General features: G+C 51.6%; 4 protein-coding genes and 1 long non-coding RNA gene across 16 annotated transcripts; 2 read left to right on the top strand and 3 right to left on the bottom strand.

Moving 5' to 3' along the window:
* The first annotated feature begins 11,542 nt into the window (after positions 1 to 11,542).
* On the top strand, positions 11,543 to 67,426 carry AIFM3 (AIF family member 3). 4 transcript variants are annotated; one of them, XM_077187690.1, is made up of 21 exons: positions 11,543 to 11,789; positions 22,013 to 22,151; positions 29,462 to 29,675; positions 43,370 to 43,479; positions 44,842 to 44,951; positions 45,957 to 46,001; positions 47,183 to 47,279; positions 49,493 to 49,605; positions 52,408 to 52,494; positions 53,119 to 53,210; positions 54,931 to 55,061; positions 56,122 to 56,237; positions 56,568 to 56,639; positions 56,970 to 57,033; positions 57,987 to 58,063; positions 58,901 to 59,018; positions 59,915 to 60,013; positions 60,589 to 60,664; positions 64,339 to 64,443; positions 65,627 to 65,643; positions 66,140 to 67,426. In XM_077187690.1, exons 2-21 carry the CDS (start codon positions 22,121 to 22,123, stop codon positions 66,160 to 66,162), a joined length of 1,797 nt encoding a protein of 598 aa, XP_077043805.1. In that variant the 5' UTR covers positions 11,543 to 11,789; positions 22,013 to 22,120; the 3' UTR covers positions 66,163 to 67,426. The 4 variants fall into 4 exon arrangements, with proteins under 4 accessions (XP_077043805.1, XP_054501612.1, XP_054501611.1 ...); XM_054645636.2 differs by having other exon boundaries at positions 11,545 to 11,789; positions 65,627 to 65,647; XM_077187691.1 differs by having other exon boundaries at positions 11,570 to 11,789; positions 65,627 to 65,761.
* On the bottom strand, positions 57,971 to 82,772 carry LOC129128377 (P2X purinoceptor 6). Of its 7 annotated transcripts, XM_077187693.1 has the most exons (12): positions 82,434 to 82,772; positions 82,184 to 82,328; positions 81,924 to 81,995; positions 79,809 to 79,884; positions 79,279 to 79,372; positions 78,919 to 78,999; positions 78,040 to 78,181; positions 77,755 to 77,864; positions 76,414 to 76,507; positions 74,799 to 74,864; positions 74,026 to 74,103; positions 73,111 to 73,290 (listed from the first exon to the last, which is right to left on the bottom strand). In XM_077187693.1, the coding sequence occupies exons 1-12, from the start codon at positions 82,556 to 82,558 to the stop codon at positions 73,252 to 73,254; spliced, it is 1,122 nt and encodes a 373-aa protein (XP_077043808.1). In that variant the 5' UTR covers positions 82,559 to 82,772; the 3' UTR covers positions 73,111 to 73,251. The 7 variants fall into 7 exon arrangements, 6 of the variants coding, with proteins under 6 accessions (XP_077043811.1, XP_077043808.1, XP_077043810.1 ...); XM_077187695.1 differs by lacking the exon at positions 74,026 to 74,103; XM_077187692.1 differs by having other exon boundaries at positions 73,234 to 74,103.
* A 63-nt stretch (positions 82,773 to 82,835) lies between these two features.
* On the top strand, positions 82,836 to 85,874 carry LOC143695449 (uncharacterized). Its single transcript, XR_013184640.1, has 2 exons — positions 82,836 to 83,393; positions 83,477 to 85,874. It is a non-coding gene; the product is annotated as an uncharacterized LOC143695449 (long non-coding RNA).
* Positions 85,875 to 90,228: 4,354 nt separating this feature from the next.
* On the bottom strand, positions 90,229 to 96,529 carry SLC7A4 (solute carrier family 7 member 4). 3 transcript variants are annotated; one of them, XM_077187771.1, is made up of 5 exons: positions 96,214 to 96,529; positions 94,033 to 95,085; positions 93,240 to 93,916; positions 92,348 to 92,456; positions 90,229 to 91,837 (listed from the first exon to the last, which is right to left on the bottom strand). In XM_077187771.1, the coding sequence occupies exons 2-5, from the start codon at positions 95,012 to 95,014 to the stop codon at positions 91,644 to 91,646; spliced, it is 1,962 nt and encodes a 653-aa protein (XP_077043886.1). In that variant the 5' UTR covers positions 95,015 to 95,085; positions 96,214 to 96,529; the 3' UTR covers positions 90,229 to 91,643. The 3 variants fall into 3 exon arrangements, with proteins under 3 accessions (XP_077043886.1, XP_077043887.1, XP_054501671.1); XM_077187772.1 differs by having other exon boundaries at positions 93,440 to 93,916; XM_054645696.2 differs by having other exon boundaries at positions 94,033 to 95,082.
* Positions 96,530 to 99,999: 3,470 nt separating this feature from the next.
* Positions 100,000 to 107,996, bottom strand: LOC129128308 (protein DGCR6). Its single transcript, XM_054645535.2, has 5 exons — positions 107,790 to 107,996; positions 107,561 to 107,721; positions 106,891 to 106,991; positions 102,835 to 102,975; positions 100,000 to 100,758 (listed from the first exon to the last, which is right to left on the bottom strand). Exons 1-5 carry the CDS (start codon positions 107,912 to 107,914, stop codon positions 100,675 to 100,677), a joined length of 612 nt encoding a protein of 203 aa, XP_054501510.1. The 5' UTR covers positions 107,915 to 107,996; the 3' UTR covers positions 100,000 to 100,674.
* Positions 107,997 to 111,554: the final 3,558 nt, after the last annotated feature.

Genomic DNA, 111,554 nt, shown 5'->3' with positions numbered 1-111,554 from the left:
AAGTAAGATAACAAACGCCATCAAGAGCAAGATAGCAAGTTCTAACGGAACTTGCAAACTGCAAAATTAGCTAACACCAAGTTAGACTGTAGAACAAGAAGCACCAAGGCATGTGCTGAAGATAGAGGTAGAAAGTTCAAATGTGAAGACTACAGAAGTCTTCATCAAAAGACCACCAGAAGACTGATGACCACCACAGAAGAACTGACAAAGTTCTTTGTTGGTGAAAGCAACAAACTCTTGTAAAACCACGACACAGCTTTATGCAAATGTAAGTATGCTAATGATATGTTGTAATTGTGACATTGCAGGGAAGGACTTTTAAAATGTAACTGAAGGCTATAGAAGATCGAGTGAGTTTTCGGCACAGAGATCCCCCTCACTCCCAGTGCTGAATAAACAAATACCTGCTCTGTAGCCATCTGACTATAGAGCTTTATTTTCTTGCCCAGTTTTGGACTTCAAGAGACACACAGATCCCAGAGACACACACATGGATGCAAACACAGGACACCCAGGACTCACAGGCACCGGCCGTACAGATCAAGGTGCACACACCTACAAGGTGCTGCTGTCATCAGCACCTTGCACAGGACCCACATCACACCCCAGCCCCCATTCCCACACTCTTCCCCGTGCCTGGTGTCCTCCCAGTTCACACGTTCAGCAGTGGCAAAGCCCAGGCTGATCCTTCAGGAAGGGCTAAGCCTAATTGGTTTCTGGATAGGCCATGGATTAGTGTGTCCCCTTCGAATAGAAAATCATGCTATGAAAAGCCAGTGTACATAAAGGAGACAGAGTGTTGGAAATTATATAAGGTTTAACATTTTTTTATGTAACTTTAGTCAGGTTAGTTCACCTTTGTCTAGAGGAAAAAGGAATTGAAGTTTATTTTCAAATGACTCTGTTTCACCGGGTGAAAACTGATGAATTTAACACCCACATAGATTGGGAATAGCCAGGAGACACAGATACTGGCAGATAGGCAACCTTCAACCCCAGACACTGGCCCCTGGCATGGTTGGAGACACCGGGTCTGGAAAAGACTGATAAGAGAACCAAGAAATGAGGACCAAATTAGACTTGGAGGTGAAGAAATCCGTAAATAGGAAAACCAGATACTAAGAACTGCCTAACTTGGGACCAATGCACATTGAACCAATGAATTTCTATGAGGTTTGACAGTATAAAATATGGGGAAAATCTCGTAAAATTTATGTGTCATAGAATGATTTTCTCTGCATATCTTGGCAATGTGTGGGTGAAATTCCTATTGCATATTCTGACCAGAATAAAGCAATGCCTTGATTCTTTAACACTAAAAATGGTTGTTGGAAAGTTTTTGTTCTCACCACAGTTTTGGTGACACGTTCATTCTTTCTATTTGACCTGAATTCTGAGGGTGCCAAGGGGTATGGAGGTCCCACTGAATTCTCAAAGCAGCCATAATCCTTTGAAGGTTCCCTCAGTAAAGTGAGTTGCCCTGTCCGAGTCCACTGCCTTCACAATCCCATATTCAGAAATCATCTGTTAACTGATCAAATAAATGATCAGTTAGATCAGTCAGATCCAATAGCTGAAGTGGCTAGAAACACCTCCGGCCAGCTGGCATACCACTACCCATTGGCTGAGGTACTTGAGAGGTACAGACTTCCCAAAACACCTAAGACCCCCTTCTAATGTACGTCTTTTTCTTGTGTCATTCATTGGAGTTCCTTATGGAATTTATGGTTCTTCTCATTGTTTCTTTCTTCTCTCAGTATCCAATTTTATTTATCAGCAGACCTACAGTTTATTGGTAAAGACAAACCTCTCTCATTCCATTCATCAATCGGTGGAATCCTTCCCATTGTTTCTTTTATCTTTCAGTGCTAGTTTTATCTACCAGCAAACTCACAGTTTGTTTATAAAGACAAGTCCCTCATTCCTTTCAGGAGGATAGGAGTGTTATAGGGAGACATACATGTCTCCAAAAGACCCAACTTTAACAGGGACTCAATAACAGGCTGTAACCTTGAAAGAGGGTATTCAACACTGCTTATCCTGGTTGCTACAGAGTAATTTGGAGAGGCAGTTTTCCATATTGCCCGGGGACTGCCAGCACTTCTGGGTTCACTTTAGCATAAGCTTTATCAGCACAACGGCACTAGTTTCCCCATCATCCCTCACAACACTAATCACACTTCCAACTCAGTCATTAAATCCCCTCCTAGCAAACCACAATCACAACTAGAAACAAACAGAAATTCACACTTTTCAAACCCATCTCACATATTCACCAATAGCAGTTGAATAAAGTGCACTGGCTCTATTTCCCCTTACTCCCTGAATTATTAAAAGAACCCCCTTTGACATAAAATTCAAAGTAAACAGAGAGACTCCCAAGTCTACTATGAAACGCACTTTTCGGTTCAGACCCACCTTGCATGTTATCAAGGGCTCCAGTGTGGTGAGCCCCCAGTACAATAGAAAACCTGACACCCTTAACAATCAATTTCTAAAGTTCTATTTTCTTTTTTTTACAAATGGCACATTGATTAGAAACTGTGCCTTTATTCTTGCCTGTACCTTTACCTTTTCCTCACCCCTTCTTACATATACCTGATGTGCCTTCCTAACCAATTCTTGCAAGGGCCTGCTCTGTCATCTCTCCAGCCAGTGCTATCACTGTTTGTGGGCTCTCATGTTCCCAAAGCCACTGAACTCTCTGCAAAATCTCTCACCTCCCTGTGACCCAAGCAAAATCCCTTCTTATATCAGGCCAGGATTTAGTGATAGATTTTATCTTACACCCTATACCAAAACCAGTCCCAGTCCTGCCACAGTGTCCAGACGCATCCCCCAGCACACTCATCCAGGTCTCTGGGCAGCTCTCTCAGCACTACAAGCTCTGTAAAGCACAAGGTCCTGGTGGATGGGCACAGCCGATGGAGCCACAGGGACGGGCAGGTGAAACATCCCGCAGCCTCATGGGGCCGGGGGGCACTGCAGCCCCTGCCCGTGGGCGTGGTGGTGTCAGACACTGCCCAGCACTGAGCCCCACAACCTCGGCTTGTCCCATACCTTGTGAACAGGTGCCCAGCCCACGTCCCCAGTCCTGCAGTCTGACACCTGGTCTCGGTACTCCTCGCCATAGAGAAACCCCCTTAAGTCCTGAGTTGTAAGTCGAAAAACACACATCCTCCACTCTGGCTCCATAAGGACCTGGGGAGGGGTGGAGGCATAGGAACAATATCTCCCTGTTTTCCCTATCCTGGAAGCTGGGAATACGAAAGGCTTGGGCCCTGTATTAGACTGCATGTTTTGAAGATATGGTGGAGAACATCCCAATCCTCACTGTTTCTCTTTCCTTATCACATAGTATCCCTCTGCTGTTTGCCTTAACCACATTCCTCCACACTCCCCTTCGAACAATCCTTTCTCAAACCAACACCATCAGTCTCCTGTTGCAGAGAGTCCTTCTCAACTTCCCTTATTGCCCCTTCTGGGTGTGGCAATTACCGAGACCCTCTCTCAATTTTCCCTTACTGCTCTCTCTCGGCATCCATTCCCTGTTGCTGAGATCCCTTTCCAACTCCCCTTATTTCCCCCCCTGGTCATCCATGTCCTTAACTACCTCTGGGAGAATGTGCAAACCATCTCAACATTCTCCCAAAGGACCCTTTGGAAGTATTTTGGGATCATCATCCCTTTTCTTGATTTTCCTTTACTGCTCTCTCTGGACATCCTGCCATGTTTTACACCCTGAGGGTCCCACTGTACTCACTGGTGAGATCTCCAGTGGTCTTTTCCTGTGGACTCTTCTTGGTCCCCCTGGTCCGCCTCTTGTCTGTCACCTGAACAGTCTCAGGTACCCCATCAATTGCCTGCTGCTGGCCAGTGCTGGAGGGATTTGGTCGCCTAAAAACTGAGCGAGGCACACCTCCAACTCCTCTTCCTGTGTGCCAGGCCCAGACAGTGAAAGGACCCCGGATGAGTCCCCCATCTTGTATGGAAAATCATGCTATGAGAAGCCAGTGTTCATAAAGGAGACAGAGAAGTTCTGCAACTTTATTTGAATAAAGGGAGAGAGGCAACTGGGGTACATGCCCACAGGGTTTTATCTCTCCACGTTTTGGAGGATGCAGCCACATGTTGCCCTCTTTCCTTCCCCATTGGCTAAGGTACTAGGAAGGTACAGCCTTCCTGAACTGCCTACCACATATCCCCCCTTGAACCTGTTATTTTCCCCTAAAGTTCAGCAGCTCCAGCTTGTGCAGACCCATTTGTCTATTTCAGGAGTCAAACCTAACCCTAACCCAGCTCTGGATTCTGTAACAAACCTGCAACTTGAAGTCAAAGACATTAACACCAATACTTTCACCCATCAAATTGTTTGTAAAGACATTAGTACACATCTTTCTTACCACCTTCACTGCCTCCCTTGTCACCTCGCAGTCAGCTCTGTGTCCTCTCTGTTCCCATCTTTCTCCTTTTAATAACACATCCTGGTTGCACTGAGGATCTTCAACCCTTCCAGGAGCAGAGACACACTCATAGTCTGTTTCCACAGTGTTGCGGTTTAAGAAAGGTATTCCCCAATTCAGTGTTCGCTGTGAAACATTCCAAATTATGCACCACCCTGCGGGTGGCTGGAGAGGAGAATTGGAGGCACAAAAGGTAAAAATCACAGGCTGAGATAAGAATAATTTACTGGAAACAGCAATGAAATAAGAAACAGAACAGTAACAGAAACAGAATTAATAACTGAGTGTACAAGATGGGAACAATTCACATGTGAGTGCTCACCATGTGGAATCTGATGTTACCCTGATCACAGGCTTCACACTAGCCACCAGAAGAGACCCCTTCCCTCACCCTGTGCATAATATGAGGTGGTACAGAATAACTCCCATCCTGGCCTTGCCCCTTGTGGCTACTGCAAAAATTAACCTGTCGTGGCTGGAACCAGAACATGCAGCAATGTGCTCTCTATGTGTTTCAGAGAAGGAAAAGATAAAATATTATTAGTGAGGCAGAGGCCTCATTTCATCCCACAAATCCACAGAGAGGTGAGGAGCATGTCACCACTTCCCTGAAGCACCTTTGAGCTTCCCAAACTTGCCATCTCCTCTTAGGAAAGTTGAAATTATACCTGAGCTTGACCCAAAAAATCTCTTTGTAGATCCCTGCTGCCAGAACAGACTGTCCTGCCCTGACTGGCATGTCCAGCAGCATCAGTGATGGCATTCAAATGGTCCAAAAAGGAACTGACTTCATGGATGTGAAAAATGGAATTTAAATGGGATCCTGCTGGTTTTCTTCTGAATGTGCAGCAGATGCTATTGAGTCAGACTTTCCCTGAAGATGCAGGGACCTGTGTGTCTGCTATTTTTGTGGGCCTGTTACCTGGGTCCTGTGGAGTCAGGTTGCTTGCTTGAACTTTCAGTGGATTTTGTTCATTTTGGGTAAATAGGCTGGAGAGAAACGACAGAAAGTTTTGATGTTGGGTTCATGTCAACATCTGCAGTTTGCTGTGGCTTGTGCATGGGGACAGGCTTTTTCAGGCAGCCTCTGGAGCAGCAGAGGCTCTGTCATGGGGAGAGACAGGTCTGAGGCATCAGCACTGGACTGTGAACCAGGGTCTTCCAGTAACTTCTCACCAGGTGTGACACTGGTTGTCTTCTTCTGGCATATGAGTCAGCCATGCAGGGCAGGGCTGAGACTGGATGGTTCAGAGGACTTATTGTTGCTCTGCACTGTGGATTCTGCATTAAAAGGTCAGGATTTGGGTGCTGGTAAACCTGACTGCCCTTCAGCAGCAAAGGAAATCACAGAATCACATGTGAGTGATTTGTTTCATTTGTTTGAATGGTTTGTGTTGGAAAGGACTTTTAAAGGTCACCTAGTCCACACCCCTGCCATCAGCAGTGACATGTTCCAGTAGACCAGGTTGCTCCAAGCCCCAGCTGACCTGGCCTTGGGACACTCCCAGGGATGGGTCAGACGCAACTTCTCTTGGCACCCTGTGCCAGGGCTTCTGTCTAACTTATTTCCACTGAGTTGTCATCTGAGATCAGGTAGAGTTGAAGAGCTGGCATTGCACCACCACCATTCACTCATGGGGAGTGAATTTAAGGTTGAACATAACCTTCTCCAAAGCACTCTGGGCAGTGAGAAGGTGGATTCTCCAGGACCACAAAGCAAGCTGTCAGTCAGGACAGTCTCTCCAGGGTCATCTTCCCAGATTTAAAGTGGTCCGTGGAATATGGGCTGGTGTTTATCTTCTGCAAGATAAAGAGGCAACAAGGTTTTTATAAGTTTCTATCGGTCTGCCCCTTCTCTTTGAGGCTTTAGCAGCAGAAAGGGAACATGTCCACACACAATGAAATGTTCTGCTTTAGGTGCCCTGGGCTTTGGGGTCTGGAGGGCATTGCAGGCCTTTGGCAGCCTTCCTGAGGGCTCAGAAACTGGAAGATCTGAAGGTGGCAACATGGGACCACGAAAATTACCAGACTTCACCACGCAGTGTCCTGCTTGCAAAGCTCACATACCACATACTGAGATGCAGGTGGGCACTGTGGGAGTCACCCGGTGTTTGATCACATCCAGAGATTACATCCTTAGGGATGAGTGGGCCAGAGGCTCTGCTGATGACCAGTCTCCTGGGTTATCTCTGGAGCACACTTTGCTATTAACCTGGCAGGCTAATATAATCAGATATAATAGGCTAGCTCTGACCACTTGCATCCTACCCCAGAGTGGTTCAGGCGGTGGACGGGCACAGCTGGCCAGCTGCTGTCCTGGTGGAGCAGAGGGGGGACAGCCATTGCCACCTGCAGCTGTCAGAGGTCAAAAGGGCTGGAAACTCTCCCAGCGAGGCAGGTCTGACTTGCTGGGCTGTGAGTGTCCAGAGGTCACTGTAGTAGCTGGGACAAGTGTTGGGGCAAGGAAAGGCTGGTGGTGTGGAGCTGGAGCTTAGGAAGTGAGAGAAGGATGAAGGACGCTAAAGAAAAGCAGAGGAACACAGGGAAGAGCGGGGGACTTTGGAGGAAAGGGAGAATTTGGACCTGTCTGGAGAGAGGTGTCCAAGAAGCTGGAGAGGTCCTGGGAGGTTGACAGGCTGAAAGATGGTGGACTGGGATTCCCAGGTCCCCGTGGCTGCTGTACCTATGAGGTGGATGAAGTGGAGGAGATGCACCATCTGCACAACCCCAAGCTGCACTTCCAAGTGGAAGAGGGATCTGGTCAGCACCTGGTCAGCCTTGCTCAGGTGCCTGTTTAAGGTGTATCTGTAGATGATGGTCCCTGCTCACCTCTGCCCAAAACTGAGGCCTGCGATGGAGCACTGGAGGTCACTTGCACCAGGGAGATGGCTCTGCAGGTGGGAAGGGTGACTAGCTTCTGGAAGGGGCTCCTGCTTGGACTGATAGCTCTTATCAGGTGAGGTACCTCAGAAGGTGTTAGGTTATCTCTGAAAGATATGCCTCTGGAAGACCCTGCAACACACATGTAGCCAGTTTGGGTCTGAGTGCAGTGTTTTGCACTGGGTGCTGCTTGCAGGGGTGTGCTGGGATTTATAGGGGAGCACTACACAGCTTGTCATCAAAGATCAGAGCCTTGTGAACATCACTGACATCAGTGAAAAAATCATTGACTGGCACTTCGTGTACCCTGAGACCTGAAACAAGTACTAGCCATGCCTGAGGCTCACCATCTCTTTAATACAGATCTCTGTGTTCAGGCATATGATGCACTTGGGCCAGTGCTACTAGAGGAAAGGCATTGGTTCATCCCTGCATCCCCTAGGCAGGAGAGCTACTGGGATGGCCATGCAGAACAGTTCCTGGAGCTCCAAATTGTATTTCACCCACTGATTTTTAGGTTATATTTTGCTATTGGAAGTTCCACATGGGGGAGTTTCTGTTTCCCAAGAGAGCTGTTTCCCAAAATGTTGTTGGTTGCTCACTTCCTATGTTGATTCCACTCTGCCTGGGTGTAGCAGAGCAGGGAGGAAAGTGGCCACAGGCAGTTGAAATGTTTAGCAAGAACAAATTAGGGATGTGAGCAAGTGGTATTTGCCTTTCCAGGAACTTAAAAAATGGTGCGATGTGTGCTGAGTTAGTGCAGTGAAAGTGATGAGACTCATCTGGAGAGAGAAGAATTGCTGTGAGTAACAGGTTCTTAAGGCACATTGGACCCTGCAGATGACAGCCAGAATCAGTCCCAGGTTGTCTGCTCTGTGTGTGGGTGTGTCAGTGCCTTACCAGGACCAACAAAAGCCTGTTCTGCTGGGGGCAGGAGGAGAAGCCTGAGAACATGAGCAGCATCCCCAGCACTAAGTGTGGTTCTGGCCCTGCTCCTTGCTCCTGCAGGATGGAACCAGGCTGGCATGGGCACTGAGCCTGCCTGGCCCACCATCAGGGTCTATCCCTCTCCTGGGATTGAGGGCAGCTCCTGCCAGCTGATATGGTGCTGCTGTGGCAGTGTGTAGTGCTGGACCCCCATTCACAGTGACCCATGTGCTGCAGTCCTGCCTTCCCCCAGCCCTGCAGTGCTCCTTCCTCAGGCACCTACCTTAGCTTCAGGTGAGACCTTCATTCTCTGCTCCTCGAGAAGCATCTGTCAGAGGTGTGTGAAGGCTGCTCACTGTCTCCTCAGTCTGTGTCCTGAACAACAGGGAGACATTGTCCTTTATGCCTCATAGAAGCTGTCCTCCAGTAATCTTCACCCAGCCTTCCTGATCCCATTAGCTGCACAAGTCCCCTTGTATACTCTCATGAGTGCTGTGACTTCCACATCCTCCCCATGACCCTGCAGCTCCAGCAGCCCTGCTCACCAGGCTGTCAGTGAGGACCACGGCATGACCTGACGTGATGATTCCTTATCTTCTCACACCTCCCTGGGGCACACACAGCCACAGCCACCTGGCTCCTTCCCTCCTACCCATTCTCCTGGCCAGGGTGCCTCTCCAGGAACCACCCTGATCTGCACCCACTCCATCTCGCCCCTTTGGACAAATCTTTACTCACCTCCCCCAGCCCACCCTGTGCTTACATGTTGGTATACTGCACAAAAAGCAGCTGGAGGTGATTTCACAGTGCTGCAGGGTCAGGTCGTTGTCCATCTGCCTGCTGTTGTAGTGCAGCGTTCCTGTTTAGGGAGCCTGGGAGGAGCCCAGTGCCTGGCGCTCCTGCACGGAGACACCAGCACTGCGGACGTTCCATTCTGCAAAGTCCTGATGAAAACGCAGAACTGGCTGGGGCTGTCAGCCAGTGTCTGCTAATGTGCCATGGCATATGTCCCAGCTATCCCAGAAGATCCAAGGCTCTGGCTCTGTCGCTTCCTAAGAAACTGAAAGTGCCAGTTGATGCCAGGGCTGATCCTCACTCAAAGTGCCTTCATGTCGCAGCTGAGCACTCCTTCTCCTACCCACGGCCCTGCCTGCACCTGCTCCCTCCCCTGGGCTGCTCCATTTGCACAGCCTCTCTCCCTTGTTCCCTTTCCGCTTCTGCCCTACCCAACTCCTCTTCCAGGACTTCCTTCCCAGGGGAATGCACGGCAGGGATGTGCAGTCAAGCGCAGAAGTTTTCTTGTAAGGAAACATTGAAGCAGAGGCTTCAATCCAGCCTGGAAAGCAGATCTGGGGATGCTGGAGGCTCCACCACTGGGTTATGGGGTCACCTCAGCACCTGCCCATCACCCTGTTCCCTGCATCTCTCTGGCCTCCCAGGGCTCTGCCTGCCCCCAGGCTGCATGGGACACCCCCTGCCCTTGTCCCTGCTGCAGTGGCATGATGGGCTGTTAATTCTGGGGTGGTGGGAAGTGAAGGGCTGCAGGTTGTCATCTCCTTGAGAACTGCGGAGAAGGCAGAGAGCTGAGGGTTTGCAGCACAGTGGGCAGCTGCCTGGCACTGCTGGCACAGCCCTGTCAGCCCTGTAGCAAGGCACCACTGTCCCACTTGGGACAGACCTGCAAACTGGGCCCCAGAGCACCCATTGCCACCACCAGCAGCATGGCTGAACACCACCCCAAGCACCACAGGGTGACTGGGTCAGCTCAGGAGCTGGGCAGAGACTAGTGGGGCAGGACCTACTTGTGACATTTCAGTGACCAACACTGCAGTGCAGGCAGTGCTCAGTGAGGGAGTGGTGTCAGGGTGATGGAGCCAGTGCCAGGAGGCCAAGAAACAACAGTTATGGAGGCATGCACTACCCAGTAGCTCTGAGGTTTCTGGGGAAGGAAGGACCTCTAGACATACATCCCTCTGGGCTCCTGCCCGGTCACCCCGCAGCAGGCAGAACTGCATCTCTTGCTGCTCCTGGGGCAGTGCAGCCCCACAGTACTGCTCATGTCTCACAGTCCCATCCCTAGCGTGATTTCCTCAGATATGTAAGGTGCAGCGAAACAACCCCAAATGTTGTCCACTTGTGGCTCCAGCTAAACATAGAATCACAGTCTGGTTTGGATTGGAAGGGATTTTTAAAGGTCATCTAGTCCATATCCCTGCCATTGGCAGGGACACCTTCCACTATCCCATGTTACTCCAAGCCCTATCCTACCCGGCCTTGGACACTTCCAGAGTTGGGGCAACCATGGCTTCTCTGGGCAACCTGAGCCAGTGCCCCACCACCCTCACAGGGAAGAATTTCTTTCCAACATCCAATTTAAATCAACTCTCCTTCATCTTAAAGCATGGCCACCCACAGCGTGTGATAGAGCTTGCTTTCAGGATAATTCCCTGCAAACCCATTTACTCCTTCCAAGGCTCAGTCCTTGCTGTTTGCTTGCATAGGAACAGTTTTTCACACCACAGGTCAAAAATCCTGCGCGCCTGGAAAGGTAACAGGGGTCTGCTACAGGTCCCCGCTGCCAGCAATACCACATCCCATGGAGCTCTGCACCATGCCCCAGGGAGGCACAGCACCACCTGCAGGGATGCTCCTCAGCTGCCTGCAGAACACTGGACATGGGATCATTTCTCCTGTCTTGGAATTGAGGCTGTTCCACGAGGACCCATTGTCGATCTCCCAAGGCTCTGGAAGCACATGGGTCCCTGGAACTTCTACACTGGAATGCTTCATCCTTGGGTAGTTTTTTTTTTTTTTTTTTTTTTTTTTTTTTTTTACCAGCAGTGAGAACTGCAGATGAATAGCCCAGTTAAGCCACTCATCCCACTCAGAGCAGGGAACTGAAGCTGGATATTGAAGTACAGTGATATGGCTTGAAAGCCTTGGGAGTTGTATATTTGCGGTGTAGGAGAGCACCGACCCGAGACAAAACTGTCTGGAGGTGGGGGAGAAAACTTTCCTTTGTACCCAGGGTGATCTCAAAAGTCATTCACTGAAAATAAAGAACAGATTTGGGGTATGTGATAGAAAAAGGCACAGAAAGATGCTGACACTGCTAGATGACATGATAGGGAGGGAAAGAGTTTTCTGGGGAGAAGAAAGGTTCCAGGCAGGAGGAAGAGGAGGGTGGTGCAGATCGTTGTCTTCGGGGGGGCGGGGCGGGGGGCAGAGAATCCAGAACGAAAATGTAAAAGCAAGTGATCTGGGAAGGGCCGGGCCGGGGTATTTCAGGTGGGCAGGAATAGCCCCGGCAGTGGCAGCCCCGTGGGACCAAGCAGAACCAACTGCCTTGTGTGCCCGGGGCCAGCGGGGACCTCCCGCCACGCGTGTACCGAGAGCGGGCAGGGCCGGCGGGGACCTCCCGCTCCGCACCCGCGGCCGGGGCGGGTCCCGCGTCCTGCCCCGCCCCGGGACCGGCCGCGCTCCTCCCGCCGCGCTGGCACCGCCGCTGCTGCCCAGGTAAGCGCGGGGGGCGGCGGGGATACGTCCCGGGAAGATGTGAAGCGAGGGGAGCTCCCAGTGCAGGGCCGCTGTCCAGGACCGCACCGCACCTTCGGCCGGGGGGAGCGGTCGGTGGGGCCGCCGGTACCCCCAGGAGCAGGGGCATCGCGGGGATCGGGATCACGGGGGCGCGGCGCCGGCCCGGGGGCTCCTCTACAGCCGGAGCTGCCGGCAGGGCCGGGGTCGGAGCCGGGGGCAGGCGGTGCGAGAGCGCCGCATGTCTCCGCATCTCTTCTGAGATGCAGCGAATGCCCAGGAAATCAAAGCGGCATAAAAATGGGTCGCGGAGAAAAGCTGTGTTTGTCCTGAACGGGGTTTAGGTCCCTGTGTCATGTCCTCCTGCCAGCTTGTTCTCCGAGTTTGTTTCCTCATGACCAGGGGGGACTATGATCTTGCCTGGACAGGGGTGAATGTCTTTAAGCTGAAGAAAGGTAGGTAAGATTAAATATTAGGAAGAAATTCTCCACTGTGAGGGTGGTGAGGGAATGGCAGAGGTTGCCCAGAGAAGCTGTGGCTGCTCCATCCCTGGCAGTGTCCAAGGCCAGGCTGGACAGGGCTTGGAGCAAACTGGGATAGTGGAAGGTGTCCCTCCCTGTGCAAAGGGGTGTGGAAGGAGATGAGCTTTAAGGTCCCTTTTAACCCACGCTATTCCATGATCCTTGTGTGTTTCTTCCAACTCATGACATTCTATGGTTCCATGAACTGCATGGTCTCCTTTGAGAGGGAACATCTGAGTGGGATGAAGGGAGCTGGATTGTGGTGTTATACTGTAGCTGTTAGTTGTGGAAAACATTGCCGGGATAAACTCCTTCTGCCCTGTTCCAGCTCCTGTGAGGTTTGCAGATTGCTTTTGTGCAATGGGGACCTGGCAGTGGCAGCACAGCAGGGGCTTGGCTGCCTGTGGTGGAGCAAATGAAAAGGTCTCTCGTGTTGTGAAATGATTTGATTTTTGCATCAATCACTCTTCACCCAGGGAGAATTTCCAACATTTATGACTTTTATTGGCAGATCTTTATGATCTGAACCAAATCCCATGATTAATGATTTCCAGTCTAGCTCACAGAGGTGTGCGGAAGGGTGGCAGTGATAGTGCTGCCGAATGGGCCTTTAACCTGGAGCTGGTAAATTGCTGAAGCAGCAGCCAGGAACACAATCCTGCCTTGATTGTGCTCTGACACGGCGTTCCCGCTGCACTTCTTCGGGAGCCACGGGGTACATGAAACGGTAGCTTTGTAGCTCTCTGTGCTGCCGCTGACACAAACTCCTGGTGACAAGGTGAAGAGCACCGGGGCAGTCAATCCCTGCCCACATCCCTCCCTGCCCGCGCTGAGACGGGGCCGCGCTGCCCATCGCTGGGGCCCTGAGCTGCTCTCGCCCTTTTGCAGCATGACTTTTGCTTCTGTTTCTTGAGACCCTTTGAAAGGAAATCACCTGGCAAGCTGCTTTCTCCAGGTGGGTGTAAAGCAAATCTTGGACCCCACCAGGAAGTGGCTGGAGAGGCAAGGCTTTGGCAGGAGGGCGATACTGAGGGGGCTGGGCAAACAGGGGGGAGGACAGACCAGGAAGTGAAGGAGGGGTCCAGTGCTGCTCTGGGGATGTTGGATTTATTGTGAATCAGCAGCTGGGGGACCCTGAAGCAGAAGCCAAGCAGCAGGACTGGGATGGGCATGGAAATGGCAGGAAAGTGAAAATGGGAGAGTTGGCCAGAGGGAAGGGGAAGCTAGCTGGAGAGCTATCAAGAGGGAAGAATGGGGTGAAAAGCTAGAGAGGGGAGGTTGGGGTACCAGGGAGACAAGAAAATGGGGTTCCTATGTGCCAGCCCCCTTGATTTTGGCTCATCTGCTCCATGGGCAGAGGGTGGGCAGTAGTGCATTGCATATCTGCACAGTGTTACCATGTCCTGTGTGCAGCATCTTCGAGGTGGAGGGACAAGAAGCAGTGACATGAACACAGGAGTGGTCCCCCAGTTGGGCACCCCATTCTGGAAGGCTGATCTGCTGGTCTGGGAACCGCAGCTAGGGGTTGTGGGACTCTCTTTTCATCCTTTGTAGCGTGATTCCTGACAAAAATGGTAACTTCGGGATGGAGACCATCTGTTTTCATCCTCATATTATTTTAAAAATACAAGCTCTCCCTGCCCTAAAAACATCATCCCCTGTTATGCTGTCTTCTGTGTGACTTGATTATCTTCACACTGTCTGCCTTTCTCTTGGCAGGCAAGCCCTGTGCCCCTCCCTGGGGTCAGAGCAGGGCTTCTGCGGGTAGTGTTGATAACACAGAGTGCACAGCATGGTCCACGGGGTGGGGGTAGAGCCTTGGGCTCCCCAGTGCTCCAACCATGCCTGAGCTGTGTTCAGAGTCCTGTGTCCTGTGGAGAGAGCTGCTTTTTTTGGCAGCAGAGTCTGGCTTGCCCTGGAGACAGGGCAGTTTGATTTTGCTGAGCCAGACCTTGCTGGGAAACATGGGGGTTGCTCACTAAGATCATGGGCTGTGGCACCCAGGGTGTTGCAGCAGGTGGAGGATGGACCCCAGGGTGAGCAGAGAGGGGAGCTGCAGGCAGCTCAGGGTGTCAGTAGGACTTTGTGCCAGTGGCTTCTGTGGTTTTTGGGGGATTGATCTCTGCAGGGTGGTGAGAATGGCAGGAAGGTGCCTGTGGGCTGTGGAACACTGGTAGTGTGGCTGTGCTCGGACAAGAGCTGGAGCCCAAATACTGTTTCACCACCACTCTGCACCATGAGGAGTGTGGTGTGTTCACTGTGGGGTATGTGCTGGCTCCTGCTCTGACAGACTTTGTGGAGATGGACTGGAACTCTGCCACACCAGTGGAGACTGGCTGATTTTGGGAAGGGAAGGAGGTGAGCTGTGGGAGAGTGCTGGTGCACCTTTGGGCTGAAGCCTGGTCCCTGGCAGGATCACTAGGGCCAGACACTGGATCACTGGAGCAGAGACAGGTGTACTGCTTGGTGAACTGCAGGAATCTTGGATCCACGTTATATATTTTTATTAATGTCCTCTGCCCACAAAGCAGCTGAAACTGGCTGAGGAGTTGGAGGTGGAAAGCATCACTGGTGGCTGGAGTTGCACCACTGAACACAGATGGAGGAGGAGTGAGCATGAGACTGTGCATGGTGGCACTAATGTGAAACAAGAGTGGGCCTTTGGGATATGATGGGGAAGGACAGTCTGGGTGTACTCATCAAGGACAGGGGGATGTGGTGTCACCACTCTAAAGTCTTTCTAATACTGGCACAGGTATGGAGGAACCTGGTGGGGGTGGTGGCTTAGTTCTAGTTCTAGTTCTGACTAAACACTGTGAGAGTCAAACTAGAGCAAATCCCCAGAAAAGTGAGAGAAATGGGCAGTCCTTGTAAGAGCACACCATGACTTGAATCTGGTGGGGGGGGGGGGGGGGGCTGGTGATGTGCCGGGGGTGTGTGGTGGGTCGGGGTTGGTGTGTGTGTGGCTGGGATGGAGCCACAGAGGGTGAAGGTGGGGCTGAGGCATGGGGTCCTTGTTAGGTGCCATTTTGTGTGGTGAGGAGGTAGATGGGAAAGAATGCTCTGCGTCCTGCTGATGTTCAGGACGAGGTGGACCAGAGTCCTTGTGTCCAGGGACCAGAGGACATGGGACAGACTATGCTTTGTGGGATAGGCTGGAGAGGCTGTGGTGGGATCTGTGCTGCACTTTGCTTGTAGGGTGTGACCAAAACAGGTCTGCTGCTGGGACTGCTCCATGGCTCCTGCTGGCCTTGTGTTAAAGACAATATTTTGCATGTATGGAGAATTGGCAGCATTGTAGTGGATAGAGTATGGTTTAGGATCAGGGCTTGTTTTTTCCCACAGCAGGGACCAGAGTCAGAGCCAGCTTTTCCCTGCAAGCATGGATGGTAACACCAGATGCTCTGAGACTCCAGCTGCCCCCTCCTCCTTTGTTCCTGCTTGGGGGATGTGGAACCAGCTTGCAGAGCTGGATGTGAATGGCTGGAATGGGCACACGGTACCCTTTACTCTGTAGAGCAGACAAGCAAGTTTTCCAGATGTTGAGCCCAGTCCTTAAACAGAGCAGAAAAGAAATTATTTGACCTGGACCCTTTAGAGACATCCATGAAGGATGTCTCAATAAGAAAGTGCTGAGCTCTTCAATTAGCTGTAACATCATCCTGAGTCCAAAAATTTTCTGTGGGAACTGATAAAGCTCCTGAAGGATAAATTTCTCAGGGCAGAAATAAGCAAATGTTTGCAGACAACAGAACCCAGATTCAATAAAAAGAAAATTTTATTGTATGCAGGAGCAGTTAAAAACCAGCAGCTCCTGTTCAGTGCAGAGCTGTTGGACATTGCCTTAGAAGACCTATGCTAAAAGTGACTGAAAGCTAGGAAAACAAAGCTGCCATGGGGAAGAGAGGTGGAGAGATAACACACACAGCTGGACTCCTGGCCTTGCCACAGCAGGGAATCCCTGGCCAGAAACAGCCCTGAGGAGCCTGGCAAAGGGTAATGTTCTCAGCTGTAGAGGAAGGCAAAAGCTCCCTGGCACTTGTGCCAATCTCCAAGGGAGATCCTTCCTGATCCCAAACTGGCAATGAGCTGTTACCTGAGCATGTGAGCAGACCCTGTGCCTGACCTGTGCAGCTGTCATCGCTTCAGGGCACAGCACAGCTGCCTAACCCCTTTCCTTCCTCTACTGAGGCACCTCAGGGGGGCTCAGCACCACAAAATACTCCAGAAGTGGGGTATCTTGGGAGTAAAAATTGATTTCCAGTCCCATCAGGAGACCATTAGTGCTCCAAAGTGTTGAGGGAGTGAAATCTTTCAACATCTTCTTTTGTTCCCATTTTTAATGAGTGCTGCATCTGGCAAATGTGTGGATGGGTAGGTCTGTGGTGGTCTCCAGATGCCAGGAATGGATTTTCTTGTTCTTTGTATACCATTGAATCTTTCCCACTGATACCAATCTAAAAAGGTCTTATACCCTTGAGGACCTCCAGATGTTAGTGGGTCCTGTCATGACTAGTGTTGGGTCCATTCTCCAAAGCTTAAGGCAGAATTAGGGTTTGATCCAGGCTGGTATGTCACCCTGCTCACAGCTGGAATTGGGTCAGATGACCACTAGAGACCTCTTCCAGCCTAAATTCTTCCATGGTCACGGGCAGAAGGTGCAGAGCAAGAGGTGCCACGCTGATGGGAGATTAATACCAGCATGGTCATGACCACAACTGCCTTGGGGCTGCCATGTTAATGCTCCCTGCATTAAAAGCTGCTGAAAGTTGTGATGTCTCTTTGTCTGGCCCTTTGAGCCCACTCCCTTTGAGAAACAGCCACCCCAGGGCTCACAGTGCCTACCTCTCCTTTGTGGTTTTCTTTAGTTCTCCAGTACTGAGGAGTTCTCCCTTGACCTTGGGGAAGTTCTCCTCCTCATCCTGACAGAATGTCTTTGGGAGATATCTCTTGCTGACCTCTGCTTTGAGATCCTGGTGTGTGTCTGATAAGAGACCTTCCTCATCCTCACTTGTGTGGACCTTGGCTTTCCATGGACCTGTAGCCCTTCTCCTGCAGACTGGTGATGTCAGTGAAGAAGTCATCTCCTTGGGAACAGAGCAGGTCCCACATGTCCCACTTGTTCACTGAATTCCAATGGTTCTTCAGAAACCTCCTCAAAAGTCTTCTAGGTGCTCTGCCAGGTTGCCCCCAGCTTTTCTTCAGATCCTGCTGCAGAGCACTGCAAAGGAAGCAGAGAGCTCACCTGTGTGAAGATAAAAGTCCTTGGAGTCTGCTTGCTGGACTCATGGCAGAGATCATTCAGGCATTTCCAGCTGTGGAGGAAACCAGTCCAAGCAGTAGTGCCTTGACATCAAGAGAGGAGAAAGGCTGGCTGAGCACCTGATCCTGAGCTCCCTGGGAGAATGGAGGTTGGATGCTGGTGATGGCAGGATGGGAGCACCCATTGTTGTCTAGTTTCCTTGGAATGATAGGCATGTTCCTGAGCTTTGGGAACCTGAACTGTGTCCCAGCAGACCTAGGGCTAGCTTGGGTCCGTCCCAAGAGGATGACAGGGCAGCGGAGGAGATGCAGCTGTGGGAGGACCAGGGCTGTGCAAAGCCTGGAGGATCTGGGATTGTAAGACCCAGGGACAGAGATGTTTCTTATTCTGGCAGCCATATCCAGGATCCTCAGGAGCTGGCAGCTGCTCTAGCATCTTTGTCTCCTCCGTGCTTCAGCCCCAGGGCAGGGTCCCTTCTCTGAGAGCATGTGGTGAGTTGTCACCAAGCCCCTGCCTTCTCTGGCAGCCCCTGCTAGCCCCTGGTGCCAGGAGATCACATCAGTCGTCTTCTTGATGACACTGGGAGGTCCCACATTACTGAGGAGAGGAAATTTGGGTCCAGGGCTTGAGATGAGGGGACAGAGGGATGGGGAGGGGACAGAGCTGCTTTAAGAGGTAGAGAAACCCCCTCTATGTGTATAGGGGACCAGGTGAGGTGACTTGTGCTGGGCAAGTGGGAAAGGAATGAGAAGCAGCCCTCTCACCTCTTCTTCCTCTAGTGGCACCCAGGGCTGATGTGGCCACGGAAATGGGGGTCAGGGTGATGTCCACAAAAAGGTGAGTGTGCAGCCAGAAGCTCAGTGAGAGGGTCTGGAGGAGCCTGGAGAGGGCACAGGTGCAGCTGGTGTCCATGTGCACCAGGCCCCCCTCACACAGCAGATGAATCACAGCTGAGGGACTCGGTCAACAGTGGCACAAGTGTGTCTCTGCTCAGTGCTCCACAGAGGTCTCCAGCTGGAGCAAGCTGGGATGGCAAACTGACATCTCTGGGAAATGTCCATGTCACAGGGCATGGCCTGGTGCTCATATCTCTGCCAGATTTCTAGGCAGGCAATGCAGGATTACTTACAGCAGCAGGACAGATGCTGAAAGATGCTGCAGCTGGATGGGAGGGACCTGGGTGCCAGGTAAAGAAATTATATGGGGGAATAAACACAAACTCATGCTCAGGGAAAAAACATTTTTTATACCTATGGTGTACTAATACACCTATATAGTTATATAGTTGCCACATTAGCTCTTGGAAAGGATTTTGGAGTCACAGCAGAGCACTGGATTAAAACAGGAGCCTGGGGCACTGCAGAGAGCAGAAGCACAGTGCTAATAATAGCTCTGCCAGCACTGCACTGCTCAGAAGTGGTGCAGGCTCTGAATTCTACTCTGAGCCCAGCGGGAAGTGTGGGCTGGAGTGTCCCTGCCTTCCTGCCCTGCTCCTGCCTGCTTGTGGCAGATGGGTGCTGTTGGCCATGTTTGGGCAGTGGACACTGGGCTGAGCCAGGTGGGCTGTCTGGTCTGATATCCCTGACTTGCACTGAAGCTTGATGTTGCATATTTTGCTTATTTTGCTGCCTTGCAGGGGAAGTGCTCATGGTCAGTAGCAGTAGACTGTTTCCAATGTTTCTCCTGTTAGATAACTTTCCCAGTTTTTCCTGTTGGGGACCAGGCTGGTGTTCCTGGTTGTGTGCTCGGGTAGTGCTCTCTGTGGATGATGGAGTTCTGATGCAGACAGCCTGGTGTAGGGGCCGGTTCCTCATTCACACTAGAGTTTTTAGGGATGGGACTAGTATGTTCCTCAGCACCACAACAGTTACCTCATATTTTGGTAGCCCACTCCTTCTTGCCCTCTCTGAGCAGATGCTGAAGGTGTTCCTGTTCAGCTGTGTGCCACAGAGTGTTGTTTTGTTCAGGGAACAGATGATGAACTCGTTTACTGAGCATGGACACCTTGTTCAGGTCAGGCTGTCACCCTTCAGGACCTAGCAAGGTTTTACAGGTGATCCTGTGTTCAGCTACCTTGTGTTGTATATGGGCTTATTTCCTTCTCCTAACAGAGCTTATGGCTTTGGCCACGAATCCTGCAGGATGCAGCTCTGGATCGATGCCTCTGGATGCCACTAACAGTGACATGGCCCTATTGTGTCCCCTGAGTTGGTCTGACAGGGGACGCTGGTGCCTTTCTGCAACCATCCGAGTCTCAGGTGATTCTGAAGCATCTCCATGTGCTTGCTGGGACTGAGACTGGGAGCAGCCAGGTGGCTTCTCCTCTGATGTCATCAGCTGAAATCCTACCGAGAACCATTTTGGTTTTGCCTGGGGAACTCTAGGAGTGGAGAAGGGACACCTCTGGTAGCAAACACTTCCCTCTGACCTGCTTTGGGAGGTGCAGATGTCTCAGTGCTTTGGAAAGACTGGAGGGACCATCAGTGGAGAAATTAGGAGATGTGAAGTGGGCTTGAGGGGAAGGCTGCAGATTGCCATCTTTAAGGTCCAAACAAAGCAAAGGCATCTTGGATGAATGGGTGACATTCTGACATTCAGAAACTGACATCCCCCCAAGTCCTTGTTAAAACCAGTCAGACCAGCTAGAAACGAGTCCCACATCAGCATCTCTGAGAGGGTTGGAGAAGTGGGAGTGATTCTCTGGTGAAGCATATTTGGGAGCTACCCTTCAACTCACCTGCTGTCCAGGGGTCCCTGCTGTGGTCCCCTATATGTGCAGCCAGGGCACTGCTTGCCTGGGCCATGATCCTGTCTTGGATCACGCCACAGTGTCAACTTGTGCTGCAGGAAGTCCACTGCAAAGAGCTGTTCTGGGTTAGTGGGGACTTGGTTTGCTCCTGAGGCACCAGTGGCAGGATTTTATATATGCACTAAATTGTTGCCCTGTATCACTGATACATCAGTGACCCAAGACTCGGTTTGCCTGGTACAAAGCCATTTTCCCTTTCTTTCTGCTGGTTCTGGCAAAGGGCTCTACAGCAGCTACTGCATGTGACATCCCCACTCTGTTTTCCCCCACTGCTCCCAAATCTTCCTCTGCATTTATGCACCTTCTGACATGGTAACTTTTTTTTGCATTTGCTCTTGTATAAACATTGTCATGCTACTTTCTGGGGATGCTCTTGAAAGAAGAGCTCTTCCCTCTATATTTAATAATCCCTCTTTGCCGAGTATCAAATAGCACATGCCTGCTTTGCACCATGGGCAAGGCACCAGGCTTGTGTTCCTCTATAGCTTGGATGGCTTATTCATCATAATCCAGGCTCTGAAGCTGCTTCTGCAACACAGCTGGGGCTTAGCAGAGGTGATGCTATGCATGGAAGGAGAGTTGGAAGTTGTGTTTTGGAGGGATATAGCTGAAAACAGAGGGATACATCCTGATATTTTGAGTTGATGTTTAAGTTAAGGAGAGAAGGTACTTGGTATCTCTCTCCTGGCACTTTTCTAATTTCTTCTTATTGTAAAGATCTCGAGGCATTTTATAAGATACAGAAAAACCTACTTTGCCTGTCTCAAAATATAATTCAGAAATTGTTTTTATCTTCTTGCCCAGATCAGAGGGCTTTTTGAAAAATATACGGCAAACTCATAGTAAATCAGTTAAATTCAGGACTGAGTAAAACAAATTAAATATATTATTTTATTGCCAGTGTGTTGGATGACTCTTTGCTGCTTTCAGTCATGGAATGGAATTGGAAAGGTTTATCTAAATTCTTAGTCTGTACCAAATCTGAGAGCACCTCAAGTCAAAGCTAGTAAGAGAAACACAACTTGACTTTAAGAATTAAAAAAAAAAAAAAAAATCAATAGTGGAAAAAAAAGGAGGTTGATGCTAATGGTCTGATAGCAAAACCCCTTTCTCTAAATAATTGTTCCTAAGCCAATGGCATTTCTACAGGAATGAGCATAACTGGCATAGGGGAACTTGAGGACTGTGCAATAGAATAGACTTCTTTTTTTTTTCCAGTCTCCTAATAATAACACAAAAACCCCAACTGAAATGTATTTATGGTTCAGTCATTGTATTTGTGCTGCGACCTGTGTGCTTAGAGCTTTAATTACCAAAGGCAGGGCTTTGGGAAGTTACTAAAGTCTGGCCATAAATGGTATGGGGGTTTTTGTAATTAACTTTGATGACTGAATTTATAAACTTTATAACTGAATTTCGCGCTGCCCCACCACTGTGGGCACTCCGGTGACCCCAGCAGGTCGCTGTCCCCGTGTCCCTCGGGTCACCGGAGTGCCCACAGCGTGTGTCCGCAGTGCTGCCGGCAGCTGTGGGCACAGGCGGCAGCGCTATCACGGGTTCGCTTCCCCTTCCGGCCGTGCCAGCTCTCACGGAGCTTTTCTGCCCAACGCAGGTGGGGATCGCCGCGGGAGCTGGGACACCTCCTGTACCATGCGAGGATGTGCCCGCGCTCTCGCTGACTTGCCCGCCCCCGCCCTCGCTGCCCGTCCGGCCCGGCACCATGGGAGGATGCTTCTCCAAGCCCAAACCAGGTGACTGCTCTCTGCGCCGGGCCCCCATCGCACTGTGCCCGTGGGAGAAGTAGGTCAACGGTGGACGCTGGCCGGGGGAATGTTAATGCTCGGCTCCTGCAGGGAGGATTACTGGACTCTTAATCCCCCCAAATTCCTCAGTGCTCTCACTCCCAGGCAGGGAGCTGTGGGGGGTTGCAACAGTGCCAGGGGGGTGGTAGGTGGGTGGGACGGGAGCTCACCCCGTACCGCGAGGGAGGCATCTCTGCCTGGTCACACTGCCATGCTCTTGACCACCCACCTGCTTCTACCTTTCTGCCAGATCTGGAGCAGAGTTGCCCCCCTCATGCCCCAGTGTAGGTTTGGGTGACAGCTATCCCAGCATAGACACATGGGGCTCCAGCACCTTCCTTCTACCACAGTTTTGTCACTCAGGCACACTGGCCAGCCCTTATTTCTTTCCCTGCGGGAAGGGAATGGCCCGGGAAGGAGCAGACCAGGTCCTGGAGCTGCTCTGCTTTTGGGATTTTATTTTCTTGGTGAAGCTTGTTCATCTGTACCATCTGTACTGCTTTCGGTGGGGAAAGCAGCTGTAGACACCTGGACATCAAGGATTCTCCCCTTGCCTGGCACATTCGTTCCATGGCTGGGCTGGCTGGGCTCCCTGCTCTCTATGGTTTGGGGAAGGTTGGGTGTATGTGTGAGGGCCAGGGGTGGTGCCATCTGCCCAGGCAAACTGGCTGGTTGAGGGGGGCCTGGTGTGGAAGCGTCAATGCTCAGCCTTGTCCTGAGCAGGCTGGGCATGAGCAGGCACTGTGTGATCACCCATACTCACACCCCTGCAGCACCTGCATGGCCCTGGCACAGGACCCCAGGGAGCTATGGTTGGTCCTGTCAGTGTTCCTGAAGCTGTCATGGAGGAGCGCTCCCAGCTCCCATCCTGGAGCTTGTTTTGGCCACCTCAGAGAGAGCTTAGGGTGACCTTGTCCTTGTTACTTGCTTGTGTCCCAGGGCAAGGGGAATCAGAGAATGGTGATGATCTATCAGACCAGTCAGCATCCCTGTGTAGCCTTTGTGGGTGGAAAGATGTCTTTTGGAGACCTTTCCTTGGCAATCTGTCTTTACTGTCTGAGGCAGGAGGGATTTCAGGTTGAAGGACTAAATGGGTCAGAAGGGCAATAGAAGTTTTGTCTCACCAAACATTCATGGAATGACGTCCCTGCCTGTATGCAAGGCACAATGAGAAAATAAAGGTGCCTTTCTGCCCTTGACCTGTACTGTGATTATGGGTCACTACCAAGGTAATATGGCACTGGACACTCTGACCTGTAAGTCTTCTCTGTGAAAGCCCTGTTTATATGTTTCTTTAAAATGCTTGAGGGGTAAAAACACATCCAGGAATAAATGCTTTTGTTGACTTAATTTATGACAAACTCTGCTATGAGCTCCACTTATTTTTGTATCATATCAGCAAAACTGTATAATCTTGGACCAGTGTTGGAACACCAATGCTCAGTTTTCCTTAGCTGCAGATTTTTGCAGCTAAGAGAGAGAGCTGTATTTTCATAGCAGGGCCAGATGCCTGAAAATGGCACCCTGCAATGGACCTCCATCCCTCAGCTCTGGTTTGGATTAGCATCTTCAAAGGCTTTGCACAAGCCTTCCACAGCCCCCAGGTAGCTCACCACTGGCTGCTGGGCTTTATCTCAGGCTTATAAAACCTGCAAATGCAAGGAGCTAAACAGAGGCATTTGAAGATAATGATTGTTCTAGCAAAGGGTTTCACAGATGTTTCATATGGGAGTTGTACAGTATTAGAACTGAGTACTGGACTTTACTATTCCTTTTCTGAATAAGAAGCAGGGACAGAATAGAGCTATTTGCTCCATCAGTGCTGTTTCCACATGAAGGGAATATTTCGGATGCAGCCTGAAGTGAACAGAATTGATTCAGGCCCTTTTTCAAGGTGTACATGAGATCTTTATCTGCTCCACCTCCTTCATTACAAGAGAGACCCTGAGTCGTTCTGAGAACCCTCGAGATAGCCTTGGCACTGTGCACATATCACCTTTTGATGGGCAGATGAGTGATACAAGAGCTCTGGGGAGTGGAGTCTCTAAATAGCTGTGCTGACTGTATTGCCAGCCAGCCATGAGGTCTGGCTGCTGCTGCAGCACCCATCCCTGTCCGGATATTTCAGTGTTTAATTAAGAGCTCATGTTCAAACAGTGAAGTAATCTGCTGTTATCTCCAGTGCTGTCCCGTGATGCCAGATCCTCTTCTGAAGGCCCAGTTCTCAATCTCTGCATAACTCTCTCCTTGGATTTGTCTCGGATGTGTGATGCATTGGGGATGAGCTGCCCAGCTGGCAGCCTGCATGGTATCCCAGCACCCGCTCCCACAGCACAGCCAGATCAGGATAATGGGTGTCAGGAACCATCATGTGCCAGCTCTGTGTGAGCTGCAGCAGCTCTGTCTCTGCCCTGGCTATTAGGAGAGTGGCTTCAAAATCTATAAATTTTGATTCTTCTTCTTCTCCTGGGCTCAGTGTTTGATAGCAGGGCAGTCGCTTCCCAGCACATGGGGTATCTTGGAGTGGGCTTCACCCTTGCATGGAGGATGCATTTAGCAGGGAGTGTGCTCCCTGCACACTGCTTCACACTGCTGGAGGGTGCTGGAGGGGATGCTATTGGCTGTGTGATCTGAGCTTGGCTCTGAGCTTGTCCCCAGCCTTGCTTGATAAGTCCTACCTCCTGGTTTTGGACTGTAGCATTTGCTGACAGAGCACCTGGGAGAGCAGAGCCAAGCACATTTTACATGGTGGTTTTGCCATTGGCTCTGTCATTTTTAACAGAATGATAGAATCATGGAAGGGTTTGGGCTGGATAGGTCTATAGAGACGAAGTAGTTTCAACCCCTTGCTGTGGGCAGGGACGCCTTCCACAAGACCATGTTGTTCCAAGCTCTGTCCAGCCTGGCCTTGGAAGGAGGGGAGAAGTGGTCCATAGAAACGGTTTGGAATCTCTTTGAGACCACCTGAAGTCACAGTCATTGGGGCTTGCAGTTGAGGTGGGGTGGGCAAGCCCAGGGGATGCCTGGAGAGTGCGGCTGTGGCAGGGCACAGTGAGCCCTAAGCATGTCCCATGGTGGTGGATTTACTCTGTGCTGGTTTTGGGAAAATAAACCCTGCTGGGGTAATCTGAGATTTTTGGCTGTGCCTGCTGGTCCCTCCAGCATCATGCCTTGATGCATTTCTGGTTTCCACTGCTCCCAAAGCTGTTGGCACCATACAGCCAGCAGCAGAGTGTTCCCTGCCCTCAGTGCTCCTCTGCCCTGTGCCTGCAGCCCTGAAGTGGCACACCCTGGGGCATTGCAGGGTTTTAGGGCTGGGGAAGGCAGACACACTGCTCTCCCCTTGCCAGCTCAGCTCCTCCATCCTTTATATCTAGGCATCTTCATCTTATTCAGACTCTCCTTGGCTCAAGTCAGCTCTTGGCTCGTGTCAAATCCCTCTTCCCATATTAGCTCAGTATTTTCCTGGTTTCTAGTATTTTAAGTATCGGGTACCTGGAAGTACAACCTTTCAATGGCCCAATATCCATAATTTAAATTTAGCCTCCAGAAGGGCTCTGAGCCGTACTGGGAACCCAGTCCTGTGATAAAGGAGTATTGGGGCATCCAATTGCCCTAATTTTTAAAAAATAATGCCTGTGACCCTGCACTGAAGCTCAGCCACCTGCCAGCACCCTGCTTTGGGATCAATGTCAACAGTTCCAGTCTCACATCTAAAGTACCTCTCCAAGAGCAAGCAGAGATTTCAACTAGTCCCACCAGGCTGTGAATAGTGATGGAGAAGGAATAAATTTACAGGAGATGTAATGGGATATTAAGCTTTGACTGCTTGCGTGAATGACACCAAGGCAAAGCACAAGAACATGGTGGCCACAAGAGAAAAACAACACCTGAGCCAGCAGTGATAAATGGTGTTGGGACATGGTTCCTGATTGTATGTGAAGAATGCCAGCAGTGCTCGACCTAAAGGCTGAAAACCTGGGAGAAAAAAAAATCTATCAACACTTATAGTCTTGTCAAGAACCTGTGTTTTAAATGATTCTATGACTCTGAGAAGCTGACTCAGGATTTTCGAGTAGTGAGAGCTTGCAGTGCTGAGGTATATGTAGATATGTGATATGAGCACTTGCTAATGCTCAGCTAGTTTCTCTGCTTTTTTTTCTATATTCTTATAAACTATTTCCAGCCCTGGCCTTCTGGTTCTTCATCTATGTAAGTGTGTATCTATAGAGATATCTTAAAAATGTGCATGAACTTATACAAACACCTACACACACATATGTATGTGTATAAGTGATGTTGGTGGCACAGGGCAAGCAGGCACACTTCTGTCTCTTTCTGTCATCTATATCTATGCCTATACATCTCTACATCTCTATTTATATTTTTATCTATATCATCTATATCTATACCTTTATGTCCATACCTATGTATCAATATCCATATTTATATCCCTATTTCTACCTATATTCCTGAGGAGTTGCCTACTGTCTAGATTTGTAATAACATGCCTAAAACGTTCCAAACAGTTTGCTGTCCCGGCCCTCTTCTAGCAGCTATAGGATATGACTGTCAAAGAGCTGGAACACACTGGCCCCAGCCCCTTACCAATTGGATTTGGTATTAAATTAAACTTGGGTTTATAAATATTTCATTTAAATGTCATTTTCCCTGATGGCAACTGAACCAGTTTGCTGGATCAGCTCAGGTGCTGCTTAGCCCTGGATTCCTGGAGGGATCGTCCCTTGGGAATGCAGGTTTCAGGCCAGAGGGACACTCCATGAGGGGCTGAGAGGCATGAGAAGGAGGAGGAGATGGGGGTAAAGAGGGTTCCTGAGACGCAAGTGGGATATGCCCCTCATAGAGGCAAGCAGTGAAGTGTGGGGCCCAAAATAGGGGAGGGAAGATTTTACAACTCTTTTTCTTTTCCTCTGGACATTTGTCCAGCAGTGTTGGTGGGTGCCAAGTGGGGATGGCTGAGTGCCAGAGACTTACTGCTTCCTGCATATGTTTTTCTAGCTGAGGAAGAAGGGGAAAGCTCAGAGCTACATTTCCATCTTCATCCCTGCAGGTTCATTTGCCTGTGAATCAGTGGGCACGCCATGTGCTCACCTGACCCAAATGTGCTCTGGAAAACAAAGTCCTGGGGCATCAGCCAAGTGAGAGATGGAAGTTGTTCCCTGCAGGTGAATTCACTGATATCCATGTCCCCCTCACCATTAGAGCTCAGAGCCACCAGCTTTGCCCAACCTTTGTCTCATCCTGCGACATGGTCTGGCTCTGCAGTCTGGCTGCAAGGATACACTGACACATTTTGTGCAGATTGACTGTGAAATTAAATGACATCAGCTTCCTGTTTCTTGGGCCAAAAGTATTTCACTGGGACTGGCATAAATGGGTATTCATTATATTTTCAAACTCTGTCCTGGAAAATCCATGTCTGCTTCTTCCAATGCCCTAGGAAAGAGGTGCTCATGGGGAGCAGCCTCTTCACTGGGTGCCTGCAGCAGCCTGGCTGCTTCTCTAGAGCTCCAGGAACAGATTTGCTCATAGCAATGTGGGGTTTTTAATTTATGGTGCAGGGCCTATTCATTTGCATTAACTCCTGCAGCTGCAAGAGCACAGCAGAAGGTGATGTTTTCTGTTGGTTCAGCATTCATACACAGAAAATCACTTTCCTGGATCTATCTGTCACTACCCTTGGTGAATCCTGTCCCGGTGAGCACAGGGATTTGGCACTTCGGCAAAAAGCCATGCATCCCTTGCCTTGCTGAGCAGGCACAAACAGCAGAAATGTGCAGGACTCCTGAGACAGCTGCCTGCCTCCAGGGCCTGAATGGCCATGGTCACCTGCTTTTCTCCCTTCCAAAATGAACAACCTTCTCCCTGACTTGTTCTTCCATTGTTCTCTCAATATTCTTGCAATAAAAGTTTTGGGACAACAGATCAGGCTGGGAAGACCCAGCATCCCTGTCATTCACAAGCCTTGCTGAAGGGCTTGTTTTTACCCTTCCTCTGCCTTTCCTTACCTGTTTAGTTTGGGAACTTCAACTTTTATCTTCTACAACAGATTTTCCTGTTCATGACATTTATAAGATGGGGGAAGCTCAATGATTTCCCATGTACTTGAGTCACTTCACCAGTCTCTGGCACTTTCCCCTGGTTTGCTATACAACTCCCAGGCATTTATTATTATATAAATGGCTTTAGCTTGATGAAGTCACTTGGAGATAAAGTGTTGTTTTCCACTTTGTTATGTGAGAGCTTATCAGTGGCTTCTGATGCTGCTGTGACCAGATTGCCCAGCCCAGGCATGGAGTGGAACATAGGGGTGTAGCTGGGTGGGCCTGTGGCAGGGGATGGGTAAGCACTGCCTTCAGGGAGCTCATATTAACACAGAATGACAGAATGACAGAATGATTTGGGCTGGAAGAGGTTTTAAAGCTCATCCAGTTCCACCCCCTGCCATAACCAGGGACACCTTCCACTGTCCCAGGTTGTTCCAAGCCCCGTCTAACCTGGCCTTGGACACTGCCAGGGATCCAGGGGCGGACACGACTTCTCTGCATGTCCTCACCTGGGTGGCCGAGGAGAGTGCCTTTGCTCCCTACAGTCCCTGCTCCCATGTGTACCTGGGTCTTCTGGTTTCCAGGATAGGGATGATTTATTGTCAGACCTGTTCACTGGTGCACACATGAGAAAAATGGACCATCCTTGCTTCTCTCACCTACAGTTGAAGAGTCACTCCACACTCAAAACCTCATGTAGAAATAATTTTTGATATTTCTAGTTCCTTAGTAATTGGTCTTCATCTAATGAAGCAGCTTTATGCACCATGCAGTGTTGGCTTTCTCTTTCAGTTAACGTTACCTACAAACAACTAAAGGGGTTTTTGAAGTCTGTCTGAGCCCCAGAGACCTTGGCATGCTTCATATGGAGCTGCCTGAAGCTGTTTTCCACTAAACAGGACAAGAACTGTAACTGAGAGGTTGTTTTGCTTTCAATAATAAGCATGTCTGCTTTCAAGAATATGTACTTTATGAATGCAAAGTGCCCGATGCAGAAAGAATGGAGGAATAATGGGCTCAGGTAATCAAGCCAAGGTTGATGTTAGATGTTTTATCTTCCAAGTCAAGCCAACAAAAAATATCTGTTTTGATGTCTGTTTCCAAGTTCAGGGAAAGAAGGAATGATAGAGCAGCAAAAAGCAGCAAAACCTCTGGCTTCATTTTAACAAAGGTTTTGGGTTATTCCTGCAGTTGAAGTGAAAATTGAAGTTGTGATACCTGAGAAGGAGAGAAGCAAGGAAGAGATGTCACCCAATGGGAAAGCCAGCCCTCTGATCTACAAAGTCAATGGGACTGCCCGGCACTACCACCTTGAGGAGCATCCAATTGCCAGCAACCCCTACCACAACCCAAAGGATATGGTAGAAGCATCTGTGTGCCATGTAAAGGACCTGGAGAATGGACAGTAAGTGCCCAAAGTTTTTGCAGATAAAACTTGAGAAACCTTCTAACCTAATCTGAATGCCCTGTCTTGTTCTTTAGGGTTGTTGGAGATGATAATTTAACTTGGTAAGTTTTTTTTAATCTTAAAAAAATACATCATGGACAAGTGACAACTGTTCTTACCAGAAGGTCTTCTGTTCCCTGCATGATCTGCACTGGGACTTGTCTCAGAAAGAGGTGATGTTCTGTAGCAGAATTTCTCAGAAGGCTCTTCTCAACTTGTATAAACCAACCTAGACATTTTAAAATAAATTTATAGCCTCAGTAACTTTACAAAACAGTAGGAGAAGCACATGGGTGGAGCTGATGGGGCAGGTCATGTGCTCCATCCTGTCTGCAGTGCCTGGCTCTTTCAGCTGAGCTCATCAATTTGCTCTTTCACTAAGGATGCAGATTTTCAGATTTTTTGTAAATGACAACACACTTCACCTGGGCACCCTGATTTAATATTCTGAAATCTAAAGAGTGCCTGTCCCAGTCACTGTGCTTTACAGGTGCCTTTTTTCTGGGGTAGAAGTGTAGGTTCCATTGACATCTCGGAAGGCTCTATCTGTATGTAAAAGAAAAATAGTTTGGAATAGCTTTTGTTGCAGTGAGGGAGCAATGTAAGGTGTGTGGGACACAGCAGGAGTCTGGCAGCTGTTTGCTTTAAATTGAAGTATTGCCTGTGATCCATGTACTTTGTGCTAAACTTAAGAAGTTTCATGGGCCATAAATTCATTTTCTTAGGTAAGTTCATCCAGAAATAAATTGGGTTTTCTTCATTGCAATGGGAATTAATGTATTATACCATTCTGCAGAAGGATGCACTGGACTCTGTTGGAGTCTTTTCTGGATTAAGTGGATTAAATCTTCACAAGATGTGGAGCAGTTGAGGTTGCTTGGCTTGTATCCTGGTTCCAACCAGGACAAGGTTAATTTTTGCAGTAGCCAGGAGGTGCATGGGCAGGACCCAGAGGTTATTCTATACAACCTCATCTCAGTGCCGGGGCAGGGGAAGAGAGTCTCTTGTGGGAAGAAGTGGTTCCTTCTGGTTGAGTAACTGTGGGGGACAGAGTGTGGTGCCCAGGATGCTGGGGTAATGCTGGTTCCAAGGCATTGGAAGGGATGGGAAGTGGGATGGTGAGCTCTGAGCTCTGGGTGAGCAATTTGGCATGTGACTAGCTCTCTCTTTTGTACACTTGTGTTATTAATATTCTGGCTGTTACTGTTGGTTTTCTTCTCTCATTGCTGATCCCAGTAAATTGTTATCTCAGCCTTGTTATCTTTGCCTTTTGTGACTCCCATTCTCCTCCAGCCACCCACAGGTAGGGCAGGGGGGAGGGAGGGTGAGCAGCAGCATGGTTTTGGTGGGAGCACTAAATTGGGGAATTCCATTCCTAAACAACAGCAGCCTTATTTAATACCCAGCATAGGATGGGAAGGCTTGAGGTATCAACAGATCTGCCCAGAGAGGGTAGGAAACAAAATTTGATCTAAGCATTTGTTGTATTAGGTGCAGAGCAACTGGCTGCAACATTGCTTGGTCTGTTCACGTGGGCGCGGTACCTCACTCTGTCTGTATTTTCATATATACTCTCTGTGCCCAGCACAGTGCTCCTTTTGAGAGCAGGGCGAGGGATCAGGATCATTCTGTTGGTGCACTGTGGGATATTGGTTTATGACATGATAACACAAAGGACAATGAGGGCTGTTTGGGATGTGTATTCAGGGTTGACCTCCTGCCTTGTCCTCGGGTGCTGCCTCTGAGACTCCATTAATAATCATACCCAGTCTCTGGGGACCACTGGGGACAAAGATCTTCCCCAGGTTTCACCACCTTTTCTTCCTTCAAGCCTGTGACAACAGCTTTTGAGGGTTTTGAATTTCCCTTGTATGTTAAGGAAAGCCTGTTCTTGTTGCTAAGTCTTCCAGGTCTCCTCAGTGCAGTCCACACCATGTTTAGAGTTACAAAAGAGATTTTTAGGAAGGTCATTTCGAGATCTCCCCCAGGGGTGGATAGTCAAGAGTGGCATGTAATGTGGCAGAAACAGGACTGTTTTGCTCCAGTGGTTTGGAAGTTCAGCCCTGAACAATTACAAAATCCCAATAAAGTGGGAGAATATTTGAAAGAAAAATGCTGTGGCAATTCCAGAGAGGTGCGAAGTTATGCAATGTGTTGGGCCCTGGCCACTGTTTATCAGACAGTGCTCCATACTAGACAGCACTCTCAGGGAGAAAAGGAGCAAGGAAGAGCAAGAGGCACCATGGGTACTCCAACTGCAGCTGAAGCGCAGGAACAGCCCATGCTGGGAGCACTCAGCCCTATATGGAAGAAGACATCCAAGGCAAAATCTGTCCACTTAGTGAGCGATGAAGAGGAAGCAGGGCCCTCACAACAGGGGAAGAGGCAGGGCCAGAGACAATCACCCAATCCCTGTCCCTGTGTGAGTTGTAGGATATCCAAAAAGACAGGATATCAGGAGTCAGGAGAGCCCCTGGCGACATGACTGCTCCGGTGCTGGGATATCACGGTCCATGATATGGAACTAGGTGGTAGTGAAACCAAGGAACTGGGATCCCTGTCCTGGGATGTAGGCACTGACAAGGTGTTGGGGGTTAGGATGTTGGGATGTTTTTTGAGTTTTTTTTCTCCTCACAGAATTTAGTCCCATAAATTGATAGGAAACAAGAACGACTGGGTAAAAGAAGTGACCAAGCTTGGGGAGGAGGGCATCTGGCTTCACGCCTCTTATCTGAGGTATCTCTTACAGGGGCAGAGATACCGAGAAAATTGGGCTGGTAAAAGATGGAGCTTTAAAAGCTCTAAGAGATGGGGCAGCTGCTAGTTCTCTCTCCGTCTCTCTCTCTCTGCTTGGAGAGGTTGGAGCTGCTGCTTCTGGGAAGGAATTCACTGCCACTGCTGGAGCCCAAGCCAGTCCTTCTTCTTCTACTGTGGGGTTAGCCTTTTGCTTGGGATAGCAGGCACTGAACCGGGACTTTATTAACACCTACCTCACTAAAAAAGGGTTTTCACCATCTGCTCGAGAGCCAGGCTGCCACGGCCTCACTCTCACCATTCTTTTGCCACTGCTCCGAGTTTTCACTGCACTGTAGCCCTGCACCCCCTCCCTGCTGGGACGCCCCACCGTTCCAGCTACAGCTGCAGAGTTCAGTACATGTTGTGTGCTCCCTGGGGATGTTTTTGCTCACTCCTGCCGTTCCCTTTGCTCGTCCCAGAGTCCTGCCGGGGCCCCGGCAGCGGCCGCCCCATCCCCTGTCCCTTCCCGTCCCAGCCACAGCGCCCCCTGCAGGCGCGGGGGAATCATCGCCCCTGCCCTGCCCGGAGCCAGCAGCGCCCCTGCCGGCTGTGCCCGGAACTGCACCAGAGGGGAAACGGCTGGGACTGAGTCTCTGGCTCTGGGTGTTGGTAATGTCGCAGTTGTTGTCTGTTTGCCTTGGTATGCATTCTAGGAAAGAGCTGCTATTCCTTTTCCCAAATCTTTGCCCGAAAGCCCCTTAATAATTTGGAGGGAAGGGGGTAATATATTGTATTTCAATGGAGGCTCCTGCCTTCCTTAGCAGACCTGTCTTTCAAACCAAAACACAAGGGAATTGGGAAGAAGACGGAAACTATCACCTCTGGAGGTGGCTCGTGTCAAGTGTGAGGGAAAGGTATTCTCTCAAAGGTGTCAGATTCCAATGAATGTAGCCTAAAAAACACCAGCTTTGTTCCCACCAGCCAACAAGAAGACACAGGCTTTCCCAGGAGCTATGGGTTTTTGGAGGGTGCATATTCCAGAGTACAGTCAGATTGTCAGCCCTCTCTATCATGTGACACAGGAGAAGAATTATTTACAGGGAGGTCTTGAAGAACAAGGAGCCTTGAAACAAATTAAACAGGAGATTGTTGATTCAGTAGTCCTTAAGCCAGTCAGGACAGGACAGGGTGACAAAAATGTGCTCTACACCACAGCCAGGAAGAATGGTCCTTCTGGAGCCCCTGGCAGAAGGTACCTGGGAGACTTGAGGACAATCCCTGTGGTTCTGAAGCCAGGTACGCAGAGGATCTGAGGCCTGTTACACCCCAAATGAAAAAGAGATACTTGCAGTTTGTTAAGAGGTTTGATCTGCTTCAGAAGTGATTAGCACAGAAGCACAGCTTCTTCTGGCACCCCAACTATCAGTGCTGGGCTGGGTGTTCAAAGAGAAAGTCTCTGCCATACATCATGCCATTGATGTTACCTGGAGTAAGTAGATTGGTCTGATCAACAGTGGTCTTGGATGGGAAACCCCAGTAGTCCTGGGATCTTAGAAATCATAACAAACTGACCCTAAGGTGAAAATTTCAGACTGTCATCAGAAGAGGGGGAGGAGAAGGTGACATGTGCTGAGGAGGCCCTGCCCGTATAATCAGCTACCTGAAAATGAAAAGCAGTGTGCTCTCTTCACTGACAGTTCCTGCCTTGTTGCAGGGATGCATTGAACATGGGAAGGTGCTGTTTGGGGCCCTACACAGCGAGTGGCACAAGGTATTGAGGGACAAGGTGGATCAAGTCAGGTTGCAAAGTTGAAAGCTTTTCAGCTTGCTTTAGATATTGCTCAGTGAGAGAAATGGCCAACACTACCTCTACAATGACTTCGGGATAGTAGCAAATGTTCTGTGGGGCTGGCTGGAACGATGGAAAAAGACAAACTAGCAGCACAGAGAGAAACCCTTCTGGGATGCTGAATTGTGGTGAGACATCGGTGCCTGGGCAAAGGAGTTGGCTGTCAAAGTCCGTCATGTGCATGCACATGTCCATGAGAGTCTGGCACTGAGGAGTGTCACAACAATGGACAGGTGGATTGAGCTGCCAAGATTAAAGCGTCTCAGGTAGGTCTGGGCTAGCATCATAAGGGTGAATTATTTCTGGCTCAGTAGGCCCATAATACCTCAGGCCATCAAGGAAGAGATGCAACATGGCCTCATGATTAAGGGGTGGACTTAAATAAGGACACTATATCCTGGGTAATCCATGATTGTGAAAAGTGTGCTGTGATCAAGAAGGCCAAGTGGGTAAAGCTCCTGTGGTTGTTGATGTAAGTATGGGGAGGCCTGGCAGATTGATTGTATCAACCTGCTGCGAGCTCACTGCCAAGGCAAGCATTATGTGCTGACAATGGTAGGAGGCATGACTGGGTGGCTGGAGACATACCCCATGCTTTACACCACTGCCTGGAACACCATTTGGACCCTTGGAAAACAAATCCTGTGGCAACACAGCAGCACTGAAAGAATTGAGTCAGACAATGGGACTAATTTCAAAAATATCCCTATAAACACCTGGGCTCTGTAAAAAGTTTGGAGGAACTGGGCTTATTAACACTGACCAAGGTGTTATACCTTACAAACACAAGGTATTGAGCAGGTATACCATATTCCCTGTCATGCACCAGCCCCTGGGAAACTGGAATGGTGCAATGCACTGTTAGAAACTACACTGAAATCAGTGGGTAGTGGGACCTTCAAACACTGGAATCCATGTTTAGTGATGGCCACATTGTCAGTTAATGCCAGAGGGTCCACCAATCAAGCTGGCCCTGCCTAGTGAAAACCTCTATGTACTGTAGAAGGGCATAAAGTCCCCGTGGTGCATGTGAAGAAAGAATATGTTAAGGAAGTAAGTTTGGATCCATTCAACCTCAAGCAAAGACAAACCCATCTGTGGGATGTTTTTTGCTCAAGAATGTGGGTGCTTTTGGTGGGTGATGCAGAGGGTCAGAGAAATAAAATGTATCCTGCAAGAAGATTTGACATGCAGAGGTGCGGGTGACCTACTGCCACCTGTGCAGGTGAGCAGTGGCAGCAGGGTTGGAGGGGAGCAGGGCCGAGCACAGGCAGAAACTGGAATTACCTTGATGGTGGAGTGAAGAAAAAGGGGGAAACTGTCTTGGGAAATACTGGTTGCACAGGTAGGGTTCTGTTCCAGGGTCAAGATGCAGCCTTACCTGGTCTATGGAAGGTGTCCCTGCCCATGGCAGGGGGTAGAATGAGAGGGTCTTTAAGGTCCTTTCCCACACAAACCACCCTATGATTCTGTGAATATCTAGATTGACTGGGGAGCAGGGAGTATGATAGATGAAACGATTAGGAGAGCTCTTCTGGCTGCAGGGAAGGTGAGGAAGAGCTCGCTGCAGCCTGTGAGAACATACTTGGCTGCAGGTGGCCATAGCAGGGAGCTTTAGCTCCTCAGCTAAAGCCAGGGCTAGGAGCTGTCACTGGTCTAGGAGCCGGTCCCATATTCATCAGCTGCTGCAGCATGCTATGAGCGTGACAGCAGATGTGCCAACACCAGATATTTTGGGTTGAGAATAAGGTGTTCTCTAGCAGGCTGGGTCCAAGTCAAGATAGGAGTGCTGTGAGACAGTCCCACAGCTCATGTAAGCAATAAGCCAAGCTGAAGGAGTCCCCTTGTGCTGGTACCCAGAGTGATTTTCTGGGATGATTCTCCCAAGGAGTGTGCTGGGCAGGGGTGTGCATGGGCATTGCATCAGCGCAGGGTGCTGGCATGAGGCTTCGGGCACCACTGCCTTGCATTAGTGGAGTCTACAAGCACAGAGTATGCTTTCTGCCCAACCTTTATGTCTTTCTGCTACCAGGACAGTCTCATCAGAACTGAGATGCGGAAAGATACTGGAGGATAAACTAGTGTTACTGTACCCATCCAGCCTCCCAGCAGGTTAACTGGACAGAAAACAGCCCCTCGGTGCTCTCACAGCTCTCAAGCAAAGGACCTTTCCAGGCCAGAACTGAGATTTAGCTGTGCTTCCAGAGTGGGGAGTGGGGTGGGACAACAGGACAAATTCCCAACTGAGTAAACAGCTCAGCGGGGTGCAGGGCAGTGTAAATCACTCTCTGGATTACTCTGGAGTGAGTGCAGGATGGGAGCCTTGCAGGTGGCTGTGTGCTGGCTTGAAGACACCCGGTCTTGTTTTTGACTCTCTCAGTTCACACAGCTCCTTGGGTAAGCTGTAAATTCTTTAGCTTATCGTATCTTCCCAGGGAGTTATGGTTGCCATTGAACAGGTTTTATCAGCTGAGGAATGCAGCAGGACTTGTACTGCTCCCTTCCCCTTGTACAGAGGGAAGAGCTCCGAGTGCCGAGTCTCCTACTCGGGGAGGGAGCAGAGCTGCGTCTCTGAGGAGCCAGGTGGCCAAATTAATGGGACAAAGGGCAGGAGTGGTGGACTCTGCTGGTTTTCACCCAAGGTGACAAGGAAATTAGGGAATTGAGCATTTGTCATTGGACAGTTGATGCAGGTGAAGCACTTGCCCAGAGTCTGGCTTGTCTGGGTTTAAGGGTGGAACAGAAGTGTTGGTGAGCTGAGCCCTGTTCTGACCTCCATGGCTTCAAAGCAGAGTGGGGCAAGTGTCTATGTAGCTTGAGGGCAAATAACGGGATTGAGTTGGGATGTTGTCTGAGAAGGAGTGAGCACACAAAGTCTGTCCTATTCTTCTGAGACCCTGGAACCTGGTGTGCATGAATAGCATTCTGGAATCACACATGGCCAGTGACTTCCTTGAGCAAGTGGGGTTTGCTATGGTCATGGTGATGTGTTTGGCACCCCAAAGGCAATGTGTTGGGATAGCTGTAGAGATGGTCCTCTTCATGCAGTGGTAGCAACCAGATTTCCAGATTAACATCAAGCTGTGTAGGGATAGGCTTTCTGGCTGGAAGAGGGGAAGTCTCCAGGGACCAGCAGCTCTGTGCTCCCTGTCCAGCTCTGTACAAAATGAGGGCTGTCTCCTCAGCTCTTACTTTCCTCCATGGCTAGCTGGAAGACTCTGCTCTGGGAAGCAGCTGCTGATAGTTGCATTGGAAAGAGGTTCAGTGCCTCAGGCAGACCATGGATTGCACAGAGTGTGTTGGGACTATTGGTTGGAAAGGGAGCATCTGAGAGCTGAGAAGAGACAGGATGTGCTGAGAGCAAGGTCTGGCAGAGCTGGTGGAGGCACACTGAGAGGGCAGAGAGTAAAGATCTGCTCAGTGCAGAGCAACATCAGCGTCACTCAGCAACACTTGGACACTGTTCTGCAAAGCTGTGGAAATGTCTCTGGCCAAGGTCTGGGCAGGTGGAGGAGTGGAGACCTCGGTGCTGGAGCCTTCTGCACCCCAGTCTCCAGCCTGCAGAGAGGATCAATGAGCAGCTTCCTGGGAATGATAGATGGTTGAAAGACTTGTGCTCCTGTAGGTAGTGCCACTGACCAGTGACACATGGCCACCAACACAGTCTGCAGGCCATGGGAACTCTGGCAAATGTAAGCACGAGTTGAAGCTGCAGTGCAGAGCCTGTGCCCTGCCAGTCTGCAGCAGGCAGAGGCAGAATTTCTGGGCACCATGGAGGAGGCACAACATCCCTACATCCCTGAGAGATGCTGTGGACAAATTCACCTGCATGTGGATGCTGTAGAGGTGTGTATTGCTCAGTTTATTCCTGCTGGAACAGAAGGCTATGGAGCCTTGGACAACCCAGAGGTGGTAGAAAGGATTTTGTAAAATGCTGCTTTTCAGTGCTAGTGGCATCATCAATCACTCATTCAGGAGAGGGGTGTGTTCAGTAGCTCTTTCTGGCTTGCATCAAGGTGCATGATCAACAAAGAGATGGTTTGGCCAGGATGGGGCTGAATCTCAAGGAGAGATGTGTGGCCCAGTGAGGTGAAAAACTGCCAAGCTCCATGTTGTAAACAATTCCTGCTGTGCTAATCACGCTTTAATCCAGGGTACCGCACCATGGAATCATTGAATCAGAATGGTTGGGGTTGGAAGGGACTGTTAAAGGCCATCTGGTCTAACCCTCTGCTGTGGGCAGGGGCACCTTCCACTAGATAAGATTGCTCAGAGCCCCATCCATAGAATCACAGAATATCCTGAGTTGAAAGGGTATCAGAAGGATCATCCAGTCCAACTCACAGCCGTGCACAGGACACCCCAACAATCCCACCCTAGGCATCCCTGGCAGTGCTGTCCAAGGGCTCCTGGAGTTCTGGCAGCCTTGAGGCTGTGCCTGTTCCCTGGGGAGCCTGGGCAGTGCCAGCACCCTCTGGGGGAAGAACCTTTCCCTAATGTCCAGCCTGACCCTCTCCTAGCACAGGTTCATGATGTTCCTTCATAACTGCTCTCTACTTCCATTTACCATCAAAGTGTTTGTCTGAGGCATTGGTGAACCAGACGTCTTTAACTTCAGAGTATGATGTAACTGCAGGATCACCAAGTATAGCACTAAGCTTTAGTAGCTGTTGCAAAGCCAGCATATCTAGGATCATGGCTGTCTGTAATTGTGCAGGTTTTGTTGGCCCTTCAGTTATATCCATTAGACCTGTGACTCCTGAGACATGTACACAGCATTCATGCACTCTTGGTCTTTGTGCAATCCCACCTCGTGGAGCATAGCCCTTCTTAATCCTGGCTAACAGATTAAAGGGTCTTTGGATTTGCATAGATTGGTGCTGTTGAATTTTTTCTACTTGTTTAAGAGCTCAGAAATAATAATCTCTTTTCCCAGTCAGAGTATATCTCTTCTCAGGATCTTTTAATGCTGCAGAACTGGGCCCTAATGGTTGTTTAGGTCTGTGTGGGCCTTGGTAGAACATGTTACAGTAAGTCCCATGTTCAGCAAAATCCCGTTCAGCTCTTATAGGATCATTGGAATGAACTGCTCCAAGTGATGACTATATTTTTAACTCTTCTATTAGCATTTGTAACTAACTTTTCTGACTATCAAGCCACCCCTAAGTCTGGCTTTTGCTCATTAATGCATACAATAGTCTTTTCTATAGAAAATCCAGGAATATGATTTCTCCAGTATCCTGAAATGGAACCATGAAGAACATGTCTTTTACATCTAGAACTGCTGTCCATTTGTGTGGAGCTGCTTGCAGGGTGGCACTGAGACTGGCAGTGTTTGGGATGAGTCTTCCCGTGTTGGCATTCAGCCACCGATAATCAATCGTTAAGCACCAGTTCATGTCTGGTTTCCTCACTGGCCAAACAGGAGAATTATAGGGGATATGTGTCCTAAATATAATACCCTTTGTTCTAAATTTTTAATAGATTCATTTTCTATTTTTTTCAGAAAAATTATTATATGCAGTTTTTGTGGGTCCGGATGACCGAACATTCCTGTTGTGCAATTGCCAAATTTCTTTTGAGAGCACCATATCCTAAAATGTTTTCTTCATGATTTGTAATTGCAAATGTGTGTGAGGTCATTTGTTTTTCCCCAGCTAGCCATAAACAGACTTTGACAGTGGAATATATAATACTTTGTCCTTTGAATACTGTTAGATGGACTCTCCTTATTTAAAACTTAAATTTATTTTTTCAGCATCTGTGGGGGTGCTTGGAGATATTTGGGCTCCTGTAGTAAGTTAAAAATTCAAATGTTGTTTTCTAGGTCCTACTGGTAAGTAGATATGGGGCCCATCCTTATCAGATCATTGATAGGTCGTAATGAGCTGGGTGAGAAGGCCCAAAGTTCACCCAGAGCTTAGTATTTTTTTCCTTTTGTGTTTCTGTTAACTTAAAAGAACTGAGGGGGGTTTCCTGTGGAGGCTTTCCATTACTTGTGTCCTCCCCATCCTTCACCACTTTGACTAAGTCTGCTATCCTGCATTGGACTGTCCCCTGAGGGCATCACAGGGGACTCCTAAGATCACTGCCATCCTCATCCACACCTCCTTTTGCTCTTCCCAGAAGTAAGCAGAGTTTTGATCTTTTGTTTCTCTCAAGTAGGGTATGTTTAAAAGTCCTCACCCAGCATTCTGGAGGTATCTGCATTTAAGTTTTTAGACTCCTCTCAATAGCCTGAGTTTGCTCTCCAGAATGGCTTTCTTAGCCCGTTTTCCTTGTCTGGTTCCCAAGCCATGCAAGAATTTTGCCGGCTTGTATTATGTGGGGATAATCACCTTCATTATGCATTACATCTCTTCTAATTTCATCTCATCGCCCCACTAAATAAATTTTTATCATTGCAGGGGCATCTCTCAATGGAAGTCTTAATTAGGAGCCACCTCTGTGGAGATTGGGGTGTTTCTGTTTTCACATAAAAGCTGCCTTTGTAACAGCAGCAGAGATTTCATTAGATGACTGTGTGGGTAGGGAAGCTGTGTCTCCTCTTCTCATAACATTTATTGCTCCTGCCCAATATGCAGCCTCACTGGTTATTGAATAGGGTTGATTGGCAAGCTCAGGTCCAAGATTTAATAAGACTTCTGGCCCCCAGTATCCCTTAGCTTGAGTTCCATTCAGCAATATTCTAGCTTTTCCAGAGACTCACTCTCCACAAATACTTGGTTTCTGACTCCCCTGATTTTCTTCCATATTTTTCCTGTAGATTTGCAGGGGGTCCCAGGCCATAAGTTCTGTCCATGTTCCTCCTCTGACCTTCTTGGGGTTGTTTGGACACTTTGGTCTTAATTATGTGTTCCATTTTAAAATCTGGAACCTCTTCCTCTCTCGGAGGTGAACATTGAATTATTTCACCAGAGTTCCATTCTCTTTCATCAGCATTTTCATCAGGGCTTTCCCAAAAATCACCATCCCAATCCTCAGGTAATACTATTAATTTTCACATTTTTTCAGCACTGGGGACTTTTATAATATCAGTTCTAATTTTTCTTCCAAGGCTTTTGTCTTTTCCTGGAATTCTTTTAGCTGTTTCTTTAATTGGTCATTTTGATAACTGTAAAGACAGTTGTACATATTTTCTTTTATTTCCTCTTTCAGATTATTAGTTTCTTTTATTTCTTTTATTAGCTCCATTGCCATGCAGCCTTTAAGCATAATCTCACTACATGACACATGACACCTCTTCCTTTTTAATCTTCCACTGATCCCTTTTTTATTTGATTCTCTTGTATCCTTTCCCACTCATACCAATTGTTCACTGACCAAGGATTATCAGTGTCAATGTGTGTCCTCTGCTGCCATAAATATTCTGTTAAGCCTTTTGTCTCTTTCCCAAAATTATTTGCCATCCTGCTGGCTATGTCAATTTGTCACGGGTGGAGTGGGAATTTCAGACAAAGTTTGTGAGAGAAGCTATTGTTGAGTCAGGAGGTACAGAAAGGACTCCCTACCTTTGTAAACTCCTTCTCTAAGAGAAGCCTTGGTGTGGCTGGATCCAATCCTAACCCTCATTGCCAACAGTTTAAGTCTAAGGAATTACGAAGGTGCGACTGAACCTTTGTACAACTTTTTCCTGCAGGGATAGGGATGGCAAACCAGATATATTTGTATAAAAAGAAATTATTTATTATGATAAATGATTAGACAAAAAGATCTTAATCTTATGTACTATACAGGATAAAAGCTAAAACTAATAGTAGAGTAGAACAGAGTATATGAAAGTAATTTTATTAAAGCTGGAAAACCCCATGATTATGAAATAGAGATTGATGTCACTCACCCAGACCAACGAGCGTGGGCAAATCTCCTTTGCTCACTCTTGAGGAGTGACCTTGAAGGGTGTCCCCACCCCAGGGAGGAATCTCCACACACACTCCAAGAAGGGATATGTTAGAAGAACCTGCTATTTGTAAGGGGCAGGACTTTTAGAGTAAAAAGTGATTGTCAGTCAGATATCTGCAGGCCAGCTGTTCCAGCTTAGCATTTTTAGGTAAGGATAATTTACCGTATCTGCCCCATCTTCCTCTTGCTATCAGAATGTTTAACTTTGGGGTTGATGAGTCAGACTGGATTTAGCATAATTCAAGACCAAAAGCAGTGTGACACCCCCTCTCAGTTCACCACTGACAGCTTTGCAAAACTGGGTGTTGTTTGATTTGTCTTACCCTATTCCAGGCAGAGCATCCTGCTACTCACATTATAAAAGCTTCTTTCTTATATGTAGTCTAAACTGATCCCTTTTTATTTAAGAATGTTCCTCCTTGTTCTGTGAGCAACTGTGAGATTTCAAAGAGAACCTGAACCCCTCCATAGGAATGGCTTGAAGGTTTGCTGGCTCCTCTGCAGAGCAGAGCTGAACCCAGCAGAGCTGGGGCCAGGAACGTGGTGCTGGTAGGAGGTCACTGTGTGAGCTCCACTCTGCAAAAGCAGCTGAGGAGAACATCAAGAAGGTCACATACAGATGTCTGCTGTCCTGAGGGATTTATCAGGAAAAGTGACCCTGGGACTGGCCAGGACCAGAGCAAAAACCCTGAGGTGTGGGAGGTAGACCCCAAAGTTCAGAGTCACCTCTCCTTGTTTTCAGCTCTGGGAGATACTGTGTTTGGTTTGAAAAACAAACACAAGCCTGGCAGGGGCCTGCTGAGCTGCTGGGCCAGGAGGGGAGCTGATGTCACAGTAAAACCAGTTTGGTTTCTTGCTGACACTACCAGCTCCCCCAGCAGGTGGGGAGGTGTTTTGAGCTGCCTCTTGGCACAATGATGGACAAATTAGATGCTGCCACTGAATGGCCCAGCTTGGATGTGCCCCAGTCTGTTCAGCAGAGCCACCTCCAAAGCTGGCTTGGTGACAAGGAATGACCTATATCTGTAATCACCTGAAGCCAGTAATGAGCAGGTTGAAGGAAGAGGGGAGCCTGGTGGGACTAGGGCTGGATTGTAGGGTGGAGTGGTGGCATCAGCTGTGAGGGGGATGCTCTGCCATCTGTTTCCATATTCCTCCTGTCCAGGATGCGGGAAGTGGACCTGGGCTGCGGGAAGGCTCTGCTCATCAAGGAGAGCGGGGAGTTCCACGCCGTGGGACACAAGTGTCCCCACTATGGGGCTCCTCTGGTCAAAGGTCAGTCTGCATCATGTCCTGGAGAGCAACCAAGGGCATCACAGGACAAAGGACAGCCCCCTGGCTGTGCTGCCCAGCATGCAGCAGCGCTGCACTGCACACTCAGCATCACCAGGGCATCTTCTGGCTGGGGAAGGCATGGGAACAAGCTGGAGTTACACAAAACTCCCCAGAGCACTTTGCCAGCTCTGGTTTGCATCTGCCACTGCTGATCACAGGGCTGGGGCTTCTTCTCGTTGAGGGGAAAGAGGACACTCTTTGGGCTGATGGGATCCTTTCAGTAGCAAAAAGAGCATTGCTCATGTTATTGACTGAAGTGGGATGAAGTGGAATGGTTTCCCATCTTGGCATCTAAAAATATGCATTCTGGCACTTTCTCAGCACAGGCTTCAGGCAGGTCTCTGCCCCGAGCCTAAGCAATGGCAGCAGTCTGTGTACTGACATACATCACCAAAACTGGGGGTGGGAGGGCACTTTGCTAGAGGTGTGATCCTGGGGAAGACACTGAGTGTCTTCTGGGCATTGCTGGCCCAGCAGCTGTGCTGGGTGTAGCAGCCATGCTCTCAGCCCCCTCACCCTGGGATGAGCCTCTTGCTAAGCAGGGCAGAGGAGCCCCACGCTGCCCTGGAGGTGAGAGCTCACCACCCTTTCAGAGACTTGTGGTGCATTCCTCAGACTGGCTGTCACACAGGGATCTCTCTGGGGATTTGCTGCAGCTGTAGGTGCAAGGGGGCTGCCCCTGTGCCCCACCCATGGTGGTGATGTGTCACTGCTGTGCCTCAGCAAGCAGAGACACAAGCTCAGGACCAGTCCATGGCCACATGGTGGCCTATTCCCTGCCCTGGCACTGTAGCAGGGAAAGCTGAAATCCAAGGTAGCAGCCTCTGAACCAACACCTAGAGAAATGTACACATGGCTTTGGGCATGCCTATGCTTCCCAGTGAGTGCAGGTGCCTTGCTGTGCCAGGGTCTGCTCTGAAACATGTGTACTCTAAATCAGTGATGCTCTGCTTGCGGCACCACTTGTTCTGGGTAATAGTGGGACTTTTAAAAATGACCATGAGACTCTGGGGATGGCAGCCCCATCCTGGCTGGAGAGTGAAGTTATATCCCAGAGTAAACAGCTTTGGAACTGTGCCCAGAGGTACTGGAGGACCCTGCCATCCAAGGCATTTTAGAAGGAATTGCTCATAGGGGATCCCAGCTGGTCCCAAACATGCCCAGTGTGCATGTTGAGAAAACTCCACTGTTGCCCATCCAGTTTCGCATCAGCTATCATGTGTCCTGTAGGAGAGGTGCATCTCACAGGATGGGAGGCAGCTGCAGGGCAGCACCAACCCTGCTCTGTCATGTTCCCTGCAGGGGTTTTGTCCAAAGGAAGAGTCCGCTGTCCCTGGCATGGAGCTTGCTTCAACATTGGCACAGGTGACATTGAGGACTTTCCCGGCTTGGATAGTTTACCCAGGTTCCAGGTGAGATCCTTGTCCGTGCAGCAGAGGAAACCATAGGATCATGGAATGGTCTGGGTTGGAAGGGACCTTAAGGCTTACCTCATTCCACCCCTTGGACACTTTCCACTATCCCAGGTTGCTCCAAGCCCACTACAACCTGGTCTGCAACACTTCCAGGAGTGGGGCAACCACAGCTTCTCTGGGCACCCTGTGCCAGGGCTTCCCCACCCTCCCAGGGAACAATTCCTTCCCAATATCCCATCCATCCCTGCCCTCTGGCAGTGGGAGACATTCCCCCTTGTGCTGTCACTGCAGCCCCTTGTCCAAAGTCCTTCTCCTGCTCTCTTGGAGCCCCTTTAGGCCTCTGTTCTCCATGTGAACAATCCCAGTCTGCCTCAGGGCTGCTCTCAATTCCTGCATCCCTCAGTCTGGACAGGTAAGGCAAATTGCTCACATCCAGCTGCAGCAGCTTGCATTTGCCCTTATTGAAACCTTATAAGATTCCCACGTGGGAATCACTTCTCCAGCCTGGCCACATTCCTCTGCATGGATCCCTTCCCTCTAGAGCATCAACCACACCACTCAGTTCCGTGTCACCCACAAAATGACTCTTTTAATTGGGATAAGCAATGTTCTGTATAGCATGGAGCAAATATTTTCCAAGGATGTGCTGGTGTCACCAGTGGAGGGCAGCTCCTTCCCCCCTGAAGCTCCCTTGCACCCACCCACAGGCATCAGGTACCTCCTGGGAACCTGGGAGTGCCCGGTCTGGGAGATCTCTGGAGTAGGAGGGAGGTGGGAATGAGAAACCATGTGTAAGATTTGGGTAGGGATCAGATTGCACACTGAGTGTCGGTGTGGGGTTGATCCGAGGCAGGAGATCCCACAGCCTCGAGCTGGGATGAGCCCTGCCATGGTCTGAGCTGCTCCTACAGGTGACCTCGTGCCATCACCCCTTGCTCCTTAGCTGTTGCCCAGAGAGAACCCTTGCTGCTCTGCAAACCAGCACTGTTCTGTCACCCTCAGGTGAAGATTGAGAAGGAGAAGGTATACATCCGAGCAAGCAAGCAGGTGAGGGGCCACTGACATCCAAAAATCAAGACAAATGTTTTCATTTTTTGCTGTATGTGCATGGCGGTGGGGGGAAATGCTTCTCTTTGATCCTCTGGCCTGGGCAGAGTGATGTGTGAGTATCCAGTTTATATGGAGGTACAAGTGGAGCAGGGCAGAGATGTTGGGTCCCCCTTGCACCCAGCCTCCCTGCAGCTGCTGGACACCTGGCCTGGGCTGTCCACATTCTCAGGCCTTACAGGTGTTTATCCTGCACTTGTCCTATGTTTCCTTAAGCTCAGAGCAATTTTTAATTTAGCAGGCCCATCGGAAGAGGCCTCTTCCACCTTCCAGCCTTTTGGCATGGTGATGGCAGAGGCCACTTGTGCTTCCTCCTGAGCCCACACCTCAGCTCCTGCTGGAGAGGAACCTGATGCAGGGGTAGAAAGGGCTCTCCCGCCCTGATGGAATGCAGAATGAAGCCCATTCAGGCCACTGCCATCTTTCTTTCCATGAAAAGCCTTCTTTTGATGCATGGTTGTATGTCCACATGTGCAAATCCAGTGGCTCAGAGCCCCAGTGGGCCCCTAGAGCACTTGGGTTAGATCCAGAGATGTCACCTGAACAGCAGCACTTCAACTCCAGCTGATTTGGGGATGTGATGAGGGGAAACTGAGTCTATTTGCTCTATCAGGAACAGATTTTGGCCTCTAATGCCTGGGAACAGGGGGTCTGTGCAGCAGGGCTGCACTGGCACAGGTCCATGCCTGTGCTCTGGTGGATTGGACAAGTCCCTCAGCTTTGGATATCAGGTGCACAAGCTCTGCTCAGGTTCAGGATAAAATTCCTGAAAGAGTTTTTTTTTTCATTTTTGTCTCACCTTTGGTGCAGAATTGCACAAGGACACCTGCTTTTTCTATTGCCCCACCACCACCCCAGCTCTGAGTAGTCGCATGCCTTTGCAGAAGATTATGGATTTGTTTTACTCTTGTACCTTGTAAGGGGCAGTGCACTGGACATTGGAATGGTATTTGGATGAGCAGGAGTTTGTAGTCCTTGTTCAGTACAAGGGTGTTGTTGTTCCCTTCCTATCCAAGCTGGTTTATGACACTGCTACAGTTGTCCCCATCCCTGCCTGCCTGCCCAGGGTAACACTGAGTAAAGATAGTTGCTTTTCTTCTTTTTTTTTGGTGGTGACACAGGCTCTTCAGACACAGAGGAGGACAAAGATGATGGCAAAGTGCATCTCCTTGAGCAACTACAACCTGAGCAGCACCAATGTGCTGATCATTGGTGCAGGTAAGGGTGGCACATGCTGGGGTCACTGTGTGTCCCCTCCCAGGCAGGGATGCACGGAGGGGGTGTCTGTGTGCCCTGCACCCTCTACCCGTCACCCCTCTTGCATTCCTCCCTCTGCAAAGGGTCACACCAGAAAGTCATCCTGAACTTTTTTGTACTACATGCTAATGATCCAAAGATGCTCTGTGGTCCAGTCTGTGGAGCTTTACAGTTCCCTGTTGCCATGCTTTGGAGTGAATCCTGAATCCCCTTCCTGTTACTCCCTTCCCAGTTACATTAGCAACCCCTGATTTCCACAGATGATGAGATGAAGTCTTTTCAGGTCCCTGTGGTGTCGATACACCTTTCTCTCTTGGACCTTGCACATCACCATCTCATCCCATTGCACCTCCAAAGTTCTCACCTCAAGATGCTTCTCTGAAGATAAAAGTTCTTCAACCTTGCCAGCAAATGTCAGATCCCAAAAATAGATTGCCAAAACCAGCAAAGCTGCCAAGTTGTCCCCTTCCCTTCCCTTCCCTTCCCTTCCCTTCCCTTCCCTTCCCTTCCCTTCCCTTCCCTTCCCTTCCCTTCCCTTCCCTTCCCTTCCCTTCCCTTCCCTTCCCTTCCCTTCCCTTCCCTTCCCTTCCCTTCCCTTCCCTTCCCTTCCCTTCCCTTCCCTTCCCTTCCCTTCCCTTCCCTTCCCTTCCCTTCCCTTCCCTTCCCTTCCCTTCCCTTCCCTTCCCTTCCCTTCCCTTCCCTTCCCCTCCCCTTGTCCCAGCTCCATTTGTGTGTTGCCATTTTTGTGGAAAGCCTAATGGATGAGGTGAAGCATCTCTACCAAGTTTCTGAAATGGGTTGGATGCCAAGGCTGGGCCGTGTTGGGGTGAAATGGAGGGTGGGAGGAGGACGGGAGCTTCTGTTCCTGGGTCTGTGAGGAAACATCTGCTCCTCGCACATGGGTTGTTCTTACTTGAATCTTGGGGTCACCAGATCCAAGCTGGATATTGGACCATCAAATTGGGATCATCTAAGGTGCATCTCACAGTCTGAGCGGAGGGGAAAACCAGCTTGACTGGCTTTTCCCATGTTGCTGGGTGACATTTTTCCTTTCTTTGTGCCCTTGCTGATTGTTGATTGAATGCCAGGGTGGGACATACTGCTCCCTGAGGTCAGCTGGAATGTCCTGGTGTGCGGCAGGTCTGGACAGTTATCACAATCCTCAACAAGGTCGCTCCACAGACAACATCAGCCATTGCTGAGGAAACTTTCTCAGGCTTTACCAGATAAATTTACAGGTCTCTTAAAGACCAGAGTCTATTCTGGTGGACACCAAAGGAGATTTCAAAGCTGGCTTTGTGGGGAAGTATTGGGGAAAGACTGCCAGTCCAGCCATGCCCAGCAGAGCTGAGAGCAATTGACTGCAGTTCCTTGCTCATGTGAGGGTCATCCTGACATCAGCACAGTGCCAGCTCTGGCTCAGGATGCTCCTGGCAGCATCCACAGGATGTCCACCTGCCTGTCCCTTCTTCCACTGTCCCCCAGCTCCATCAGTGGGAGTGTCTTGTTGATGGACCAAACCATATGGTCCAGGTCCATCTTCTCTCAGTGGTGTTACAGAATTTGTGGCCCTAAAAACACTTATCATGGAGTGAGGCTTCCTTGGCTGAGAAGAGACTCCGGACTTCTCACCTGAGCTCCCAAGGCAGCTTTTTGTTTGATTTAATGAGTTTTTTTCTGTGATTGAAACAAGTGAACAAAAAAACCCTTAAAGAAATAGATGGAAAATGGTCTGCAGTGAGTCACACAACCAACACCTTGGCCATGGAGGAGGGAGGACTTCCTACTCTCCATGCTTGGACATAAATTCACCAGGAGCAGGCCCTTCTCTGACTAGAGAAGTCTAAGGTTCTAAGTGGCTGCTTATGGCCTGGAGTTTGTCAGAGTTTGTAGGCTTTAGCAACACTCCTCAGGTGTGCTCTTTGTGTGTTTGTGACAGTTTAGGGATAGACAAGAGGATTAATGTCATGGTCCATAGACAGAGCATCCCTTCTGCTGCCTCATGCATCTGCTCCAACTGGCTTCCTGTGTGAGCTGTTTGAGTTAGGAGAGGTTGTGAGGTGAGGCCAGGGCTGCTGGAGGTTGTGGTTTTGGAGTCAGCCCCAGTGGGTTTAGCAGTGCAGACCTCCCAGGGCCACATACACATGGCTGTCACTGGTCTCCTTCTCCCTTAGGGGCAGCTGGGCTGGTCTGTGCAGAGACCTTGCGCCAGGAGGGTTTCTCTGACCGGATTGTGATGTGCACCATGGACAGACACTTGCCCTATGACAGACCAAAGCTCAGTAAGGTTTGTATCACTCTGGGTATGCCACAGTTCCCCAGTTTTAAAATTTGCTCCCCAATTTTAAAATTTGCTCTAGGGCCTTTCCCCGCTATTATTCATTGCAGCTGCAAGGTTCTGTTTCATTAATCTTCTTGTCTCTGTTTCCCTTGAATGAAACATGAAACACAAAAAGGAGTTGTTCAAACTGAATTAAGATTACTCCAGCAGAAAAACAAAGGTATTCTTCCTTGTGTGGGTGGTGAGGCCCTGGCACAGGTTGCCCAGAGCAGCTGTGGCTGCCTCCGGATCCCTGGAAGTGTCCAAGGCCAGGTTGGACATTGGGGCTTGGAGCAATCTGGTCTAGTGGAAGGTATCCCTGCAAATTGAAATGAGATGAGCCTTTAGTCCCTTGCGACCCAAACCATTCCATGATTCTATGGATGAAATGGTAGCTCTCTTATTCAGCTTGTACCTGGATGGGTCTTCTTAAAGTGTTTCTGGATCAAAAATATTTAAGGCAATGAAATGGAGCATGTGGAAAAATGGTGTTGTCTACCAGAGTTTTTATTAGTGTCTGTTTCTTGCTGCCCAGGGATGCTCTGTGCTGTAATTACGATGATTCTCAGCTGTCATCACAGCTTGATAACTTGATGGAAGTGCAAAGGTTGCTTTTTCTGATAAACATCCCATTTTGCATTCCAGTTTATAGACGCAGGATGGTCTTTAATCAGATTTTTTTGCTGCTGATTCCTGAACCTTCTTTGATGTCAGACAGCAGCTCAAGTTGGACAGCAGCATTTGACCTTGGAGCCTGAAGATAACATAAGGTGAACTATGTGTTCATCCTCATGGCAGGAATGCTTACCTTACCCACGGGGACTACTACAATCATACCATCTTCCAGCACCCAAAAAAAGTGATTTTCAAAGACAGGCAAACATGCACATGACTTTTTGGGAGCATTCAGGCCATTTCTGTGCTTCTGCAAGTCCTGCCTGGAGTGAAGAGCAGCTGCCTGCTACCTGCATCCAAGCATCACAGGGGTTGTGCTGAGCAGCTTGGAGAATCTGAGAGTCCCTGTCCCAGCCAGACAGCTCTTCCAAACACTCATCCCCATGTATGAGCCTTAGACTGGCTCTTCTTCTCGCTGTTAAATAGTAAGAACATTACACATGGCAGAGATGTTGTACATGGTTTGTTAAATCCTCCACTGAACACCTTTGGCTGTAGTTGCTTTTGAAAGGTACACAAAGCCCATGGAAGAGAAGGCAGAATTTTTGGGAAGAGGGTAGGAAAAATGGAATTTTTCTTAATCCTATTGTGTGTGGGACTACACCTGTACAAGCTAGTGGAGGAGTACCACTGCTAGCTCTGTAAGCAGCAGAGCTCTTTCTCCCTGAAACTGCAGCAGTGTCCTTCCTCTGCCCTGCTGAATGCCTGTTATCAGTCTGTCCCCAGGTCCTGCTGAGCTGTTTCCCTTTGTCTTCTTTGGACCATGACCTGTGTGTTGCCACATCTCTGTTACTGTCCCCAGAGCACCAAGCAGCAGCAAAAGGCATGGTGGTTGTGTACTGTTGTGCTTTGCCCTTCCTGCACACTGTCACAGAGGGGTCAGGTGTTTCTCTCTGTAAATGTGGAGTATTCAAAGAATTTGCAGTAAAACCTGTATGACCCTGCCCCTGCCTCAAGTCGTGTGACACCAGTCTCTCCTGAGCAGAGCGTTGTCTGAAGTCAGAGTGAGGGCTTGTTCCAGCCCCTGACCAGGCCACCTCCAGGGAGAAGGATCTTGCACATCCATCTCCATGGGCGAATAGGAAAGCTCTTGATTCCTGCATGCCCTGTTGCTCCTGGGTCAAACCCAAACACCATCCCTGTGTGGCATGAGTAGATGCTGCTGCTGGCACTGTGTGATCTGTAGCAGGGCTTGACCATGGCATCCCTGCCTCTTCCTGCTACGCTGCAGGCAGTGAGGGACACACGAGCAGGGAGCACCCTGCATACCCAACTTGGTCACTTGATGCTCAGCTTGTTCTCAGCCTGAGTCTGAGCTTGTGTCCACAGAGTCAGGAGGACAGATGAGCTCGGGCTCAGCACTGTGTGTAAAGATGTACATCTCACTGCAGTGACCAGGGAAGGCTGGTAAAAGCATGAACCTTTATCTTGCAGCTGAAGATGTGCAGATATGGGCCCCACCCGCTTGCTTCAGCGTTGGATGGAACTTGTGCAGCATAACTTGGGTGCTTTTGAAAGTGAATCCTTGTGTGTTAATGCTGTTTGTTCTTATTGCTCTTCTAGCTTCCATTTGCCCTGGTAACTGGCTGTTTTCCAAATACTCATAGAATGGTCTGAGTTGGAAGGGACTTCTAAAGGTCATCCTGTGCCACTCCCCCTGCTGTGGTTTTTACTCCTTTTACTAGACCAGGTTTTGCTCTAGTCCAGCACTTTCAGGGATGTGGCAGCCACAGCTTCTCTGGGCAACCTGTTCCAGGGCCTCACCACCTGTGTTGTAAAATGAGTCTTTTCTCTTGCTCCTATGAACCTGTGTGTACTGGGAGGGGTTGCAGTTATGTCTGCTGACACTCTGAAGCACTTGCTGTGATCTTGCCTTAGCTGCTCAGCACCAGCCCCATGCCAAACCAGCAGAGAAGGCACCAGAGCCGAGGCCAGCCTCTTGTGACAACTCCTACTTGAACAGGCTTTCATTCCAGCCCTGTAGAACCATTCCCTTAACCCATGCAGCAAGTGCTGACTTGTGCTGGTAGCAGCCAGTTCTCCACTCACCTGTTCAATCCACAGCAGCTGACAGAAAAATGGCTTTTTTTGCAGTCAATGGATTCCCACCCTGAGCAGATTGCCCTGCGCCCCAAGGAGTTCTTCTGCACCTATGACATTGAAGTCCTGACTGAAATGCAGGTAAGGAGAGTCCTGTGTGTGCCTGAAGGAAAGTGCTAGTATGCAAAGGCTGTATTTAGGGAATGTGGCCACTGTCTCTGTTCTTGGCTCACTGGATGCAACTGTATGAATGTTGGGTCTCCCCCAGCCCCCCTCTTTTTCCCAGGAGTGCAGGTTGCCTGTGCTTGTTCAAAACACAGCTCCTGTGTTCAAAACACAATGCTCCTGTGGGAGGAAGGGCACTCTGGTGTGACCATGATGTGGCTATCTGTGGTGACCATCATGTGTTACCTGCCATTCCTCATGTGGATCTGGGGAGCCAGGTGCTATCTGATAAGGATAATCAGCCTTCAAACAGTGAAGACAATGATGGCTTAAATATTTCTCCCCATTATTTTATTTATATTGGGATTAATTTATTTATATTGGGAGACATTTGTGAGAATGCAACTAGGAATATTTAAGGTGTGGGTTGGCCAAACTGTGGACATGGTGGGGCTGAAACTAACAGACTAACTAAAAGCAGCCAGCTAACTAACTAAAACTGACATGGAGGACTAAAACCTGACAGACAAGTTGATGGGGCTGGGACCTCGGTGAAAATCTGGGATTTCTTCCCTTAACGTTATTTAGGAATGATTTTAGGTGGCGGCTGTGGATGTCAAGAACAAGATAGCTGTGTTCAAGGATGGGTTTAAGATGGAGTACAACAAGCTGCTGATAGCAACGGGAAACACGTAAGCTTCAGACAAACATCTCAAAGATCAAGAGAAACTGTTTTATCTGAGAATGTGAGGAGCCTGGGGATAAGGGATGAAATGTGGCAGGTGAATTTAAACACTGGATTTGTTTGAGTATGGAAAAGTTAAGGAACACAAAATATATTGGAAATGACTGTATGTATCTACATCTATATATCATCATCTATTTATTTCATATATATCTACATCATGTATTATAGAATCACAGAATCACAGGATGGTTTGTATTGGAAGAGATCTTAAAATTCATCCAGATCCACCCCTGCTGTGGACAGAGAACACTTTCCACTAGACCAAGTTGCCCCAAGCCCCATCTAACCTGGCCTTGGATACTTCCAGGGGTGGTACCAGGACCTTGAACATATTTTCTTTAACAAAAGCTCCAAAGTGGAAGTATCCTAATTCTTTTAGAGAGCATTTTTGCCACATTGCTCTTCTTTTCACTCCTTGATAACACTCAACCCTGACAACCAGATAATTCATCCCTCTCAATTTCCATCTTTCATTTTCTGCCAACCTTTAAGATCTTTTTCAGCAATTAAGGTTTAACACTTTGCTATTGCAGCCTTAATTAGGTGTTGCTGTTGCCCCATTCTAACTGACCCTTTGGGAGCCTTGGGCCCAGAATAGGAATTTTCAGGACTGAACCTGGTCCAGCCATAGGGAAAGGTGGTATTGATGTGCTGGCATGCTGAGCATCACTCCAGATTGCTGTTATCACTTGTGCCCTGGAAGTAGTGGACCAGTTTGTTTTCGATTGGAGGTTTGTCAAAATCGGCAGTTTAAGCTGAAAATGAGGCATCCTGGCTCTCCTTCCTTGGTTCCTTACATCAAGCCATAAAATGAAGTAGGAGAAATACGGCCCCTGCATAATTTATCATCTGGGGAAGGAATGCTGTAGATCAGCCAAAGCAGGGACTCACGTTGGAAACCAAAGTGCCACCAGTCATAGCCAGTGCCACAAGGTGTGAATAGCTGGTGCTAGGGTGTACAGGATCACAGCCAAAATGCCATGTGCACCAACCACCCAATTAGGTTCAAAAGAAGATTAAACCTTTGGCAATAATTTCAAAGTCCTCATGCACAAGCTCCAGGTACACTGGGTTTTTTAGGGTACCTAAATTATTTAGGCACTTCTGTCCTGTTTCCAGATGTGAGTCAGTTATGCAGGGGCCAGATGTTTAAAAATATATTGGCTACAGTAAGTGCCTGGGGAGGGCACAGTTAAGCTGCTACAGCATCAGCAGTGTGTCCTTGGGAATGGAGAGTGTAGCCTACATCTGCAGAGCCTTATCAAACTTTCAATATCTGGCTCCAAAGTACTGCTGGAGGTTAGAGTGAGTTTTCTGTGTCCCATTAAGCTTCTAAAAAATTTGTGACATGCCAATAATTGAGCATAGGCTTGTAAAGCAATGCCTATCCTGCGCTGGCTGCACTGCCCCAGCAAGGAGCTCCCCTGGACCTGTGGGTACACCAGTCCATGATGGGGTCTGGGGTGGCTGCTCAGCATCCCCTGCTCCACCACTTGCCACCAGCATCTGGGTTTTTCCATGTAATGTCTCCAGCCTAGAGAAAGGTGAAAAAAGGAAAGTTGGGAATGTTCTTGGAGCCCTGGGAGGAGTGTCTGCAGTCCTGACTGGGCACTGAACCACACAGAGTTGAGAAAAGCAGCTGTATCACCCTCAGTGTTTTTCAGGCCCAAAACCCTCAGCTGCAAAGGTAAGGAGATGGAAAACGTTTTCAACATCCGGACGCCTGAAGATGCCAATCGTGTGGTGAAGCTGGCCACGAGCAAGAATGTTGTGATCGTGGGAGCATCCTTCCTGGGTGAGTGCTTGCCTGGCCCGTGGCCCTGTCCCAGCTCTCCACCTCTGTCTGCAGATGGGTAAAGTCCTTTGCCCAGTTAGAGGTAACACTCCCATGAAATTGGACCTGGGCTAGTCCAACCTCCAGCCCCAGGTGTGTGTAAGGACATTTCCATGCCAGAGAAATTGATTTTTCAAAGAGACTGAGCTGGCATGGGCATAGATATTGCTGTTCCAATCTGAAAAGTACATGGCGAGACAAGTACTGGTGCTCATGTGAGTCCAAATCTGGTGTGTCTAGAGTTGGCTTCAGTCAGAAGGGGCTTGTTGGTGGATGGGAGCCTGTGGGATTTTTCTCTTTTACATTTTAGTAGTGTGGTGAATTTTTAAAATGTGGAGGAAAAATCTTGTTTCTTTGATGACTCTTTTTGCTTGATATGGTTCCAACAAAATTATTGTGGGTCCTAACAGAATAAGAGTGGATCCTGCAAGACTTAAACATAAATGGGAATTTATTATAGGATATTAATGATTTGTTTTTCTTCTTTTATAAAAGATAAACTTGTTTTCATGGTTGAATCAATATGATCTACGGAAAAGCATGTGGTAAAGGGGGCCAATTGCAAACTGCAGGTCATCAAAAAGATTCATTTCCAAAAAACCCCCACAGACAGAAGATGTCTTGGTGGAGGTTCCCATGCAATTCCCAGCACCAATATTCTACCATTCTGATGGGAGAAAACAGCTACTCCCAAGAGCAGTTTTCAGACTACAGCTGACGTTGTCCCAGCTGTAGGAGGAAGGTTTCCCTTGGCTGAGGTCCCTTGTTCCATGTTTTTCCCAGGGCACTTTGGAATTTCCTGGCTAGTTTCTCCCTTTGGTCTTTAAAACCTACATCTAAGAACACCTGAATTGGTGTGACCCCTGGTGTGATCAGGTCTGGTGGCTCCCCAGTTCTCCCAGGAGTGCAGCTCCAGCCTCCCCATTTGGAGCGGGTGAGGCTGCTCCTCATCTGCAGCCAGGGACACAGGGCAGTGCTGGCTGGGCTAACGTGGCTCTTTGGACCTGCTTCTCTTCCCCAGGGATGGAGGTGGCCGCCTACCTCGCAGAGAGGGCCCACTCGGTGTCCCTGGTGGAGCTGGAGCATGTCCCCTTCAAGAAGTTCTTTGGGGAGAGGGTTGGCCGTGCTGTCATGAAGGTGACCTTGCTTTCCCATCTAGTGGGGGTTGATAACAGAGCAGATTTTGCTTGTTTCACTTATTGCACTAATTAATTTATTTCACATTTATTGACAAAGCTGTGATGACAGCAGTCAGTGAGAATGGGCTGTATTTTCCCTGTCATGGTCCATGTGCTATGGAATACCTCTAGAGCCATGTTGGGAATGTGGGGATGCTGACCTCCTTAGCAGTGCAGGTTGAGACAAGCCTGCAGGGTGGGCAAGGCAGTGTAGGGGGCAGCAGGACATCAGGACCAGGGTGGTTCAGGGCCCTGATGTCCCCTGCTCTGTCCCTTGTCCCCTGTCCAGATGTTTGAGAACAACAGGGTGAAGTTCTACATGCAGACAGAGGTGTCGGAGCTGCGGGAGCAGGAGGGGAAGGTAAGTGGTGGGCAGGGGCTCCCTGGGGGGAACTGCTGTGGCATCCCCCAGAGCTGCCATTCCCGTTCCTAGTGGGGTTTTGCTCTCCCCTCTTTCCTATCTGCTGAAATTCATGTTCCTGGATTTGGCCTCCAGGAGCAAATGTGTGCCAGTGTGGTGTGTGGGGTGACTGCATTGATCCCACTCACCTCCTGCTGCTTTTCTAAGGAATTATGGTCAATTTGCATTTCACAAATGAGGTGAGCTGCCAGCTTGGCTTCCTGCTGCTACAGAGGAATTTTGTCCCTAAAATAACTCTGATGTGCCCCCTGCCCCTTGTGTCTCCTGCAGCTGAAGGAGGTTGTGCTGAAGAGTGGGAAGGTCCTGCGTGCTGACGTCTGTGTCGTGGGTGTTGGTAAGGGCTGTGTGGGGGCTGAGCCACGGAGGGAGGGCAGAGTAGAAGTTGGAGGGGATGTGGCAGCGGAAAGTCACTGGGGCTGAGTGGCCAGGGGTACTGGAAGCGGTCTGCTAGCCCTGCTGGACTACCACACATGAGTCTGCATATCTAAAAAAGGCATTTCTAGAGCCCCCACAACGAAATGCAACTGAAAATATATTTCAGAAGTAATATATTTTTTTTCTAGAAAAAAAAACCATTTAAAGCAGTTTCATCCTCTCAAACTGTTTTTAATTAAATCTTCCCCAAACTGAATTTTTAATGTGTGTTTTTTTAATTGCTGCTGACAGCAATCAAAAATGTATCTTATACTATAAAATAAAAGAAAATATCCCAAAGAATATGATATATTTCTCCTTTACACTTCATAGTGGTGGTGGGGAAATTCCCTTTCCTTCCCTCTTCAAAATGCTGTGGACTGGAAGAACCACAGAATTAATTTAAGTCTGGTTTTATTGTTTTTATTGATTACTCTGATTTGTGAAGAGGTTGGAGGTAAAAAAAAAATTAAGAAAGGAGAAGGAAGGTGAAGGAAATGCACAGACTAGGGGGAGGCTGAAGAGCTCTGGCTGGAAGCTCAAAGGTTCCCTTTTAAATACAATTTCTTTCAAACTATCTATAAAAGAGAATGAAATTGAAAATTATCTCTTAGCACTAGAAAAGGGCAGTGGGCAGGTTACAGTGCTGGCTTGGACAGGACAGGGATCCTGAGGGGCCAGAGGCTGATTGTGAGGGGCCAGAGGCAGTGGGGGCTCTGTAGGGTACCTGGCCCTGCTCCACACTCCCAGAGCAGCTGCTGCCTGTCCCTGAGGGCAGCCCCCCAGTCCTGGCGGGAGGAAAGGCCTCAGGATCAGCCCCTAGGGCTGTGGAACACTGGACACTGCAGCAGCAGCCTTTGGCTTCCCCCCCAGGTGCAGTCCCAGCGACAGGCTTCCTCAAGCAGAGTGGCATCAACATCGACTCCAAGGGCTTCATCGTGGTCAACAAGGTGAGCCCAGGGGCAGCCTCTGTGGGAGGGAGAGCAGGAGGAGCTGGGTCAGCTCTTTTGATCTTGAGCTTCCTTGGGGCTCCAAACTGCTGCCTCAGGGGCTTTTCATGGCTTTTTATCTGCCAAGATGGCAGAATTGGAATTTTTTAATTCTTTGGGTTGGCCTGTGCAGGGCCAGGAATTGAACTCAATGACCCTTGTGGTTGCCTTCATCTCAGGATATTCTATGAGATGATGAAATTCTGGAAGCATCACCAGGAGTGCCCGGGAACCCCCTCTGCAAGGGGGGCTGTGCAAACCCCAGACCTCGATGCTCTGGCTTGGGTCTGGCTCTGAGCTTTCCTGGTATGGATATTTAGAGGGGAAAAAATTGAGATAGATCCATCTTTTCAAGGATCCTAAAGGATCTCATCCTTTCTCCCCACCACCAGGGACTGTGATGGGAGGAGCAATGTTGGAGCTGGTGGGTGTTGGTGCCTTGGGCAAAGGAGCATGTCGGGACCCTGGGGCTCAGTGCCATGCAGTGCTCATCCCTGCAATTAGCTGTGCTCTATCAGCCAACACCAACAAGCCTCATACTTCTGAGAGAGGCTCCAGGACACCAGTCCATGTGTCTTTTTATTGGATAACCCACTGGCTGAGGGATACTGTAGGTCCCTGCATGTGTGTTCTCATTTGAAAGTGAAGAAGGCTGAGTGAAATCTCCCATGTGGGTCCCACAGCCAAGCAGAGGTTTTCCCTGTGTTCTGAGGGACTGTGGCAGCTCTGGACCACTCCAGCTGTGGAGTTTCTGTAGGGTGCAAACCCCACTAATGCCACCTCTGTTCCCCCCTGCAGATGATGCAGACCAACATCCCAGGGGTCTTTGCTGCTGGAGATGCTGTCACATTTCCATTGGCCTTGAGGAATAACAAGAAGGTTAATGTCCCCCACTGGCAGATGGCCCACATGCATGGTAGGTACTTTGCAGAAAAGAGCCTTTTCCAGATTCTCAGGAAATTTCCAAACCCTCCAGGGCAAGAATGAGACAAGGGCCAACAGAGAGACTGGGTGGTTGTATTGAACATTTTGAAGCATGTGTATCTTATGCCTTCATGTGTCAGCATTCTTGCCAAGCTTTGCCTAACAATGCCTCATCACCAGCACAGAGGAGCCCAGGGACAGGCTTTCCCATATTCCCTTTGCTCCCTGGCACTGCTGCAGGAGCCCGCGCTATTCTCTGCCCCAGGACACTTAGGAGCTTGCATCCTAATGCCAGCCTGGGCTCAGGCTCCCAGCTGGGCTTCCCACACTGCCAGGCTGGCCTGGGAGCGTTCAGCAGAGCTCCAACCCTTCTCGCCTCTCGTCAGCCTGGAACCCCTGGTGTGATGGGCTGCCCTCATGGCCACAGTCACACAGAGAGGTTTCCTGTGCGTTGGGTGAGAGGTTTTGGAACCACAGTTCCAAATTCAGCCTTTGGACACCTCTCCCATGTCCAGATATGTTTCTGCAGCAAGGACCGTACCCCAATGGTCTCCCTGCCCTCCAAGGGTTTGTCCGTCCCATCCCCATCTGGGTAGGAGCTCAGCACACTCTCAACCCTGTCACTATTGCACAAGCTGGGGGGAAAGAGTCTCATGGGTACATGGCTCATGCCAGTGGAGGTGATAAGTAGGAGATGCACCATGGGAAGGAGTCTGAGCCCATCTTTGTGTGCTTCCTGCTTTGTCTTGGTTGCTGTGTGGGTTTTCTCAGCCATAGTTTTTTGTTTCCCTGTACTCTGTGACTGCTGGTGTTGATGATGTGGCCTGAGTGCAGAGCATGGAGCTTGCCCTGGGGTGGCAGTTCCCCCATCCCTGTGCTCTCTTGCAGGCCGCATCGCCGCGCTGAACATGCTGGCCCACGGCACGGAGATCAGCACTGTCCCGTACCTGTGGACAGCCATGTTCGGGAAGAGCATCCGATACGCGGGTAAGGGGCTCCCTGGGGCTGCTGAGAGTTTGTGCTGCTGGAGGTGTCCTGGGGTAGAGAAGCCAGGGTCACCTCCTTCACTGTGAACCCTCCCCACTGACCTCTGCCACAGGGCTGCTTCCCTGCCTGGCTTCCGAAGAGGTTCAGTGTTTCCTCTGAAACCCATCTGCCATGAAGTGCACTTCTGTAAACAGCATGGAGGATTCACTTAAATTAAATATTGGGAAGTAATTCTTCCTTGTGAGGGTGATGAAGCCCTGGCACACGTTGCCCAGAGAAGCTGTGGCTGCCCCATCTGTGGAAGTATTTAAGGACAGGTTGGACAGAGCTTGGAGCAACCTGGGATAGTGGAAGGTGTCCCTGCCCATGGTAGCGGGTGGGAACAAGGTGTTTTTCAAGGCCTCTTCCAACCCAAAACTCTCCTGTGATTCTGTGGTTTTTGGTACCTGCATCTCCTGGTGCTGGTCTTTTGGTCACTGCAGGACATTCTCCATTTAGTGCTGGAATGAAACACCCTGTCTTAGAGCTGGATCTGGAGGAATTGCTGCTGATTTCACTTCTTCTTTGCCTTCCAGGTCATGGGGAAGGATTCGATGATGTTGTCATTCAGGGAGATCTAGATGAACTGAAGTTTGTGGCATTTTATACCAAGTAAGTGTTTTTCTTGTCCATATTCCTACACAGGCATTCATCTGAGATTGCTAGGCTGGAAAATAGTTCTGCCAGAGCTTCTGTCAGTCAGTTTTGTTCACCTCTGCACAAGGAGTTTGTGGAACACTTGTACAAGGCCCTGGAGAAATGATGTTCTGATTGTACAACAAGTTAAACTGGTCTTTGGGCCTGGTGTCTCTGCCCTTTGCCCTCATAATCTCTGTGAGCAGATGACAGCTTCTACTGGCAATTCCTATCAAATATTTCCTTCCCAGATGGAATCATGTTAATGATTTGTGACCAGTGCTGGACAGAGTGCTCAAGCATCACTGTTTCTGCTTCTGGTTTGACAAATTGAGCTCAAAAAACTCTTCTATCACAAGCTGTGAAGGTTTGAAGGAACTTGGGAGCTTTGTTATATCTGTAGTGAAACCCAGCTCCCCCCCCAGGTTGGGACCCTCCCTGGGAGCGCATTCTTGAGATGTGTTGGCAGCTGGGATGTGTTGCCTCAGCTGTTCTGGAGCCATGCTGGCTGTTTAGACTGCAAAGTCAGTGCACCATGAATTTATCCCAAAAATATTTGCTGCTGTTTATTCTTCTGTTTCCTCTGTCCATTCCAGTCTGAAACCAGTGGCCACAGAACATCCTCATGCTGGAACTAGAGGGGTTTCTCTAAGTGCTTTCTGATATTAAGGATAGGGAGAGGGAAACCAGGGAAGCAAAGAGCTGCCCAGCTCAGCTGTCAAACCACTTGGCAGTAGGATCCAGGCAGGGATGAGGAGGGAGCTCAGGACAGGAGCCAGCTCTGGCTCTGCAGACATCATCTCACTGTCCCTCTGTCCCATTTCCAATGTACCCCATGCCTTCTCCCTCCCTGAGGGTGGCCCACTTGCCCATGTCGCTCAGAATGGAGCCTGGTGGATGGATGCGTACATTGGGCTTGAAGAGGTATGGGGCTCACTGCATCACCCTGAGGATCCCCAATGCTCACCCTCCTCTCCCTGGTACCTGCACACCTTGGGTAAACACCTGCTGCAGGGATGGGGCTCCAACTGGCACCCAGGGACCTTTACACACTGGATACCGCTCAGAGTGTGCTGGAACCTTGGTCAAAATTGCCTAAAGGGGTGGGTTCATGCCAAGGCACCACCTGTGCTGAGGAGAGCTGCTGTGGGGATGTTCCCCTCCTGCAGCCTTTCCACATGAGAGCCTTTTATCTCTTTATCCCAACCCTAATTTGAAAGGAAGCATCAGGTTGCTTTAATTAAGCATCTGAGTGTGTTCAAAGGTAACGCCCTGAACAAGGTGCATAATCCCTGCTCCATGCCAGGGCCCCACGCTCCGTGGGGTGGCTGCAAGGGACAGGGGCTGCCAGGGGACCTGGGCTTGGTGGGCAGACCTGGAGGTCCCTGCTGAGGCTGTGTTGTTCTGCCACCCAGGAGGGTCTGCCGGAGCTGGCGTGTGGGTACCAGGATGGCATTCCATGCTGAGAGCTGGAGGTACTGGGAAGCACTGGCTGGTGGGGGTCAGCCAGTGTGCCCCCCACTGCTTGGCTCTCTGTCTGTGAGAGGCCGCTGGAGCATTTCTTTGTCTTTTCTTTTTTGGTGGTGGTTCTTCTAGTTGGTGCTAATGCTTTTGGACTGAGGACAGTCCCAAGCTGACCATTTCCTCCTGCTTCTTTCTGCTGTGCCCACCCTATGTTTGAACTCTTCTCCTCCTGGTCCTCCTTAATTGTTGCAGGAATCACTGGTGGTTCCCGCTCCTACAGCCTGTACTCAGCATTGGCTTTCACAATAAGGCTTCTTCTGCCCCAGAGTTTGAAGAGGAAAGCATTTTTCTCAGAGCTGTGTAGAGGCCAATAAAAGGAAGGCCCTGTGCTGGGAGGTGTAGGGGACAGCACTCTGCAGATGTCCCCATGGCACACTGCCTGGACAACTGACTGATGTCCTCCTGCCCCTAAGATCTTGGAGACCAGGGAATTGCTGGAATTGCTGTGATTGTTCATTCAGTTTTCTCTGTGATTCTTCACAGTTCCCCACCTTTGTTACGCTGGACGCTGCAGAAGAAGGGAAGACCATGTAGACACATTCACTGTGCTTCCCTCTTCCATATGTTTTCACAAAGATTTCTGATTGCTCCAAATCCCAAGTTCAGGATGGGAATTCTTGTTACCTTTGAAAACCTTTTGAAAAAGAGGGATTCTTCCTGGCTTCCCCCATCTGTCTGACAAAGAGTTCAAAAGCTGCTGCTGATGCAGGGTGCTCCAGCTCACCAGCACGCCATGAACTATTTTGCAAAAGGAGCAGCTACCCTATGTCCTGCGGACAGAAATGTTTGGGCTGCATCCACCTTCCTGGCTGGCCCCTTTGGGGTTTGAGGGTGAGCCAGTGGGCAGCTGGTGGTTCCCTTCTGGTTCCCTTGCACACCTTGGTTATTCATTGCTTAGAACAGCACATCTCCCCCTGGTTTTGATGGGTAGGTCTCTCCAACCACTTTGTGTTTCCCAGCTTGGAGTTGGCTCTGCTCAGGAAACTGCTCTCCTTTATTTGCCATGAGCTTATTTAGGAATGGGAGTTTTTTGAAACAGTCTGTGATGGAGATGCCCCATGGCTTTGTAGACAGATGTGAGAGATAGCTTTAACTTCCGTGGCTGCACAGGGCTGAAGTGTCCTCTGAAACATGGCTTTTGCTCTCCTTGTCCTGGGAATTAGGCATATATCCCTCCCCACCCCAGCTGCTCTTTGCTCTGTTGATCCCAGAGCTCTTTGGCAGTTGATTTAAGAGCAGATCTTGATTTAGTGGGTGCTTCTACTTTTCAGTTTATTCAACAATATCACCAGAGTTTAAAATCTTACCCTGATCTCACATTGTGCATTCAGTTTTCTCTTCATGGTCAGGCTTTGAAGGTTTACACTTGGATTGACCTCAGCAAACTCCAAACGAGAACCTCCCTTCTCGTTTGCCTGTGACCTTTAGCCAAAGCTCCTCCAGCAGTTTTACATCCTCTTCCTTCTCCTTCATTTGTTTCCTCTCAACCTTTGAGGCTGCATTGGGATCCTGCTAGGGGAACAGTCAGCCAACCTGGACATCTCATATACACGGGGACTTCCTTGCTGGGGCTGTGGGACCCAGGGTTTGGACACTCCAGCTGTCCCAGTGCCCATGGAGCAGCTCAGAGCGGGGCACTCTGCCTGTTTGGAGGTAGGGACCAGGAAGGGGATGTGGAGCATCCCAACTGACTGTTCCACAGGAAAATTCTGACCACCTGCCTCTCCACTCCCTCTGCACAGGGCAGCAGCGCAGGGATCACAGCTGGGCATCCTTCATGTTGTCCAGGTTTTTATCCACCATCAGATCCAACTTTGGTGGTGTTTTCCCACAGATGCCAGGGTGGCAGAGCTGTCTCCATCACCCAGGCACCCTAGTGATGCTCATGACATCATCGTCAACACTGGTAGAACCAATGGGGCCTGCTGTGCCACTCTATACCCTCTCCTGATCCTTGTTCCAGCCACCTTTATCCAGTCCCTGTGGTGCTCATACCTTGGGATCAGGCCTGGCTCTGGAGTGGGTGCTCCTCTTTGTCTCCCTCTTCTCTCCATCATGGTGGGTTTTGGGTGGTGGAACTGTGCCCGTCCAGGCTGCCCTAACTGCTCTGCTCTGCTTGGCCCTAGGAGTGACGAGGTGGTGGCTGTGGCCAGCATGAACTACGACCCAATTGTGTCCAAGGTGGCTGAGGTCCTGGCTGCTGGCAGGACCATCCGGAAGCGTGATGTAGAGTAAGTAGACAGGCAGTGGGAAGTGGCAGTGCCAGGGCAGAGGCTAAGCACGGCCATGGGGTGCTGGGCAGAGCTGAGCCTTTCACACTGATCCGTCTCCATACCCCTCTTGCATCTCCCTTCCTGTTCTGCTTCCTCCATCCCCCCTGTGCTACCTGTCAGCTGCCTCCAAGTCTGGCATCCCCCACACATGGGGTTTGTCTTAAACACAAGGACCCAAATCCTTGCACAGACAGGATGGGATGGGAATACTCTCTGCCTTTGGGCACTAGCATATCATCAAGGAAGCAGTGCTGGATGTTGGGGTGCACCTGGGCACCCAGTCAGTCAAGGAGACCTGCAGAGAGGGACTGGGTGTGTAGCCTGTGCATAACCCCCTATGCACAACCCAGCCCAAAGAGCTGGTCGTGCGAGTATGCTGGCCTGTGGTGTCTCAGCCTCCAATTCCTTGGAGCAGACCTGATAGGCAAAGGAAATTTTTCTCCCTTCACTGTGCTTTTTAGACCATGCAGAGGAAAGAGCATAGTTTTGTGCTGAGGGTGGGTGCTGGAAGGCAAATTCCAGGGAGGTGATAACAGCTGGGAAGAGGCCTTTAGAGTGGGAATCAGAGCTGCTGAGGAAATGTGGGTCCCTGTTCCAGGGGTGTTTCCACATCTGAAATAAAACCAGATTTTTTCAAAAGCTCAGGGAGAGGAGCACTCCCAGCCCCTTGGAAGCTTTGTGTCTCAGACTCCCTGGGCATCCCTGGGATGGGGAGCATGTCGTGGGCCCCCTCAGCTGAGACAGGGTCCATAAAATGACAGAATAGTTTGGGTTGGAAGGGACCTTAAAGCCCATCCAATTCCACCCCCTGCCCCCTTCTCTCCCACTATCCCAGATTGCTCCAAGCCCCATCCAACCTGGCCTTGGACACTTCCAAGGATGGGGCAGCCAGAGATTCTCTGGGCAGTCTGTGTCATGGTCTCACCACCCTCAAAGGGAAGAATTTCTTGTGCCATCACCCTGGTACATCGGGAAATGATTGCTGTTGTCCCACTTTGTGGCTGGGAGGGAGGTATCTTGTGGGTATCCTGGGGGTGGGGAGGAGCTGCTGGGACTGTGGTAGGGCTCAGGGGCTGGAGGAAGCCAGATTAAACCTGAATGTCTTTTCTCTCTTTGTCTCCTGCTGCTTTCACAACTTTAGGCTGTTTGTTCGTCACGGCAAGTACGTTTGGTTTGGGGTCCTGAGTGTGCTGGATATGAGGGGCTGGCAGGAGGGACAGCTGCCCCCCTGACTGGGCCATATCCCTAATTCCCATGTGGAGACACTGGTTATGGGGTGGGTGTCCTTATTTTGCATCCCCCTCACATGTGGGGCAGTGCTGGGTGATAGGGCTGGGGCTGCCAGGAGCCACATCCGGCACAGATCCTGTTGGCTGGGACCTTGCTTGGCGGGGGTTTGGCAGCTTTCCATGGATTTTCAGCTGAAGGGCAGCTTTTAAATATAAATAAATAAAATGTTTGAACTCAGTTTTACACAGAATTGAGGACCTGCAGGTGACTTTTTGGACAGTTTAGTGACAGGTGTGAGTGCAGAGGAGGCAGCTGATTGCTGGGATGGACACCAAGTACTGGACTAGCACCACGGCACACCAAGAGCATTTGCCTGCGCACGTTGAGAAACCCCTCACAGCGCTGTTGTTTTTCTCTCTTTTAGAACTGGAGACATGTCATGGCTAACAGGGAAGGGCACCTAAAGCCACGGATGGCTGAGCTCTCCTGATGCTGCACTCGCCATGGGGAGATGGGACAGCAGCTCCATGGCCTGGTGGGAACCCCATGGCTCAGCCATTTCCCTTTGATGAACCTGCCTTCAGATCTTCCAGGAGGATCTCACACAGCTCCTCTGCCCCTGTACCTGCTGGGCTGGGGATGGGGCTCTGCTGTTGCAATTGCTGTGGAATGCTGGAAAAGCAGCCCACAGAGAGCGTGAGGCTTGGCACTGGCAGTGGGCATGGGCGTCATATGGCTCTGGATGCTGCCGTAGGGCTGAGGGTCCCCAGGCGGGTGTGCCCCACGCATGTCCCTCACTCCCATAAGCAGCACGAGTGCCTTTGGTTGCTCCTGTGCTTTCATGCATGATGCTCCTTTCCAAATTCCCTTTGCTCCCAGCAGAGCTCCAACACGCATCCCTGCGGAGCCTGACATCTGCTCCTTTCCTGCATGGCTGCCGCTTTTGCCACAGCTCTCCCTGTGCCCACCCACCCCCCGGGGCATCTGGGCGGGCCAGGAGATTACACTGGGTGATCTCTGTGCAGCTGGTGCTTGTGTTGTCCAGGCTGGTCCTGTGCAGCCCCACCAGTAGAGGTGAGTCTCTGTCCATGCTGAGGGCTCTAGAGCTCATCAGTCCCCATCCCAGAATCTCCTGTCCTGGAGCAGCCAAGGGGCTGGGATTCATTCCCTGTCTCCTGGGGCTTGGTTTGGGCTGGGGCACTGGCAGCTCTTGGGCCCATTGCCGGAGTGCATTGCAGGGGTACCTGAGAGCTGTGATGGCTCAGCTGCAGCCCTGGGCTGGGTGGCCACCCTTCCAGCCAGCCTTGAGATATCTCTCCTTAATGCTATCACGGGATCAGTGCTGTTGCTGAGGTGTTATTAGAGGAAAAATAACTGGGGGAGCATTTCTGGCTGTCCGTTCTCTGGCACTTGTCCAGTGTAGTGACAAAGCTGCATAGCCCATCGTGCTTGTACTCTGCTGTCCTGTTTCTGGTCCCATGCTGAAGAAGAGCCATGTCTCCAGCTCAGGAGTGGACCTGGCCAGCCACAGTCCAGAGTCCATCAGCCCAGCAGAGTGGGGGTTGAGAGTCCCCCTTGGAGAGACTCCAGTTCTTTGTTCTGGGGGAAACTCCTTCCCCAGCAGTCAGTGTTTTACCCTGTGTCCCAAACAAGAGGATTTATATTTTTAATTTGATTCACCCCTTGTGAATTAAAGCAATACTATTCTTGGGGTCTGGGTCATTTCTGATTCCTTCCAAGACCTTGGGTCACCTCTGCATGTTGGCCAGATTGTTCAAGAACCGCTTCTCTGGAGACTTACCACCTGTGTCCAGCTCACCTGTATTTCCAGTATTTCAGATCTTGGCTGGGTAGAAATGTCCCAGTGTCTATCACATCTCTGGCTGGTCTCTCCTGGTTTCACTGCAGAGCTTTTCCCAGATGGAATGACCAGGAGGGGTGGTAGCAGGATGTGCACACTCCAGCACACATCCTGTGATGAACAGGGACCATTGTGTGTCTGCTGGATCCACAAAGCAATGGGAACTTGCAAGTCTCATCTCAGGCTCCAAAAGACAAATGTCAGTATTCCTGTCCACAGGTCCTCCTCCGAGGGCAGGGGTGGCTGGAGCTGCTCAGATCCTGGTGCCCCAGGCAGGGCTCTTCCCGAGTGGCCTAGGGCTGGGGGCACTGCCCAGGTGGAGGCAGCTGCCCAGGTACTGCCTCAGCTCTGCTCACTACTCACAAAGATCTGGCTTTGTATCCTGTGTCCTGCTGGTGGGATAGTTGGACTCAGCTTTGGTAGCTCCCCAGGGGACCCAGCTGGAGTGCCAGGGGACTCTAGGGCACCACAGGGTGGCATTCCCTTCAGCTGTGTGTTTTTCCCAAGTTCTCTGTCATATTCTCCAGGCTGGGTGAGACTGGCAGCTCCCTCAGCACAACTTTGCTACACTGGGGACACAGTGGCAGAGTACTTTGTTTTTCAGGAAGATGCTTTTTGACCTCCTTTGCCTCTGATGGGGCTTCATCCAGTATTGGGCATGAGCTGCATAAAATGGGCATCACCACCACGTTCACAGGGCTGAAGACCATTCAGGGGCTGAGGAAGGACCTTCTGTCCCAGCCTACAGATGCAGTGGGGGTAACAAGTCCCATTCCCTGCTTTTTATGGAGGAGTTGTTTCAACCAGGGCTGGTAATATCACCCATGACTCAAGAAATCCCAGTCACCACTGTAGCTTTCCTTGGGACATGTGTCAGGTCATGGGCAGGGTTGGCTCAGATGGGTATTGCTCCTCTGCACAGGTGTGGGGTGGTGTTGAACCTGGGACTCCTTATCCAGTGCCTTGGCAAATGCTTCCCGGTGGTGAGTCTGTCCTGGAGCTGGGCAAGCCTGGGTTGTGTTCTCTGCCACCTTTCCAGGCCTGTCTTGCAATCTCTAATGCCAGGACAGAAAGTTTCCATCTCTTCTTAATAAATTGCCTGTTTCCATGAGGAATGAGAGCCCAGCTGGGACACATGCAGTGACCCCCAGCTGCACTGCCCCGTGTCAGTTACCTCCACCAGACTGCCCAGGTACCATCTTGGTTGCTTACCTTGCCTGCCACTGCAGACCCGATGCCCCCAGATCCTGAGCTCTCCACCAGCTTCTGCTCCTCAGATTCTGGGGGCGTGCCTGTCACCCTGCCCATGTCTCACCTGTGTGCTGGCAGGACTTAGGGGACAGCTAGGGCTTTGCCTCTGCCCCATGCAGGTGAGACCCCATCTGGAGAACTGCATCTAGCTCTAGGGTCCCAGCACAGGAAGGACCTGGAGCTGCTGGAACAAGTTCAGAGGAGGCCACAGAGATCCTCTGAAGGCTGGAGCCCAGCCAGGAGAGCTGGGGGTGCTCACCCGGAGAAAACTCCAGGGAGAGCTCAGAGCCCCTTGCAGGGCCTAAAGGGGCTCCAGGAGAGCTGGAGAGGGACTGGGGACAAGGGATGGAGGGACAGGACAAGAGCAGGTTGGAATATTGGGAAGAAGATGGGATATAGTGAAGAAATTCTTCCTTGTGAGGGTGGGCAGGCCCTGGCACAGGATGCCCAGAGCAGCTGTGGCTGCCCCTGGATCCCTGGACCTGTCCAAGGCCAGGCTGGATGGGGCTTGGAGCAGTCTGGGACAGTGGAAGGTGTCCCTGCCCATGGCAGGGGTGGGATGAGATGAGCTTTGAGGTCTCTTCCAAGCCAAACCATTCTGTGATCCTACAACTTCAGCTAATCAGATGCTGGTTTAACCATACTTTCAGTCCCAGATGGTTTGGTTTTGGCAGCATATGGCAGTGAGCTCTGCAATTTCATTTTAGCTTTATCCAGGAAAAGAATCATCTCTTTCTTTGGTTTCTTGTGTTCCTTGACAGTTTCTGGCCCTTTAAGGACTCATTTATAGCACTTGCTCCCACTATTTGAGGCAGCTTCTCTGATGCACCTTATGGGGTGAGTTGGAGGCTGAAGATCATGAGGTGAGACCAGATCTGTTGGGTAGAACTGACTGACACTTATAGAGTGTCCAGAGAAGGCAACAGTGCTGGAGAAGGGGCTGGAGCCCCAGGAGAGGTTGAGGGAGCTGGGAAGGGGCTCAGCCTGGAGCAAAGGAGCCTCAGGGGGGCCCTTGTGGCTCTGCACAGCTCCTGCCAGGAGGGGACAGCCGGGGGGGTCGGGCTGTGCTCCCAGGGAACAGGGACAGGAGTAGAGGGAACGGCCTCAGGCTGGGCCAGGAGAGGCTCAGCTTGGATATTGGGGAATATTTCTTCATGGAAAGGTTTGTCCAGCTCTTATGCAGGCTTCCCAGGGCAGCAGTGGAGTCTTCATCCCTGGAAGTGTTCAAAAAATGTGTAGATGTAGCACCTGGGGACATGGTTTAGTGGTGACCCTGGCAGTGCTGGGATAATAATTTGACCTGATGATCTTAGAGGAGTTTTCCCACCTTAATAATTTTGTGATTTTAAACTTGAAGTTCCTGAAGAACCTTTTCCTCTCATTCACCTCTGGCTCAGCCACATCCCCCACTGCTGTCCAGCACCCCTGAGCCTGGATGGGGCTTGAGGAACTCACAGTGATGGGTAAATGCTCCATGAACCTGGAGGCCTTGAAGAAGCATTTCAGGTGAAGAGTACCATCCTCTCATGAGGCATCCTCATCTGTCAGGGGTCTTTGAGCAATATTTGTGTTGATAGAGCCTGGCTGGGAGAGGGTGCAGTTGCTGCAAGTCACAGTGACAGGTACAAGCCCCTGGAGACGCTGTTGAGGGGGGATGCTCTGTGACTTGTGATTTTCTTGCAACTCCACCTTGTGATTCGTGCATGGGCTTGGTGTTCCAAGGTGGGAATTCTCCCTTCCCAGATCCCCCTTCCAGATCAGCAGCCCTGTCTCCAGGGAGCCAATGGCCGCGTGGCCCTGCGCATTAGCCTGGCCCGTCACCTCACTGATTCCCTCCTGGCTAATCCAGGCTGAGCCGGGCTGGGCTGAGCAGGGCTCAGCTGCTGTCCATGGCTGTGCCCACCCCGCTGCCCCCCAGCCTGCGCCGGGGCTTGGTGGCCTTCAGTGGCTCCCTCTTCATCAACAACAAGACGTGGGACAGCGGCGCTGCCCCCACCTCCCAGCCAGGTATGGGCACGGGGGCTCTGCAGACGGGGCTTGGGAACAGGGGCTGTCTGTCCATCCCCATGGCCCTGCTCAGCACATCACCAAAACCCCTGGGTGCCTCTGAGGCACCAGCACCCAAAGGGTCCCTGAACCCACCCACCAGGGAGGGGAGCAAAAATAAGAACATTTGCTGCAATCAGCTGCTTGTGGGACCCGGGGTCTGTTGCTCCCCTCAAGCTGTGAGGGGGGGGTCCCTCTGGGCAGGGGGAGCCCAGGGCTGGTGAGCAGCCTGCCCATCCCTGCCTGTCCTGCCTAGCTCACAAGGTGCTGTCCAGCCTGCCCCTCCAGGTGATGCTGTACTTCAATGTCTACTACTTCCCAGTCTGGTGCCTGGCTGAGGGGATTATGCTGCACCTGAAGGTACCATCCCATGGGGCACGTAGGGATGGGGGGAGCTGCTCCTGCCATGTCTCCCTGGGCATGGGTGGGGGAAAAAGGGGGCAGGGGACAGAGGAGCCTCTTCAGAATTAATGGATCCTCAAAATGCCCTGACCCCCATGAGAAAAGATTGCTCATCTCTGCTAGAGATAGAAATCATGAACTTTCAGGCAGGAATGGTCAAAATGGGGGGGAAGAGTAGGCAGAGCTGGGAACCAGCATGGTGAGAGCTGGCAGAGCATGAAGAGCTAGGTATGGGGAGGAGGGCACAGGGAGCTGGGCATGGAGAGCAGGGAGTGGTGCACAGGGAAAGGGAAACTGGGCATGGACAGCTGGACTTGGACAAGGCTGTGCCCCCATAACAGTACCACCTGCTGCCGTGGCACTATCAGTTCCTGCTGGTCACAGCCTTCCTCATCCTCTCGCTGGCTGAGGGCTCCCGCCTCTACCTGGGCTACCTGGGGAACCTCCAGGAGAAGGTAAGCACTGCCTGCCCTGGCCCAGCCCAGCTGGGGGAGCTGGATATCCCCTCACTTAGGAGCCATGTGCCCATCACTGTCCTTTCTCTGGCGGTCTGCCTGGAGCTGTCCTAGAAGAGAATCGTGGGTAAAGGCATGACCTGGAGAGAGGAAATGAAGGGGACCCATTTGCCCTCCTGCTGTGTCCCTCCACGCAGGGGTTTGACAGCATCTGACCACAGCTCAATGGAGCAGGGACATCCCTGGTCCCCGGGTTCCAAGGCCAGCAGAGGCTAACGCAGGAGCCTCCAGGGGCAGAGAGGGTCCCCCCAGCCCACCACTGCCTCCTTGCCCTACCTCAGCAGGTTCTGATCCTGCAGGTGCCTGAGCTGGCTGGGTTCCTGCTCCTCTCCTTCCTGATCCAGCTGCCCCTCCTGCTCTTCCTGCTGTCAGACAGGCAGGTCATCCACCTGCCGCTGGAGGTGCCCATGCACAGCTTGTTCCTGGCCTTCCTCCTCCTGGAGATCGTGGCTGCCTTCTTGGTGCTGAGGACTATGACCAAGCAGCTGGCAGCACAGTTCTACCTGCGACAGTTCCAGGAGGGTGGGAGGGGCCGGCTGGAGCCTGGGGGCACAGGGGGACAGGCAGCCGAGATGGGCTGATGCTGCATGACCCCTCCACCCCACACAGCTGGTCCTGGCAAGGAGCATTAAACAGTGCTCAAACCCACAGACACTGTTTCTGAGCTTTGTGGAGGCCCCAGAACAGCAGCCAGGCACAGCCCTGCTGATCCCTGCCTTGCACCAGTTAACACAGCCTGGGAAAAGTGGGAGGGAGGGGTCAGCACCTCTGAAATGTTCTGGCTCACCCCAGGGCTATGCCTGTTCTTGCTCAGCATCAGCCCTGACAGGAGGCAGGAATCAGGGTGCAGGAGCCACTGCACACCCCTAGGAAGTACCAGCCCAGGGCTGGAACTTAAAACGTGGCTCCTAAACCCTCCCTGAGCTTCCCAGGGAGCTTCTGAGGATCCAGGTGGCCTACATGAAGCCATCCCAGCTGGAAGGGTGCCATGAGGTGCAAGAGCAGCACTCCACAACCTTACAGTCCCTCCAGGGCTAGAGACAGAGCAAAACCTCTTCCCACTTCCAGAACAGCTTTATTCCATTGCATCCTTGTTTTTCAAGGGAAATCAAGGCCCAAGATCACTGGAACATGGAGAAATGCAAAATGCTTTAAGCCTCTTGTGCCAAGCAGGAGCAGCTACTCCCCAGCACCCTCTGGGGGAGCTCCGTGGGCAGCTCTGCTCCAGCACCAGCTGTCAGTGCTGGGAGCTGCCCCTGGCATAGCTTTGTGCTCCAGGAGCCAAGAACTGCTGCTGCTGCTGCCAGTGCTTCTGCAGGAAAGGCAGACCCTAACCCCAGCAGTGCCCACCTGGGCCAGCACTGGCTCTCCTCCACCAGGGCTGCAGCCGTGTCCCCATCGTATCTACCTGCAGGTGGCTCTGCAGGGAAAGGTGTTTGTGGTGGAGCATTCCCGATGTCCCTAAGCTGTGGCCTTAGGCTTACCTTTAGGGGGTCTTGCCTGCAAAATGAACAGGGACATCAGTATACAACAGGCATGGAGGCAGCCCAGGTGGCCCTTGGCTACTCTGCTTGGTTCCATGCAACCAGATTCACTGCCCAGGACCCCCACCCCACTCTGGATTCGAGATCAGGCATTAGGAAAGTTTCCCCCCTCATTGGATGGAGCAGCTTTAGGACAGTTCACCAGGAGATGGGGGATCTCAGCCCTCAGAGGCTCCAAAGACTTGGCCAGACAAAGCTGGAAATGACCTGAGGCAGGGCTGCCAGCTCTTCTGGTCTGTAGGGGCCTCCCTGTGACTCCCTGATTCACCAGGGCAGTGAATTCTCACAATGCGGTCATGCTTAGCACATGAACCTCTCAATGAACCACAGATCAGGATGTGCCCTGAAGAGCTGGCGCCTCTCTGCACGGAGTCCCATAAGATTCCCTTTGGAAGAGGGTGAAAAGCATAGAGCTGGGTCAGTTTTCCAGGTAAGGTCTCCATGGTGACCCACTGATGCACGTTTTGACAGTAGCTGAGGTCATGGTGCAACTTTCCCTGACTCCCGGCACCAGCTGGATCCTTCTCCCAGTTCAGACTAGCAACCAAGCCCAAAAGTTGAAAACTAAGAGCTGCTCCACCAGGTTTTCCCCTGATCTTGGGAACTGAGTTTTAACCAAAGGGAAGAAAATCATTAAATCCAAAATGATTCACTTCAAACCCTCCTCTCTCCCATGTGGTCCTCTCCTTACCTCCTCAAACTTCTCCTTCCAATAAAGGTCAGCCTTTGCATCAAGGTAGAGCAGAACCAGGTCACAGACCATTGTAGCCTGGAGACAGGCAAACATTGAAGATGGGAACCTTCCCACAGGAATGCCTGGCCTTCCATCCTGGCTCCCCCTGTGCCCTGCAGCCATCTGTGGGCATTTGCTGGGGCAGCGAGCCAGTCCTGCCTCCAGCCAACTCCACTGGCTCCTCTCTGACCCAGCCTGGTCCCAGGAGCTGCACAGGAGGTCAGACAGGATCCCCAGGCTGCAATGGATGGACAGGGAGGGCTGTTCCAGCACCTTCACGGTCACATATGGACTCGGATGAGCATGTCAGGGGGGAAAGGGGCGCAGGTGGGGGACTTCCCTGTTACTCTGCTGGAAGGGAAGAGCCACAGAAGGGCTCTACAAGGGACTGCTCCACCATAGTGACAGGACACTGCATCCCTTCAGTCAGAGGAGAAGCAGAGAGGAGCTGCTCTCTCCTGACAGCAGCATTCCAGTGATGCTCTGTCCCAGGATCCACACATAAACCTGGCCACCATGAGATGTGACTCTGCCAGCACTTAGGATCCCAATCCAGTGGTGTCATTACTAATGGTCACAGGGCGACCTGAGCTGACACCCTGCCAGACCATCTCCCCTCTGTGCTGGCTGCCACTAAGGAAGCCTTGTGCTCAGGCAGGCAGGGAAACAACTGAGAAGTGGCACTTCCCAAGGCATGGACCAAAGGAGAAGAGTGTATCTGGAGTACTCACAGCACCAAAGAAGGCGATGCTGGTGCCAAAGCTCACGGCGGTAGGAACAATGCTGAACTTCCCAGCCTGGTGAGAAACAGTGGAGGGGCAAGAGAGAGGGTGAAGAGTGGTCAGAGGGGTGAGAAGCTTGTGGGCTGAGCCTTGCGGGGCAGCATGCTCAACGTCAGGAGGTGCTGGAAGGATCCAGGGATATTTCCCCATGCTGATTTGTAGGAAATCCCCCTTTGGTTGTCAAAGAAGGGACTGAGGTGCCTGATGACCTGGAAGCAGCAGAGGTTACTGTGACCTACCTGCTCCTGCAGGCACAGCAGGAACTTCCCTCTTGCTGCAGCTGCCGCCTATGGAACCACATCCCAGCAAACACAACCCTGATGTGATGTATCCCTCCCTTCACAAATGAGTCTGGTGGTTTCTCTTCTGGCTGTTCTCTCCTGCTCCACAGCTCCTGGACCTGCTCTCTCAGCCTAGAAGTGGTACACCCTGTCCTGCACGGTGTTCTTCACCTTCTTCAGGTGAAAGGGCACTATGAACATAAAAGACCAGCTGTGGACATCTCTCAGTGTGGGAAGTGCTCTCAGCACAGGCTCCCTCTTTGGAAAGCTAAGTACTGAGTTTGTGAGTCATGCTGCACAGAGTAGCATCAACAATCTTGGAAACATGGAATAGTTTGGGTTGGAAGAGACCTTAAAGCTCATCTCATTCCACCCCCTGCCATGCGCAGGGACACCTTCCACTACCCCAGGGTACTCCAAGCCCCATCCTACCTGGCCTTGGACATTTCCAGGGATCCAGGGGCAGCCACAACTTCTGTGGGCAACCTGTGCCTGGGCACCATCACCCTCACAGGGAAGGATTTCTTCCCAATATCCCGTCTAACCCTGAGAAGCCATCCCCCTTTGTCCTGTCCCTCCATCCCTTGTCCCCAGTCCCTCTCCAGCTCTCCTGGAGCCTTCTCCTCTCCAGGTGAGTACCCCCAGCTCTCCCAGCCTGGCTCCAGAGCAGAGGGGCTCCAGCCCCTGGAGCATCTCCATGGCCTCCTTTGGGCTCACTCCAGCAGCTCCAAATCTTTCTGTTGTTGGGGACACCAGAGCAGGTGCAGCACTGCACTTGAGCAGGGCAGAGAAGCAGAATCCCCCTTTACCTCCTGCCCACAGTGCCAAGAAGGAGTCCAGGGCACAGGGCGTTTCTGGGCTCTCAGTGCACATGGCTGGGGCATATCCAGCCTTAATCACGCCACACCTTTTCCCCCTGAGGGTACTTTTAATCAAGAAGGGATTAATTGTCCAGGTTCAGTAGAGTTCACGTTGATCTTTGTCAGGGTACTCCCACCATAACTCTGTCAGAGGGATGCCCCGAAGCCCAGTTCACCTTGCCTACTGAACACTTCATGGCCCCCATGTCAGACCCTCAGAGAGGGAAATCTCCCCCCTCAGGGCATTACCAAAAGGTTTTTCTTCAATTAGGAGAGACTGTTTTCTCCTGCTCTGCTTAGAGAACTCTGGGAAGATGTGAAGAGCTCACCCAGGTGGGGGGAAGTGAGGGTAGCAGAAACCACAGGGGCAGGGTGGGAGCAGTGGTGTGAGGAGTCAGCCCTGGGCTGAGGAGCTCCCGGTACCTGGCCGTGCACGGAGAGGTCAAAGCGGATCCCGTAGAGCTTCAGCAGGTTCCGGTAGAGCTGCTGCTGCGAGCCCCAGTAGTAGGAGGCAGTTCTGTGGGAGACATTGGGATGGCTCAGAAAGGCAGGGAGGGAAGGGGGTGCCAGTGCCAAAGGATTGCTGGGCCTCTGGGTTCCTGCGTGTACTCCAGGCTGGAGACTGGGCATACACATGCAGTGATGACTCACTGGCACCAACAGTGGGGCATCAGCATCCCCTCAGCATCCAGTTTGGGTCACTGGGAGCACGCAGCTCTCAGTGTGCCCAGCCCAGGTGGGGACAGTCACAGGTCCCTGCCCTCAGGCGGATAATGCCCTGCTCTGCTCCAAACACAAAAGAGCTACAAAGCATGGGAATTGCCACAGCAAGCCTGTACTGACAGGCCCTGCCCTGAGCTATCATCTCCCAATGCCTTAAAGGTCTCCAAGATCTTTAAGTCCAAACAATTAACCCAGCACTAACCCACGTCCCCAGGTGCCACATCTACAGAGCTTTTAAATCCCTCCAGGGACAGGGACTCCACCACTGCCCTGGGCAGCTGCACCAGGGCTAGATAAACCTTTCAGTGCAAAGATTTTTTTCTAACATGCAATCTAAACACTCCCTTAGTGCAACTTCAGGCTGTTCTCTCCAATAAGGCTCCTTGTTTGGCCTGGGAGCACAGCCCGACCCCCCCGGCTGTCCCCTCCTGGCAGGAGCTGTGCAGAGCCACAAGGGCCCCCCTGAGGCTCCTTTGCTCCAGGCTGAGCCCCTTCCCAGCTCCCTCAGCCTCTGCTGGGGCTCCAGCCCCTTCCCAGCTCTGTTCCCTGGCCTGGCCACGCTCCAGCCCCTCCAGGTCTCTCCTGTCAGGAGGGGTCCAGAGCTGCCCCAGCACTGGAGGTGCCCCAGCAGTGCCAGCACAGATCATGTGCCCTTGGCCTTCCTGCCCACCTGGGCACACCTGGGTTCATGTTCACCTTCACGTCCTTTTCTGCCTGCACCTTTCCAGCCACTCTGCCCCAGCCCCAGAGAGCATTCCATGGTGTTGTTCTGACCCCAAGACAGAATCTGGCACTTGACCTTGTTGAACCTCACACCACTGGCCTCAGCCCATGGATCCAGCCTGTCCAGTTCCCTCTGCAGGGCTTCCTGCCTTCCAGTAGATCCACACTCCCACCCAGTTCAGTGTCATCTGTGAACTGACCGAGGCACACTGCCTGTCCCTGCTGCTCCTTTCAGAGCATCCATCAGAACTGAAATCTCAAACAACTGCCATGCGCTGATCCCACAGGCCTGTGTGGCCACTGTCCCAGCATACTCACCTGAAATTGTACCTCATGTCCTGCAGGCTGAAGGAATACTGTGGTTGGCACTGGGTAGCGGGGTGGTCCAGGTCGCAGTTCCACTCGATAAGAACTCTGATGCTTCCCCCCTGTGAAATACATTTTATTCCAGGAGAAGCATGGAATCAGATTAGATGAGTCATTAACTGTTCAGACATTCTCAGATCACACATTCCCTTAGCATTTCAGGTCAGTCCTCTGCTTCTTGCTCACATCCTTGGGGAATTTTGAATTGCCTTCCACAGTTGTATAAAAAACAAGTACCAGCAGCGCGAGGTCTCCAAAGTTCTCTCCAGCTGCCTCCACTATGTCACGGACACGGAACACAGGGCAGGAGGGGTTGAAGATTGGATCATATGTGCAGCTCTTGAAATAGCTGGGGTCACTGGTTTGTAAAGTGTTGCACCTGAGACAGGAGAGAGGGGGGGGCAGGGGTGTGGGAGGTCATGGAGCCCAGCTGTGGGACTGCAAAGGGGACCCTCCCATTGGATTGGGCCTGCCAGTGCTCCTGCTTTGAGGGGGGACAGTCAATGCCTTCCCTAAAGCCTCAGATGGAAGAGGGTGGAGAAAAACCAGCCCAGAGGAATCTCACATGGAGTTATCCTCTACAGCATGCACCATGGCCTTCCCTTCCACCTCTTTGTGCTCCTTTGTTTCTTCCCAGCACCCAGCTCTGGTCTCTGCTACAGGTAACAGCAGGGACAGTTCATGCCATATCTCCTGCCATGGTAAGGCAGCACAGTCAGCATGCCCGGAACTGTGGGGCCAGTGCAGCCCTTTACTTGCCTTCTGTGAAACCACTTTGCAAGGACTAAAAGACAAAACCATTAGTTTCACTTCCAAATGAGAGCTTGGGAATGCCTGGCCTTGTCTGGCTCTCTGCCAGTGCTCTACATGGGCAGATGGACACCAGTCCCTCTCTCTGAGGTGTCCCCATCCCACTGCTATTAGAGCTGCACACCCAGGACAGCTGAAGTGACCTGTATTCACCTCAACACCTGTCCTGCCCTAACTGCCCCAGCACCACCTGCCCTGGGTGCCACTGGTTCCACGAGTGCTTCAGCTCCTCAGCCCCATCAGAGCCTCAGTGCCAAGGCTGGACCAGGCTGCATGCTCAGCCCAGCTGGGAAGTACTGTACTTACTTGGAGAAGTTAAATTTGGTGAAGTGGACAGTATTTTTTATAAAAAGAGTGAAATTCTCTGCCTCAGCCAGAAGAGGTTTCCTAGAAAACAACCACCAACAAAGTCAAGTCTTGCACAGTGGCCAAGGCCCTATTTCCCAAGCTCTGCAGTCTCTCCTGCAACCCCAAGATTTTGGCTACAATGGACAGGTGCAAGAAATGCTCTTGGGTAACGCCCTCTGAGTTTAATTGACCAGAAGGTCCATGTCAGAGGTCCCCCAGAGCCTGGTTGTCCCTTGGGCATATGTGGTCTGACTCCTGGTAACACAGAGGGAGAGAGCCAAAGTTCCCAATATCTGCTGTCTCCTCATGTGTGATTACCTGGGCAGGGTGCTATTCTCCACAGGACACCAGCCATAGATCTCACAGGTGGAATGGGTGGCATTGAACATCAAACATTTCCCAGTTTTTATCCCTAGAAACAAGACAATATAAGACAGGTTGAGAGAGTTGGGGTTGATCACCTGGAGAAGACTTTGGAGAGATATTAGAGCCCCCTCCAGGGCCTAAAGGGCCTCCAAGAGAGCTGGAGGGGGACTTGGGACAAGAGCCTGGAGAGACAGGACACAGGGAAGGGTATCCCAGTGGCAGAGGCAGGTTCAGATGGGATATTGGGCAGGAATTGTTCCCTGGCAGGGTGGGCAGGCCCTGGCACAGGTGCCCAGAGCAGCTGGGGCTGCCCCTGGATCCCTGGCAGTGTCCAAGGCCAGGTTGGACACTGGGGCTTGGAGCACCCTGGGATAGTGGAAGGTGTCCCTGCTCATGGCAGGGGGTGGAACAGGATTGGCTTTAAGTTCCTTTTTAACCCAAACCATTCTAGGATTTTGTTTCTTTAGCAAAACACCCAGTACCATTGCCATGAACCACAGGGTTTCCCATGGGACAATCTGCATCTTCTGTGCACATCCCGTCGAGGACAGAGGGACTCTGGGAGGGACAGAGAGAAGTGCTGTCACTGTGCTGTGCAGCTACCTGAGGCCATGCTGTCACTCCCCTGCATTGTTGCACTGCTGCTCCTGCTTCTCCAAGTCCTTCCCAGACAGAGATGAACATTCACCAGCCTCTAGCCAGTCAGAAGAGAGGCATGTCCAAAGGGCAATTCTTCCTCTCCAGAGTACTTGTGTCCTGCTGCTCAGTGGCAGAGGAAGCCTCATGAACTACCTCAGACCTTCCAGATGGAACTGGGAACCAGCCAAAAGGGATTCAGGAGGGCCCTAATGACTGAGCCTGTTAAGCACCTTGTAAAGTACCATGATGAATTCCCCGGGGAAGAGCTTAGTAGACCCTAAATATAGCATGACATGAGTTTTTCAAGAGACCTTCACCCTTACTCTGGACCTACCTGATTGTCAGGAGCAGTAAAAACCTCTTACTCAAACACAAAAAGATGATCGTAGCTGGGGAAACACCATTAACACCTCCCCCATCTACCCGAGGCCATAACAGGAGTCACCAGCTCATCAAAAACCCACTCCTCAAGCTCTGACGGCACAGAGGCCCAAATGCAGGAGGGGAATCCTCAGTTGTGTGCTCAGAAGTGGGGGTCTGTTCAGGCCTTCCCTGGGCTGCCCCAGGACAGCCTCAGCCATTCATTCAGGTGTAAAATCCACCAACATGATCTTAGAGGAGCAGTATCTTTGGGCTGGGTAGGGTCTGCTAGGGATCTGGAGTCATTATGGGATGCAGGAGAACATCTGGGGATTGCACCAGGTGTTCAGGGAATGGGAGGAAGAGAAGGCATGGGAAGGAGGGAACTTGGTAGTCTGAAAAGGAACATAAAGGGATAAAAGGATGCAAAGACTTAAGTGCATGTAAAGCTGCTGAAACAGCTCGGCTCATGTTTGATGCTGCCTCTGGCCATAGACAAATTCATCTGCCAGCACCAAATACTCTGGTCATCAAGAATATTAAGGCAACTCAAACACCCTGCAAAGCCAAAAGCTGCCACCGCTAAATATTCAAAGCTTTCCAAATATGAATGTCATCTACAGTCCCAGTGCCAGGAACTGAGGAGCTCTTGGAGACTAGCATGGGGTGTAGGCTGGGACAGGCACCCACACACACCCCAGCTCTGGAATGGAATGAAATCCTCAGCTCTGTGTGTCCTTGGCTTGCACACTGCAAACCCAGCACCTAGAGGTGCCTGTGGCTGCCTGGGAGAACCCCAAAATGCCCTACATCACTTGTCTTCCTCCCTGTTGGGACCTTAGGAGTTCTCAGCATTTTAAAGAAGAATCATTGGTGCCATTTTCCCCAACCCAAACCCAGTGTTTCTCCTCCTCTGCAGCATTTGGCCACAGCAGGAGCTGAAGGGACCATTAGGACAATTGGTGCTTGACTTGGGTACAAAGTGCCAGCAGTGGTTCAGCTTAAAGGACATTTGCCCCCATCTGCTGAGCTGGGTTCAGCCTGGGAGAGCTCAGCAGAGGAGCTGGCCTGACTCCAGCCTTAAAGGGAAGAATTCTCCCAGAGAACATATACAATTAATTGTGGGATAGCTGGAAAACCATCTAGACCTTGTGCTTTGTTCCTCCTAAAAATAGGACACTAAGAGGGACACTAGTACTGCAGCAGGGAGTTATCAAGGAAACATGACACAGGTATCCATGGATTGTGTGTCAAGGCATCCTCTTGTTCAAGGGCAGCAGAAAGCCTGGAATGGTCATACAGTGCCACCACACAAAGAGTTCAGAGCTGGAGAGGCCCCATGTCCCCTGTCCTGGCCAACAGAAACAGTTCTGGTAGAGCATATGCATACACATCTTGGCTAATGAAGGTATGACAGAGCAAGTGCAGATGTGCTGGGGAGCACTATGACCCACTGAGTACGAGGGGAATTGGGTTTTGTGGGAATATAAATCCATTTTCCCTTTTATCTGGTCTTCCACTGGGTTCTGCTGAGCAGCAGAACCACTGGCTCCATCTCACCCCTGTGAGGCCGGGCTGGGGCAGGTCCGTTCACTCACCTCGGGGCAGGTGCCTTGGGCTTGCTGGATTGTGGCGATGAAATGGGTCACCAGGAAAAGTACATTTTCTCCCTGGGAAGCAAGAAGGTGCTGTCAAAGGGAGGCTGACACTAGGGTAGGTCCAAGGGGACGCCCTGCGACACCATGGGCAGAACAGGCACTAATGGACTTGCCTGGACTTTGGGAGACCTGTGGTACCCGCGGCAAGATGACTGACCGTATATGTGACGTCCCTGCCTCCGCCCGGGGTCCAGCCGTACCTGCGGGGGCCAGGTGAGATCCGCAGCGTCCCAGAGCCGCCGGCCCGCGGCCTCGGCGACCGCCGCCCCCTTCACCTTCGTGACCACGGCGACACGCGGGGCGGTGTCGCGCTCCTGGTACCCCTTCCGCAGCAGCAGCACCCACCTGCGGATGTGCGGAGGGCTCTGAGGGACCCCCGGCCGCGCCCGAGGGCTGGGAGGATGTCCCTGCCCCAGCGGGGAGCGGCCAGCCCGAGGGCAGGGTCCCTACCCCAGCAGGTAGCCAAGCGCGCTCAGCTGCAGCAGCCGGTGCAAGAGGCCCACCCGCCGGTTCCGCGTCAGCGAGAACTTGGCAGTCTTGTAGTCGAGCAGGGACCCGCAGGGTGGGCCCGGCATGGTGGCACCGGGGGAAAAGGCGGGCACGGTGAGGATAGCGGCACCAGGAGGGAAAGGGGGACGCGGTGAAGATAGCGGGACTAAGGGCAAAGGCGGGCACGGTGAGGATAGCGGCACCAGGAGGGAAAGGGGGACACGGTGAAGATAGCGGGACTAAGGGCAAAGGCGGGCACGGTGAGGAGAGCGGCCGCAGTCACTGCAGCCCCGCCCCTCCCGCAGCCCCGCCCCGCCCCTCCCGCAGCCCCGCCCCGCCCCTCCCGCAGCCCCGCCCCGCCCCTCCCGCAGCCCCGCCCCGCCCCTCCCGCAGCCCCGCCCCTCCTCGTTGCCATGGCGGCGGGGGCAGGGGGAGCCCTCGGTCCGGGCCTGCAGCCCCCACACTGGGGCGGGGCCGGGGCACAGCGGCCGCGGGGCCTGCCAGAGAGCCGGGCGAGCCTCCACCCCCTCCAGCCGCGGACTCTCCCCGCAACGAGCATACCAGAATGGTTTGGGTTGGAAGAGGCCCTAAAGTCCTTCCATTCCACCCCTGCCATGGCCCGGACACCTCCCACTGTCCCAGGCTGCTCCCAGCCCCAATGTCCAGCCTGGCCTTGGGCACTGCCAGGGATCCAGGGGCAGCCCCAGCTGCTCTGGGCACCCTGTGCCAGGGCCTGCCCACCCTGCCAGGGAACAATTCCTGATTCCCAATATCCCATCCATCCCTGCCCTCTGGCAGTGGGAGCCATTCCCTGTGTCCTGTCCCTCCATCCCTTGTCCCCAGTCCCTCTCCAGCTCTCCTGGAGCCCCTTTAGGCCCTGCAAGGGGCTCTGAGGTCTCCCTGGAGCCTTCTCCTCTCCAGGTGAGCACCCCCAGCTCTTCCAGCCTGTGCTAAACCAGTACAGACCAGTTCCTGACCAAGGGACGGACAATTTTTCTTTCCAGCTAATGAAAATTATGTCATTCCTCTGGATGGTGGAGCAGCCCAAGCTTTACATCAAGGACACATCAAGGACCCATTCCAGTCTGCCCTGCTGGAGGTTCGGGGACCTACCAGAGCCCAGGGCTCACCACATGAGATGGATGTTGGCCAGCAGAGGGGATTTGCCATCAGACTGCTTTGAAGTGCTCAGGAACCAGAATCGTCTCCTTCCCTGGATGCAGGTGGGAGGATGGGATGTGTAAATGGATCAGTACATCTCAGAAAGAATTTTTCTTTATGTCATCTCCCCTGGAGTACTCCACATTTTTAAATTAATATTTTTAGGAAGAAATTATAAACCTTCTGTACATTCATGTCAGGTAGTCCCACCTGAAGTTGCTTTCAGCAGGCACAGCATCTTAGAAATGTGTAGTTTGGACCATAAAAGAGTACAGTCTTTCCTACTCATTTTTGAAGATAAACTTTTCTGTTAAGTTTATTTTGTCTGGAATAGTTCTCTGAGGTCCCTTACAGTTAATTTTCCTGTCTCTAATATCTGTGGATGGAGAAAATTGATTTTGTAGTATCTTTTGTATAATCACAAGGTCATGGCCATGCTTCCGTTTAACTGTAAATATTTCTGAAATGCTGTGTGCCAGATCCATGTTTTCCCTGGGTGGTGTCTTTCATGCAAAATTCAGCATGCACTCCATCCACTGCTTTACAATCCTCAGTCCTCACACATCTCACCCACTACAGCCTCCTCCTTGAACATCCTTCGTGTCTTCAGTGGCCTTCTTTGGCTCACAGGAGAGAAAATAACCTTAATCCTCACCACTTCTGGCCACCAGGAACAGCCCAGCCATCCACCTCCTTCGTTCCAAGTTCCTGCTTGCTTTCCTTGGCTTTACCTTTGAAGGCTGCAGTGGCTGCTCGTGACCACCCCTGTCCTCCTCACCTCCTGTTCATTTTACAGTCCAACAGTTCTCCTCAGCTGTCTCGGCTTCAGGCATGGGCATGTTTTCATTTGTTCTTGCCCACACCCTCATTTTTTTCCTGCCCCGTTGGAAACTCACAGAACACTTCCTGAGCAAACCTATTTGGATTTCCAGCATCTCTGGGAGGGGTTCCAGGACCAAGAGGCTGTGGGAGCTCCCTGGCAGGCTCCACCAGCTGGAGAAGGAGCAGGGCAGTCACAGCTGCCCTGTGAGCACCAGCCCCTGGCTTTGTCACAGTGATTGGACTTTCAGTCCCTCTTTGCTGTCTTGGCAACATGAGGTCAAAGAACGTAGATGCTTCATGTCTGGCAGCTTCTGCTTTGGGCTTGTGGTAAATGAAGTAGAAAAAGATGTTTTAATCACCTAGAGGTAATACAGAGAGTTGCAGAGAAGTACATGAACCAACCCAAGCTTCCTTTTAACTCTTAAGCTGTTTGGTTTCATGTATTCTTTCTTAGGGGAGATTTTTGGAAAGGCTATAGCAGAAAACTTTGGATTAAACTTAGAATCAGCTGGAACCATTTCCATAGCCAAAGGCAGCTGCCTTGGTCAAAGGCTTGGAGCAGGGAATTGTTTTCACTCCTGTTCTTAAACTGTGAAAGTTCATCTGAAGCTGATGTGCTGTTGGCCTTGTGCCTGTGCCTGTCCAAGATCTCATGTATGACCTGGGATCACATGGACCTTGGAATTAAGAGGGAAAAATCATCCAGTATCTATGGACATGTCACAGATGTTTTCATTTCTCTGTTTCTAGATTTTTCCTTTTTAGAGTCAAAATTACTATAATGAATGTTTTGAATGGTTTAATTTCTGAGTCATAAATCAATACAGATATTGTTTTGTAGTCTATATATTGTTTTTATTCTACAAAAATTTTACTCACCAAAATAAGAATTAGTTCTTCCAGCCTCTGAGGCTGAAAGAGACCACATGTTGGTGGTTAGTGGTGAGTTGGCAGTGCTGGGTTAATGGCCTTAGAGGTTTTTTTCAACTTAAAACATTCTGTGATTCTATAAAGTTTATCTTCTTTATTTGAAAATAATTATATTATTTACCTAGCGGGGTCTGTCCTATAAATGTACAAATCATTTTATAGTTATGTATCTAATAAATTAAGCCTGTGCTTTTGTCTCAGAACTGTCTGTCCAAACCATTTGCAAATATAATTTATAAATACGGGCTGCAGTCTTTAAATTTGGGCTGTCTCTAAAAACATCAGAACCATCCTGACACTGCCTTAGTCTCCAGATGAAAACTTTCTGTATTGAACACAGAAGCTTTATAGGGCTTGGTTTAAATCAGTGTAAGTACTTATATTTAAAAATATTTTTTTACCATTTATTGCTTCTGTTATGTCCTTTGCCCCTAGCCCTCCCTGCGTTCTCCAAACAAGAGATGCAAATTAAAATCCTATGAAACAGTACACTCCAAGTCTGGTCCTTATTCACCAGCTGCAGAAGATCCACTTGCCCATGTTTTGACACATTAATTTGTCACTAGAGTCAGAACTGTGTCGTTTTAGGCTCAACAAACCTATCAACAAACCATTTGGGAACCTAAACACGCCAGGTGAGCCAGCAGTGTTATACTGGGCAGTGGCACTGGGATGGGGACCTCAAGCATCCCGTTGTCCTGAGGTTTGATGAGGTGGCTGAGGGACACCGAGCACAGGCCTGCCTTGTTCCCAGGTGGGATTTGCCTTCCCAGAGGGCTGCCGGGGGAAGAGGGAGCAGGCAGCTGGAGCTGGAGCTGGCCGGGAGGATTGTGTGGGAAGTTGGAGGGATTTGCTGTGCTTTGGCAGCTGCTGCCAAAAGTGGTAAGGAATTAACATGTAGGGACTTACTCTGAGAACTGTAGTTCTGTTAGACTAAAGTACCAGTTACTCCAAATTTATCTGCTAATATCCCCTGCTGGAATCACTGTTCCTCTTTCCTCAAATTCAGTTGTGCTCTCTCTATGTTGGAAACCAATCTTGGAATAATTCACCAGAAGACTTGTTGAATCCCTGTTCACAGGGGATTCAATGATTCTAGTACTGAGACCTTTTTTTTTTTTTTTTGTCCAAGTGTCAATTCCATATTGTTCCTTTTTGTTTTCTTTGCAAAAGTGCCAGATAGCAGTTGGATGCCTCGTGAAGGTGTTACAGCACACCAGCACTGCTGCCTCTTTCCAGGTCCTCTCTGAGTCAGAGCACAGAGGTTACACAAATCCACACTGATTGCCACTAATGGTATTTTTCCAGAATTCTTGAGTAGCTCTCACTTTGCTCAGTGGCCTTTTGAAGCCTTGACTGTCTCTGCCACCTTTCAGAAGGATCTGCCAGTTTGTTTTGCTGCAGTGCTCTGGGACTGCTCCAGCTGCCTGTTTCTGGAAAATGAGCATTACTACTCCAGGGAAGCTCACTGCCTGATTCCATATGGAACTTCTCTGGTGTAAGTTACAGAGGTGATCCCAAAGTTCTTGCTGTAGCAGTTACTAACTTTGGAGGCAGGGCTGGGCAGTGGAGCTTCCAGCATGGCTCCAGCTGCTCCTGCCACACAGAAAAGGGTTTTTTTGTGTTTTCCAAGTATTTTTCTTGAGCACTTTCATCTCCTTTAGGATATTGAGTGTGCTGCCATGCCCAGAGGTGCATTGGCTCTTGTTCCAGCAAGGATTGGCTGCCCTAGAATGCTTCCAGCCTAGCAAGAGAGGTGCGGGGTAATGAGAAATCAGTCATCCTGGCTCCAGAGGAGCCACTCGCTGCAGCTCCTTCCTGCCAGCATCTGACAGATGTTTCACAACCTCAAGCCAAGCTGTCATTGCCTCAGGAAATGTTTCTGGTCTCCTGCCTAAATCTTCCTCATGGCAGTTTCAGTCCACTGCTTCATTCCATGCCTCCTGTGAATGTGGGGAAGATTTATTCTCCTTTTATAGAATCTGTAAGGTTGGAAAAAACCGCTAAGATGATCCAGGCCAGTAGCTGCAGTTTTGTGTTTGTGTGGTGTGTTACATGTGGGGAAATGGCCGTTTCCTCCCTTGTCCCCAGAGCAGATGCAGCAGATGCATCTGGTGTTGGATGGAGCCTCTGCCACAGGGATGGGCCCACGGCGTTTGTGCCCTCGCTTGCACAGCTCCTTGGAAAGTGCTGAGACAGGGAAGAGCTGTGGCTGCAGGGCTGCTGAGACACAGCACAAACACTCCTGGAATGACCTGGGGACCTGTCTGCCTGATCACCAGCACATCGTGCAGGGACAAGGGGACAACAAGACCACCTTGCCACCTGCCATTCCCCTGATGGTGGTAGGAGCAGATACACTGCTGCTGGCATCCTGGAATGCTGCGTGGTGCTTACCTCATCCTCGGGCTGTGTCTGCAGGAGGAGGAGGGGAGCAGGGCAAGATAATGAGAGGATTACTTACAGCCAGCCTCCCTGAGCCCTGCAGCTCATCTGTGCTGCTTTCAGAGCTGGGGGAGGGGGGGGAGGTGAGGGATAATTTAGAAACATAAGGCTGGGAAGTCATTTAATTAGGATGTGGAGATGCTCTCTCCTGGGTGCAACCCACCACCCCCTTCCATTGCTTGGGGCTCTCCTTTTCTTCCCTCCAGCATGGACAAGGCTCAACTTTGGAAGCAGCTGCTTATTCCAGTTATTAAACTGTGCACCTGCAACTCCTGCTCCCCTGTGCTTTCCCAAGCAAGAGCCCAGCAATCTATATGGGTTCCACAACCCAGTGATCTCTGTAAGAGCTCCCACAGCCCAGAGATCTCTGCAGCTTCTACTCGTCCCATCCCTGGGGCTGCATGGGCTGCAGCAGTGATTCTGTGCCTAGAAGCCTCCAAAATCATCACTGGCTCAGTCCTTGTGTCCATCCCTGGAGCACCCCTGAGTTGCAGCTGGGGCTAAAGTCCACAGGCTCGGTTACTCACTGCCATTTAAAGGGGGTAGGTGGCAGCCCCAGCACTGATTTTCTCTCTAGTACAAATCCCATTTTATTCCCCTCTGGATTGGCATTTCTCCTTGTCCTGCTTCAGCTGCCTTATGGGAACTGTCCTCCCAGCGCACAACAAACCAGCACTGCCCTGCCAGCTACTCTCCCCGTCCAGTAGCATCACTGGAGAGGCTCAGCCAGCCCTGGCTGCTGCCTGTCCACTCCCATGCTCTCTGTGGGGATTATCATCCAGGACTCACATTAACCCTCTTAATCCAGCTCAGAGCATGTGTGCCAGAGCTGCTCCTGCCCCATGGCCCATAAAGCCCTTCCCAGTTCCCAGACCCCAGCACCAGCCACTCCAGCACCGACCCACATACCTCCCCTGCAGCTCTGGAAAGTGATTGATTTCCTGCAGCCTGACTACATCATTGCCATGGCTTCCAGAAAACAGAGGACTTTATTTATACTTTTAAGCTAATTTGGAGAAGGATACTGCTCTGGAAAACAGGTGTATGGTCAGCCACAGGGAAGCAGCAAGTAGCTCCATGAAACAGGGTTCTGGGAGCTGCACATGGGAATGGTTTCATTTTACATCTGTTTGGAATCGAGAGTGTGGATTGGGCAGCCAGTGTTTTCTCTTGCAACAGGCTGCCATTTTAAAGCCTGTTGCCGAAAGCCTTCTTTGCTGATTAGTTTGGATTTTTTTCTAATACAATTTTCAGGAACAAATTCCTGTAGAATGGCTGCTGCCATCCCCCTTTTCTTCTGTGTACATTAATGAGTAGTCAATTAAAAATTAATTAATACATGTTCTGTGCAGAGCATGTTACCACTGTAGGATAGTGTATGACACATGAAACAACCAATTTTGTAACCCTATTACAAAAAAAACCCACAAGTGTGCTTGGGAGGCCCCACGGGCTTTCCAAGTGCCAGAGAATTACACTCCAATCCTTTAATACCCTGCTGGCTGCATCCCTGGCACCTTCTGCTCTGCTGGGGAGGACCCTGTGCTTTGTGTGCCACAGCCTAACAGGGATTTCTGTGCATTTTTAGAAATTAATGTTTTTAAATAGAATAAATATCAATGGTTACAAGGCTCATTCAATAACTCTTTGGTCTTTTGCAGCTTAAAAGGCTGATTGAGACCCCTGTTAGGAGAGCTGAGAGATGTGACTGCCATTGACTTTCCTCCACAGGGGAACATAAAAGTCACCCTCAGCCCATCCCTCTCTGTGAGGACTTTCCTGCCCTTCCCCAGCTCTGCATTGGGCTCCCTTTTCCTTCTGTGTCCCTGTGGATCTTTTTACTCGCCTTTGTCCTGCTGACAATGGCTTTATTACTGAGATTAAAGCTGAGTCACTAAGGAGGGTTCAGTCTGTGCCTCCCTGGGTGCCTGTTGAACACCTGCTTTTTAATGAAGAAGGACTCTGTTATCTCAGGAAGGACATTTCCCTAGAGAACAACAGAGTGGGATGGGGGTGACTGTGGGTTATAAATAATTCCTATTAATTGCACCAGTTCTCACATCCTTTGGCTCATAACCTTGGGAAGCTTTAGTAACCCTGCCCTGGTGCTGACTCAGCACTGTCCTCACTGCTCACAGTGGGGTTCAGTCCTATCTGGCTCAGTATCAGGGTATTTGTGTACTGTAAGGATCAAGTCCCAGCCTACCCCAGCCCCATGGGGTCCTGGTTTCTGTGGGTCTGGCTGGAGCTTGTCCTCATGACTGGAACCCCAGTGGCAGCAGGGGGGCAGTGGGCACCCTCCCTTTCCCTGCTTTCTGGGGGGGCTTTCCTGAGCATCAGCTGGGGAGTGCTTCCCACCTTGAGTCCTGGGGACACAGAGATCACAACCAGTCAGAGCCATGGCAAGAAACAGTGTTTATGAAGATGACCAAATCAGTCTGTTGCTCACAAGCCACGACACAGAGGTGCCAAGCGGGGCCACAGCACCGGTGGCGGCAGCGCAGGGACGAGGTGGGACACGGAGCAGTGCTGGCAGACAGAGGGGTTCACCAGAGCCAGCGTATCCTACTGAGGGTCCCCACAGCCTCTCTAGGGTCCCCCAGGGACTGGCCAGCAAGAAGTAATGGAACAGCTTGCCCACAGTCCCCAGCTCCTCGCAGCATGCAGAGGATGAGGATGGGGCAGGGTGTCCATGCTGCAAGGCCTGTCAAGTTGGCAGCCTCACACTTGATTGACCATGGGCTCGTGGGCAAAACAGCCAGGGGTGGCTGCAGCAGGGCTGCTGGGGACCCCCCCGTGGCATCCCTGCAGCTGGGTTGACCCCAAAGCATGGGGATGATTGCTGGGGAGGGGCAATACCGAAAGAGCACCTGCTGAGCCTGTCCCAAGCCCTAGAGAGCCTGAAAGGGGCATCATGGGGGGTTGAGTCCCCATGGTGGGGCAGGTGGTGCTGCTGAGGTGCAGGAGAAGTAGGGAGCTGGCTCCACACAGACCAGCCCAGGGATGCCACTGGGGACCTCCAGGGGCGAGGCTATGTACCTGGGGTCCTGAGCACCCATACCCTGCTCAGGACTGGGGCAAGAGCCTGGCCATGGCATTATCTTCCTGTGGGCATGGCCCCCAGTCCACCCCTTAGACAGCCAATTCCAGCAGCTGGGAAGATGCACCTGGGCTTTTGCTGTGCCAACCTCCACTGGCTTTCCTGGGGTGCCTTCCCAGCCACCCACTCTGGTCATATCCCTTTTCCATGTCATGTCTTCAGCTGCCCCTCAGCTCCCTCAGCCCCAGCCTTTGAGGAGAGCAGCCCTGGGCATAGGGATGGCAGGGGTGCCTGTGGGGATGCATGATTGGCCCCTGCCTCCTTCCCAAGGGGACTGTGCAGGAAGCAGGGGGGCTGCACTCAGGATGAGGGTCAGCATGGGCAGCACTGGGCTGCCTGTCCTGGTCCCTGGGGAACCTCTGCATGCCCAGCTGCATAGATGTGCTGGCAGACAGGTGCTGGCACAGTGCCAGGGGGTGCTCAGGGAGAGGTGAACAAAGACACAGCTCCTCATGAGCAGGGCAGGCACTGGGCCGAGACCCAGCTCTCAAGTGCAGGGGATGGGGAGGGAGGCAGCCAGCCCCTCCACAATCTGTCAGAAGTGTGTGGGGAAGGGTGAGCATCCTCATCCTCTCCAGGTGGAGCCCCACACCCAGGGCAGCCCCAGAGGCTCTGCTGTCAGAGGGACCAGGAGGAGGGGGGTGGGGCTCTCGCCTGACTGCGGGAGGAGATTCCGACGCTCCCATCTCCAGGTGCCCCCGTTGCCAGGGGTGTCATCTCTTGCAGTCATCGGTGTCGGTGTCTGGCAGCCCGGTGGCAGGCTGGCAGCTGGGCTGGACTGCTTGCACCCTCTCCTCCAGGCTGCCGCCCGGGAACACCACGTAGCGGGCGCTGACACGCTGGGCCCGCGGCTCCCGCAGGTTCTCCTTGCTGTGCCAGATGCCGTAGCCAAAGTAGACGAGCAAGCCTGCAGTGGGGACAGGGACAGCAGGGGCTCCAGCACAGCCTGGCTGCTGGCACCATCATGGCTGGCACCACAGTGGGATGTGGCCAGTAACCCAGCAGAGCAAGAAGCTAAAGCACCACGGGGGCTTAACTGAGCTGCATGCAGGAGGAAGAGTGTCCTGCCCAAGGTTATAAGCATGTTAAGAGCAAGGGGAGCACCCTCAGCCCCTGGGAAAGGGAAGGACTTCCTGAGTCCCAGGGAGCTGCCTCAGGAGCAGGGGGTGGTTCTGGCCCAGGGCTTTAAGGAGGATCTGAACTTTTAACAGGAACAAGCTGTAACAATCTGGGAAACAGTGAGGCTGAGGAGATGATGGGAGATCTTGCCTTGTGTCTCCAAAGGGGAACTGGAGGCAGAAAGGGGCGGGATACGCTTTACAGACCCATAAATGGGGGAGAGGAACTGCCAAAGGAGCTGGAGAGTGCCAAGACAAACCCTGTTCCCCCTCCCTGGAGCAGCCATGGGAGCACTCACCCAAGAGCAGCCAGACGGCGAAGCGGAGCCACGTCATGTAACTGAGCTTCAGCATCAGGTAGATGTTGAGGATGATGCTCAGCGCTGGGGAGAGGGGTACCAGGGGGATCTGCAGGAGAAAAGGAGTTGGCAGGGGTGACACCTGCAGGACCACATTCTCAATCTTTAAAATTACAGGGACAAAACACAGCACTAGCAAATGTGTGGGACAAAGGGACTGTCACCTTGGGATTTCTAGAAGTGGCGCTTTTTTTAAGGAAAAGAACAATGGAGCCAGGAGCTGGAAGCCAGGCTGGCAGGGTAGGCACAGGCATCATCATGAGGACCAAACAAGCTCCTGGAGTGATCCTGAGCCAACGTGGTCCTTGCTAGAGGAGCCAGGGCAGGGGCATGGCAGGGAAGTGGTATCACCACTGGTGTTATGAAACTGCACTGACTACATCAGGGCTCCGGTGGGCTGAAAACAGGAGAGGGGGAGCACAAGAGGCATAGAAGTGGTTTGGAGGCTGAAAATGGGCTCCATCACATAGCTGAAGGGCAGCCAAAGTAAGGAGATGAGGTAGGAGAGGAACAGAGGAATTATGAGGATGAAGAGAAGGGAGCCCAAGGTGGACAGGAGCAATCCCTGGGATCCATCCCAAGGGATGGACACAGAACTGCTGGGGATGTCCTCTCCTGGGGACCAGTGGCCACACAGAGTAACAGCAGAGGCACCAACACTGCCCACACACAGTGTCCACAAACACCCTCTTCCTCTCCTCTCCCCTCCTCCTTCAGCAGTTGTAATGCTTTCAAAAAAGTGCTGTGCCTGGGAGCCCTGCGGGTCCATCAAAGCTGCTCCCACCTCCCCTCACCCCTGCAGAGGGATTTCCTGCCTGGGCCCTGGGCATACCTGGAAAGTCTGGGTGCTGTGCTGCTGCTCGTGTGCCCAGATGAGGAGGAGGCTGAGCAGGAAGCCCAGACTGAAGAGGACCAGCAGCAGGGAGTAGCTCCAGGTGGGCAGGTGGAGGTGGGTGTTGCCAAACACTAAGATGGAGCAGAGGCAGATGGCAGACACCATCAAGGTCACCACAGCCACCGTGACCACCTCACCTGGGTAGAAGTCGCTGAGGAACTCCAGGTAGGGCTCAAAAGCTGCCTTCAGCTGCCCTGGCTCCCGCTGCTCTTTGCTCTTGTCCCTGTCCACCAGGTGCAGCTTGTCGGAGAAGGACTCGTACTCCTTCAGCTCGCCCCCGGACGGGCCCTCGTGGGGCTCAGCGTTGGGCCTGCTGCTGGCCCCCGGTGCGGGGACATCCCCCTTGTGCTGCTGGAAGCGCAGGACGATGATGCTGGCGGCCACGAAGGTGTAGGCCAGCAGAGTGCCAATGGACAGGAACTGCACCAGGGCCTCTAGGTCAAAGACAAGGGCCAGCAGGGCCATAAGCAGCCCAAAGACCACAATGCCGACCACAGGCACCTGTGTGCGGGGGTGCACTCGGGAGAAGACCTGAAAGAAGAGCCCATCTTCGGCCATGGCATAGACGATGCGTGGCAGGGAGAAGAGGTTGCTCAACAGAACTGTGTTCATTGCTGAAGGATGAGTAGAAGAAGGAAGACCCCATCAGACCCAAACCCAAACTGGAGGTCGTTCCCAGCCCCCAAGGCAGGAGGGTGGGCAGCTCCCTCCCACCACTGCCTGTACTCACCACAGATGGAGCCAGTAGCCACCAGAAACCCTGCCCAGGCATAGCCCCTCCTATAGAACGCATCAGCCAGGGCAGAGTCAGGGTCCAGCGTGTGCCAGGGCACCATCAGCGTCAGCACAACTGACACCAGGATATAGGCACCGGTGGCCAGCCCCAAGGAGAAAGCAATGGCCCTGGGGACAGCCCTCTGCGGGTTCCTGGCCTCTTCGCTGGAGGCTGCGATGACGTCAAAGCCCACAAAGGCATAGAAGCAGGTGGCTGTGCCAGCCATGATGCCTGACAGTCCATATGGAGCAAAGCCACCCTCCTGAGCGCTCCAGTTCTTGGGCTGTGCAAGGACAAAGCCCATAATGAGGATAAAGAGGATGACGCCCATGCTGATGGCTGAGAAGACGTGGTTGAGCCAGGAGGACACTTTGGCCCCAAAGGAGATGAAGGCGGTAGCTACCAGCAGGATGGCAGCTGCCAGGAAGTCTGGATAGCGGGCCAGGAATGGCACCTGCCAGGCACCCACGTGGGTCTCAGTGAAGTTCTTGATCTTGTGGTTAAAGATGGAGTCCAGATAGCCACTCCAGGCCCTGGCCACTGCGGCCCCCCCGATCATGTACTCCAGCAGCACATTCCAGCCGATAAGGAAAGCCCAGATTTCACCCACAGACACATAGGTGAACATGTAGGCAGAGCCTGTCTTGGGCACGCGGGCTCCAAACTCAGCGTAGCAGAGAGCAGCAAGGAGTGAGGCAAAGCCGGCGATGATGAAGGAGACGATGACGGCGGGGCCGGCAATCTCCTTGGCCACGGTGCCTGTGAGGACGTACAGCCCAGAGCCCACCATGCCTCCAATGCCCAGCAGCGTCAAGTCGATGGTGGAAAGGCATCTGTTAAAGGATGTCTCCATCATGTCATCCTCCAGGGTCTTCACCCGGTTGAGCTTCTGGCAGAAGCGGGTCAGGTCGGTGGAGCGAGGCAACCATCTTGCCATCGTGGAGGCAGCGGGCCCTGCCCTCAGCAGAGTGAGGGGTCCTCAGCAGTGAGATCCTGCCTGGTGACCTGCTAGAGGGGAAGGGAAAGGTGAACATTCCATTGGTAGTGAGGTATCGAGTGCCGGGGACTCAGGTGGAAAAGCCACCAGGGCACAGTCCAGGTGTCCCTGGCTCCTTAGCCAGCATAGAGCTCAGCAGAGAGAGTGTGTCCTCCTCCAGGGGTGGCACAGGACAGGGACATGTGCCAGTGTGCCGGGTGGCAGGCAAACCACAGCACTTGCAGGGCAGCATCTTCCCATTAAAGCCCAAACCAGTCTGCTCTGGCCCTGATGAAGGCTTCCTTGCTGCCTCCTCTCCACCTTATCCAACATCTACTTGAACTTCGCCCTGCTGTGCCAGGACCCCACCACAGGGGCATGCAGCATCTCCCTGCTCCCAGGATCCTGCTGCTTCCCGAGAGGCTGCAGCAGAAGTCCAGAGCAGCTCCCATCGGAGTCTCCAGGGAGACCAAGAAACAGCCAGTGCCAGGGACGAGGCACACTGGCAGCTGCCATCATGACAGTGGGAGGACACAGCACTAGGGACATTCAGGTGCTGCTTCCCAGCTGCTCCATGGGGTGATTAGTGACTCTGGGGACACTCTCCCCTCCCAGCTGCCCTCCTTCCTGTGCCAGAAGCCCCACACCTACGTAAAAAAACATGTCCTGCTCGGAGGGCTAGTGCAGCCCCACACCAGGGTCCACATCTCAGAGGCCAAAAGGTTGTGGAACGCCCACGAGGAGATGGAATGACAGGACCGATGATGGCCCGTGAGGACAACGTGCACAATCCGTGCTGGCTGAGACTCCCAGCCCTGCACATCCAGGTCCTCGCGACCGGAGGCGTTGGCAGTACCGGGGTCCCCAGTCGCAACAAACGCAACAGGCGCAGCTGGGAGGATGCGGAGCTCGGTGTCCACTGGACATCCACGGAGTTCGGGGTGGCCAAGGGTGGGGACCCCCAGACCGAGGAGGGTGTGTAGGGGTGCCGGATTAATCCTGGGCGGCGAGAGGCGATAGTTTCACCCCTGTTCAGCCCCGCCACGACGCCGGTTCCGGGCGGCGCCGAGCCCCGACCCCGATCCCAGCCACGCTCCCCTAGAACGCTCCCCACAGTGCCCATCCCAGCCCGCCTCCCGGTCCCAGGGGGTGTCGCTCACCTGCGAGGGTGGCCGGGGGCCCCGCACCGGCCCCGGCCTCACCTGCTCCGCGCCGCCGCCGCCGCCGGCTCCGCCTCCCGGGGCCCGGCGGAAGGGCGGCGGCCGGGCGGGCCCCCGGGCTGCCTCCCGGAGCGGGGAGCGGAGCCTGCGGATACCGGGGCTGCACCTCCAGCCCCTGGAAGGGGCAGACACAGGGGGGGGGTCTCCACGACCCCAGGGTGGGCAGCCTCCCGGGAGTGTGTGCCCGGCTGGAGCCGCACAGAAACGGGATGCAGGGTGGTCATGGAGACATTCCAAAGGCTGCAGCCTGGGCTGCTCCGGAGGCAGGCTGGGAGAGCTGGGGGTGTTCAGCCTGGAGACGGCTCCAGGAAGACGTTAGAGCTCTTTCCCGTGCCTAAAGGGATTCTAAGAGAGCTGGAGAGGGACTTGGGACAAGGACCTGGAGTGACAAGGGGGAATGGCTTCCTATTGACAAAGGGCAGGATTACATGGGTTATTAGGAAGGAATTCTTGGCTATGAGGGTGGGGAGGCCCTGGCACAGGGTGCCCAGGGAAGCTGTGGTTGTCCCTGGATTCCTGGAAGTGCCCAAGGCCAGGCTGGACAGGGCTTGAAGCAACCTGGGATAGTGGAAGGTGTTCCTGCTTGTGAGCTTCTAATCCAAGGTCTCTTCTAACCCAAACTACTCTGTGATTCTGTAATGGAGCAGTTATCCCAAATCCCATCCCCTGGATGCAGTTCTGGATGGAGCGAGAGGCTGAGATCCTGCTCCTCTGCCTCTACTCACTCTGCTCTGGAGCAGCTATCATGAAGAAACTGAGGTGTAGAGAAAGCTGTGGGAGGAGGAGCTCCTGAGCAGGCCCCTCCAGCTCACAGTCCTCCTGCCTGGCCAGGAGCACAAATCCTGAGCAAAAGCCTGTGGTGTTTCCACCTGGCTCTGCAGGGCAGTGAAGGGGAATCACCTCTATCTAATAAAGCCTCTTATTTGGCCTTATCATAAAGCAGAGCACTAGGGCTCAGGAGCTCAGTCCCTGGGTAGGGACCGGGTGCCCGAAGCTAGCTCGCTCATGCCAAGGCCGCAGGGCTACCATCTAGCAAGCATGGTGATTATCAGCTCTATAGTGATTGCAAGCTCTCAGGATTTCAGCTCTGCTTGCTAGGTAGTGGTGCCCTGGGCTGGAGGCTGCAGCAGACGGAGAGAGAGAAGGAGAAGGCGCAGGCTGTTCCACGAAGATGGCTTTATTTGGGGAGGTCCGTGAAGGGTCTCTGCTCTTCTTCTTTCTCCCCTAATGGGGTACAGTGTGCTTCTTTTATAGGGTTGGAAAGGATCCAAGCTTGACCAATGGGTAAGGGGTTAACATGACATTGCCTTATAGGGTTACAGAGATAGGTTAAGGGGTGGAGGACAGGAAAACAGGAATTTTCTTTTGCTGTTTCAGCATTCCTATTGTTCATATCCTCCATGGTGCTTTTCCTAAATCTATGGGGTTTACTACATCTATCCATCTCTAAGTCAAAAGGTGTTTCTTCTCCAGAAGTGCTTCACCTCCTCTTGAACCTCCATAAACCTTCTGCCTCTGCAGCCCCCTGGGGCAGGAGTTTCCCAAGCAGTCACTCATCCCACCCAAACCTGCCTGTTACAGGTGCCCTGCAATGCTACTGCTCTTGTATTTCTAGAAAGTGAAGTCCCTCTCCATATCACCCATAGTTTTATCTCCACCCTGCCTCCTCTTGTGTCCTTTGTCAAAGATAAGGGAGTCCAGCTCAGCTGGAAGGTGTTCCAGATCCCTGGTGTCCCCAGGGCCTTTGCAGAGCTTGTTCCATCCCTACCGTGCCTTTGTCAGGGTGCAGGAATTTACATTTAGGTGCTTCACAGCAGCAACATGTTTTTAATTTTCTTCTCTGATCCCCTTCTCATGTTTCATCTAGTTTTCTGATGGCTCCCGGGCACTTAAACTGACATTTTCATGGACCCACCAGTCACCACCCCAAATGTCACCCTCGAGTTGCGCCCACAACTCAGAGCCCACAGTGCAACTCTTGAGGGCTCCCACCTGAACACACTCACCTTTATCCACACTGGATTGACCTCCTTATGTGGAGGGGACCTTGCTCTTCTCCTCAACAGCCCAAAATGTAGGAAAATGAAGGAATAAACAGGATTTGTCCCTTCCTGCCACCCATTACTCACCTTCCACCAGCTCCTGGGTGAACATGGGGCTGGCATGGAGCCATAGGTCTCATGTTAGTCACCTTGCACCTGAACAGGGAACTTGATCCTTGGTTGCATCCTCTCTCCATGTAATTTCTGGCATACATGGAGCTCTGGGCAGGCATCTTTGGTCCAGGTCTGTGGATGCCTGAAGCCAAACATATGTTCCTGGAACACCAGTTGAGAGTTTGGGAGCTGCACAGGTCAGTGAACCAAGGAGCTGAGCCAGCCAAAGCCCAACAGAACTTCCAGCCCCCTCGGGTTGCTCTCACCAGGTCTGCCCTGTGTTACTGGCAGTACCACAACTACAGTGGCTGGGGCACAGCAATGCTGTGGGATGGTGTCCCCCTCTGGTGACACAATGACACTTGCTTGGAAAAATATCAGTATCCTCCATGTTGTACTGTTCAGCTTCAGGGGCTGAGCAAGTGTTCCTCTCCTGAAATCCTGCTGATCTGATCAACATCCCAGGGGCTTTGCTCCCTTAGGATAACCTTTCTCACCAGCTACCCATGTGTAACCCCCTGCAGCTCTCCACCCTGACCTTTCTGAAACCCAGCCTGAGCACAGGCATGGAAAATTTCAGCTTGGATGCAATCAGCTGCCTGGCAGAGCCATCTGCAAACAGATGGCAGAAGCAGGAAGCCCGAGAGCTGCTGTTGCAATGGCAGTGCCAGAACAGCCCCTGGCGCCGGCTCTCCTTGTAGACAGCAACAGTCCTGGGTCCCAGCGGCTCTGCACCAAGGTGGACTCCATCCCTCACCCCACAGGGCAGGGCAGTGGGGCTGAACCTCAACCCCAGCTCCTCCAAGCACACCCTCACTCTGCTGCTGCTCCAGCCATTCCAGAGAGCTTGTGTAGAGGAAAGAGAAGCTTCTGGGAGGCAATATGACACCCCCAGCACCTGGGCATCTTCTCCTGCAATAGAACCCACTGTTCACCCCTGCCTTCCCTAGCCTCACCTGAGGAAGCAATTTCCTTGCCAATTGCTCTGGTCACAAACCTGACCACAGATGTTGACTTCACCCAGCCTGCGCCAGTGGCTACTCTGTGTCTTCCCAGGAGGATGAAGGTGTCTCCAGAGGGGAATGTTGCCCACCTTGCCCCTCACCACTGCTCAGCAGTGTGGCACAGAGCTCCCACCTAAGGGTCCAGTGGCAACACAGTTCCAGGAGCTCTGTGGGGACTTTGCAGTGGTGCAGGTCCCATACCAGCCTGCTTTCCAGATGGGGACTTTCATCCAGGAGGTGAAGACGCCACACAACCAGTAGGTCTTGTCTCCAGCTCTTGAATCACAGCATCATCTCCATGGGGAGGGAACACCCACACATGATGGAAATGGGAGAGGGCCTCAGCCTTGAATTTTCAAAAGCCTCCTTGGTCCTTGTAGCTCTGATCTTGTGTTTGTCTCCTCCAGCACCAGCCTTCCCCACCATAAGGCCACCCACAAGCTCTTCCAACACCCTGAAAGATCTCAGAAACACTCCAGGTTCCTCCCCAGCTTCCATCTAACCCACCACAAGCCCCACTCACCAACTGAGGACAGGACAAACACAACCACTGGCATTCAGAAAGCTGCAGCCCCAAAAGGAAAGTGTTTTATTTTTGTTAATTTGGAAACTGGTTTAAAAGAAGAAAGCAAAAGCTCCGCTTTCTGAGTCAATGGGAACACTGCAAACACCACTCCAGTAACTCTGGGCTGAGGCCTGAAATCCTCCTTTAATACAGATGATGCTGGCCAGCATACAGATAAACGAATACAGATAATGCTGGTACCAGCCTGGAGAAGATTCTGGGAAGGGTCTGCCTGTCTAAGAAGTTGTTTCTGCCTTAACAACACACAGAAGCATCCTTGGAATTGCTCCCCCCTCCCCAGTTGTATCATCTAAACACAGGGTAACCCTCACACAGTGGGGCTCTGTGTGCTCAGTGCTCAGCCCAGCCTTGGCTCAGTGATGGCCTCAGCATCACTGAGGACATTCCTGGCAGGTGACCATGCTCCATCATCTCCCACCTGAGCCAGATGCAGCTGACACTGCTCTGAGGACCTGGAGGACCTGAGAGCCATCCCCAGGCTCCAAACCATCCCCTGTGCTGGGCTCTGCCTACCCCAGCTCTAATCTAAGTGTCTCAGCAATTTCTTCTACTCCTGTAGCCTCTTCCCGACACAATACAAAGCAAATGCATGGACAGTCTCTTTAGAGGGAAGTCAGAGGAAAAACTCTGGGAGGTGAACAGTAGATTTGCTCTTTCAGGAAAAAGTCTTCTCAGCCTCAGCTTCCTTCTGCTGCAGCTTCCGAATCAGCTCTAGCAAATTCATCTGTAGAGTCAGCTCCTGCAAAGGGAGAAAAACGTTTGTGCAAAGAGATGATTCCTTTCCCTGCTGCAGGAAGCAGGAAGGACTGGCCTGTACCACCTCCCCAAGAGCTTCTTGTTCTTAGGGAATTACAAAAAAATCAACCAGGCAGCTAAAAACCAAATGCTTCATCTTGTTCAGGTGTTTCTCTAAAACATGGAGCAGTGACATCTTACCAGACCTGCTGCAAACTGTGGCTGTCTTAAGAATCCCAGCACTTGAGGATTCCTTAAGGATCCAGAGAGGCTCTTTCTTCTTGACCATGATAAATGAGCTAGGGGCTATGAGGGCTGGCAGGCTGAGGAGGGCCAGCAGCCCCAGAAAAGGTTCTCCAGGCCCCTCCTCACACCCCCTGCAGCATCTCCAACTTCCTGACCCCTTCCCAGCATAGAAGGGCAGGAAGAGGAGGGATCGCTTTGGGAACCCTCTGAGTGGGATCCAAGGCGAGTGCAACACATGGCTGTGCTGGTGCATCAAATTCCCTGCAAGCATTTCATTCCCTATTTCTGGAAAACTCCCTTTTTCAGGACCACAATCTATTGGAGACATCAACATCAGCTCACAGTTCCTTTGCCACCTGCTCGTTCTTTAGTTACATCTAGCTCAGAGACAACATGGTGGAGCCAATAATTTGTGAGTGTAGGTCTGTGACTCAGCCCTGCAGACACAGAGCTATGGAAATAAAAACCTATTTTTGTAAGAATATATCCCCTGCACAAGGAAGCATTTTATACAGACTGGGGGGGAAACACATCAGCTGATGGGAACCGCGTGAACAGATTCCAGCAGGGATTTCTTGGTGGCACTCACAGGCACAAGCCAAGATCCGGGTTGGTCTTGGCACCTATCCTAAAGGCAAACATACACAAATGCAGCAAAAAGGAACCCTAATAAGGCTTATTGCTTACAAAAACAACATGAAGGGCAGGGCAGGAGGGAGAGAGAACAGGCTCTCTGCATTATACAACCGGGGAATAGCAACACTGAAAAAATGAGAGGCTTGTTCAAGGCTCCACAACTGGGAATCATGCGGGTGGGTGTTAGAAAATGCCTGTTTGGCTTCATTTAAGCTGTCTTTTCCCAGCAGTAGGTTTTTATCAAAGTGACATTTAATCAGCTGAAAAAACAGAGTTAAGAACAGCCTGTCTCTGTGCTCCCTGCAAACTTGCATGGCTTTGCAACAAGACTTGGGAATTTTGAGGTTTTTTGTTCCTGTGGCGGCAGGAACAAAGGACATAAAGGAATAAATAAATAAGGACAATGTGGACAAACCCAGGTGACTCCTCAGATAGTTTGAGAGCAAATGCCCTGGGGAAACTGGGAACAATTCTTTAATCACAGCCTGAGATCATCAGCTCCAGCAAGTCACATGCAAGAATGAACAAGGTGCCTAATAAACAGTCTTGAAGTCAGTTTCCATAGCTAAGCTGAATATAAATGCAGTAAATGAATTCTTTTAGTGCTTTTCAGACCCATTTGAGATTCACAGGACTGCAGGCTGTTGGCACAGTGTTTTGGTCCCCCACAATGGAAAAAAGTACTGCAGGAAGTTGGGAATGCTGCCAAATGGTACCTGGGTTTCTGCTCTTTAGTTATGAGCTGAGTACAAGTTCTGTCCAGCGCACACCATCCACGAGTAGGCAGGCAAAGGACGGATTGTTCTGTCTGACACACCCATCCCCAATTTATCTACAGCAAGATTTTTTAAAAAAAATTAAAGATACCAACCCAAGAGCACTGTTAACAATCATGGAATGGTTGGGGTTGGAAGGGATTTTTAAAGGTCATCCATTTCCACCCCCTACCATGGGCAGGCACACCTTCCACTATCCCAGGTTGCTCCAAGCCCCATCCAGCCTGGCTTTGGACACTCCCAGGGATCCAGGAGCAGCCACAGCTGCTCTGGGTAACCTGTGCCTTACCAGCCTTCCAGAAAAAAATTTCTCCCTAATATCCCACCTAAGCCTGCCCTCTGGCTGTGGGAAGCCATTCCCCCTTGTCCTGTCACTCCAAGCTCTTGTCAGAACACCTCGCCTGCCGTGCTCAAACACCAACCTGGGGGTTGGTGGTGATGTAGAAGCCAGACACCCCAGCCTTCTCCAGGGTGCTCTGCTGGTCGATTACTTTTTGGTCCAATTCCAAGACTATCTTCTCATCCATCATTCGCTGTTCCTCTCGGATCTGTTGCTCCATAGCCTGAAAAACATTAAAGTCAATGGGAAAGTGGAATATCTGCATTCTTCCCATCTTCTTCTCATCTCTAAAATTTTTACTAGGAACCCAAGAGCAACCAGGCCCTGAATCTCTCCTGATGAGTCCAAGGACAGCAATGGGAAACCAGCAGAGCCCCAGGTCTTAACACCTCCACCTGCAAAGCTGCCACTCGAGAAAATGCAGGGAAGTCATGGGAACAGCCTGCTCTCTGAGTGTTTGGAGGCCAGGAAAGACCATGAGGAAAGACCACAGTATCTGAATCACTTTCTCTGGTAAGTCACCACCTGACCTATGGCTGAGCTCAGCCCAAGAACTATGTGCCTCGCTCAGGTAAGGCTGAAGGAATCCTTGGAGGAATAACCTAGGCCTGAAGCTCATCAAGATGGCTCCCTGGACACTAATATGGTACTGGAGCTGTAAACCCCATACAGATCCTATTTATTTCTGAAAGGATCTGAATGCTGGGCTCTATTTTTGACAGACTGAAAAAATTATGAAAGAAGAACTTTGCCAGAATAGCTCCAACCAGGAGGACATGGCCACTCCTGTCTCACCAACATCTGCCCAAACTTCAGCAGAGTCATTCTGTAATGCCTCCAGAGAAGAATGGAGCCCAGCAAACAAAGGCATGCTGGAAATCAGGAGTGGAAGCAGAGAGCAGGACTGCAGGGGACAAGCAGAGAATAGATCAAGTAAAAAGAGTCCCATGTGTGCAGAGGTGATACAACCTCACCAGGCTGCACTGAACAGCAGACTTCCTTTGCAAGCCATGGGGAACACCAGGAATCATCAAACCCCATCAAAAAACAGTGACAGGCTCATTTTTGTAGGGTGGGCAGCAGAGTGAAGGGGCAGATTCTGCTGCTCTGCTCAGGTGAGACCCCACCTACAGAGCTGCCTCCAGCTCTGGGGGCCTAGCACAGGAAAGACATGGAGCTGCTAGAGCAAGTCCAGAGGAGGGCAAGGAGATGCTCCAAGGGCTGAAGCCTCTGTGTGACCTTGAGCCCCTTCCAGTGCCTAAAGGTGCTCCAAGAGAGATGGAGAGGGACTTGGGACAAAGGGTGGAGAGACACAACAAGGAGGAATGGCTTCAAATGGAGAGGGCAGAATAAGACTAGATGTAAAGAGGGAATTCTTCCCTGTGAGGATGGTGACACAAAGACAAAAGTTGTCCAGAGAAGCTATGGCTGCCCCATCCCTGGCAGTGTCCAAGGCTAGGTTGGATGGGGCTTGGGGCAACCTGGCATAGTGGCAGGTGTCCCCACCCATGGCAGGATGTGGGACTGGATGAACTTGAAGGCCCCTTCCAAACCAAACCGTTCCATCATTCTGTGCTTCTCCTGCAAGAAGTAGGAAATAAATAACTCATTAGAGAGCATCCAAAGGAAGGCAACAAACATGGTGAAGAGCTTTGAGGGAAACCATATGAGGAGTGGATGGTCTGTTCAGCTGGAGGAGACTGAGGGGAGACTCACTGAAAATTAAGAACTTGAAAGGCAAAGAGGAGGGGCTGCTAATCTGTTCTCTGTGGTAATCAGTGATAGGACCTGTGGGAATGACTTGAAGTTGTGTCAGGGAGGGTTAGGCTGGATATCAGGGCAAGGTTCTGCCCCCAGAGGGTGCTGGCACTGCCCAGGCTGCCCAGGGAATGGGCACAGCCCCGAGGCTGCCAGAGCTCCAGGAGCCTTTGGGCAGCACTGCCAGGGATGGACAGGGTGGGATTGTTGGGGGGTCTGGGCAGGGACAGGAGCTGCGCTGGATGGTCCTTGTAGGTTTCTTCTGACTCAGCTTATTGTGTGATTCTGCGAAAAGCCACAAGTTTCATCATTTCATTCATGCAACGCTGCCCCTTTGTAACAGAGAACACAGCCACATGTTCAACTGGAAACATCCATGTGCTTAAACTATTCCCACTGCACAGAAAGGCAGAAGTCACAAGCCCCAGGGGCTGGTGGTTAAAATGGCCTTGGAGGGGAGATGAACACCTCCACCCTCCCACAATTCCTGGTGAAAATTCAGAATTTGTGTGACAGAACTCTTGGCCATGAACAGTCTGGGGAAGGGCTGGGATGTGTCTGCACCAAGGGTATCCATGGGTCTCTGGAAAAGGTGTGACCTAACAAAGAGCAGCTATCACTCACATGGGGCAGGAGCTACCTCTTGGAACATCTCCTGGATGCAGAGCCCACAATTAGCCCATCACAGTGAGAAACCTTCACAGAACCACCTGCAATGAAGGAGGATGCAAAACTTGGATCTACTAGAAGGTGACTACACAAAAGCTGCTCCAGAGAAAACATTCAGGGCAGGGTCTCATGGCAATAAATGGGAAGACAACTCCAGCTCCAACAGAAGCCAAGGCAGAGCGATGACTGCTCCTTCACTAAAGGATGCTGAGGAACAAATCTAAGCAAGCTCTGTCCTCACACTTTCTTCAGTCCAGGGGTTCAATCCCTTTGTGGGAGACACAACAGATTAAAATGTCTCATTCCCCAGATTTTCCTTCCTCCCACCCACCTCAGTGTGCCATTGTCTCCTTCACTTACTATGCTGGAGAACTGACTTTCTTTGGACTTGAACAAAACACCCAAATTTAAGTGCCTCACATTGCTTAGTGTTGGCATCTAATTCTGGGTTAGAGCAAAGTGCCATATCTTGGACGAATCTGAGGCACACAAGTTTTGCCTCAGCCCTGCTGGCCACAGACCCTGCATGATGGGCTAAGCTTTTCTAAATGCCATGGGTTCCACTGAGGAGCCAAACACCTAAAACATACACCTTGTATTACCTGTCCTGTGAGACCAATCCCAAGTTATCTCATGGGGGCTGGTCATGGAAACCTTTAACCACAGAGGGCACCTCCAATTACATGCATATCAGATATAACAGAGATGATCAATCTGTTCCCAAAATGCTCTACAGCAGAATTGTCAGAGGATAAAGACAGGAAGAAGTGACTCTATTAACACCTGGGAGAGGAAAACAGAAGAAAGGTAGAGGGCAGGTAGGAGGAAGTTGCACAGCATGTAAGACAAGGAGAAGTGAGACACATCTGGGCAATTTAATGAAATACTGGAAGTGTTGAAAACAGGCAGTAGAGATTACTGCTGGAAGTCTAAGTTACTCAGAGACAGAAGTAACAAGGACAGGTACCAGAGGTCCAGCCTGGCTTTAGTTACCTTGACAGGAAATGAGGAATGTGGAAATACCAAAGAATCCAACAACAGCAAGCACTGACACGGTGCTGCCATGGGCCAAGGCAGGAAACTGTTCTCATTCACCTAATGTGGACCAAAGTAGCTTATCCCCACATTTCAACTCCACTGATTAACATAACCAGCTACTTGCCAATTTCTTACATTACAAAACTGCCTCTATCTATCACCAAGAGGTGACAGAAAAGTCCTCTGGGACTGAATCTTTTTGAAATGCCTTGGGATGCTCTCAGAAACTCTTACTGTAATTATGAAACTGGAGGTGTTTCCTCCTTATCAGTGGTACTCCTGTAGGATAGGTACACCGATCCTATACAGGCTTCAGGCCACCAGATAATGATGGATCATTAAAGTACTGTGGAGAGCATTGCCTTTGGAGCAGGCTCCTGAGCTTCCACGATTCTCAGATCACACCAGGGATGGCAAGAGCCTGCACCCCTACCTTGAGGGGACAAAAGGTAGATCAAGAGGAAGAGGTCTCTAGACCGAGGTGGGGAAACTGTGTCTGTGCTAGTTTCCAGGCCAGCCAGGACAGCTGGTGTCTCCTGAGGCTGCAGGATAGGAATAGCCAAACCCTCTGGAGATGATGCAGAGCTCCTGCAGCAACAGGGCTGTGAGAGTCCTGGGAAGGGACGCAGCTCTGCACTCTTGCCACTCCCACCTCCAGCCCAGCCCCTCTCACCTCCATCTCACGCTGCTGGGCTGCACGGAGCAGTGGCAAGTTGTGGGGCCTGCAGCACTGCTGGGCCTCCTTGTGCCGATGGAACAGCTCCTGCTTCAGCCCTGCCAATGGCACGGGAGGCTCAGGAGGACACACTGCTGCCAGGTGCCCCCAGTGCCCTCCCCACAACGTGCAATGTCATTCCCTGTAGCTCCCTTAACCCACCCCCACGGCGCCACAAACCTGCCTTTCCAGTGCCATCCCAAAACCCCCCCAACCTGTCCCTCTCAGTATCACCCCCAGCCCTCAGTGACCCCATCACAGTCCCCCAGTGCCCTCTAGTGTCACCCGGAGTGTCCTCCACTGTCTCATAACCTGCCCCCTCAATATCACTTCCCTCCCCTCCAGTGCCATCCTCAAGCCCCCACTGCCCCCTCAACCAGTCTCCCTGCTGTCACTCCACCGCCAGTACCCCCCGAACCCCCTCCCCACCCCAGAGATGCCCCAGGCCCGTCTCCTCCCGCAGGGTCCCCATCACTTCCCTGGAGTGCCACCTCCATTTCTCCTGAGCTGTCCACTCCCTCTGTCCCCTCTAGTGCTCCAGGACGGCCGCCCTTGTGACCCTCGCCCCAGCGCTCCCCTCTCCAGTCCCCCCAGTGGCCCGGAACTCCCCCCACGGTGGCCCCGGTACCGCGGTGCTCGCTGTGCAGCTGCCGCCGCTGGCTGTACAGGTTCTTCTCGGTGAGGTGCTGGATCTCCAGCAGCCCCTGCACGATCTCGAACACGGTCCCGTCCAGCAGCGCCAGCGCCAGCTCGGACAACGTCGTGTACGAGAGGCGCTGCTGGCAGGCACTGCGGGCACAAACCGGGTCAGCGCCGGCACCCGCAGCGGCCCCTGGCCCCCCTCGGGTTCCGCTCACCTGGGCAGCGCCTTGACAAGCGCCTGCAGCTCGGCCAGCAGCCGGTAGTGCCGCTCCTGCTGCCGGGACAGCACCTCCTGCTGCTGCTCGGCCGCCTCGAACCCGCCGGGCCGCGCCATCGCCATCGCCTCCGCCCGGTCCCTCACCCACTCCCTCACGGCCCTCCTGCGATCTGCGCTTGCGCAGCCCCGTACGACCTCTCCCTCCTGCCGCAATTTGAGCATGCGCGGAGCCGCCCCACGTCTCCATCGTCCCGCCCCGCCCCCGAGACGCTCAAGCCTCGCCCCTCCGTCCTTCACAAGCCCCGCCCCCAGAAGCAGCCAATCCCGACCCAGTCCCTCCCCGCCCATTGCCCCGCCCCCCGCTGCTCCCTGTCGCGATTCTTGCTCATCCCCGTCCTTGCCGCTCCCTGTCGCGATTCTCGCTCATCCCCGTCCTTGCCGCTCCTGGCAGCCTCAGGACCCACCCCGGGCCCCGGCCGGAGATTTCCAGGCGGTTCCACCCCAGCCCATCCCATGGGATGCACGGGCAGTAATCTCGGACTATCCCCCTGCTCCCGCTTAGAAGCAGCTACAGATGTTTTAAATGACTTTATCAGGAGCGTTTCAGACGTAATTTGTCCGCTTTGGAGTGGATGAGCCAAAAGTGGGTGACAAGGTGGCTTCAACCAGGGCCAAAAATGTGGTGCATCCCCAGCGCTGGTGGGATTGCACTCTGTGAAGTAATTCCAACCTGTGAAGTGGGGAACATCCCCCACGGACACTGTGCCAGGGTCATGCTGGGCAATGTCTGTGGATGCCTTGGCAAGGATGAGGCAGCACGGCTGCCCAGATCCCTTCCAATCCCTGAAATCACATGGAGTGTTACATTCTAGGATGGTGATGGGTCCTTCTCGTGCATGCTGGGGTGTGGGAGATGAGAGGTGAAGAAGGATGAGCTGTGCATTCATGGCAGCAGAGCACAGGAAAAGGTTCCTGTCTTCAATTAGTAAGAGGAAAGATTCATTGAAATGGGTTAAGAATGCCTTAAAAATACTGGATTTAATAGAACCTCAAAGCCTACAGATGCTGCACTGCTGCTTAAGGGGACTGGAAATAGCAGAGAGAACACAAAGCATCTCCAGCAAAATGGAGTATCCTGAAAACATCCCTGAATGGAAATTACTTTCTTTCCCCCAGTTCAATGCCTTAAATTTCCATTCAAGGATCTCTAAATCCCAAGAGCTGGAGAGGCTTTGGGTGGGCTGACTGCAGATCTCTCTATGCCTTGGCTACTTAGACCTTATGGAGTTAATCGTGCTGTGTCCATCTGTCCAGCCTGTCCCCTGCCTGTCCTTCCCCAGCCTGGTAGCAACACCTCCATGGAATGATTTCCTCAAGAGCCACCACGAGGTTTTGCTGTGCTGGAGCAGTGAGAGGCTGAGTGCTGCAGCCTCTGCTGAGCTGCTGGGTAGCGGGTCCTTTAAAACAGAGCTGAGAGCTGTGCTGCCCAGCTTTGACTGGGGCAAAGGACTGGATCAGGATGAAAGCATGCCAAACACTTTGCCATACTCCTCCATGAAGATTTGATGGCAGCTTTTGCTAAATATCCCCTTCTGTGTGTCACCTGCTGTCACAGAGTTTTGCTGTCCTGGGGAATACCCCCAGCAGCACAACCCTAAATCCCATTGATAGCCAGTGATGCTCAGGTATGGTTTCCCCTGAAACACGACCAGACCAGCTGCCTCCCCTGGCATGGCTGCCTGCACTGGTGAGGATGTAAAACCCACCTGCCTTGTCCCCTTCAGTGTCACAGCCTCATGGGCATGGCACAGTAAAGGCAGCCTCTGCCTTTACTTTGCTGCTCTCATGGCTTCACTGGGCTTCTGCTCCCTGCCCAAGGCTGTTTTGGGGGGCTTTCAAGCCTGGAGGTGTCTGACTGTGGGGACCCTGAGCAGCAGCAGATTGGAGGGAGGAGGTTGTGCAGGAGCTCTGGCAGTGCGTGGCCGTGGCTGTGGACAGCGGCCATGGGTGCATCCCTGCGCATCCCTGCGGGTGGAAAGGGGGGGAGCTGAGAGAGGCTCAGCCCGGGGAAGAGGAGGGCACATGCCCAGGGACACTCAGCAGTGCCAGCAAGGGAGCGAGCACCATCTGGTGCCTGTGCACCCCTGTGAGGGTGGAGGTAGGGGGCGGCCAGGGCCTCTGCTCTGCCACGGACATTCCTCTCCCTTCCTTTGTGCTGCAGGAAATCTGCGCTTCCTCCCTTCCCAGCGCTGCTCCCGGCTCAATCGCTACCAGATGTGGCTCCCATGCATTTCTCATTAGCCCAGCAGCTCCGGGCGCTGCCTCTGCAGCCTGCGGGGCTGGCGACACAAACGCGGCGATCCTGGGGCTCCCGAGGGGGGTGGGGGGGCGGGGATCTGAGCTGGTATGTGCTCCATGAGGTACCTGGAGCTTTGCACTGGCATCATTGCTGGGTCAGGATGCTGGTGGGGATGCAGGGATCTCTGTGGGGATGGAGCTGGGACAGGGTCCTCTGCTGGGACCTGCACAAGTGCCATGGGGACAGAGGGACATGGGGTTTGGGTTGGAGGAAGGAGCTCAGTGAGCTGGACTGCAGCTGGGCCAGCCATTGGGGACAATCTGCAGCCCTAGGCTGGCTCTGGGAATGTAGGAGAGGTGGGTGGGTGGCACACATGGGGACTGGGGCTGGAGAGCACAGTGACCTGGGGTGTCCCATGCTTTGTATGTCTGGGCAGGGAGTACATCAAGATATGTTGGGATGTGCAGGGGGCTCTTGGGGGGTGGGTTCAGGCTGAGGTGGTGTAGTCCCTGACCAGCTAACAGTGTTTGCAGTGGTGCCACAAGCAGCTCAGGTGACACAGCATGGGTGGAGGAAACACAGGTGCTTCCTAGAACATGCCAGCACTAAGGACGAAACCACGGCCGCTGGACCCAGGGGCTTGAGAGCAGAAACAACCCTGCAGTTGGGTAGTGATGCCCAGGAAGAGCCTTAACTAAGCCTGGATTGAACTATGAAGGGACAGACAGTCCTGAGAAAGCTCGTCTGTCCTTACTCATCCTGTCACCCCCAGCATGGAGTGAGAGAGTGGCTGGGGAAGAGCCCAGTGGGACTCTCCCTGCTGGGCAGGATGAGGCCACAATTGTGTACTCATGGCCACAGGACCTCTGCACTGGGAGAATGAGATGTTCCTTGCCTTGGCACAGAGGAATCTGTGGCTGATCTTGTCCTGCTGCTGCTTCTTGAGCCTCCAAACCAGCTGTGGGGCTTTCCTCATGCTGGTGGTGCAGAGGAGGCTGGGTGGAAGTAGGGGGACAAGAAATACAACAGGAGTGGAGTGTCTGTGGAGCCTGGTGCATGGGGGTATATTGCCATGGGGAATAGTCCCCAAGAACCCTGAGCACACACCTTCCTGCAAGAGATGTCTGTCCAAGCCTTCAGTCCCTGGGAGAGCTGCCACATCACCATGGCTCTGAGTCACCACTCCAGAGCTGGGAGTGGCCTCCCCAGTCTTTGGTGAGAGTGGTGTCACCGGACAGCCAGCTGTCACTGAAAGAGGCCAATGCTCTGCAAATTCTGCCCCAAACATAGCTTTACTGTCTTTCCTGTGGAGTCAGGAACAGGTCAGCATCAGCTGGTCCTTGGGCTGAGAGCTGGCGAGCATCCCAGCAGTGGCTCTGCTGCCATGGCACCAGTATGGCCCGAGCTGGCCGGGGCCAGTGGCAGGAGCACAGCCCAAGGCATGGTGCCTGCAGTCAGTCCCTG

The sequence above is a fragment of the Agelaius phoeniceus genome, chromosome 18, assembly GCF_051311805.1.
Source record: "Agelaius phoeniceus isolate bAgePho1 chromosome 18, bAgePho1.hap1, whole genome shotgun sequence".
Lineage (NCBI taxonomy): Eukaryota > Metazoa > Chordata > Aves > Passeriformes > Icteridae > Agelaius > Agelaius phoeniceus.
Note: the sequence above shows the minus strand (reverse complement) of the source record. Positions and strands in the feature narration are given on the sequence as shown.

Coding starts and splice junctions, on each gene's coding strand:
- SLC7A4 (XM_077187771.1), bottom strand. CDS start 95,014: ATGGCAAGATGGTTGCCTCGCTCCACCGACCTGACCCGCTTCTGCCAG. Junction 92,457..93,239: donor ACAGCACCCAGACTTTCCAG/GTATGCCCAGGG, acceptor TTTCTCCTGCAG/ATCCCCCTGGTACCCCTCTC. Junction 91,838..92,347: donor CGCCGTCTGGCTGCTCTTGG/GTGAGTGCTCCC, acceptor TCCCCACTGCAG/GCTTGCTCGTCTACTTTGGC.
- LOC129128377 (XM_077187692.1), bottom strand. CDS start 82,558: ATGCCGGGCCCACCCTGCGGGTCCCTGCTCGACTACAAGACTGCCAAG. Junction 81,996..82,183: donor ATCTCACCTGGCCCCCGCAG/GTACGGCTGGAC, acceptor CTTGCTTCCCAG/GGAGAAAATGTACTTTTCCT. Junction 78,182..78,918: donor ACCAAATTTAACTTCTCCAA/GTAAGTACAGTA, acceptor CTCCTGTCTCAG/GTGCAACACTTTACAAACCA.
- LOC129128308 (XM_054645535.2), bottom strand. CDS start 107,914: ATGGCGATGGCGCGGCCCGGCGGGTTCGAGGCGGCCGAGCAGCAGCAG. Junction 107,722..107,789: donor CTTGTCAAGGCGCTGCCCAG/GTGAGCGGAACC, acceptor TTGTGCCCGCAG/TGCCTGCCAGCAGCGCCTCT. Junction 102,976..106,890: donor CCCAGCAGCGTGAGATGGAG/GTGAGAGGGGCT, acceptor AATGTTTTTCAG/GCTATGGAGCAACAGATCCG.
- AIFM3 (XM_077187691.1), top strand. CDS start 22,121: ATGGGAGGATGCTTCTCCAAGCCCAAACCAG. Junction 44,952..45,956: donor ATAGTTTACCCAGGTTCCAG/GTGAGATCCTTG, acceptor TGTCACCCTCAG/GTGAAGATTGAGAAGGAGAA. Junction 49,606..52,407: donor ACAGACCAAAGCTCAGTAAG/GTTTGTATCACT, acceptor CTTTTTTTGCAG/TCAATGGATTCCCACCCTGA.